The 144,179-nt window shown below is 38.9% G+C and overlaps 2 protein-coding genes across 2 annotated transcripts; both read right to left on the bottom strand.

The window, feature by feature from the left end:
* Nucleotides 1-41,327: 41,327 nt before the first annotated feature.
* TMEM245 (transmembrane protein 245) lies at nucleotides 41,328-110,845 on the bottom strand. The gene is made up of 18 exons (XM_062500098.1): nucleotides 110,210-110,845; nucleotides 100,752-100,869; nucleotides 99,496-99,597; nucleotides 98,453-98,560; nucleotides 94,597-94,818; nucleotides 90,346-90,515; nucleotides 85,536-85,559; nucleotides 80,026-80,130; nucleotides 78,642-78,724; nucleotides 76,424-76,514; nucleotides 75,515-75,613; nucleotides 73,528-73,659; nucleotides 66,319-66,441; nucleotides 62,312-62,457; nucleotides 46,203-46,303; nucleotides 44,698-44,872; nucleotides 42,390-42,584; nucleotides 41,328-41,373 (listed from the first exon to the last, which is right to left on the bottom strand). Exons 1-18 carry the CDS (start codon nucleotides 110,843-110,845, stop codon nucleotides 41,328-41,330), a joined length of 2,676 nt encoding a protein of 891 aa, XP_062356082.1.
* Nucleotides 110,846-122,977: 12,132 nt separating this feature from the next.
* Nucleotides 122,978-129,686, bottom strand: FRRS1L (ferric chelate reductase 1 like). Its single transcript, XM_062500121.1, has 5 exons — nucleotides 129,482-129,686; nucleotides 127,607-127,691; nucleotides 126,992-127,130; nucleotides 123,612-123,858; nucleotides 122,978-123,150 (listed from the first exon to the last, which is right to left on the bottom strand). The coding sequence occupies exons 1-5, from the start codon at nucleotides 129,684-129,686 to the stop codon at nucleotides 122,978-122,980; spliced, it is 849 nt and encodes a 282-aa protein (XP_062356105.1).
* Nucleotides 129,687-144,179: the final 14,493 nt, after the last annotated feature.

Genomic DNA, 144,179 nt, shown 5'->3' on the forward strand with positions numbered 1-144,179 from the left:
TATGCCAAGTCCAAAAAACCCAATGCATTGCAAGAAGGGCAGTGGGTACACAGTGGGGAACACTGGAGGTGTAATAGATAGTGAGAAAGTACAAGTGCATGCCATAAATGTTACCAGTCCTCTCCACAACTCTGGGTTACGTAGGCTCACATGAGCTCACAAACAGTTTACATGAACTCAGCACTGAAGGAGGAATTAGACAATTAGGCTACAGCAAGCTAGGATTTCCTGGAAATCTCTGATTTTAGCACTGTACTGGCAGATCATAATATACGTGTTATGGCAGAAACAGTTCATTATCTTAGGAATTTATGGATATGATGAAAGAAAAAAGAACCTCTGACAAAATAAACTACAAACCTCTATTTTGCTGGGGTGATAATGGCGTGATGGACTTCATAAAAAAAAATCCAAAACCAAGGAAAAAAACCCTAAACCCTAAATTGGCAACAACAAGAAGATGAAACCCCAACCCCCCAAAAAAATTAACCAAACCAAATCTATTTAAATGCTGTATACTTCCAGGAGTTTGTGTACATGGATGTAAGACAGCTACATCAATATACTGTAAGAAAGAAAATAAAAAATAATTTGAAGGCTCTGGCATTCACCAAAGAGTTCATTTGGGATCATACATGTTTCTACCAGAATATTACCCATGTTGCAGATAATCTAGTAATTTCTACCTTAAAGTACAACAGCCAGTCACTGAGTAGGACTGTTCCCCAGCAGCTGCAGGCTGCAGCATGCAACAGTGTTTATTATGCATTCATAATCTTTTGCTATACAGATTTTGCCAATTTGGGCTTTTTAATCCAAAAAGTGTTATTTAGAAGAGGAGAGCAAAATGGTTTTAAAGCAGTCTTCCTGAATGTGGAACATAGGTTTGGCTGGGAGAGGGGAAGAAGTACAGTCTGATCTCAGTTTCCATAGTGACTTTAAGAAATCACAGCACAGACAAAAACTTACTCAGAATTATTCTAGTTTTGCCTCACAGCAAGGTTTTGTGCTTTCCACATTAGTGGTACTCTGAAATCAGTCATGCCTGAAGAGATAAGCCTTTATCATATTAAGATCTAGGGTACTTTTATTAAAACACATCATTTGAAATATTCGTTTGATGTTTCCAATTATAAATTCTGGTTTTGGCTTCTTTTTCCATTTTGTTGCAGACCAAGGAAAGAAAAGTCTCATCCTGGGTGGCAAAATTCTTCAGATTTCTATATTCGTTGTATTCAGAAGGGAGAGGTCACACTGTAATGATAAAAATGTAGGAAGCTGATAATGCCAGCACTAAATTAGAATTCATACTCATCGTCTCGGAACAACCTGACAGCTTCTCTTCTCCTTCATTAGCAGAAGGAGGCTGAAAGGGGAATCTAAGTGTGCAATAGTATGATTTTAACAGCACATCTGAAGAGGAGGGAATGCGATAACCACAAGTAATCTTTACCAAATGTAACTTTATGGAAAATACTAGCATACAGACATTTTGCTCTCATACAGTTCCCCTAAGGAAAGCAATATAAAAATTAGATGTTCAAAGATTTTGCAGTCACGGGAAACAAAATGCCTCTTGGAGTAGTCACTCTGAACAAGTATCACATGACAGCAAAAGGATTCAGGCATTAGTTTTCAACTTATACTCTGTCTGCATCTAAGGAAAACTTGGAAAAATAACTGCAGACTTCCTTCTGTCTAACTCACCTACTTAAGAAACCAGGACATAGAGCACTGGATATTTAAGGAACAGAAACATACATCTATCTAATGAGAGCTCATCCATAAGGAAAAGGGCACATTTCTAGATTATATTTTATTGTGAATGTTGGGCATCTCTGATCCATTTCAGTGTATGATAACTTGTTTTCTGGGAGTACAGAAGGTTGCTTTCAAATGGAGAAAAATGAGTTTGCACACAGCTCTTAGCATAAAAAGGTGCAGCCCAATGAAGAGCATATCCTGAAGAAATACTTGGGAGGCTATTAAGAAGGCAAATCACTCAGCCTCTTCACAACCTTCTCCTTGTTCTCTTTAGGGAACTCAAATGACTGCTGGCAAATACCTCTGAAGGCCATACAGCTAAGTCTCACAGCTGGAAGATGTAGGCTTCCTACAAAGCCATGGGAACTTGACCCTAAACTTGTTAAGTGCTGCACAAAAGGCCATCAGCCCTCTGCCCAGCATATGGGCCACAGGGGCTTCTCATTTTGGGAAGAGAAGAATAAAATTGAATTTTAAAATGTGGTCTGCCACAAGGCTTTTGAGGAAACAACTGATCTGACGTGAAAATCAGAACTAAAAGGGCAGTCCTTGTATGTCCTGCTGTTCCATATGTTCACTGAGAGAGCAGGTCTGTAACGTGTGAAAGGAATAGGAAGAGCTTTCTAAGATATTATCAGTGTATTCCCATCTGTCACTGGTTTTCAACATCAGCGATCTAAGACTAACCAAAGGGATGAGCTACTTCACCAGGGATATTTTTATACACTTTTCAAGTATGAGAATGGATCATTTCCTGTTGGAAGGATGGCTATGTCTTTCAAAAATGTCACGGACGCAGTGAATTTAAACTTCTACTGTAAAAGTTGGGTAGCTCTGTTGTGCTCTCTCACCCTCTCCACACACACATATATATACACATACTATATATATATATGTATATATATACATACTACATATATTTTTATATCATATGTATATAGGTTACTTTGTTGTTGAATAGCTGCAGTTGCTTTTTAGCCTCACAGTCCCTCTGGACAACTGACAGGATCATACTCTGCACTTTACAGGTGAGCTAAGCATCTACCCAGTCTGTGACAGGGTTGAGAACTGAACTCTGCACATAAAAACATCTTTTTCTTGTTGATGAAAAACCCAGGATATTCATTTTTTCAAACTCTTATTGAAGAGTAAGTGTTTCACTGATGTAATTTTGATCAATCAATCTATGCCTTGAATCACATTACGATTCAGACCTAGGCCAGGACAAATCATGTTCTCTCTACAATTGTCAGAGTGAAAGCAATCTTAAGCATTTTAACAGCAGAGGACCTATGGTAACTCCAAACTCTTTCCTCCAGGAGGTACTTTTTGGCTGGCCTACATTCACACTGTGATACATTCACTGATCCTGCTCTGCACTCAATAAGTGTGTTCAAATAATGACAACACTGTTGGAAAACAATTCACAAACCAAAAAGCATAGCTAAAATATCCTTCAAACATCTTGGATGAAGCTAAGAGCTACGTGCATATTGGAGGAGAAATATGTGTGCATGCCTTTATTGGTAGGAAAGCCTCTGGTCCTTTCCTATGTATGAAACGCCAAGGAGGAATAACAAAGCTGACAGAAAAGTTAGAAGGCTAGTACCCTCTGAAGTCAAAGAAGAGAGACAGAGTGTCATTTGGAGGTGAAGACAGACTGACGAAATGGAAAAAATTTTAAAAAGGGGAGCAGCACCAGGATATCAAGAGAAGCCATCACAGTAACAATATAGATCTAGTACCATTGCCAAATTTCTCAGCTCTTTGGATCAAAAAGCTGCAGCCTTGATGTCTTTCAAAACTTTTTTCACCTGAAAAACATGGGAAAATTTGCTAGGAAAACAGACCCTCGGGTAAACATGAAGACACAATTTAAGGTAGTAGGGACACCGTATTAAGTGGTGACTAAGGGATGCACTGTATATCCTCAGAGGATCTCCTTGACAATGGGTCTTGGAGTGCAGATACCTAGTCCAGGAACTGCCCTGTGGTCCATTTCTCATCCCATGACCTGACACAGCTGCTCAGCAGAACACAGATCTAAGAGCAACTAGCGCAGGGCTGATCTACAGCACTGCTGCTGACTTTGCTTCAAGGATAAAACATGACCAGGGCTGACTGTGGGATGCTGATGGTTGTGCACCTGGCTTATCCAAACCACGGGGTATGGGAGAGACCTACACCACTGATAGGGCAGTTCAGGAAACAGATTTCTATTAATAAACTGCTGTACCTGGCATCCTCTGACACCCACACAGAGGGCCAGGACTGTGAAACTACTGCAGAGTAACAATGATATTCGAGGCCTACTATTCACCAAAAGGAAGTTTTTTGGTTTTTTTTTTTAACTAACTGCATTTCTTTCAGCACAGTCATAAAATTCATTTCACTTCTGTTTGACACTTACTGTCAACATAGGATCAGTCCTTTGTGTGTTGGGTTTTCACATAGGGAAATGCTTGCATGTTTATTTTGGAAAGAGAAGATTTTTCCCCCTATCAGGCATAGTATTTTTTTACAGCTTATTTATACAAGATGTTAACAATGGGTGAGATTTAAGCTGACAGTGTCTCCTTAAGTTAAGGCTAGTTAATTCTACAATGTAATAAATTTCAACGTTCCTATAAATATATTAACTTCTCCTTCACGCCAGGCCTAGCTTGACTTTGACAGTCTTTGAGAGAAGCTTTTCAGGTCCTTTTATAAAGCTGATACAAGAAGGGTGAGAGATCCAAAAGCTGGACTGCACTTTGAAGGACATCTCACTAGTGTGAGGAAAAGGATTTGCTTCCCACCTAGCATCAGTATGACTGTCTCCTTCTCTCTTGCCAATACCCTGGCAGTAATACTAGTAAAATATCATTCTTTAAATAGAGATCATTCCACTGGTACACAGGAAAACAGTGCTAAAAGAATGAACTAAAAGGTGCTTTAAGAGTAAGTGAAAATATGACTGATTAGGCACACCAAATTACTAAGATACAGTTAATGTTTAAATGTGCCTGAAGAGGAGGGAATACCTTTTTGTTGCTTTAATGTTAACAGACTCTCTTAGCTTTTTGCCATCATCACCCTGGGCTATCACATTCATCCTTCATCCATGGATCCCTCACAGAGGGAGAATCTTGGACAGATAGGTCATGCAAGGCCAGCATCAGCAACATAAACAGCCCAAGTACCTTGTCTCCCCACTCTGCTCTCCATCTGCCTGGTACACTTCATGCCTCAGGTAAGAGCAAAGAGGGGCCTGAATTGGTTACAGGGCAGATTGCCTTTCTTAGCATCCAGTCACGCACAGCAAAAAACTACTACTGCCTGTTATTTCTTGCCAGGTAGATATTGAGATGCTATCCTTGGTTATTTGGGCATAAAGTGTGCAGGTGACAGTGCCCTTTGGTTGAGTCCTAATATTTTTGCATTCAAATCTGTCATTTTGGTCTAAATCTTATGTGTAGCTGCCTACATCATAATGAATTAATTATTTTAACTTTCCAAAAATAAGTATTCACATCCTTTAAAAACATCCAAGTTATTTGCACTGCCAAGGTCTTTCCCTGTCTCCTTGACATCTCTTCCTGTATTAGGAAGCAAAATGAAAATCTCTTCTCCTTAGAAAAAACTGGAAGAGCTAAAATGCAAGGAGAGGAAGGAGAGTGGCTTCTTGCTGCTTTAAAGGAGTGTCCCCTAATTATCTGTAATTTGTCCTCACGTCTGTCCTTGCTCTTTGCTTCCAGTCCCCTCTGGCTTTAGCCAAGCTCAGCTGGAGAGCTGCCAGACATTTACAGTAATGAAAAGTTTAAAAATAAAATAGGAGCTTTGATCAAGAAAGAAGTTCAACTGGGAAGGAAAACGGGAAACACAAGCACTGACAACTCAGGCGAAAACCAAGGCGAAAGCAGGTTCATTATGAGCTGACAGACGTTTCTATGTCTGCTTGCAAAGCCAAAACCTTCCCTGCTGCTCTTTCTTCTTCAAAATGGTCTGCATTAACAATGAAAATAACGTTCTGTTTTCACCTCTGGCTTTCCCCCATCTGTCAGCATTCTTTGCTTTTTCAACTGCAAAAAGTTATTTTGCAGAAGACGTCAACTGTACTGACCTCTGTGCCTGTGCATGCACCCACACATGCACCCACAATTATCTGCTCTTGGATTCCTGTTTATTCATAGCCAATTGTCCCTCCTCCTCTTTTAGTTATGTCTTAACTTGAAATGTCCATGTCAGCTGCTGTTAATAGAGACATCTCTTCATTATTTTTCTGCTATAAAGAAAGCAATAAAGCTGACATGGAAAGTATCAGGCTCCTCCCAAATTTTTCATTGTAAACACAACCTAGCACATTTTGTATTATACCACCAACTCCTCTCCCCAAATTCTAAATATCCAAAGCAACATCCACACAAACACTTTGCTTGCTTTATTGAAAAGTATTGAAAAAATTTGCTCCATACCTGCAGTCTGCATTGTTTGGGACCTCCAAAAAATCTGCTGCTCAGGGTGTGCCCTAAAATATAGACAGGGTAAAGGACAGGGCAGTTCTGGAGAGTACATTTCCAGTAGTTGGGGTAGTTATACTGCATTTGTGACACTGGGGAGCCAGCTGACTGCTGTCAGAAAAGTGGTAAATGTTTGCAGAACAGACCTGATGGAGAAACCTTTGGGTGACAGGTAACATCACTCTGGTCAGTACAAACTGTTAACAACAAAATAGAACCAGGTTATTGCAATCCTAATATTCCTAGTTTCTTGGCTTAAACCAATGAACTCTGGGTGCTCCATTTGAGCCCTTACTTTGTTGTTTTATTTTAAAGACAAAAAATAAAGTAACAGTCACACTCATTAAAAGCACAAGTGAACCAGAGGAAGATTGTCCTCAAAGTCATAAAACTATAAGGCTTATTTGACTAATTCTTTTTATTTTATCTTTTATCTGATTATTACATTTTCAGATCGTGTTTTGATATTGAAAGAAAAGAAAGCACACATAATCCAAAATGAATACATTCTCTGCCCTTCAGAGTTCCAGTGCTGAGGCACTGAAAAAACGGTCTTTCTTCAAACTCAAATACATGTTTTGACCTGTGATTATTTTTTTTTATTGGCTTTGTTTTTTCCTTAATGATGAGAAGACAAATCTCCAAGAAAGAATAATTAAAGTAAAAATATCATTTAAAGTTACTGCATGTGCTGGAAACCCAGGTATTTTTTAGTAAAATCACATTTCTATTTTGACAATTAATTTTATACCCAAAAGTGATTTTTTTATTATATATGTAAATTAAGTCAATAAAAATTGCATGTGTCTCCTCTGTACTGTGCATTTTGGAAAATATGTTAAATATTGTAGAGGTATAATCTACACATATAGTTCAATATTTATCATTTTAAAATTACTGCATGCATATGGATGAAGAGACATGTTACCTGCACAGAATTCTGTGTTTTAAAATCAGAAATGACAACTAGATAATATACTTCAATATGCCATACAATATAAGCCTGTGAAGCCTGCTTCAACCCAGACATTTATATTTTGCTACAGTATATCTTGCAACAAGGCATCAAATTCTTTTTTGAAAACTTCAAGGGCTTATTGGTTTATCCCAACAGTTAACCACTCTCCCTGTTAAAATCTCATTTATTGTCCCCCAGACTCAACTGTTTCTCTTTCAAATAGATTTTGTCTGGCTTTAACTCCTAGCTGTTGCATCTTGTTATGCTACTTTCTGCAAGATAAAAGGGCTTTTTAAGAACCCAGTGTTTCCTTCTCATAGAAGTACTAGCAAAATTCACTCACCTAGTCACCTTTCTGTGCAATGAAGCTAAACAAATGGAGCTCTCGAAGTCCTTCACTGGAAGATGCATCTTACAGTTTCCCCGTCATGCTTTGCAACTCTATTTCCACTTTTTCAATGTCACTCTCAAAGTGTGTGCAGGAGATCCAAGCATGACATAACAATCTTCTGAGTATGAAGCCGTTATAATCCTCCACAAGTCAATAAACTCCCACCAATTTTAAAATTAACAAAACTGAGGCAGTGAAAAGGATTGGCTCAGCTCTTGGAAGAGCAAGTATCAGAATCAGGATAAAAATACAAGAATAATTTGGTCATGGACCTGATTCTCAATGCCTTATATATGACTAAAACTCTTGCCTCTACTACAGCAGCTCTTAAGTAATGTGCTACAGTGACTCTTTCCAGTATGTTTAAAAAGGGCCAGTGTCAAATTCTGGGGAATGAGATGTTGGGGAGAAGCATCACAGAAAAGGACCTGGGGTTCCTGGTCAATGGCAAGTTGACCATGAGTCAGCAGTGCCCTGGCAGCCAGGAGGGCCAACCCTGTCCTGGGGACATCAGGCACAGCATCACCAGGGAGGGGATTGTCCTGCTCTGCTCTGCACTGGGGCAGCTTCACCTCAAGTGCTGGGGGCAGTTTTGGGTGCCACAATATAAAAAAGACATTAAATCATTGGAGAGCATCCAAAGGAGGGCCACAGGGGTAATGAAGGGTCTGGATGGGAAGCCTTATGAGGAGTGACTGAGGCAATTCCATCTGTTCAGCTTGGAGAAGGGAAGATTGAGGGGAGACGTCATTGTGGTTTTCAACATCCTCACGAGGGGAAGTGGAGGGGCAGGAGCCAATCTCTTCACTCTTGAGACCAGGGACAGGAGTCCAGGACATGGCATGAAGCTGAGTCAAGGGAGGTTTGGGTTGGGTATCAGGGAAAGGTTTTTCACCCAGAGGGTGACTTTTAGGGGATGGTCCTCTGCAGGTCTTAGAGTGGCACTTAATCTTTGTGGGTCCCTTCCAACTCAGGATATTCTATGATTTCATGGGCTGCATTATGGACAGTAGTAGAGAAATTAAAACTGCAAAGTGAATTACTTTCTTTCCTCCTTGCTAAGTTGCCCAACAGAAAAGTGAGAGACTAGTAACAATGGACTGGAGTTCAGGAGCAGTTAAGCAAAGTTAATAACAGGAGCTTGTCCCAGCTGCCGGCAGGTGCCAGCCCCCTGCCTTCTGCTTTGTGTGCACTGCTGAGATCCTCAGCACCTCCACCTTCATGCTTCCCAAAGCAGCACAAGACACATCAACCTTTCTCATTCATACCTAGACCTCACCAGTTTCAGTTACCTTTATCTCATTAAGATACAACTTCAAAATACAGTAAGAACAGGTCACTTTCAAGAAGATTTAAACATAAGTTATTCAAATTTCACCCTTGTCTAAATTTGCACAGAGTACAGAGGAAGCTTTACTAATTAAAAAATTAATCTGAACTTCTTAAAATTCAAATATCGAAAAAAATACCAATTGAAAGGATGGAACTGTGAATGGCAAAACTCCAGCCTAAATAATTATTCATTATAGATAAAAGTAAAGTAATCATTAAAAAAATCTCACAGTCATTAGACTTGACTTGGTTGTGTCTAGTTAAGGCTAAGGTTTCAAGGAAACTTCACACATATAGACAGTAGCTTGTAACCCTGTTTACTGCCTGCGTGTGACTACCCAAGGCCTGGGGACATGCACATTCTTTTTTCTTTCCAGACTGGATGGATTCCACAGGAGACTGAAGAGCTGCTAGAGGATGCTCTCCCACAGCTGAGAGACAGCATCCAGCACCTGCACAGAGTTATGGAGAATGGCAGGAGTGCCCTGGTGCAGGAATAGTCAGTATCCACCCACAGCACTGCTGCTCTCCAGCTGTCAAAGAGAAAGGCTCACACTGAACAGAAATTAGTTGGCAGCAATGTATGAGTGTTCCATTTATAGTCTATTAATTCCTCAAGATGAACAGTCCTAATACTGAGGGTTTGTTCAGAGTTTGTTAGTTTTTAAAAGAAAACCAAGGCTCGGCCAAGTTTTCATCCCATAAACAACAAAACAAGAATGTACATAATATTCTCACTACCTTTCTGCTGTAGGCACTCACAGCCTGCATTGGTAGGTGTGGTTGTAGTCCAGAAATTGCTCCTACAGTTTAACAACCATCCAGCTCCACAGAGAACTTCTATACAATTTTGTTTCAGCCCACCCTGTCTGATTCTTTACTCATAGGTAGAGTAATTGCTGTTCCAAAATGAGAATGAATCTCATCTTCCCAAGATATCTATTCTACCCTTTTCTCTTCAGCCCCCACATCTCTCAGGCACACAGACAACATTGAACTCTGTTGAACTTTGCAATTCAAAAGTTTATGAAATGGGCTCTAAGGTTTGTTTTGTGGAAGTGGATCTAAAGGGTGGAGTAAAAGGCATTTAGAAAATTGTTGGTTTCCGCTTCCATTTAGAAGTTACAGGGCCATAACAAATAATCTTGACACCCCATTACTTACAACCCAGTGGTAGGACCAGTGCTCCAGGGCAATGATACATATCTTTGTAAGGCAGGACAAGCCCCAGGAAATCAACCTTCTGCTAAAGGGATATGTAATAAATATATTTTTACAGGGTTTCAGAGAAGGAAGTAAAGCACGAAGAAGAAAGTGTCAATGCTACATGCTGTTCAGCTCTGGGAAGCAAAAGGTGACCAGTTGAAAAGAAAATGTCTCTACAATAATGATGTTCTGGAGTGCCCCAGTCAGTTGAAAGAATACCCATTTAAGAGCTCTGGGAGTTCTGCCCTCATCAGCACTTGTTTACAAGGTTCAGTAGTCACAATGCTTAATGGAAGGAAACAATTTTTTTCCAGAAATGTTTGAAATTATTTCCCCAGATAACTGCCTCCAGTCTAGGCAGGATGCTGTGTGTTGCTGCCCAGTGTCCACTACAGATCTGTACCTCTGCTCGTGGCACCTACACAAATGGGGTGCTGGGGTTTGCATCTTCCTCTGCAATGCTGTATCATACATTTTCCCACTCAGACAAATGACATGTTGCCCAAAGACACTTCAGGCATACTGGAGACTGAAATGAGACTCCAATCTAATGAATTCTGCCATATTACTTTCAGAACAAATAGGCCACACCTATTTACCTGTATCTGCTGCAAGTCTGTGTGTAAGCACTGCTCCAGCCACTTCTCTACACCTTGCCAGCAAGTGAAGCCACAGTTTAAAGCACAGTGTCGGAAAATGTGCTGGCTACCACAGTCCCTAACCTCAGAACCAAAATTTAGTGGTGCATTCTCTACAGGTACCTCACATGTTAGGCAGAAACCCTGACCTGATACCATAGCTGTGTTAGCTCAAGTGATAGAAGCCTGGGACACCTAGACATGGAAACACGTGCTGTGTTCTCCCAAAATTGTGAGGCCTGTCACTAGGAAAGTTGATCCATGTTTGAATAAGGATTACAGAAGTAACCTTTCCTCTTGCATTCCATCTTCAACTATACAGCTTCAACATTCTTTGAAATGTTACTAGCATTGTCCCAAGAGCACAGCTAATCAGAACCTACAATGTGTGTTTTACCTGCCAGTGATGGTTAAATTCTATTTCCATTCAGGCCAAGTGGAGGCATGTGAATGCAATATGTTTCTCTGTCTCAAAACTAACTCATCATTGCACTTTGCAGCAGTTAGCATACTCAGTGAAGGCATCAGACCTACGTGGACTATGGAGATTAAACTAATTTCTGTTTCTAAGAAAATTCCTTAAACTTCCGCCTCTCACATACTTAAGCATGCTTGCACATTTATGTATGACAGCCAATGTTTCTAGTTAATCTTCTTCCACAGCACTATCAAAAGGACATCTCTTACCAGCACTAAATCTACACTGTTAAATAAAAAGGGACAAATGGTGTTGGAGGGAATTATCATTAGTGCAAGAAGGAGGATATCATCTTCCAGTTTTTAGACCATTTCACAGATTGAGCTGCACAATAGCTGGCAGCCAAATCAATCCACAAGTGCTATTTGAGGGCTTTCACTTAAATAAAGAGGTCCTCAAAAGTTTTGAAGGTCTCCCCAACCAGGATCAGAGAAGTACTGATGAGATCTGAGCAGTCAGAACCTAAAAAGTAAGGCCATAAGAGGATACAACTGTCAGAAAATGCAACACCTAGTAAAGAAATATGCCAGTGTTGCAGGTTCACCTTACCTGCAGACAGTTTTTGGAAAAACCACAGTGCTACCTGACCGATGTCAAGTGCTAGTTCTTCCATAAGATCAACAAAAGACAGTTCACAGCCCTGCACACATATTCATCTTTCTTTCCAGAAAGTTAGATTTAATAGGAAAAAAACAAACCCAAACTGTAGATTGTAAAGAAAATTTCTAAGGGCTGCCACATTTTAATCAAATTTATTTCTATGGTCCTTAATCACAATTTAGATTATCGGCCAATCCAGCAATGAACTTTATTTAGCCTGAAATATTCCTGGAAGACAGGAATACATAGTGGTGGGTTTGCATTTAATTTTTAATCTATCAATAAAGCTGCAAGGTGGCTATGAAAACAGAAGTTACATTTGGAGTTACAGGTACAAATTGCTTCCAGTACATTCATAAGTGCTCTCAGGTAAACATCATTTAGAAATGAAGTTCATTCTCTCTTCAACGAAAAGCAAAAATGTGGGGAAAAGTAGTGTATCTTCATGGATGGTTGGTGAATGGTTACCTAGGGGTTATTATAGTTAAATTGCAAAACCTTGGACTTGAATTTACACATGATAATTGAGAAAGTAAACAATATTGATTGTAGCTCAGTATCTTCTTTCCATCTAAGGCCGGAGAGAGGCAAGATTTGAAACGTTCTAACCAAATCAATTTCATGTAATTACCCTTGAAACATGACTTTACCATCATCATTCTGTCATGACAGTGGCAAAATAATACTGTCAACCCAAGGCATACTATAGAAGAAGGTAGTCATGCAATACAGATATTTCTATCACCTCCAGTTACAGCACTCATGCACGCAATTTTTACCAGCCACATTATCTCATCAACCCCCCAGTCCTCCCCAGAAGTGTCACAAATAATTTTAGAAACAGTACAAAAATAACTAGAGAGCATTTCCAAAAACTGATGCCTCACCTGTCAAATTTGCCAATCCTCTTGGCAAAATGCATAATTTTTCACATGCCTTAAAATATGTACAATAGATCAGTAATCTTTGTCCCTCATTCTGACCTTGGGAGGAAGCCAGTAGTGTCACAAAGCATTATTTTAAGGGCAATTAAGCCTTACATAAATGTGTTTAAACAACATTCTCGTGGAGCAAATATTTTTATCTTTTTTCTTTTTTTCTAAGGAAACATAACCATAAAATTTAAGCCAAACCTCTCAGAGAAAGTTGAAGCAAAGTCTTTCCTGATCATGCCAACTTTCTTGTCTAAATAAAATAGACTTGATTTACTTTATTTATCTAAATTGAGTGTGAAGAAATAACAGCTTTTGAGTTATCCACCATGTAAGAAGATATATGAGTGATGTTTGTGAAGGTGAAATTAAGATGAATTTATTAAGTGTTCCTGAAACCTTTTGATAATGATCCTCACAGAAGCTTTATTTGGCAAACTCAGTCAGTCAAACCTCCTCTCATTAGCTCACAGTACAGCAAAAACAAAAAAAGCAGGAGACAAATAGAAACCAAACAAGTAACACTGAACTTGAGTCAAATCATAGCAAAGCACAACAGGGTGGTTGCAGGCACAAGAAGCAGTTCATGTGGTTATTAGCGACTCACAAAGAGCACCAAAATACATTTTTTGTGACATTAATGTTTTCTAGCTGTTAAACACTAAAAAAAGGTTTTTTTGGGGAAAATCCCCTAAGTTAAATTTAAGAAGTGAGCCCCAAAATGGCAGGAAAACTTGTTTTTTTATACATTTATAGTAACAGAGCACTAACAGAGAACATGCATTCTTCTCCAAGTTAGTAAACTTGGAATCATGTGGCAGTATTCAAGAGTTGACTCAGCAGTGGTAGGTCAAGAAGAACTTTTCAGCAAGAGCCACGGAAAAAATTGCAGCAGCTGAGCCCAAAAGCCACTGGGATTTTGGGTTGGATAAATACACAGTTGGACAAATGCACTATCAGAAACAGTGATGTGAGCAAGGAAAGGGCTGTCACAAAACATGTTTGGAGGGTTTGTCATAGTGAGCTAACCCTTACTAGGAGAATGAGGTAAAACATGGGGGTAAATGGCAAAGTGAACAAGTGCTGGTTTTAACATTTACAGGCTTACTGAATTAGAATGGGTCCATACCTACATGGTACACACAGGGCAGGAGCAATGAACAGTCTGAGGAAGTATGTCAGGAGAAAATGAAGCCTCTGACTGAGCACTGTAAGGTGTGAACATCAGGAATGATGCTTGCGCTGGGAGCTGCTGGTGGTGTGCTCAGCAGGAAATGTGTTGTGAGAAACACATTAGGGCTCTAATAAACATTCAAGACAAAACAAACAAGCAAGAGAAAAGCAAGTCACTATAATCTGGAGTCCCAAGAGCTACCACCAAGTCAGGTAAATTATAAATTATACTGTGTATAACTTGCAGAGGAAACAGCAGTTATTTAAAAAAAAAAAATTAAAAACCCAACCCAAACCAAAAAAACACTCAGACAACTACAGCACCCTGTAAAGTTGCCATCAAAAGGACATGCCTGGACAATCAGGTGACAACCTAACAGAAGAAAGGAAAGCCTAAACATTTCATGAAAAAGAACATAAGCCACATACAGAGTGGCTGCAATATGGTGCTTAATTTAAGAATTGCTCCCTGTAATACCTGTTTTTATTAATTTCAATGTTGTTCATAAATTCTCATTATTATCACCTCTAAGCATACTTTCCAAACTTTCTTTTCTTTTTTTTTTAAGTAAATGTTTAAAAAAACCAACCACTCCGATATAAAAATCACAAGAATGGTCAACAACGCCTGCCATAAGAATGGAAGAAGTGTAATTGCTTGAGCTGTATCTTCCCGTATTGAGTTTTTACTTTTACTTTCTATCTGTTCCATTCTACTTCCATGGCTATCTCTATATCTGTCAACTCTATTACAGGGTTTTTGTACATACCAGATTTTTTTATTATAAGGTCACAAAATCAATCTGCTTGTGTGACCTCAAAGAACAGATTCACAAACCCTCAAAGGTTTCACTCATCCCAAGCTACTGCTGCTTTTGAAAAGGTGTATAAAATGTCATCTCAAAGCATTCCTCAAGGCATCCAAGTCCTGCGTAAAAATTAAAAATTGAGGCACTGACCACTCATGATTGTGGATAAAATCCTGCAGGCAAGGACTAACCCAAACTCACATGACCTTTTCTTCTCCCTCTCCCGTCAGCATCATCCGTGTATTCCAAGTTGGATTGAGTGCTTGTTAATGAATCCACAATACCTTCTCTCCCTTTTCTTTCCCCAGCATCAGCAGAGCTGCAGCCAGTCCCCTGTGCTTAATGAAATGCTCTTAAATAGAAGAATTGCAAAAGGCAAATTCTTTTTATCGAGATACTTTCTAGTAATGGTCCAGTTATGCTGTTGACAAAGGTCTGAGACAGCTGCCTCCCTAATAAGATTGGCATATACCTCTTCCCAGACTATTCATGCTTAACTCCTATTTGAAGGCTGACATTTATGCTTTATCTCCCTCTTCAACACATATCAAAGGTAACTGATTTGAAACACATGATCAGTCTCCCTCTTTTCTCTGCCCTCCTCCTGAAATATTCAGGAACCTGAAAGTTGAGAGATTCACCATACTGAAACTTGCTGTATACAAAATCTGCTTTTCACTTTACTCAAAAAAACATCTTCATGTCACATATAAATCTTTAAAAAATGAAACATTATATTCTGAAGGATATAAACTATCCCACAAACTTTGCTTCTGTTCTTCAGTTCTAAAGGTAACTCAAAAACTGTCTGGAATAACATAACTCACCTCTTTTCCATTTTTCCACCTCTAAATTCTTTATTTGTGTCTTGCCCCGTATCTGTTTCCTCCTTTCCAGTCTTCACATCTGCTCCATTTCTCTCTCATCTGACTGACGTGCTGAAAATAATCACAAATTGTCCCCTGTCACTGCTGCTATATCACTTAATCCCTTAACTCCATTATCAGAATGCCTTTACAATATGCCAGGCCTTAGCTACTCATTCAGAGCTCTCCAGTTACACCTGCAGTGTACCACAACCCATCTCTCAGAATTTTTCTTACACTCCACTACATTCACATTTTACTTACCCCTTTCAGACACAATTCCCTGGGGTGTTCCTGGCTGCGCTGTTGGGCATTGCTCCCACCAAGCTCCAGTTTCCTCAGATCCTACACACTCAGACTCTTTTAAATCATCTTAATCTGAACAGGGGCCCTCACAGCACCTGGCACACCAGTAGGTTTGGAATGCAAGGCAAAGGGGAGGGGTGTGCAATTAAAGAAAAGCGCCGTGTTCAGGGAACTGAGTATCAGCAAAAGAGCACTGAAGGGGGGTGAACTAAAGGAATGCTTCCAGTGCAGCTCCATCTCTGCTTTCAGTGGCACCATCCTCACCCTCCCCAGCTGGATCATCACCTTGTTCCAGCAGCACAGAGAAGACTGCACAGGCCTCAGGGGCAGTGCTCATCTTGCATCTGAAAAATGTCAAGCAGGTCTGGACTGCTGTAGAAGGTGAGAGGGGACAGAAAAAAAGTGGTATTTTATTTAGCTCTAATTTAAGTATCATAAGATCAAACTAAAACACAAGTCCAAATAAACATTCATGATAACTTGAGAAGTCACTCTTTTTCATAAGAAAATTCTGTCATTGGTCACTTGTCTCCCTCTCCCTTTGCTAGTACCTCTCTCCTCAGCACACATCCCAAACATGGTTGCTATCCCGCTATCCTGGCATAAATGCAGCATGCAATGAAGCTGATCCTGGTGCTCGATGTGGCAGATTCTGGGCTGCTGAACAAGTCTAAACCCGAGCCAAGGTCTGTCCATAATAATTCCTAATTTTTGCAACACATCGTCAGAGCAGTAGGAGACAGAACCTTCAGACTTGAAGGAGTGGGGATGATGGAAGAACCTGGCACAGAGCTCCTGTCTCTAGGCACATTACAGCCCTGCAGAGCAGCATCCTCAGAGCCCCCACTCACACGGGCTGAGCCATTCTGGATAGCAGCCTTTGCAGCCCTGAGTTTGTACACAGCTAACATACCCTGCTTGTTCTCCCAGATGAGCTCAGGAAGCTCACACAACAGCAGCAGCAGCTTTCCTCCTGTCAAGGGCAGAACCACCCTGAGAGCAGCAGTGCTTCCAGACTCCAGGGGAGGTAGCCAAGCACTTCAGATACGGCAGCACAAAAAAAAAAAAAAAAAAAAAAAAAAAAAAAAAAAAAAAAAAAAAAAAAAAAAAAAATCAGAAACGCAGCTGATCACAGAGATTGCTGTTTGGCTGAATATTTTTCTTCGTATTCACTGCCAAGCAAAATCGCTTCCGCTTGCCTAAAGCTCTTTTATCAAGTGTTTCCCTAAGGAAATATTTCTTATTATCCAAATCAATATCCACTGAAGTGGATTTAAGAACCTTAAAGGCCTGCTATTAACATCAACTTAGATAGCTATTCTGTTAAACACAGGCTTTCAGTGATGATTCATTTGCTAGAGTCAATGTGCCACAGGCAGTGAATTGTTTTATCACCAGAATATTCTTTACCAGCTTCTAGAAAGTATCACTGGATTGTCACTGCTTGTGGCAGTGATTGTTTAATTAGAAACTAAAATATTTTCCTGAAAACACTAAGTTTCTTCCTCCTATCCTACATTATCACCCTGAAACTCCTATCTGTGAGACGTTGTCATGAGCAAATCATGCCCAGTGACTATTGGATGATTATGAAGCATTCAGAATAGAAAAAAAAAAAAGTCACAAATGCTTTACATAAGGTAACTATCACATCTCTTCACATTTCAAATTATGAAATACCTCATTGTTTTATGAAAATGTGCAGTTATTTTTCTTGGGAAGCTTCTCTGCACCTAAGAAACTCTATTTGTACCTGCATTTTATCAAAAAGTAAACAAATATGTATACTTATATAACAATATCCAGCATGACTCATACCTACCTCTTAAATGGTTTTGCATCATGTGCATACTCTTTCAACCCATTCATGCATATTTCTTCACTGCTGAGAAGGGCTAGTTGCAGAGGGCTTGACCTCCTGAAAGGAAAACACTCCTGGCTGCTACTGATTGCTCAGAGTTGCAGGTGCTCAGCATTTCCCAGAACTGAGATCTTAAAGCTGTCAGCTTGAGTTGATTACAAGGAAAATAGTATCAAAATCAAATCTTATTTCCACCTTCATATGTATCTCCTCCTTCACAATGTATAAGAAATCAAGGCTGTAAGACAATTATTAGCCTCACTTCACTTATTTATTCTAAGAAGCTAAGTGGTCTGTCAAGATTAACATATTTAAATTGATGGACTCCCATGTGGCTTTAATCTTTTAAAACTTGCTAAGTTGTTCTTAAATGGTAGATTAATTATTTACTTCAATCTTTATACAAATTCCTGTCTGACAAGTACACGTATAGAAGAAACTGAAGTTTCAAAATTAAGGAGTCTGATAATCCATCCTACATGAAACATTCCAAACGTGGAATGTGTCCACTGTGTGTCACAGGTGCTGATGCACCAGTCTCTAACTTGGTTAAAATTTGAAGAATTTCATGACCTTATGTTTTATGGTAGGGCAGTAGATGGCTTTTTTTGGGGGGAGGGGGTAGGTTAAATGTTCTTTTACATTAATGCTTACATTACCTAAATCTCTCAAACGTAGTGTTTCCTTATTTAAATTTTAGCGAATGTCTTAAAATCAAATATGAAATAGTAATTGCACATTAGGGAAAATGCACCATCTTACACCAACAAAAAAGTTTTTAAGAAAGAAAATCTAGTATATTTACATAGCCTTAACTCTACTTTGCACTTCCATACAAAACAACCTCTGAAGAAAGTTTAACTCTTCATGAAAGTCATATTTACCAGTATTTTTTCTTCCACATCAACTTGGAAAAAATATGTTCAATCTATTCACAAAAGTGTGACATAGAACGTTTTCAGACACTTTACTTGTTTCTTTGCTTTGCTTGTTTTTGTGGTTTTTTTGTTTTGTTTTGTTTTAGTTTTTTTTTACTACAGTACTGCTTTTGTACCATTTTTCAGACTGAAGATCTTTACAGCTGACATTTCATCAGGCAGCATGTGACTGTTATTTCCACAGTAACAAACTGCATTCTTATGCTCTAAAAACCTCAGTTCTTCGTGACACTGATTTAGAGGGATGGTTACAAATAACCAGTGGGAGGCACTAGCTGTGTTCACTGAAATGGAAAAATTTGCAGATGTTTAATAAACACACAGATGTAATTATCACTTCAGATTTTTCAGCTAAATCTAAATAAATTCTTTACTGTCTCTGCAACGCAGGCAAATATACAACAACTATGATATTTCTTGGGCACAGCCCTCCAGCTGCTTGATCATCCAATACAAAAAATTACTTTCATTATTATTTTGAATGAACATAATTCATATTTATAAAATGTTGTTGTATTTATTTCACTGAAAAGAATGGGAAAAAAAATCATCTGGTAACTGCTGTGCTTATATGTTTTGCAGTAGGAAAGGAAAGAGGAAACCAAGGCAAATTAACATGTAATTCAATTGGGCTCCCCTTTCTCATGCACCTCAGAACACCCCCTTACAGAAGGATAGGCTGAATTCCATCTGTTCTGAAGCACTGTTGAGGCCTCAAGATTATCATACACAGAGGATGTATGTTATCAGCTCCAAGGCAGATCTCACAGGGCATAGCACACAGTTTCTAGATAACAGCATCTAGCCTTCATGGGCTGCACAAAAAACAGTATTTAAAGAAATCAGACTTTTGAAACTTTTATGTTTTTAAAACATAACTATTGCAAAGTAAATCCAGTGGTTTCTTAACTTTTTTTCTGTTAAAGCAGAAATTAAAATGTCAAGTTTTTAACATAAAGCATTTATATTCTGTGCTTTACTATGCATGATAAGCATATTTTTCCCCCTGTCTTTTCCAGAGGTGACAGCTTAGGGCTTGAACATGCAACTAAGTTACCTGGGTCCTAGGAGCACTAAAATCATCTGATGGACATGCTCTAATACCAGGGAAAAGACAAAGGTAAGGCAACTCTGATGGAACACACTTGATTAAATCAACTTCCCTTTCATTTTCCCTGGGCTAAGAGCACAAACAGAGATGAGCAGAACTGTTGTATCTCAGTCCTGAGCCTGAATGTTGGCATTGACTGTACAACTATCAGAGAGCTCCATGCTAAATTTGGAGTGAGAGACTGAGGAGAATGGAAAATGTCTCTGTCCCTGCACTCTCCACCTAAAACCCCATCATCAACTGCAGCTGGAGCGTTACCCTGCAGCTTAAAGTAATTGTTAGAGATGAAAGCAGAAATCTGTAGCCTGTGTCTACAGCAAAGGGCCTCAGTGCCCACCTGCAGAACTTCCCCCCACTGCTGCAGAGCTCAAGCCCAGGCCAGGGCTCTGCTCAGGGTTGGGAAAAGCAATGACTGAAGAGCACTTTCTCAAGGGGATCTTTCTTTAAGGATGCATATAGACAACACAGTCAGTGTTTTTCTTTTTTATTTCCATTTCATAAATCCAACCGAATCACATTTAGATGTGGACAGTCATGCTCTGACTTATTTATACTCTCTGGGTTCCTCACTTGTCTCCCTCGGGATGCAGCTAAGTTCTCCAAAGGTAGCCAGGTATTCAAAATGAGATTTTCCTGTACCATTTCAAAAATGTCTACAAGCAGTTTGTGCCTGCTCTCCTTTCTTTTGGCCAAAGACAAGACAAACGGTATAAAACAAAGGAGTAAAAAAGTTACAGCAACACCTGAAAATACAGTGGAAACTTCAACAGCAAAGTACCATTTCCTTGACAGACTTCAGAATGAAACTGGCAGCAATGTAATTTTCTATGAAAAAATGTATACTTGAGGTAGAAATGTTCAGCTCTCAAGGGAATATTTATAAAAAGTTGTATAAGAGTTGCCTAAATAGCTGCCAGCTCTGTTATGTACATAAACCCCATAGTTTAAATTTTAAAAATATTTCAAGACAAGAAATAAAAAATTATTCAAATGCATGCCAACATTATCTGTTAAATGCTAAAGCTTTTCTGTGACCTTTGCTTTCAGATGTTAATTATGCACCAGACAACACAGCCTTCCAAGTTCCTGCTAAGACAAAGCCTATCAATAGATACTTTTCCCCAAGGAAAAATAGCCTTACTGTATGACACTGTAAGTCTCTTGACAACACTGCATACAAAATTCAGAAACAATCCACTGGAAGTAGCAGTTTCTCCAGAACTGTTGGCTTAAGAGTTAGCCAGTAATTGCAGCTGATTCTAAGCTCTTCCCAGGATGAAACTATTTGCTGACTGATCATGGGATTGTTATTCTTTATCAAGTGTCAATGAGATAAAATTGTAACATATGCAAATGCCACACATCTCTCCCCAGGTATTTACAGTACATATTAGAAAGATAATACAGTTTATCACACCACAGCGAGTAATTAGATAAATTCCCTGCAAATCAGGATCTCTTCCCTGGGAGTCACAGTTTTGACAATGCAGTTAGACCAGGTTTGCAAACCCCAGTTCCTCTGAACTGAAGGAACTACCTTTATTTTCTAAGGTCACCACTGCAAGCCTGTTTTACAAAAGCATTTGGATTATAGAAGTCTATTGAGTATATAATAGACTTGAAAATTTCTATCTTGGTAAACTACTACTAAGGACTATTAATTCTAATCCATTTTCTCTTCCAAGTAATCAATTTCTAATTTAAGGATAGGATCAGTAGCAATATCTTTATGCAAAACCACTCCTATTCACAAAGTTCAAAGCCTATTTGTTGCTTTGCTGATCCAGTATCTTTTCCCTTGCAAGGATGCTGGACTCCCCAGCAGCATTGTTCTTTCAAGAAGAAAAATATACCCCAGCTGTAAACTCAGGAACGATTTGGCAAGAAAGTGATAGTATTGACTGGCAGTAATGACTGTGAATATTAAACACAAGCCTTAAAAGAATTCTTATGACATCACTTGTATCTGTTTTAATTTACTGAAGTCTGTGCCTATTTCTCAAATACACATTTCTATAATGAAACGTAATACACTCTTTCCTAAGAATCATTGCACTCATCACCTTCTGTGCCTACAAATTAACTTAAAAGTAACACATGTAACTATTAATATCCAACTTCTAATTATCATTTTTAACTGTTTGCCTAAATCTCTATTTAAGCTACTGATCCATGCTGGTCTGAAAAGAAAGGTAGTCTTGAATGAAATTGTGGGTTCACAATAGGTAGGTGTTATTTCCTGCTGCTCACCATGTTCCAGACCAGCATATTTTAATTCTTCCTTAACTTGACCACACAGTCCAAATCAAATTTATCAAGGTGGAGTAAAGGAAGCATAGAGGCTTGAAACTTCCTTCTTTCTCCAGAGTCTGCTTTGGACTATAATTTAAATATGAAGCTGCCTGGAGAGCACCTGTCTCTCCCATGGTCATCAGCCACTGCAGCAGTGAGCAGTAAAGCCCTGGGCTGCCATTAGGTTTTCAGGAGCATTCCACTAATGGAGTCATTGTAAGAACACACAAAGTACCTGAAGGTCAATAGACCCGGCATAATCCCTCGAGTTTTCCTTACCAGAAAGGACTTTTCAGAGCAGAATCAATGAGAGTTTTGAATTGCTGCTTCATGAAATGTGAAACAAGAGACATACTGAGAAACATTCTTCCACATCTTTTGGCTGTTGTTGAAGATAAGATGAAATTTATATTTTAATCTGGTGTGCCCCACAACATGCCAGCAGTAGATTTTTCTCTGCTGGACTTCTTTGTCTATTCTCCCATATCCTCTGAATCTGGGACAACCAAGAATTTTCCATAAGTAATTCATATCTTAAAAGCTTGTTAATGGATTTTCCCCCTTATATGGACATGACAATTCCCAACAAATATTTCAGATAACTGGTGAGGAATATTCCAGTGAAATTTATGGATTCAATTCAAATATTGCTCAGTATTCACCTTGGGAAAAGTATTTGAAACTTGGTCAATGACAGATGAAAGAAAATCTAAATTCAGTTTTCAGGAAAACCACATTTTAAATTTGCCATTTCAGGTGGGGAATTCTTGCATTTTCATTTTTGTGCCGTATTCCTATGGTTTCACTTCCTGTTTTAATTACAACTTTATTCTGAAACATCAAAATTCTTTGCAAGATAGTAATTTTCTGAAGAACTGCAGCTCCTAGAAAGAGCATGGTCATCAGCACAGCTGCAAACAGCAATATCAAAACCTTATAAATATAAAAATATTAAGAAATTTCTATAATGTAAGCTGCCAAGTAATACTTCATTTTAACTGTGCAGTCTCACCCCAATCTAGGATGGTTTATTCCTCCATGAAAATGGGGTACAGGACACATCCAGTGTTATGATGCCTACAATTTTTGGCAAAATGCTCTTCCTTTGAAGAGCAGTATCTGCATTTCACAAAGTTCTAACTCAGTCAGGAACCTGCTGAGCAGATGTTCTGGAAAAGGCAAGCTAAATGGACAAGTCTTACAGAATTCAGAATCATACCCTTGGGTTTTTTCCTTTCCATTCTCTTCCAAGACAGACAGCCATACTCTAAGTGCTGCTTACTAGACATTTATGGCAAAGATGTTTTACATTCACCCTCTCTGGTGCCTCTGCTGGCACTGTTGGGGCAACACTTTTTCAGCTTGGGACTAAAAGCTTGGAGCCTCCTCCTAAAAGCATGTTTCTGATGGACAGGAGCAGGGTATAATTCTTTTCTTAACAAGCAGCAAAAAAAAAAAAGAAGGTTGCATCCACCCTGTTTTTACCCAACTGCCGTGTGATTGAAAACCTGCCTGAGAGGGTTCAACACTGCCTAAGACACTAAAATATTTCTTTTCCCTCCTAACTGCTTTTCCCATCTAGAGCTGGGAAGGTGGTTTCTTTGCTCAGTTAAAGCTTTGTTACATACTGAATATTTAAAAACCTCTTAAAACTAAGTGAGCAGCAGCCTCTAGACTATGTATAAAAATAAATTTGCCTACTTTGCATGAAATTGTTACCGTAGCAGCAGCAAGAAATTAGCATCCCATTCCACAAAGGCTGCTTTCACGAAGAAGAGTAAGCTGATCTTGCATCCCCAATTAGTGTTTAAACCACCAAGCTAGCCTTAAAAATCCCATATATAATGTTTATGTTGGCCCTGCTTTACAATACAGCATCAGTCACTTCTCTGTTGCGCCAAAAGCCCAAGTTCAAACATGAAAAATAGGTCAGCTGAGAGTATGTGCAGAAGCAGAGGAACCACACCTAGTTACAGGTTTGAGAGAGTATAGGTGTGTGTCTCTTTCTGAACTTCTCAGCACTGCCAAGATTCATCTAAAACAGCTTTTGGGGAACACAATAACAAAAAGAGTAATCCTATGAACTTTAGTTCCTTTGAGGACTAAAATGAACTCAATAGTTCATCATAGCAACTGTGATATTGGGCATACAAATCCCACTTCCCTTTCCCCCACTTTGTGTATCTGAATGGATGTAGAGCAGCACTCAAGTAACAGCTTCCCTTGTTTGTCCATATTTTATACTAGTTGGCACAGAGAAGAAATGGGTTGCCTGGAAAGAAAAAGAGGAATGAAACCCAAAAGATAATTAACACTCTCAGTGGTCAGACTGAGTTCAAGACTTCAACTGTGACAGAGCCTGAGGAAACCCTGACACAGCCATACTGCCAGAACCATCAGCAGAGCCATGATTGCTTTTTAGCCTTTCAGCGGGGAAAAGACAGCTCTAAATCCACAGCAGGGAAAAGGCAGCTGTAAATCCAACCTGCAGTGGGCAACAAGATTCAATAATTTACAACTGGTGTGAACTTTAAACAAGCACACAGAAGTTATAAGGGAGCCCACTGAATCAAAGGACAGCTTCAGACCAGATCCAGGAGGGGAGTGCCCACTGCCCCCAGACTGCTCCTGCTTCAAAGAGCAGAATGCCACCAGGAGGCAACAGGCAGCCAGGAGGCAGCCACATGGCCTCACCCCACAGGCAGCCTCACCCCTCCAGGATTTCCCTCCCTTTGGAACCCACCTGAGGCTCTGGCTCTTCTAGTTCCACCTAAAGAGCTCTTTCCCCCCAGCAACCCATCTCCCCACAATACACAGTTTCACCTTTACAAAAACTCATGTTGGCTCCTGGTGAGGTAACATCCCAAAGCCTGTTTCAGAAAAAGCAGCTTTGGTGGTATCAGACACATGATGTAGTCTACAGTAGTATACTGTAGTCTACTGTAGTATACAAGCAGGACACGCAGGAAGACAAAATGCTGATCTCTTCTACTGCTGTGCCACTGACTTTCTCCATCTTCAAAGTGAACTCTGCAGAGTGGGATTTTTCAAAATCTCTTCATACATGGGTTTCACTCTGGTGCCTCTGAAGTATCTGATTAAACTCCTGCTGTTTGTAATGAAAGCAGTGACATCAACATTGTTTATCCCACCAAGAATTTCCCACTACCTCATTTTATCTGTGAATAATAAACACTTAATCACAGTCTCCTGCTTCTCAGTAGGCTGCGATCTGGTGTTAACAAGTTACCCAAATACCCTCATCTGGAAAGAGCTAAAGAAGAAAGAACAGTCTGGCAGTAGGAATATCCATTCTTTTTCCACAAAGGACTCCATGTATCAGCAAAAATGTTCCACCAGTTTTTTGCTTTGGGTTTGTTTTTTTTTTTTTGATTATGAAGGGGAAAAATGGTTTTAAAGATGAAACTTAGTCATGAGTGAAACGGTACATGAAAAGGGTCTGTCTCATTACAAAAATTGCACTACTGCCTCAGTATTATTTAACTGTGATAAAGCGACTGCCACCAGCAACAGTTTACCCAGTTCATCTTCTGAACTGTATTTCATAAGTATTAAAAAACAAAGACAATGGAAAAAACAGTCAGTGCAGTGGGACTTTCCTATACTTTTGCCAGCTCAGCAAATCTACGAGGTCATTCCCGTGTACCTTAGAGCACTATGGATTAGATTGCTCCTTCACTAAGGAGCACGTAATACTTGGAGGATAAGTAGCAACTACGGGCCATTCCAGAAAATATAATGTGAGGAAAATGAAGCAGTGCCTAAACAAACCAGAAAACTTGACAGCATTTTCCAGCATCTGAAGCAGCAAATGTTACTGTTAAGAGAGATCAAGGCAAGGCATCATTTTTGAAAACGACAGAAAATACAGAATGTTTTTTCATTCAACATCACAGGTATTTATTTGGAAAACACGAAAGTCAACAAGCTAACATCAAAGTAAAACCATACAGAACTGAAAAATTTATCTGGCTTCCACATGACTCATGAAACCATCTCCATTCCTAAATCCTCACCAAAAACGTCCTTGTGCAGCCACCATTTTTATGTTATAATAAAAGGATACATTAAATGACAGAGTTTAGTAGCATGCAAGGAACTGTCTTGAAATTTCAGACGCTGATCTCACAGCTGCCAAGACAGCAGGCTTTGCTTATCTCTTCAGACAACTATGGATTCTTGAAATTCAAGAGGGAATTTAGCTGAATGAAACATTCCCTATTCTCAGCATTCACAGAATTTTGTGATAAAGCAATTCTTCTAGGCCTTATTTTCCAGCCTACAAAACAGAGGCCATAGGACTTTGTTAATTCAGAAATGTAGTTGTCCTAGACAATGCAATGAATGATTTTAAATCCTCAAGGATGATTAATACCTTCATCAGTGAGATTTTTCAATTGCTTAATTAATGTTAAAACATGTGCCTTAACTTGAGCCCAAATTTGTTTGGAATCAACTGCCAGCTACATGATATTGACATTGTTTGCAACTTGAAAGGAGGCCCCTTTGATTTTTCAATTTGCTTTTCCCTAGACTTTGATCAATCCAGTGTCAATGACCTCTTTCTTGGCTAAACACCAAAATGAATGTTTTTAATTTCACATTAGAAGAAAAAAATTGTCAGAACTGAATCACCGTTTTATGATTTCAGAACTTTTTTACAGTCCAACACCCTTTCTAGTGTGTGAACCTCAGCACTAGCCTGAATATTTTCTCAGTTCTGTTATTGCCATAGACATACATGGTGATATTTTTTTTACACACCCAAGGATTGTATCTCACAGAATCACAAAATCAGTTGGGTTGGACAAGATCTCTGAGATCACTGAGTCCAACCTATGATCCAACATCACCATATCCACTAGACCATGGCACTGAGTACTGTGTCCATTCTTTCCTCAAATACCAGAGAGGATGGTGAATCCACCACCTCCCTGGGCAGTCCATTCCAGTGTCTAATCAACACCTCTGTGTACCAGTTCTTCCTAATATTCAACTTAAACCTGCCCTGGTGCAGCTTAAGACTGCGACCTCTTGCCCTGTTCTTTCTTACTGGGAGAAGAGGCTGATGCCCATGTGGCTACACTCTCACGTGGTTGTAGAGAGCAATACGTTCTCTTCTTCTCCAGGCTAAACAACCCCAGCTCCCTCAGCTGCTCTGGGCCTGGCTGTCCAGCCAGTTCCTAACCCAGCAAAGGTCCCACCTGTCCAAGCCCTGGCTCTCCAGCTTTTCCAGGAGGGTACTGTGGGACATGGTGTCAAAGGCTTTGCTGAAGTCCAGGTAGACACATGCACAGCCTGTCCTTCCTCCACCAGGTGGGTCACCCGGTCATAAAAGCAGATCAGGTTGGTCAGGCAGGCGCTGCCTTTCCTGAACCTGTGCTGGCTGGATCTCATCCCTTGGCTGTCCTGTACATGCTGTGTGATCACACTCAAGGGGATCCATTCCATAACTTTGCAGGGCACCAAGGTCAGGCTGACAGGCCTGTAATTCCCTGGATCCTCCTTTGGCCATTCTTATGGATGGGTGTCCCATTGGCCACCCTCCAGTCATCTGAGACTTCCCCAGTGAGCCAGGACTGATGGCAAATTACAGAGAGCAGCTTGGAGAGTCCTTCCACCAGGTCACTCAGCACCCTGGGATGGATCCCATCTGCTCCCATGGACCTGTGAGCATCTAAGTGGCTCGGCAGGTCACTAATTGCTCCCTACTGGATTACAGGGGGTCCCTTTCCTCTTCCTGTCCCTGTCCACCAGCTCAGGAGGCCACCAGCCCTGAGGATAACAGGTCTTACTGATGAGGACTTAGGCAAAGAAGGGGTTAAGTACCTCAGCCCTCTCCTCATCTTTGGTGACTATATTCCCTCCCAACACCCAATAAAGCGTGGGAGTTTCCTTTGGCTCTCCTTTTGCTATTAATGCATTTATAAAAACACTTTTTATTATCCTTTACAGAAGTTGTCAGTTTAAGTTCTAAATGACCTTTTACCTCCCTAGTTTTCTTTCTGCATGACATCCTTAAACACTTCCTGGGTTGCCTGCCCCTTTCCTTGAGGTGATACTCCATCTTTTTTTCCCCAAGTTCCTGCAAAAGCTCCCTACTCAGCCATGCTGGTTTCCTTCTCTGCCATTTCATCTTCCAACACAGAGGGACAGCCTGCTCCTGAACCTTCAAGATTTCTTTCTTGAAGTACATCCAGCCTTCCTGAGCCCCTTTGTTTTTAAAGGCTGCATCCCAAGGGCCTTTCCGAATCAATGTCCTCAAAGTGCTATATCTGGAAGTCCAGAGGGTTTTGTTTACCCCTGCCACCACGCCGCCCTCTTACTTCTCCAAGTATTGAAAATTCCATAATTTCATGTGCCTAAAACAGCCTCTGACCTCTGACCATCACATCTCCCAGCCACACTTCTCTGTATGTAAATCACAGTCTAGTGGGGCACTGCCCCTGTAAGCTCATTTTTTACCAGCTGTGTGAAAGTTCTCTTCCACACCCTCCAGGAGCCTCCCAGACTGCCTCCTTGCTGCAGCGTTGGGATTACAGGAGACATCCAGCAGGTTAAAGTCTCCTACAAGAACAAGGGCTGGAGATGGTGAAACATCAGCCAGCCACATACAGAATGATTTGTTTGAATGTAGGATGATTTGTTTCAATCGTCATCCAACACCACTAGTTTTCAGCCTGTTAGATATCTAAACTGAACCTTGAAGGCTTTAAGGGGGATTAGCTTCCAAAATAGAATCCTCATAAAAGATATGCAATTCTGAATGCATCACCTTGCTTCTGTCTCTGTTAACGAGATCAAATTGACAAGTAATCAACATTTCTCAGAAAGAATTTTTACTTTTCATTGCAAATCCTGAGAATTATCACACTTAACCTTCAAGTAGTTACAATGTTTCCTCCTACATCAGAGTGTTTTCTAGAAGAAGCATTCCTATTTATTATTTCTGCAGTCACTTGCTATTTTATAATTAAGTTTTCATGTGTGTTACCAATTTTTGTATCTTGATCTTATTTTGACACAGTGTTTGTCAGGTCTCAGGAGTCCATGAGGTCAACAAAATCTTTCACAGTAAATCCAAATGGAAGCGTTCCCTTGGACAAAACCTGCCATGCAAATGACTGCCCAGGAGACCCTTTTATCAGTGAAATTTAGTAAAATATTTATTTTTCTATTTTATTTAATTCATATGAACATTCAGAGCATTTCTACTTTGAAAGATAGGACTTAGGTGTAGGAAACCAGCTGCTGTATCTAGGAAGAGGCTGGTGTCTGCTCCATGGCCATGGTGAATTTCTTACAGCTGGGAGAACTAAAACTCAGAATAATTTTCTTCAAATATTTACTCTTGAGAGATAAAGAGAACAGCAACATTCGAAAATACACAGGCAAATCAGATGTTCTCGTACAGGTACTGAGAAAATTCTGGTTAGCTACTTAGTAGCTACCACTGCAAGGTAGTTCATTCTGGCTAGAAAATTCAATATATTGGAAGCTTTTGTCACCAAAGGACATTCATTTGCTCTCATAAAAGAGCAGAAGTGCATTGAAGGCAAGCTTTTAAATGCTTGTAAACCAGTGGTGATGGCAAGCTGAGAGTTCAAAGTAACTGACACTTTCCCAGATAAATATGGCTAGGAAAACATATTGGACTCTATCAATTTGCAGTAACCAGCAACACTTCAAAGAGAAAATCAATTTTATTTCCTCTTTAAGGCAAAAACAAAACAAAACAAAACAAAACAAAAAATCAGTTTAAATCTTCATGAAGAAATTTGCTTTACAGTGTACAGGCAGCCTATGTTTGTCAGGATGTATCAAAAAAATGAGAGCAGAAAAACCATCACTGCAATAGTGCAGCAATGACAGTCTGGCTACACCCACCTACTAACTGTGTTTCATAAAGCGAAGAAATAACTTATTACATGTCAGGTACAGACCCCACCAAGAAGCACAAGAAAAGGCTTGGCATTCTCAGTGTGTAAGTTTCTGAATTGCCCTGTCACTGACTCACTTCTTGAAAGCCTCCAGCAAAAGCAGCATTTGACAAAAGCCAGCAGCCTTTGCTCTACACAGAACAGAATTTGTTTGAAAAACTGTAGAAGATTAACTTAAAAAAAACCCCAAACAACAACAACAAAACCCACAAAAATCCACCACCACCAAATAAAAACCAAAACCAAAACAAAAACAAACAACAACAACAATAACAACAACAACTGAGAAAAAAACCTAAAGAAGACCTGACATTGTTGCCTCCTGAAGGGGATATATCTGGTTTTAGGTTTTCCATCAGACATCTGAACAGTATGCTGTGACTTTTACCAGGTTGAATTGAGATGAGTAGAATTGAACTGTCTTGACCAACAAAAATTTCCAGCATGTCTCAGGGAAAGTTGACCTTTTTAGGACCTTTCTTTGACAGGCATCTAAGCAACCATTTGCTTTGATAAAAATCACATCTAGATTCCCTTTCTGAAGTGCACAGACTGGTTGCTTTTTTTTTTTTTTTTTTTTTTATGAATCACATTTAAGCAAAATCTTACAATGAAAGTCCACACCACAAAGTCTTCTTGGAGCCTCACATTGTTCTCACTCCAGCACTGATAACCCCATTGTCACAAAAAACCTGCAGCCACCTTTCAACTAGCAGACATAAAACAATGAAGTTGCTCTTTAACTGTCTGTTCATCAATATTATTCAATTGTTTCTATTTTTTGGGGCTTGTAGCCTGTATGTGGATATTTGCCGTTTACCATGTAAACCCTCCAAATCCTCAGCCCAGTGCCAAAATCCCTGGAACGATTCTGCCTGGTGGAACTGCCATTTCCCAAGTTTGCTACCATTAATACGAGTTCTAAAGCTAATGAGAGTATGTCTTGAAAATACCTCTAGTTTGATAAATCTATCTGGATATACACCCTTGAATAATAATTATATGTAGTATATGGTATATATGTAAGTATATATAGTATATATAGAAATATATATATAATATGTAATTACTATTATATATATTCATCATGACATGTCATTGACTTCACCATCTTAGAAAAGATTAATTATTTAAACTGTGACAGGGCTGTTATTTCTGTTGGTAAAATTAAGGTAGAAGAGAATTATATAGAAATGCTTCTTTGCCATAGTGCTTATTGTTAATCCAGTGATTATTAAGCTGTTTGTACCACTGGTCACTGATTAATTTTTAACTCTCCATATAGAATGCTCCCAGCTTTTCAATCCACAACCCCGGGAGGGGGGCGCAGCAAATTTAACTCACTGGTATAAGGGTGAATGTCCCAAGAAACTGTGGAACTGGTGAAGGGCGTTGAGGGAATGAGGAGCAGCTGAGGTCACTTGGTCTGTTCAACCTGGAGGAGACTGAGGGGAGACCTCACAAATTCGAAGAGGGAGAGGAGAGGAGAGGAGAGGAGAGGAGAGGAGAGGAGAGGAGAGGAGAGGAGAGGAGAGGAGAGGAGAGGAGAGGAGAGGAGAGGAGAGGAGAGGAGAGGAGAGGAGAGGAGAGGAGAGGAGAGGAGAGGAGAGGAGAGGAGAGGAGAGGAGAGGAGAGGAGAGGAGAGGAGAGGAGAGGAGAGGAGAGGAGAGGAGAGGAGAGGAGAGGAGAGGAGGCACTGATCTCTTCTCTGTGGTGACCAGTGACAGTACCTGAGGGAATGGCCTGAAGTTGTGTCAGGGGAGGTTTAGGTTAGATATTAGGAAATGATTTTTCACCCAGGAGGTGGTTGGGCACTGGAACAGGCTCCCGAGGGAGAAGTGGTCACAGCACCAAGGCTGCTTGAGTTCAAAAAGTGTTTGGACAATGCTCTCAGGCACAGGGAGTGACTCCTGGGGATGCCCTGCGCAGGGGGAGGAGTTGGATTCAATGATCCTGATGGGTTCCTTCCCACTCAGCATATTATATAATTCTTCGCTAAGTACAAGTCAAAATTTACCAAAGTATCCCTTTTCTAAACAAGCCCAATTACACTCATGACCCCAAGAATGAAATTTTTTTCTTTGGAAAACTGAGGAACACGAGGTGCAAAGCTTTCAACCTGACTTCTCTCCAATTCTCTGAGCAATCCAAGTGTGCAGTCAGCAGCGCTTTAAAAATGATGTGCTGTGTTAAGTCATGCAAAGCTTCTAAAGTAAACTTCTTCTCTCCCATAAAACAAAAGGAGCACTTAAGTCAGGTCAGCCAAGATTATGTGTGGTTTTCCCTAAAATTTGTAAGACAACTTCAGCTGAAAGATATTTATCAACAAATTATGAAAGCACCAAATGTTCCAAAGTTTTATCACAATGGTCTCTCTGCTGTTTGTTTTGTAAAGTAAAAGAAAAAAAACCAGGTGATTTCCCAAGATAACATTGGTTTTATTTTTTTATTAATAAGCAGATCATTCTGGTAAGAAAGGCAAAACCAAAGCAAAGAGCCTAGTTTTCTGAGGCATTAGGATTTGATTCCATCTGCGAACCAAGAATGCAAGTATGTGCACAGCTGTAAGTCTACAAGGGAAAAAAAAAATGAAGAAAACCCCAAAAAAACCACCCCACACAACTGTTGGTGCCCACTTTGAGCCCAGCCTTCACCTGCACGTGTACCCTCAGTGTTTAAAACCAAGTTGTGCTGAAGGAACAGGTGGAGATTTTTACAGTTATTATTACACCAAGAACGATAAAGAAACAGTGGAGGAGTCTAGTGTGCCTAACCTGCCTCTTCCTTAAACTATCCTGCATCTGCCAGCTTTACCAAAACACTTGCAAGGGTGAATGCTTCAGGGAACCAGACTGTCAAAGTTGTCAGGGCCATTCACAGCACAGGTAATGGCAGCACTAATATTCTAATTTCAGATTATCTCCTATAAAACAAAACCAAAAAAAGGAACTACTTGAAATTATGTGAAACGTGACCTTCCTTGTAAAAAAGTTTCCACAGAGTAATTTCTGGTTTGGGAAAGTAGAAGAAGACTATTGTTTGATATAAAGCTATACTAACTGATAGAAACATCCTTCAGTCAAAAGTACGGAAGTTGAATTATTCTTGCATTTGATATGATTACACACTATAATTCAGTAGCAGCACGGACTTTCATACACAGCATGATACCATCTCGGTGCCTTTTAGAACAGCTTACAGTTTTCTTTATCATTCACCTTGTATTTGGATGTCAACTAGACGTATTTGAATGCCTAGGGTATATTTTTTCTCAAAATGCCAACTGTTATTTTCTAAGTGTTAAAGCTAAAAGACTGCAATCTTTTAAATTGTATCTCTGGTCAAACTCAAAAGCATATTTTTTGTTATCTGCCTGATAACTCCTTCATATTCCTTACCCTCCCACTCTCAAAATGTTAATTTACTATACTGGACATATAACTCCTGAACTATTTTGAAGAAACAGTTGAGACTGAGCAAATAGATTGGTGCTACATCACTATAAAGCTTTATCTGAGGTGGGTGTTGAACAGAACTCCGTATTTTCTTCAAGAAAAAAACACTATTATGTGCACAACAAAATGACTAAAAAACCCATACAAGAGCTAAGGAGTTCTCACAGAAGACATTGTACTTTGACTTGCCTGATTACAGATGCATTTAGGTTGGCTCTAGCTTAAAAGGAATTCTGAGCATTTTGGAAAACTTGCCTCAATTTAAAAAAAAAAATCGTAATTATGTTACTAGTGTCACTTGCTAAAGACCCCTGCTGTATATGCACTGAACAGGTTAGAACCCTTCAGAGAACTAAGGAGGTACCACCTAAAACTGACACTCCTGTAGGAAATACTTCAAGGTGACTGCTCCCAGAACAGTGAGAGGGATGGAAACTGGACCATCAGCCATATCTCATTTCAAAAGGTGAGCAGTCATGCAGGGAAGATTTGATCACTTTTGCTTTATAGTCTAATGATGAATGATCTAAAACTCTGCCTAGGCACTGAACAACCATTTTCAGTTCAGAGAGCAGCCCATAATGGAAGTCATCTGAATTACCTACAGGTGCTGAATGGGAGCTTTTGTAGGGTCTGGACGTTGGTTGTGGTACTGCAGGCAATGCAGCAAATTGCCAGGTGCCAGCTGAGCCACAGTTACCCGGGAGGCTGTGTCCTTCCATTTCCCATACAAAATGTAAGGAAAAGTAAAGCATGACTTCTTCCAATGACATCAGTTACACACAGGAACTTCAGATCCAGCTTTGCCTCCAGCACACCTGTTATTTCACCACATTAACTGCTGCCTTTGTGGCTGACTCCAAAGAGCCCATCATTCAAATCAAACACAGTTCTCTTTATGCTAATGGAATTTTATTTCAAAATATATTAACCATTCTGTGCTTACAAAGGACTGCAGTGTGAATACAATATCAAGTTAAAAGCTTCTTAAACCTGCTACAAAACCCATTTTTATTAGGATGAGGACTGGTGCATACAATCAAAATTATTTAGTTTAAATACCTCTGCAGTCTACATAACCTTTAAGTTCTCAACCTTAACTTACACATTTTATTGGGCCAAAGATGGACATAGGGGTTATATTACCAGTATTATACATGCAAAACCAGGCACTGTACCAAACCCAATTATGATAACATTAGTTTTGAACACAGTTTCATTCTGAAGATGCATCACATGTACAGACAAAATTTGTGTCAACAGATAATAGAAGTTATTGCTCCAAATCCCCACGGGGCCTGGTAGGAACACACACTCTAGAACAACCTGTGCTCTGTAATGCAAAGCATCTGCTGTTGGGTTTGAGTAGGTGTAGCCAGTCTTAGGATAGGATGTCAAAAGAGTCTTTGGATTTGGTTTGGTGAAATTTCCCAAGTGGAAAAATAACCCCAACCCTCCCATATCTCCCTATCTTTTGACCAAAACTTCAAATGCTAGCTAGCATATTACTGATATAAAATGTTGGTTTCCAACCATCAAACTATCATTGAAGCACAGAAAATCCATTTTTAAAGGCAACAATCTGAGCAAATTGAATGCTTGACGAATACACTCATGATGACAGATGACAAGCTGAAAACATTGATCTACACAGACAGTAAGTTATGAACAACACAAAAGTAGTTTTTATTGATACTTGAGAAAGATTAAGGTTTAGGCAGAGACTGGCAGGAAGAGTAGTAAATACTGGGATTTTTTTTTTTTTAACCTTATGGCCTAGACGCCAGTTCTAAAGCCTAATGAACCTAATGAACTTTTGTAGCATGGCTACTTTTTGGCTTTGTGATGTTTCTTACATTTAATCTACACGAATACCATGAAACATTTCTCTGACTTTATGTCCTCATTGTATCACTGTACATGACACTCCAGTGGGTAAAAAGCGAGGCTAGGAGAAGAAATCAACTTTTTGCTTTAAAAACTTCACTCTAAAAATTTTTCATATATATATATGTAGATGCTAGAGCACTCACTCTGCTTTTATTCACCCTACTGTAAGCAAATCTGCCCTGCTTCTCACTCAAACCTGGTGCTAGTGTCATCAAATAGTACTTATATTTAAAAAATTATTCTTAATTCAGGGCAGCATGAATTATATTTGTCCATGTCCATCCATATGCAGAGCAGATCAAGCGTGCATTTACTTCCAATTAGCACTTGTCTCCTGAATTTGACATAGTATTTCAGTATGGACATTCAGCATATGCCTTCAGGTCCTAGAATCAATTCCCAAAAGGGGATGGAAGCAATACTTTCATGTACTAAACCATATTCCAAATGAGATACCAGAGGATGTGTGGATGAGTTTAAGAATCTGGGGAACTGAAGATATGTTTCATGACCTATTAATTTTGGCAGCTTTTTAGAGGATGTGTGCAAATACTTCCAAGAACAGCAATCTCTCAGCAGTACATTACTAGCAGCTTTTCCCTACTTTATATGAACAGTGGTAGTCATACCACCAGGATTTGCTTGGCTCTCCCTTTATCTGTATCAGGTAAACATGAATTGTAGACAATGTTGCTTGTTTTCATTATATACAGGCACTATTTTGTTTTCAGGTATCTCAAAAAAAAAAACAAAAACAAAACAAACAAACAAAAAAAAAAAACAGAGGACAAAATTTCTGGTAAAGTCTGAATAGGACAGAGACTTCCAATATTTATATAACACTACATATCAATATATACATTTACAAACCGAATGTAGAATCCCTGAATATGTTTATGACTCCTGGCACTATTAGTCGTTTCAAAACACCAAATTAGTTTTCCATACTGCCTTTTTTACATATTTCCATTTTTATCACTTAAAAGCAATTTTAGAAAATTTCACCATAAAGCATTAAGGTACCTTAGTAAAACAGACAGACAGTACCAGGTTAAAGATCAAGTCTTCCTGATGTTTGTTAAGAGCTTTAAGTGATTCTAGTTTTGTACAAATAGGAATAATAAGGAAATTGTCGAAGTTGGCTTCAGCAAAAAGCATAGGAAATAATAAGAAGAAACCTTTTGAAATATAAGTCAATACAGAGTTAATAAGGATGATGCATCCATGGATTTAAGATATGTCAGCTGGCACTCAATAAAGATTATCTGGCAAATCAATTTTCTCTTGTAAAATTGCAAACTTCAAAGTAAGCAAATGCATCTGTAGAAGAATGCTACCTCTGCTATTAAATCTAATGAATGCTACCTCCAATCCCAACACCCTTCAGTTCCTTCAAAGGAAATCACAGACATTTCCAGAGGTAGCAACCATGAAGGTGGCACTATCCACAGCGACAAATTAAAGTCAATATAATATAAACACAACATTTGAATAAAGGCAGCTGTGGAAACACTGCCAACGATGCAAAGCTATGGAATCTCAGTAGAATAATGGTATTTTTCCATCCTCAGTGTATCAGGCCCATAGGAAAGGGAACACTGCAGTATTCCTAATACTAAGGATTCAGCTGCTGCTTTTACTGGAGAACAATTTCATCCAGTTTTCTTTTTTTAGGCTTTCTGAAAAACAGTGTTTAACATTGCAGTAATACACCTATTTTAAAAGTTACACTTATACTCACAATGGTTAATACTGGAGATGGCATCCAATTCTCCCTGAACAGTGCTTTTTTCTCATTTTAATTAAACAGATTATGGATTTCCTATTACAATAATCACTGACAAAATACACATCCAGTATATCTTCCTTCCCTGTGCCTTTAAGAGAAGCCACACAGAGCTTGAAATCAGACAAGCCTAAGTGCACCATAGATAACTTGCACACACACACACACACACACAGAGCACTGCACATGGAAGATCACATAGGTATCAACTTCTGAAAAATGCGCATAATATGTATTATTACAATGTTAAATGATTTTTTTTAAGCAGTCTTTCAAAATAAGTCATTTCTACACCTAGCTGGTCACAGCACACCTGTGCTGAAAGCCACCATATTGTAGTAAGGCTGGTAGAATGAATGTGTGCCAGATTCTTGTCCATTGCAGTTTATTCCTTCATGGATCCAATTAAGCCAGTATTTACAGTGACCTGAAGCTAACATGCTGGGCTGTGAACTGGCACAGTCACCTCTGCCAGCTCTGTTGCAGCAGTGTTCAGCCAAGGTACAGGAAGGAAAGGCTAATTCAGACTCGAGTGCCAGAAACAGCACCAGCCCTTTGGGCACTACACTTAATTGCAACAAGCCAGATTTCCCCAAGGAGAATGATAACCAGCACAGTTGAATTTCACCATACCATAAGACTACATTGTCCTGCATTACTACGAGCATTCCCTTCTGAACTCTAAATTCTTGAACACTAAACGTACTAAATACACTTAGTAAGTACCTGCTCCTGGAATGACTGGTTACAGTAAAACTAAAGGCCATCAACATCTTGCCTACAAACATTACAGAAAAGATGGTCTCTCCTAAGAAAACTCCACTGCAGAGTGGTGGGGCTTTTTTTGTTCATTGGTTGGTTGGTTGGTGGTTGTTGCTGCGTCATCTTGGAGGGGGAGTGGGTTGAGTTGGTTTTTTTTTTGAAAGCTACAAACCATGTACTAAAAACTTATCCCAGCAAACTGCTGGGCTTTTTTTGCAGATGAGGCAATATAACCATGAAATAGCATTTTTCAAAGACCAGAAGTCAAAATGACCAGTTTGACCACATTAATGTGAGACTGATCTAAACTAAATTGTTTAGGTTTTGAGCCTTTGTAGAAAGACTCAAAAAATAATATAGATTGCTAAATACCCAATGACAAGATCATCTATTTCTGCTGGTAATTAGACATTTGGTAAACACAGAACCCAAATAATCAAACGTACACCCTCTCAAAAGGTGGTATTTTTTGGTTTTGGGGTTTTTGTGGTTTTTTTTCTAAACATGGTGAAAAATAGTGAATATTTCCTATTCTAAGAAGGTGTTATTGGAATTTTTGTCCCTTATTTTTCTTTTCTTTTTAGCAGTATATGTTAGTACACCATTACGGAACCATACAATTGCTTCCTCAGTCAGGTACAGCCTACAGCAAGAGCTCCTGAAGCTGCATTTACTGAGTAAGGATGTACTGTGGATGGTTCTTCAAGGCAAGTCTGAGCTCAATTTGGAACAGAAAGCATCAAAATGAAGCCTCATTTCAAAGGAGGACAAACTAAACAAGAGTCCATCAGATGTGAATTCTCTTATAAAATGATTTGGAAAAGGAACATTTCAAAACAGCAATGTATCTTCTCAGGCGATTTTGCTCATTCGCATTACTGAAGTCAACGGTGTCTCAATCATGGTTTTAATCTTCATAGCAGGGACTCTTCTTTGAACTAAGGCAATCAGTTGAAGGGGAAGAAGAAAACTTAAAACCAAATAAAATAATGCTTTTAATGACTCTTTAAAATGACTAAGCTGAGTACCACAGGAGTATGAAAGATTGTTTCAGAAAGTGGGATAGGAAATGTGGACAATAAACATGTCTTGACCAGTGAGCAAAGAGGTGCTTAAAATGCTGCCTACAAGGAAACAACAAGTCAGTGCAAAACTGTGGACTAAAAAAAAAGAGTAATACAAGAAAGAAGTTGCCTAAATATCAGCTGGTCTCATTCCAGCTGGTTAGAAAGTTGCCAGAGTATTTTAGGAAAGGCTCAGTTCTTCCCACATCCTCCAGCCTATCCAGAAACAATTATAAAAATGTGTTTCATTTAAGCCTTTTAGTAAGCCACGAAACTGAGGAGATAAAACAGATACTTGATTCAAGCAACACGTTCTTCTTATCCAGTTAGTTGAAACTGATGTGTAGATCTTTCAGGATTTAAAATATTAAATGGGATGTTTCCATATTTTGATAAACCTGAGACAACCTACTAAATTAAGCCTCAAGCAAGTACCTGCAAGTGTGCAAAAACAGTATACTCAACCCCTCTCACTTAAAACATACAGTATTGTCAGTGAAACTGAAGCACCTTATTTTGAGAATCTGAGGAGCAGACTGTGTCTTGTTAGGCAGCCTGTTTATTGTGAGCCTATAGCAGGACTTTCTTTACTCACCATCAGTGTACCTTCCAACCACTTTACATGGCAATGTATTTTTCAAAACAATGTAAAAATACATATAGTATCATGGAAAGAACCTTCCAAATCTGTCAGCGCTCCCAGAACTCAAATAAAACACCTCAGTTACTGCAAGCTGTTTGTACACACATCTTAGACATCCTCATCCCTGGATAAGATCCCTTTGTTTCAAGCATTGAATTATTGTCAACAAGAAATACATGGCATGCCTGTATTTTGTACAACTCATTATCAATCAAACTCTGAAATCAATTCAAGTTACTGGAAACTGAATGGTGGTTCTTTGGTTAAGCAAGTGCATCTGCTACTTTGTACCTAGGGCCTCGCTGGATTTGTGAAAAGCTGTGCAAGTATGAAATATTTACCAAAAAACCCCACTTCCCATTTACAAAAAGGATCCATTTAGAAAGATCCATTGTGTCAAAATGTTTTGACAATCAATACAAAAGGCCTTAAATGTCACCAAAGCTGCATTTTAAGCAAAATTACATATGGAAGAAAAACACTAGAGGATCTGATGCTGTGACCTAGGCAATATACATAATTTCAGAAATTTAGGATCTTTGTTTATCAATAAGACATACTTTAATATATTAAGATATATCCTATATCTCAGTAAGACATTTGGCCACATGCTTACAAGGTTAAAAAACCCCAACTAAACTAAACCAAAATCCATGCTCTCTCCCCTTTCTTTCTGGTAGTCAAATTTGTTTAAAAAGTGAATTGAACTCAGCCACAACATCTGGAAACCAACACTAAACTATCCCCATTAAACTTCTTCCAATTACTGGAAGGAGATGCACTCATCCTACATTACTACTGTCTGAAAACACTTAAGGCCTTTGATTAAATTTAGTTGACAAGATGACTCCACTGGGAGGGTGGATAAACAGCAAAATACCATCAGGTTTTGCTGCAAATGGGGGCAAGATTTAAACTACTTAAACAAGTCCTCCTATGTCAGTAAGAGGAAAACCCACATTTAAGAGTTTGCATTTCTATTAATATCAGGAAGGTATTAAAAATACCAGTCTCCAACAACATTAAATTTCAGAGCGTGTAAGAGAATAATATTTAAGTGTTATGAGTTACAGATGATGGTTGAAGCTTATAAAGAAACACCTTGAGGAGAAACAAACTATTATATTATACTTTCATTTCACAATGAGTGGTTTGCCCTTCTTTTGCTATCAAATTGCCTAAAAATAAGTATTTTGGAATTACAGTTCTCTTCAAAGCTCTACAGTTTAATAAGACAAACAGCCCAATAAATAAAAGCCAAGTTAGTAATTTCAGCAGATAAGATAATGACTCCAGTGGATGTACCTGTCCTCTTAACTATTATTTTGATAAGACAGGTCTTCAAAGTCTTCAACAAGGCAGCTGACTGTGTGATGGTATGCAAAGCCATGTGAAGTAGACATTCTCTCTTGAAGAGGCAAAGTGCATGTTGCATACAAAATAATGTAAGGCCAGCAGATGTTCTAGTGCTTTCTCCTAAAACCCAATCTTATGCTCCCCTGTGAGCTGCCCCAGGCACAGCTGGGAACGGACAGAAGGCCATGGCTGTTGTGAAGCCAAGACAGAAGACAGAGATTCCCTCAAGTTGTAGAGGTGCAGTGCAGCACCTCCATCACTCTGCAGACATTTTCACCTCCTCGGGACTCTCTCTAGGTGACCTGGGAGGAAAAGAAAAGTGAGAAGTAAGACACAAATCTGCGCAGTGATTCCAAACAATTGTTTCCTATAAAATAAAGGAGAATGAAATGCACATCAATATTTCTTGTGTACTCGGAAGCTCTGTCTGTGTCATACAGGGCAACTGGAATGTAACTTTTACAAGCCAGGGACTACAGACAGGTCCAATTAGCGTTTATTTCTCCTAAATTACCCAGATGAAAGAAGACAGCACTATTCATGTGAACAAGGCAAAGAATTATTTTTGACAAGCAGAGAATCCTCTTCAAGATATATGTATAATGAGCTAACCTATATAGTTTAACAAGACAGTAGAAATATTAGAATAGCTACTATTGTTAATATTGCCACAATGGGATTTACAATTCTAAGTAGTTATTAAATTACGAGTTTACTCTTAACTGTATTATTATTATCCCATTCCTAACTGCAGAGTTTAAAGATACATTCCTGTATTCCATAATTTTGTAACTTCAATAATGACATTACTAAGGACCATAAATTAATGGAAGAATATAATGATATCACATTTTTCAAAGTTTATATTGTTTATGTTTATATTTTGCAGTATTGTACATTAGGACATAAAAATGAAGTATTTTGGGGCAGGCCCCTTTTTAAGGGCAATGAACTCTTAGATATCCATGAGTAAGTGTTTAAAAATCATGTGCAATCATCTCTTAGCACAGCACAACAACAACAAATTATAGGACACAAAGATACTATCAGTGAATTTTGTAAACGAGTCTCCTGTAAATGGCTGAGAGACATTAAACAAACACTTCCAGTATATATGTTCCAGTGAGTGTTTTATTTAGCCATACTTTTTATTTCTAGAATATGGGACAGCTGAATCGTCTTCAAATACTACATTACTCATGCAGATGTGAGTGCACGCTCTGATATAAAATCCAGGCACACATTCCCTATACCTGTGCAAATGTACACGGATGTGTGTGAAAACATAATTCATACAAGTAAGACATTTACAGCTCACCGGTAAATCTGTAATGGCCACGTTGCTTGTGATGGAGTGGGCACAGAATTTGTTGGACTCACCAACATGGCACTATATATATTGGAAGCAACCACAAGTATACAAAGTAGAATTGGTCCTATGATGGCCCCTTCCAGTCCCAGGTAATATGCTCCACCAGCTACTGCAAGGCCTGTCAGGTAAGGGTGACCACCTCTGCCACAAGAACAATAAAATCAAATTAACAACAAACACAGCATAATCAATTATGAAATGTGAATTAATACCAAAGTTTTATTGAGCTTAGGAAATGACCCAGCTAGCTATAGCTACCCATATTTACACTATAAACTGCTGCACAAAGGTTCCAAGCTGTATTCTGTGCTGTATTCACACAACAGATCAAACACTATGGTAACATGGAACGCTGGTAAGATCCACAGTGGAGTGAGTGGTTACTTTATAGACATCTGCTGAAGCATGTCTGAAGGACTTAATGGCAAACACGCTTCCATTCTGAGAATGGAAAGATAGTTGGTTACAAAGACTTCTGTGTAACTGTTCATGCTTTATGTTCAAGGACTGTTGAAATTTAATTATGTACTATGCACATGTACTATGAGGACCCCTGAGTAAAGCCATTCAGTCACATGAAGATAGCAACTTGCAGTGCATCTTTCCAAGAACAATTAACATACAGTCTTTAAAGAAATAGCAACGTCTTCTCATTTTGTTATAAAAACCTCCCTGACTGTTATCATTAGCTTTTAAAACATTCAGATGAAAAACAAAGCCAGATTTTAATGGACATATTAATATTCACTGGAAAGTTGGAGCCAGAAGAGCTTTTTGATGAAAGCTCTTATGGCAGCAAGTAAACCACACCATTTTTATTTCGTGTCTCAGATTCACATTTTGCACCTGTGTTCAGCTGCTACCAACAGCATTTACACAAAACCTGCTCATCATTCTTCATTCTTTATACCTAAAATAATGACAGCAATATGGAATTGTGGAAGAAAACTACAGTTGAAACTTGGCATGCAATTCTCAGTAAGTTCCTCCAAATTCCATGTGTAATACATAGAAAATACCAGGTAGTCAGTTCAGAGCTCCAGCAGTTCCTGAGGTTTCTACCATGGTCCTGATTTCTACTCAATTCCCAAATTTTAAATCTTTGCCTTCAACACAACTGTGTGCAAAACAAGGCCATGAAACATGGCCTATTAAATCAAACACACCTCAATCATGACTCACCCAAAACAAACTTAACCTACTGGCAGGACTGCTTTCCTGATGGGATAAATGTGGCCTGAAGTTTTATGTTTCTCCAACAATAGACATTATTGATTTCTAAGCCTTTAAAAACTTCATTCTTTCCCCAGAATTTGCATCAGTTTAAACATTCTTTTGCCTAGTTTTCTAAATTAAACAACAGATCACCCAATGAAATAGGACTACAGTACAAATGTAATCCATTTAGAACCCCATGCATAACCTAATTATAGCTATTTCAAATAGGTTTAATCTAATCCACAAGACATCATGATGGTTACTGTCCAATTTATTGGGAAGAATACAATTTTCCTCCACTGTCAGAAAATCTATTCCTCTCTCATATATTTTCTGGACAGTAAACTGAGTTTGCATCCTCTACAGTCCAAAAAAAATGTATTCTAGGAAGCAGAAGAATTATTGGCTATTTAAATAGCTACTAGCCTTAAATTTATCCATGATTTATTGTTGGGAAAAAAAGTAACTTGATTATGCTTTACTTGTTAGCTTTAATTAATTCAAAATAACTAGAGCCACAGTCTATGAAAATTAGTATTAATATTGGGCATATTAGCATTAGGTACTCTCTGTTCAATGTAATTATATTTACTAAACAAAAACACTAATTTCTAACAATACAGAACTGAACCACTTCATGTCTTTATTCTACATTAACTTTTTTTTCTGGTCGCTAAATAGCTCATGGTTTTATTTGCTCTGCAGCATCATCTGGCATTAGGAAATAAAACAGAAATGCTACACACCTTTACTCAGTAATTAGATAAATAGAAAACGTGAACTAATTCTAACAATCTCAACTGAAACAGTTAATTTTGCTGATGTTGAGTTCAAGAACTATGAAGTGTCAAAGTTCACAGAAAAGAGGCTGGGGAAATGAAGACAGTTAGGCCAGTAAAACTGCTTTACTATGAGGTTATTCCTGTGCTTGAAGATACTGTTTTGTATGCTTCAGAAAAATGAGTTCAATTAAAGGCATCAGTGACTGTCAATCATTTTTACAATGCCAATTTTATAAAGTGTTCAATGTACTTACCCTGATATATCTGAATAAATTGCTGTATCTACAAAATAGGTTGGCAAGAGGTGAAAAACCAGGAGCAAAAGGGCTTTGCATCCCTGTCCTTGCACAAGCCACAAATCTAGGACTGCAGGGATTGCTGCCCAGTACGTCCCCAGAAATGGCACTGCTCCAAGGATTGCTGCTAATGCTAGAGCACACAGAAGCAGAAGAGAAAAAAGGATCACAGAAACATATTTCACAAATTTATTTACAGTTACATTCTGACACTTTTGCCACACCAGTAAGTCCCACTTCCATCAGCTGTTATAAATAAAGCATTGAAGAACTGCCCAGTGAGGTTCTTGGTGTTTTATAGCTGTGGTTTAGGGAAAAAAAAAATGACACCATTCTCCATACTGAAGGAGCTTCAGCAACTGACAGTCATAAGGAGTTAAGAGGCATCAGTTTAGAAAAACCTGAAGTTATACCAATCCTGTACATTTCTTACTGTGTAATAAAGCAAACAAACCCAAGTCTCACTCTAACTTACTGATCTCCTGCAGTCATCCATTATAGTGAGAAAGCAGGTAAACATGAGATTTATGACTTACGTGTTTCTGTATGCAGATGCATGCACACAGGTGCACACCCTTATGCTTATAACAAAGACCTGATATAATTTAAAGCAACAAAATTCTGCTGCCACTATAATTTGATGCACCAGGAATAAACATTTTTTAAAAAGCACAATTAAGTGGGGCACTTTTCTTTTTTTCTTTATTTTTTTTTGTCTCATTAACCAGAAAGCAAAAACTTCTAAGATTTTGCATGCAGTTGAAAAAATAAGACTGATTACATTCTAAGTAGGTATAGTGACAATCAAAGCCTTTAAGGTAGTTGCACATAACAATATAGCCATTTCCCATTATATTGGGGTTTGTTGCTTTATAGCTTCCCCTTATGCTTCCTTGTACACAAATATTTTGCAATTACTATTACTATCATTCTTTTTAGAGAAAGAAGGGCCAAGACGAACAGGGGAGAAGGCTTTTCTCTGAGAAGCTGTCTAGCCATTACCAAAACTAAGATTAAATAAAAAAAGAAAACCAGAGGCTGGAAATATAGTCAGATGATACTGAGAATAAGAAGCATTCCTCTATCATGCATTTCCATGATACCACATCTTCCTGCATTTAGGTATCTTGAAAAACCAGCACCTGTCAACTGTGAAAGAAACAGAAGCCAAGACAGGTAGAATAAAGGTAAAAGCTGAAAACACTTGGACTGAATACAAGGGAGAAAGAACTGGATCCAGCAAACGAAACCAAAAGAGGTCAAATAGCTGGCAGAGAATGTGTTGTGATAACAGAAAAAGGCAAAGCTCATAGGGAAGCAATCAAGGCCTTCTCTCCATCCTTCCCACAGCCATATTCTTCAAGACCAGACCTAAGCTTTTCAGCCAACACTTAATATTTCTGATTTTGTACAATAAATAATTATATAATATTATTTATAAATGTAATTGCTTAAATTCTTACCAGATGGTATGAAGACTATGTTAATCCCAAATATAGTGTGAGTCAGCCAAGTGTAGAGTCCATAGAACCCAGCCATTTTGAGGGAAGCATCAAACACACCTCTAAAACGATCAAAGAAACTCTATTAATTTTTATTAGCAAGAGGATTCCAAGAACTATGAAGAACTACACACAGAGGTTCCTTTGACTGAAAAGTCATCAGTGACACAAATAACACAAGTATCAAAATGTAACACTGAACCCTTTTTACATCTGTTCCCTCTGAGAAGAATAAATATTTGCCACACAGGTAATTACAAGCATTTGGACACAAAAAACAATGGGTTCCAGGGATAAATTCTCTGAAAGAAACTGCTCAAGTATCAGACCACATTCTTTATGAAAAAGTAACTTTTTTTCTATGAGAAGCAGTACCATTATACATACAAACTACTTTTTCTTTCCTCTTCTAGGTGTTCATTCATTTTCTTTATCTGCTTACATTTCTACACCTGCTTCTTTTTCACTGGATACCCCAGGTTTTAGGTTGATTACTAGGCCACTATTAAGTTTGTATTAGGCCATTGCTAAAAAAACAAACAATAAATCTATGCACCTAATTCAATCCTTCTAAATCTACATCCAAAGTTCTCCTCTCCTAAGTGTGACCATGGCTTCATGAGACAGCGAACAGGCAGTTAAGTGCTGTGACATTTTTACAGCACTAGGACAGGTACACATGTGGAATATCCCATAAGTGAAATGGGGATAACCCATAATAACCCATGCCTTAAGTCTACAGTCACAAAAAACATAATCTCAAACTGCTAAATCTCATTATTGTATTATGTCAGTTTTTCACCCATACTCGAGAAGTGAAGTTTTCTGAAACCACTATTTCAGCCTGAATCCAAGTAACCAAGTCCCACAACTCAGAACAGTTTGAACAGTTACATCATTGCACATACACCCTCTTAGCAAAGATAAACGTGAGGCTTCCTGATGTCAAGTCCCCATTTATAACTCATGGTGATTGCATCTTGGCAGTTTTGGGAACTGTGGCAGCAGGGCAAAGAGGACAGGAAGACATACAGCAGGAATCTTTGAAGGGAAACACAGCCTGCATAGAAAAACAGCCCTTTCTAGACCTGAAGTCTGTAACAGCACAGTTTCCTTCCTTCACTGAGTCCATAAAGCCTTGTAGCAAAGAAGCCTTCTGTGATATTAAACTACTAGGTAGAATATTTTCTAAGTTACCAAAAAGAATTCCAGGACTCTCAGTTTTTGCTTCCTTGGCCAATATCTGTGTTATTATTTCTGTAGGCAGCATGAAAGTTGTTCCCATGTTTCCTACCTAAGGACTCTCTTCTAAATTTTTACATGACTTCAGAATCAAAATTGTCTTATTTAAAATTCATTCACTGGAAACTATGAGTACATAATAAACCTCACATATCAACACTACTGCTCAAAATGTGAGATTCTCTTAACAAACTAACCAGAAGCAACTGTTGTCAGCCATCCTCCCCTCTAAAAGAGGGAAAGGGAAAATAAAGGAAGAAAAGCAAGCTTTAAAGAATGACCTGAAGTAACAAGTCTAATCTTTGACAGGCAAGAATTACATGGTGCAAAAAGAAAGGCAGGGGACATTCACAAATACGTGGTGGCCTCAGTAAAAGAAGCCTCAATACCTCTCAGTTTAGATGAACTTTTATTATATTAAAATGGAAAGTCAGACCAAAATATATAAAATCTACAAATTTTGAAGAGTGACATAGTCACATTTGAGTTATAAGAAAATAAGTTACAGACAAAAAAAAAAAAATGGCAAGGAGGCAAGAAAATCCCAAAACCAAGGCCTCAGTAACAATGCTAAATAAGAGTTTGCATTAAAAATTCAAGATACTTTTACACTTAAGCTACGCAAAATTCTTAATTTCCTGCATTTTTGTGACATTTAACTCATGTCTACTCTTTCTGAGGACATCATATGAGCATAACACCTTTCTAAGAAGAATTTGTGCAGTAATCTACAAGCAAATCTTTTTCTTATCCAACAGGAACTGTGGCACAAATACACCACAGTTGCCAAAAACATTTTATAACAGTCCTTGAGCATCTCCTTATTTTTTTCCAAAAACATGGGGTTTTCTATACTGTAGTAAAATTAACAAGGTCTTAACAATTTCTATATGTACGCACCAAAATTACATTTCAGTGTACAAGAGGTGAGACAGGCCTAGCTTGAGAAAAGTATCTGATGTATCAACTTCACTTGAAATTAAAATATCCATCTACGAGCAGTCATTTTTGATTTTCCCAGAGAGACTACAAAAGGAAGGAAGACAGCATTATTATGGTAACTAAAAGAGAGATGGCAACCCAGGGAAAAAAAATTGTTGAAGGTGTCCATAAAACAAGCTGGTTTCTTAGTCTCAGCTCAAGGAGTTTGCAGTCAGATGCACTGGTAGAACAACAGAAAAAGCTAGTCCAGGACTAACAGGTAATCCTGGTCTGGTGCCATAATAATGCTGACACACAATATATTTCAATGGCCAAACAGTGCATACCTCTGATAGACTGTAGAACAGTACAGCATCTCTCTGGCTCCGTGCTTCCAACACTCACAACTAACAGTCTGAGAGGAGAAGCCATCACACAGTGCTGGGAAGTTGGGAAGTGCCAGTGGTCAAGCAGGAAGCAAGAAGAGGCTGCACCTAGCCTCATCCTCCTCCTCTCCTTCCCCTTGGTTTATGTCTACCTCAACTGAAGTCATAAAGATCATAACAAAGGCACGGGGGGATACTACTTTGTGGCAGGTGTGCACCAGGAGAACCTTAATCTCTCTGAAAACTCATATTTGTTACTTTCTGGAAACTGACATGAAAACTAAAAATTGTATCTTGAAGTCTGGAAATTCGTATCTGTTTTGCTTCATGGTTAAAGCAGCAAACAAAAACAAAAAAAATTCTGAAAACACTAACCAGAATTTTATCAGCAGTTTACTTCAGCTATTCTGCCCCTGAGATACCAGATCTTAAAGATGATGTGGGTGTGCTAGTGCCAGTGCTGCATAAATTTATTACCACCTGTAAAATGCATATCTTATACCTTCCTGGTGTAATTATGACAGTAAATAAGTTTCAGCTCTTACTACATTATTGGCACACATACAGCTTCCTTTTATATATAAGAGCAATTGTATGATTCAGAAATCAGAAAATCCAGTTGCTGCTCACGTCTCACTTTGGCATTGTATCTGGATGAACCACTTTACCTGCAAGAGCTGTCACCTGCAAATGTGTAATTTATGAGCACCTCATGCCTATTTGGCGTAAGGCATACTCAGACATACATACTGGATTTTACTGAGATTTGAAAAGCATGTAAAATTAAAAAAAAAAAATCAGAGGACATGGGTCATGCTTCATATTATCCGTATTAAAAATGAAGAAATGTCTGTGAAATGCTTCTATGCTTCTTCACAGCTGGCCTCCTTTTTTTTTTTGGCTAAAAGTTCCTTCTACTAAGTTCTGTTCCTAAGCTGTGGAATTTGCTTGTAGACTCCACAAGGGAAAGGGCCACCTTTTCACCTTTTCAGGGTTTTGTCAAATTTTTTTTCCTCTTTTACTGACTGGCCATAAAAATTCTAGAACTTCCCTTTTATTGCTACTGTAGTTTATATCAAATATATGTCCACCTGAATTCAGGTTCACTTCACAGAGCCCACAGATAAAGTCTGTTCACTGTTATCAACACAATGAGATTTCAAAAATTTTAACCTACTGCTGCAGCAACCCCAGCTGAAAAGAGCCCTTCAGCTCAGATCATGGATTTTTTGACCTTGGAGTTAATTTGATTTTCTAGATCTCTCTGTTCCCAGAGCACTGGAGGAAAGAAGAGCATATGGGCTGAAATAATGAGAATTTGAATTAGCAGAAAGATTAGAGTAAGCATATCAAAGTTCAGAAGAGGGATTTTCTGGTTATTATACTAAATTTATATGAACAGGCATAGGAAGCCTGGCTTGAGAACGGGCGTAAGAGTAAAAACTAGACAAAAGTGGCATTCATCTTGGGAAAAGTTTGTAAGAAATAGTATTTCCCTAAATCCCTTACAAAACACTTTACAATCCATACAACAGCTTACAATCCAGTTAAAATGCAAGTTTGACAATGGGAACACCCTCAGCCAAAAATACTGTTAGAATAAGACAATTTCACTCTTTTGTCATCTTCCTCACATCACTGATGTTTGGTATTTCCCCATATTCTTTAAGTAGACACTAAAAAGATTGTACTACATGTTTGTTGTAAACCTTTCTGTACAGAGAACTGACCAATTCAAAATCATGCTTTAAGAGACCTCAGCTGTTCAGCTTCTTTTGAGAATACAACCATCACATTTTAAAAGAGAGTTCAAAGTATAACTGAAATGCATTCAAAACTTCAGAGGATGATTTCACAATTTATCTTGAGATCAGGTTAGCTCAGAAGTGACCCAGGACAGGAGCCCTTCCATTCCCATTCCAAAGATTCACTTCTGTCCCAGATGACCCCTCCTCTGTCTACCTGCCAGCACAAGTCTTCATTATGTACCATGACACTTTCTACAATGAATTCATTTTTTTTTGTTTTTACAATGGATTCATGACAATGGCTACATGATGGGTTAGTTTTACCAAAATAGCTCAAGTCTCCATTCCCCAGCCAACTCATAAGCAGTAGCCTAAAGAGTTGCATTCCCACCAGGAAAGAACTCAGTACACTCATGGCTGGAGAGCAAGAACACATCAGTGCTATCTTACCCCAGCTGAAATTAACACCCACTGTCACCATAACTTCAAAGGAAGAACTCTTAGTGATGTTTGAATAACTTTCTTTCTTCACACACCACCAAGATCTGTTGCAAAAGACAAGTTGCCAGTGACAGCTATTATCTTAAAAAAGACCAAAGTATTCTCCTTCTACAATGATCCCCCAAATTTCAAGTGATCACCAGGCGAACACTGAAGAATGAAATGACTCAAAGAAGTCCTTCTGAAAAAACATCTTAAGCTGACTCTCTCTAAGGGTTCTGTTCTTTTACGGATAAAAAAATGACCCTCTTTATATCTTAGTTTCAAATATAACATGAAAGTAAGCTAAGTGCACCAAGACAGATTCCAGCTATGAATAAAGCAGAAGTGGCAGGAAGTGTTTCTTGACAGATCATCTCAGGAGCAAAATAAATATGCAAATTACTTTCAGAGATGACTCCAAGACAGGATTTCAACAATTTTGCTGCTGAAATTAATTTCTCCTCATGAATGATACAACTGAACATAAACAGCTTCAACAGATGCAAGCTAGTAATGACACTAATCAGATAAAGTGATACAGTCTTCTATCAAAGCATCGTTCCTCCAGATGGTATAACTAATGCAAAAATTCCACACGCTTCCCAAGGCAGGACAAGGCTGCAATGACTTTATCAAAACATCATTAAAGAATGGCAACCAGTCTGAAGGACATAGTGGCACATGGACTTTCTTCACTAACAAAGAAATGGCTACATTCTGTGAAAAATAGCAGTTAACCTGTAAGATATTCTACATCTCATCTTTAAAATGCCTTTGTATTTGCAACGATTTTTAAATTAGTACTTTGGCTGTAATTGTAAGCTTACTGTTCTTCTGAGAAGCACATTTGAAAGGACCAGTTATTTCTGAATCATCTATTTCTAACATTTCCAGATTTTCATCATGACTAGATGATGTTTACTAAGTGCAACACCACACTGGTCTTAAAATTGATCTTGGAACATACCACACCACACTGGTCTTAAAATTGATCTTGGAACATACCATATAAAAAGTCAAACTTGTTCAGACCAAAGATCTGTCTAGCCAGGATCCCATCTCCAGAAGAATCCAGAAGCAGATGCTAAGGGACCAAAAGACATAGACAAACCTCCTCAACAATTTCCACTGAGCATTCTTCCAAGCTCTACTTCCACCTCAGGGGATATTATGGACCTCATCCAGGCTGTTAATTAATCTTCAATTAATATCTCGTCTTAGTCCTCCTGTTCAGTCCTGCAAGCTGGTGCAACTCGAGCGTTCTTTTGCAGGATTTTATCCACTCCCTAGTGCCTGCTGCATGAACCAACACGTTTTTTGGAAATGCCTGGTCGCTTTTTGGTGCTGCTAAAATTTTATCCTAGAAGAGACCGTAGGCAGTCCAGCCCAGTCATCCTTTTTACACTGGTACTGATTTTACAAACTTCAATTGTGTAACATCCTTCTTTCCAGGCTGAAGAGTCCTAACAAGCTCAGTCATTCCTCACAGAGAAACTGATGCATGCCTTCATTTCTCTAACCAGTCTTGTTGCACCCCTGGATTTTGAGATGCAGGAACCAGAACACACACAGTGATTCAGGGTCTAGGAAAATCACAGTTTCATACAACTGGGGTACTATTCTGTGTTTCTGTTGTCTAGGTCTGTGGTAACAAAAAACAGGTTTGCTATGCCTGGCAGATGTTTTTTAAGCACTGAGTTAGCCTGTGTACCAGAAAATATAGCTCCCAAGTGATAAGTCAGCACAGCATTAATCAGTTTATGTGTGAAGCTAGGACTGGCTCTCCCCCACATGCATCACTTTCATCTACACTCCATTTCATCAGCCATTTTATTTCCCAGACACTGCTGTCTTCTAATCAAGTTTGTCTACAATCCTGCTGCATCCATGACTTCTCTGGGAAACCCATTCCAGTGTCTCACCACTCTCACAGTAAATAATTTCTTCCTTATATCTAATTTAAACCTACCCTCTTCCTGTAAAAAGACAGTACCCCTTATCCTTGAAAGTCTCAGGAAAGTGATACTATAAAAAGCCTTTATTAAATTTTGGTAGAACACAGCAGACAGATTAACTTATTAAGGGTCTTGCTTGCCTACATTTCAAAAAACATGAAAAATGAGGCAGAACTTCCTTCAGTGAAAACTCCATTGATTCTTTGCAACTAAATCATATTCACAATGTGCTGGTATGTCTGTATGACCTTAAGTTCCTCCTAAGCCTTACAGCACCAATACCCATCCAGCTTACAAGTTTGTACACTGCAATTTCTGAGAGATTCTGCTTCAGCTCATCCATAAGAAGGGTTCTGCAATGTGACTCCCTCCATTTACCTTCACAGCAACAAGCAAAAAAGCATCAATTTACCTCCCCTCTGCAACAACCTGCAGCAGCCTTGTGGTTGCTTAGTACCCCTTGACATCCCTCAGCCCTCTGACTGCTTGTTGCTCCTGCCACATGTGAAAAATTATACTTTGGTTTAATAGCATATTGTGGAGCTTTGAGTACATGAATCCAACCCAGCACCACCCTCATGCTTTAGGCTCTTTCTGCCTGCTGAAGTTTATGATCCTTTCATTTGTTTAGCAAAAATTTCAGCTTTCAAGGGGACAGTTTCTCATTTCCGTGGCCTTTAATATTTTGCTGTTCAGATGTGCACTCTCTTCCCTTCAGCCTTGCTCAGTTGTTAGCATGCACTGGCATCAATATTCATTGTTCTCTACACCACTTGTAAGGATGTAAATTCTTTAAGATTCCCATTTTAGCTTGAGAAGTTCATGAATGAGAGCAACAGCTGGCTTGAGTCAATACTGCTTGAGATGCATTGCAGTCCTATAATAAGAAACTCTTAAACAGTTCAGATTACTCCTATTATAAAACTACGAAACACAAGCACAAAGAATGGAGTATTTTCATTGCTTATGTTGGTGGAGAAAATAAACAACGGATTCACCTTGTAACTTGAAAGAGTGAAAAGCTAAAGTCATGATGTTAAATCTTCAAAACATCAGGAAATCCTGAAGTTTTATATAAGACTTCACGAATAGATCTGTATTTTAGATAGCAGAAATCTAATCAAGGTTGTAATAACATATACCAGAACATTAAATCACACATAAAGAATTACCAGAAAAGTAAACATAGAACTCTGCAACATTATACTAAAAGTAATTCTAATACTATACTTCTATTCTCAGAAATACCTGATGGAGTATCTTTTCCCTATATATTTAATTAAGTCTTTCAGCAACCTTTTTCTTTCTATCCTTTCCAATTAGCCTGCTTTAGAAGCAAAGAGAAAAACTAAATGCCTGATCTAAATTCCAGATGTAACTTAAGCATCACTCTCTTTACTGGTACAGTTTATGTCATTACCAATTAACCTTTCATTCAAATAGGTTTTGACACATAAATAACTTGTAAAACGTTGGTGCTGTAGTAAAGAAAAAAAGTGTACATATATAAAAGCCTAAATGCAACACATAATTAAGAGACTAGTATCTAAGATGCAGTGTAGTTACATTATTTTCAAAGATTGCAGGGAAATCTGCTTATGTGTTTAAATGTGCTCCCACTCACACATGCACTAACACACATCAGCCGCATGTTCACAGTTATTTTCAGTCTTAAAAAACTCTGGACAGCCAGAGAATTACACACTAGAAAAACACACCAAGATGAACTGCTGTTAGAACATACAGAACATGCCATCTGGAATGTGAAAGAAGTCAATGGCAAAATATCAGCATTGTGTCTCATAAAGCAAGGAGTCCTCAGTAGCGTCTCAATGTGTTTGATACCAGCCTGCAGGGCAGAGATAACAGAACTATCTGTTTCAGCATCAGGTTATGTACTTAGATAACCTTGTGAATTAGGAGTAGTAATCTGTAGAATTCAGATTAAATTTACAGACTGTGAACATGCTTCATCAAAATTATGTGTATAATAATAACATTTTTTCAGTTTCAGGTAAATTTTGGAGTAAAGATTAAGTATGAGCAAATAAATTATTTTCAGAAATAAATTATTTTCAGAAATTTTCCTTGAAGATCTGTTTTTCTTTGAAGCATTCTTCGAATAACTGATTGAAATAACATGTACATAAAGCAATACACAGCCAGCTTTTGTGTTAAGGACAAGTATTTTCTATGTAAAAGGAAGTACAGGTAAAGACAAATCCTAGGGTTGTTCTTTTTGCAAATATGAGAATATTTAAGACTAAAAAAGTGGTGTGAGCAAGTAATCTGTTTATTGCTACTAAAATAGGCAGTTTAAAAATACTACTATCTCTCCCACTAACAATCAGGTCATGGTTACTATCAGTTTGATTCAGCACATGTACTGAAACAATGTGGCATCTCTTAATAGATTTACAGACCACATTCTACTCTTCTTCCAGTAACTCACCTGAAGCTTTCCTTTCTTCAATGTAATTAAAAACAAAATATAAGTATTTACTACTCCCAGTTTTAGACTAGACAATTATTTCATAAGAGAATCATACAACCATTTAGGTTGGAAAAGACCCCCAAGATCATCAAGTCCAACCCTTGACCCATCACCACCTTGTAAACTAAACCACAGCACTAACTAGCCTGTCTGGTTGTTTCTTAAATACTTCTAGGAATGGTGACTTTATCATCTCCCTGTACTGCCCACTCCAATGCTTGACAAGCCTTTTTTGGGAGAAATTCTTCCCAATGTCCAGCCTGAATCTTCCCTGGTGCTGGCTGAGGCCATTTCCTCTCATGCCTTGGAGAACAGTGGGCTGACCCCCATGTGGCTACACCCTCCTTTCAGGAGTTGTAGAGAGTGATAAGGTCCCCCTGAGCCTCCCTGTCTCAAGGCTAAACACCCTCAGCTCCCTCAGCTGCTCCACATGGGACTTGCACTCCTCGTCCTTCACCAGCTTCACTGCCCTTCTCTGGACCAGCTCCAGCACCTTAACATCCTTCCTAAACTGAGGGGCCCAGAACTGGACACTGCACTCAAGGTGTGCCTTCAGCAGTGCTGAGTACAGGGGACAATCATTGCCCTGGTCCCACTGGCCAGACCATTGCTGATGTAAGCCAGGATGCCACTGGCTTCATGATTAAGACAGGATCATTACGACAATTATTCAATTCTATTTCCATCTCATAAAGTACAACTTAAGTAAAGCTTCAAAAATTTCAGTAAGGTTCTATTAAATGCATTCCTGTGACAAAAGATTTCAGTAATAATTAACTCCTGCTACTAAAGAACATTCACTGCATGCAAAAATTCTGTCAAAACATGATCAGTTAACAGTTATCTTCAAAAAATTAATCTGGAAGTAGTTATTAATGTTGCAGTAAAACAAACAAGATCGCACATTTTGCTTTTTCTAAGCATTAGCTTAACATGCTGGAAGATTATTGTTTTCTGTGGAAATTGTATCATTGTCTCATTTTCTCCATAATCACTGCCAGGATGCTACAGCAAACCAATTAGATGTTTAAACAGGGGAGATTTTTTTGTTTGTTTGCATGCTAGCTCTTTACATATCTCTTTAGATGTTAATAAATAAAAGTTGAAATTTCATTAAGAACCTATTTCATCCATCAAGACACGATAGGTTTTTTTTCCACATCAAATCTTTCTTTTGACTTTCCAACCAATTTCAGTCAAAGATAAAAATTTCCTCTTTAGAAATTTGTAGTATTTTAAGTAACTTTTTTGTAACCAATGAAACATCTGATCAAATTTGAGGTGCGCATGGCAAATGAAGAAAATGAAGCAAATAATGATAACCCTTCTCAAATTGAAAACAAACAGTACTCATCTTCCTGGCATTACAGAACAAACTTCCACTAACGCATGTTTCAAGGCATCATTCAAAACACTGATCTGGGTTTAAGACCATTCCACAATGTTAATTAGGCCCCACCAAAACTGAAAGCTGCAGTAACTTTAAGCCACAGCCATACCCGTGTGCATGCACTCATGTGAAAGTATCGCACACACTAAATTGCACTGAGGCCGTGAGAACATGCAACTTAGTAATGTGCAATATCTCCACCAGAGCAAGCAGAATGGGAGCTTCAGGGAAGAAGGGTATGGTGCATTCAGGAAGAGAACAACATGCTGCTCAGGGAAAGGAAAATGGTTCAGGCAAAGGTGTGCATGCTACTACTTGGAAACTTGTGAGTTGGAGAATTACTGCTTCGTCCATTCAGGACAAAAAGTAAACAAAACAAAAAAATCCAGACAAGAACATCCCCTCCCTATTTCAGGGGTAAATAATATAATTTTCCTACTTAAGCAGTAAAGTAGGCGACTCATGAACCAACTTTATTTTACAGAACCCTTCTGAACAAAGCAAATCTTACACTGTTGTGGGCAGTTGAGATAAGGATTGCCCTTGACCTTCAAAATACTACATTATTATAGTTACAGTGAAAAAAATCACTAACTACTACTGAGAATTGAAATAATCTAAATACAGTAAACTGGTCCAAGTGGTCCTCATGTTTCTAAAGCAAGTCATCTTCCTAAACCTGAGTGGTGCCTAAAGAATTCCTGCAGCTCATCCTACTCTGGCACAGTCGTTCTGTCACAGTCCTCACACCCCTCCCTGTTTCCTTTTCTTAGTTCCTATGGCTGACTTTAAGTGGTTTCAGTGAAAGTAAATCATGCATTTACTATATTCACAGGCAACTAACCACCACTGTCAGTCAAGGGAGACTCTCACACATGATGAAACCTTATCTTTGTAATACATCTCCTTTTTGTCCCGACACCCACTTATGCAATATGGAAAACAGGCCAAAAAATAATTTTAAAAAAAAGGAAAAAAGACAGAACTGTGGAGGGATGAAATGCAAAGGACAAATGAAGAATATATTAAGAAGAAAAAATGAGTAATGAAATGTGGCCACACCAAGAAAGAATCCGAATGAGAAAGACCTGAGATTGCAAACCAAAGAAAAAGGAAAACAGATACACCAACTGGGCTTGAAGGACCAAAACTACTAGAGAACAGAAGCTCTTTTGCTGCTGAGGCACTAGCAGTATTTGATAACTTTTGTAAATTTTTATTTTCCACCTCATTTGCAGGCAACAGCACATGCAATTCCAGCATGGAATTTTGCATTAGTTGGCTGATTTGAAAGAGAACCAGTACGTCATACATCAGTCAGAAAACCCTGTGGTCACATATGCCATAGCTAGTAATCTTCCACCCAGGATTTTTCCTATGTTTTAAGGAATAATCACTTAACTACTGATCTTTGCTCTTCCCTGTAGATTAAATGCTGCCTTCCACACAATGCAAACAATGATGAGAAGCAAATGCAATATATAACAGCAAAGGACACACAAGTGTTTAGTCTAAAATCACAGGACCATTTTCATGATGAAAGTTACTCAAAACCGAGAAAACTGGCTTATGACCAATTTGAAAATCTGTGTTTGTTCCATACTCCAAACACTGCCAATTCCCATCTGGAGGGCTGCTTGGATGCAGGCAGCACTTCCTGTGAGAACTGGGAAAACTCAGTCAAAGGCAGGTATCTAGGGTAAAGGCAAATGCCCAGATTACAGTCACATTCACAACATGGGAAAACACCAAACTAGCTGCAAATCATCATCCCTTAGGTTGCCATTTGCCTTCCAGTCCCAAGAGAGACGTAGGAAACAGTTTTTGTTGACTGTTAAGGGTTGCATGGCCCCTTCTTTCACCACTGCCCCTCATGAAAAGGTGCCTTCTCTTCAGCACTGAGTCCTGAAGGACTGGGGAGAGGAGGACCCTCCTTCCATCAAGCTACTGCCTTCCCCAAGTGGCAAGGGACATTCCCATCAGCTATCCTGCCATTTCCAGATGGGAAGGAACACCCATAACCATACAGAAGGTGACTCTCCCACCACCACCCAAGCCCTCACTCCAGACCATCACCAGCATCAGCCCCATCACTGCCCTGAGCCACATTACCACCAGCAGCATCCCCAGAGCTGGAATTTGTCCTGCTGAGCACAAAGCAGTGCTCCTACAGCCATCCCCTTCTGCTGCCCACGCTCACCCCAGATGGTTACTGTGGAAGGCTGCCACAAGCCTTGCTGAAGTCAGAGCAAGTGGCAGTCACTGTCGTCCCCTGGTCCCACTAGGACAGTCACCTCCTCAAAGCAAGGCTTATGCACACCTTGTCCTTGGTGGAGCTGTGCTGGCTGGTGCCTCCAAGAGATTTTCTGTCTTTCATGGCCCTGCCGTTGTACCACTATGTTTGCCAAACAAGCTTTTGGCTCAGGCATAGCATGATGCTCTTGTCAAACCCCTGCTCGATCCCACCATCTGATACATGCTGCTGGCATTTTGCTTCTCTGTCATCCTGGATGAATAAACTTCCTATCAAAGGCCTGGAGAGCAATTCAACCCATGGTTTGCAGCAGGGAGCTCTTAATCCATACGTTCAGCTTCTTCAAAACTCCTACAGTGTCACCAGAGTTGCATCTATTTTTTCCCATTACTCATGTTCGAATTTATAATCTGTGGTATTTTGACAGAAACAGTGAGACTCAACACTTGGCTCAAAGCAGCCTGGAAAGCTGCTGTTACCCCTATACAGCCCATAAATCTATTTGTGTGAACAGAGAACTGTCACTGTATTTGCAAACTCATCATCAAAGCAGATAGAAAAGTATTTATAAAATTTATAGTTATTTATAGCCCATAAAATGAAAAACACAGCACAGTTCTGATGAGGGAAACTGAAATGGGAAAAGGTCTTTGTTTTAAGAGCTTGATGGGTAACATCTTTAAATCAAGGGATTTCTAGAGCTACAGAAACAAGTTGCCAATTGCCCTCCTCTACTTTCCCCCTTGCTCTTTTCCTCTGAAGTAAGTGGCAAAGCACACAGGGAACAGACTTCCTTGATTACATCTAAGTTTCCTAGTGCTTTTCACAAACACATTTTAAGTAAAAGAGCACAGAAGTGACTGATGACATGGATGATTATTTTTATGTCATCTGGTTTATGAGCAACAGAGAGATTAGGTCTGTCTCTTGCCAGGAGGATCCTTGTCCTCTAGACAGGGCTAGTTTGATGCTGTCTTAGCTTTGTACATGAGATATGTCCTGCTGAAGAGTGGTGGGAGCTGGAACACAGCTGGTGACTTTTGAGAAGTATTAACCTGATCTTTTTGGTCAACTTGAAAGTATGGATATTTTGAGGTTGAATTCATATCATGTAATGCTGTCATAGTCTAATGATGAAAGCTGCTACAGACATTTCATTATTTGACAATTCGTAACACAAATTGAGCCTCTTCCATTTTAGCACCAAGCACTAACAACCATTTTGCATGCCATTTACAGGTGAGGCAAAGAAGCCACTACCACCCCTGCAGCAACAACTCATGGCCAAAAATAAATAGTTGCTACTTGGGGACAAAAGAAAGAGTTTGAAGTAGCAATTGTTTTTCATATGGCAACAGATTGGGCATGCATAAATTTATGAGAAATTGTTACTACACTCATCATATTTACATACTGAAGATCACAACAAGTTTTGAGTGGAATGCAAGCTAATCCAGAATCATTAGATACAGCTGAGAAGTGAGGAACTTCTGAAAATTTCAGAAGAATCATTCCAAAGAATTCAAATAAGGCACCAAGTACAGGCTACTCCAGTCAAATATGAGTGACTGATTCAGGCTACCTTAGTAGACAGACCAATGTTCCTTGTGGATGACAAAGCTGCTTCCCATTCCACATTCTCCAGACACTGGCTTTTTCTCATCATATTTGCAGTTACTGATGCATGCTGGCTCTTTCCTACTAATTTTCCTGTGGCTTCTCTAAAATTATTTCCTTCCTTCCTTCCCTTCCATTCCAATTCTGAGAAAGATCTTGGGTCACCCATGTCACATACCTGTCGACTTGTAACCACATTTAATACAATCCTCCTCACATAGTATCCATGCCCAAATAAACCATATCCTACTTCTCCTACCATATCCATACTGTTCCCCTCTATGATGGGCTAAATTTGAGAACAATTTGTGAGACAAGTATCAGTTTCTAAATCCACTCACACTATTCAGAAAAGATAGAACTGAGATACTAACCATGCAATCAATGAAAACTCAATAGCAGTCACTCTAGTGAAAGGCTATTAACTTTTTGGCAGAATTCCAAATCTGTTGCTTTCTACCTGAATTACCCCTTCATTTCAAATGACTACAGCAGTTAGCATTTTTGTTCAAGATCCTACACAACATAATACAACCTTGACATTGTTAAAATGACAAACTTTTAGCAATGAGTTTAGAAAGCAGCTTTAACACCCCCCCAGTTTAAACCCTAGTCACGTATTGTACGTACGCACAAGATGACACAGAAAGCAGTGGTGTAAGAGGCAATGGCTATACAGAATTCAGCATGAAAGCTGTTCACTATGCCCAGACCATCAACTTTTTTGAAAAAGTACACTATGACTTAAACACCATATTTAAAATCCAGTTTATTACATTACCAGCATGTTAGTGTTTCAAGCTGCTAACAGGTAAAAGCTGATGATCACAGATGAATGAACTTCATTGCACCACCCCAAAAACAGCTTTACTGTGAAATCTTTGTGGACCATACTTAAAAACATTAAAACATTCTCCTTTAATTTCTAAAGTAGTTTAGAGCCAACACACAAAAATGGCGACTAAGCATGAAACACTGTGGATGCACTCTGTAGGTGCAGCACAGTAGTGCTCCAAGTGACAAGGAGAGCACTTCCCTGGTGCTCCCTTTGATGTAATTTGGTTTACGGAGATCATGAGCTAGATTTCTTTCAGGTGAAACTGAACTAAAAATATACTCCAGAAGCATATCTAATACATTCCAGGTACAGATGGGTATTTATTCTCCAATATTAAACAAAATACTTCAAACTAAATAATTCTGAAATGTGTGCAGCACTGATGTCTGGTCCTCCATTTCTACTGTTTTGCTGCATGCGTCTGCTTGTACTGAGCTGCAACTGCTGTTGCTGCCAAGACAACTGCAAACACTGCTTCCTGATGAGTCAGGGATGTCATGGGTGTAGCAGTTTCACAAAACACTAGTATTCATGACAGCACAGACCTCTTAAAGTTTTTTAGCCAAATACAATCAAATTGCTTTATTAACAAAGGGGGGAATAAATCATCAATACTAAGTTCTTAAAATCTTTTTTGCAACTCATCTTTGAAATACAAGATGCTGCAATTTTTAATTGTTTGCAGGTGAACATCAAATTTAAAGAAGAATTTTCAACAAAGGACAAGAAATCAGCAGTATACCTTATTGCTTCCTCCACAGATTGGCCAACTATATTTGAGGAGGGCCCTGGCTGAGACAAAGGTGTCAGGCTTATCACCCATTTTACTGGCTTGTAATACTCATCACTGGAGCTCAACAGGTAGAAAAGCGTGGTCAGAAAAATCACCTGCAAAACAAATTGAAGATTTAAATTATAAGGTAATAAATATTTCACAGAATTAAGAGTATGCAGCTATGCTTTATATCTTGAATTTTACTGGAAAGGAACAATATATTTTTCCACAAGCCTGGATTCAGAAAAATAGAGCTGAAAAAATTATTTTCTCCCCTGCTCCAAAAAGGACTTTACATTTACAGCTAGACATTATAAAACTTCTGCCTCTGTTCAGCCTCTTTCCAAAGTCACATCTAGACCAAACAACTAGAATGCTGACCAACATTCTAGTGGTGGGGCTCTTTGGTTCTTTTTCAGCATGTTTAACAGATCAGAAATTGCTGAATAGTTATATCTATTCTCAAAACAAGCAAACAAAACTGCCAAATAAATTTGGGCCATCTCAAGAGTCATTATGCAGCTGGGTATCAGATATGAATTACACAAAAATTCAAAACCATAGATTTTATATTAAGCTGGCAATCCTAAGTGAATATTCCTCCTGTGAGTTTGATGATGAGTCTCAGCAGAAGTGATGGCAGTTCCACTGTTGTAATTGTTTTGTCTTTTAGCTGCAATCAGATTGGATTAGCTTCCTCTATGTTGCAGTCAACTATGTTTCTTTTATTTTCCTGTTAGTGAGCTCAGCAACTTCTTGGATAAGAATAAATCAGAGAACTGTGTCCATCTTGAAATAGAATACCTCAAACAAGAAAAATCCATTCTGTATGCTTCAAACACGAGCTATGACTTGTATTTGCTTCATGTACAAGACTCAGATATGTTTTCTTTCCTCCCAAGATCAGAAAGAATTCTTTCACATTCCTTGTTTCCAACCATTTTATTCTAGAATAAACCACATTTTAATCTTTTTTTATGAGCCAAACAGCCTGACCTCCATAAGTCTCTTACTTTCAAGCATTTTATCCACCTTAGAGACCCCTCATGTTCTTTTCCTTCACTCCCCCTGAAGATGCTCAGAAAACAAAATGCAGACAGCATTACAATATTTCATTACCAATCACAAAATCACATCTGTCTCTGTTCCTAATTTCTTTACACTCAGTAAAATGCTGCTACCATTTCCCCGCTACCCTGCCCTCCCAAACTTTAACTTAAAAGTCACATTCAACTACTGACTTATAATGACCCCGTCCAAAACATCATATATTGGTTTAGGCTATATTCCACCTCCCCAGCTGTTTAGCTTCTGCCTTGGGAGATAAACCAATCTAGCTAATAAAACAAGTCATTATATTAGCAGATTTTAATAGCATGTTGTTAACATTCATTTTGAGTTTCAAAAAAAATAATAACGATAATTAAGCCTTGCTTTAATTGGAAATAGTCTAGTGCCAGTAGCAGCATCAGCTATGCTTTGTTACACCTTCAGGTAAGAGAATCTTAAAACTTAAATCACATTTTAACATCCTTTGTAATTCTGCAATTATCATTATTTTTCCTCCTTCATGGGCTCTGCCATTTCTAAGCTACTGTAACATTTTCTGATTTCACTAGAAAATTCTACATAGAATCAGGCACCCAGATGATGTTGCACCTTCCTTCCAGTGAGCTCAGCCTACAGATCCTTCTGCATGTGCAGTTTTCAACACGGAGAGCAGCACATTGCTCTAAGCACAGTATAATATCAGCTTACCCTGACTGCTCTTCCCCAGTGTTTACAGAAGAAACTTGCTTTCTTAAGCAGACACAAGATAGACATACCCACCTGAAGGGTAAAAGCCAAAGTGATGGCTGGGAATGAACAGCAGTGGAATAAAATGGTGTTAAGATGAACCACAAGCCAGGAAAATGTACAAACCCTACTCAATTTCTGCTAAAAGAAGATGGATGTAACCACAGCAGCATACAAAATTAACTGAGTTTTGGAATACCTGCCTTATAGGAAACCAACTTATTTCCTTTAGCACAACAGGTGTAGAAATGCAAAAAGAAGCTGTAGTCACAGAATATAATAATGCATTATCCAATGGCTTGCTGACTCCTCCAACACTAGAATAACCTCAATACTACATTCAGTAGCAAATGATATGTATAATCTCAGAGCAACTGAGACTGAAAGCAAAAGCTTACAGACCTCTTTTACAGGATATCTGAGATACCTAAATTGTTTTCTAAGCAACAATTCAAGATCCTGTCAATGACTATGAGGAAGAATTTACTAAAGACAAAACAGTAAGACCTTTCCATAGACAAATAACTGATGGATTACAATTTCATGCTGTAGAATTTGTCCTGTAGCTGAAAACATTAAATGCTCTTAAGTTGAGGAGGGATAGATGGAATTCAAGGAGAAAACTCTGGGTAAACACTCTCTACCAAAATGATAATTCAGCATTTCCACAGCTATCAAGAAACACACAACCTAATTACTTGTGCATTAGGTCCACTGATTCAGTAAATATTTTTGTATCTGCTTTTCATACTCAGTTTTCTGCTGAAAAGCTTCAGGGGTTTTGTTAGACGGGAGCTTTTTGTTTGTTCTGGGTTTTCTGGTTGTTTTTTTATCTGTGTGTTTAACAGCACCCAAAATATGCGCATTCCCTGCAGGTCTGTAGATGCCCATCAGAAAATGGAGCTTTTTCTCTTCCTATCCTTGTAACAGAATACAAGCAGAGTGAGTGAGTGCGTGCCCATGTGAGTATACACATGTGCATAATTATATACCCACACAAAGGCATATACATCCATGTGCACATGTGCAGACAGAAACTTGCATTCAGAAGTGACATACAAGTGACACTTCTGTAACTAATCATCAGTTTTCGAAAGTCTGCTGAACACAGTCTTACTGTCTCATGGATGGATGTGCTACACAGGCTGACATTCCTACTTAATATCATGATAGAAGACGTATTTTTCAAAATGGAGGTTTTGAACAAAGTGTCCATTTTTTCCACGTTTTAAAGAACAAATGTTTAAACCTAAAATAAAATTCAGTATTTTAATTTCTATTCAAGATGACTAAAACTGGACTGAAATGTAGTCAGTAGAAAAGCTAACCACTTTGAGCATTATCTTGTTGGAAAATTTAAGTTAGTTTGTGACACTCCAAATGAGTAAAAACTTTTCTGTAGCAACTAGGAAACCGTAAAAATATAGAAGCATAGTTCAAGTATCTAATCTTTAAAAGAATTCCAAGACAGCAATATCCCAACCACCTCTGCTAAACCAGCTCACTGCACAGGGCCCCAGCAAGAGGCAGAACCCTGCTGGCAGACAGAAAGTCAGAATCATGCTTAACAGCAACAGCATGCAATGAATTTGATGTAAGTCATTAGGCATCTAAAGATAAGTTTTGTATGTGAGCCTGAATGCCTTGCAATCACTAGCAATTAGTTTTCAAATCTGCGATTTTTGTATACTAACTTTTTGGACACAGTTTTAAATGTGCCATCTTGGGTGAAGTTGTGGACTAAGGAAGAAATAAAATACTCTCATGCAGTTTTTTTTTTTCATGGATGACAACTAGATGATAAAATTGGTGATTTCCCTGCAAAAATTCTTTCCATTTCCTGAAAGCAAAAGCTTGTACGGGGATATGCTTATGCAGACATGCCATAAGATTTCAGCACTTATGTAGGATATTACAAGGTACAGCTTAGTACCTTCAAGGCCTGAAACAAGAAATTTCCAGTAACAGAATGACGGGAAGACTTACTACCTCCTAATCTTGCCCTTCATCTAGAATGCCCACCAAACAGATAGCAAATTTGCAACATCATAAAGAATTTCGGTATTAGATAAGTCTAGAAGATGTTCTCAATACTTTAGGTTTGAGTTTTCATTGTTACAATATGTGCAATTTACTCCAGTAAAATGGACCACATAAATCAATGACATACTACTTACCACTGAAAGCACAAAATTGAGAAGAGCTGTCCCGCTGTGGAAGAGGATTGTCACTAATGCTGTAACTGTAGTAAACAAGAGGCTCACATTGCGACTCATCACTATCCACAGAGACTCCAGGATCTGAAAAAGGAGGGAGAAGCAAAGACAGAATTAGACACTGGATGCTATTAGCAAGGACTGAGAATTTCTTGCTGTATGATTCAGCTCCATCAAGCTATACAAAGATGACTTTAACAAAAAAAAAAAAAAATCATCTTCCCTCACTCCTACACTACAGCAGGTTATATCAAGTGAAAATATCTACTTTACCAAAGTTTCTATGTAGCTTATTATAAGGTTTTGGATTTTTTTCTCCCAGTATTCAAAATTATTTCATTATATAAAATTGCAAAGAAACTAGATGTGGTGACACTTGTTTATTGTGATTAACACTGCTGTCACGCATATCTTGTCTTGGGATAAAACATTCACTTTTTCAAAAGCAAAAATGTTAAGACACAAAGAACAAGGAGTAACATCACTAGGTACAAATAAATCTGACATTCTCAATCCAGTAATAAAATTACTACTTCAATAAATTTGTTGTTAAAAGCTTTCATGGTAATGAAATGCATTAATAATATTTGCAGAAAAATGCAGAAGTTGTGACTTTGAGTAAGGCTGCATCAGTTAGTTGAAAAGTAATTATTAAAAATAAATCTAACAATATTAGATAATCTATTAAAATTTGTACTGACTTGGGGAACTGATTGATTATGGTTACATATAGTAAAGACTAGTTTTAATGCATCAAAAGAAGCATCCAATAGAAGTATACTAAATGCAGTGCACACTAGCTTCAAACAAATATTTCATTCAGAAGAAATACAGTAAGAATGTATAAGCCGAAGTGATTCTAACATCTAAAAGAAGCAAGATCACAAACAAATCTTCTTTCAGACTAACTAATGTTAAAATGGAAAAAACTGTAAAAACTCTGACATGAAAGCCCTTTCAGGTTCAAAGCCGCAAGTGAAGACTTCAAAACTAGCAACTGTTAGTCTTGGTTTAACAAATAGCAATTAGACTGAATTAAAACCAACCAACCAAAAACCCCCTAAAATAAAAGAAAAACAACTTCCTCAGCAGTCAGCATTTGTAGAGCAGACAAAGGAATGTAAGCCATATGATCACCTCTCCTTTAGAAGTGAGTGAATCATAGTAAACACAGCTTATTAAGCATGAACTTGAGAGGAAATAAGTGCTGGGGGAAACAGCAGGGAATTACAACACAGAAAGACCTACTTAGTTCATACTTCCTACTATTTAATGGGAATTATGAATGTTAAAGCTCATCTTTTGTACAGATTTTATTAGTGTCTCTTGAGAATTCAAGTGAGGTTACAAGTGAAGAGGACACTGCTGAAAAATGTCCTCCCACTGGTACCAGTCCCTTTACTCCTTCAATGGACTATGAATTTATTCTGGGGGTGCAGCAGCAGTACAAATCTATGCAGCCCCCAAACAACATTATCATATGCACATTATGTTATGAGGACTGTAGACATAGAGGACAGTGAATTCTAAGGGGATGGCTTGTAGCTAAAGCAGAGGCCTTCCAGGTGGTATTCAGGAAGGACAGTGCTACTGCTGCTAACAGCTGGCCTTAAGTTGTTTGCAAGGTTCCCCTCCCAGATACTTAAGCTTGTTACTAGAACTTGGTGTTTGAACAGGAGCTTCTGTGCCACAGGTCTTCTGTAATTCTGTGGAGTTTAATCACAGAACAGCAGCAAAGGCCTTGAAAATAGGGACACAGGTTGACAACAAAGGCCCCTGAAACATGAACGGTGCTTTGAGTACAAAGGCATTGAAGATGGACAACTTTTATAAGCTAGAAGATTGCTTCTCCTTCAAGAAAATGAGGTCGGAACTAAGAAAGGGGGGAAAAAACACAACAGGCTAACAACAGGACAAGGCACCTGTCATGACCTGGAAAAGTAATACTTTTCCCAGTTATCACAGCACAGAGCCCAGGGCAGAGGTCAAGGGGTGGGAGTTGTCCAGAATAAAAGCACATTTTATAAAAGGATGAGCTCCTTAATTTGATGGAACAGGATGTCCACTAAGTTCGAGCTTCACCTGCTTCAGAGCTTTTGAGCTAGCTCATTTAGACTGCTGTGACTCAGGCCATTAAGAACAGCCTCTATTGGTGCCAACCACACAGCACCATCATGATGGGTTTTAGCCTCACAGCTCATGTAGAACATGATTATTAAGGACTGGCCACTTTCAAAACATAACGATAATGATTAGGAGACACTAAAGCAAACCACTGGCATGAAGCATGCTGTTAATGAAAATTGGTCTAGTAAAGTTTTGCTCTAAAGAGTAAAACTAGCCTAATTTAACAGCCTTCTAACTACCAATCACAGCAATTGTTAAAACCCTCACTTGCAACACATAAGCTGAGCTGATACCAGTGAGAAGAGCCTGTTCCATCTGCCAGAGAGCACAGAATTGGTGGGACTGTGAAAGTTTTCTTCAAAATAGGATGTTCCTCCAGTATAGGCAGGATTTATCGAACACATTCCGTAGAAGCATTAGCCTGAGGGGCCGATAACCAAGAGTATACAACTGCAGGAAGTTTGAATGTAGGTATCAGGCTGTTCAATCAGGAATTCAGGAATGGCTCTCCTACAGCTGAACATCTTTCTTTGGTGGAGTCATTGATTGGAACTGTTGAACTAGTTATTACCAACATATGCTTTAGAGTAAGTGCAGATAGTGCCTTTCTACAGCTTTGATATGTCTTATGAAAGCAGCTGCATCTTTTAGGACTTGTCTCCAGCTACAGAATAATTTCTCATTACGCATATGTATCATTAAAATTTCAAGATACAAGCTTTTCATAGCTAAGGTGAGAAGACAGACATAGCAGACATGAATTATTACTGAATACAGTATCAGAACATGCCCAAATACTTCCCTACCACTCTCAAAATCAAATTACATGCAGCTGCACCTAAGAGTTCATAATACTGTTTGATTCCCAGAACCTACTGCAGCTGAGTTGATGAGCTCACCTATTACACATAACGAATATGTGTAACCTTGCTAACACCTTGCCAGCCAAGTTCTCCAAAACATAACAAAGTGTGAATATTCATGCAATAATGTAATATTACCCTTAGTTACTTTTTTATTAATAAATAACAGAAAACCACGTATCTTTCCCCAAACCACTGCTCTGTAAGCAGCAGTAAGGGATCAGTGTTCAAAATAGCTACAAAGCTGTAGAGACTTCAGGACTCTCTTATGCATCACACTGTGCTATGCCACCATGAGCATCAGTTACTGTGCCTTTCCAATATGTAACAGGCAAGAAAGCAAAATTGCAAACAATGTTCTCAAGCATCTAGGGCGTCCTCCTGGCCTCTTTTAAACAGGCCAACACCTGAAAATAAAGGTTAAAAGGAACTTGACCAAAACAGTAATTTGCTGAGAACTTCAAGTCAGCAAACTTCTGGAAGCCACATATAACTATGTACCTAACTAGACTCTGTATAAGGGAAATAAAACTGGATACAAAGATGTAAAAAAAAAAACAAACCAAAAAACTCTAACATGCTAGTTGATATATTACTGAAAAATGGACTGAATTAACTATAAACTTATGAGATTACTTGAAGAAACTACTGGAGCCAGGGAAAATATTAGGATATGTAGAATATTTGAGAAGCTGACTTGATTTAAAATGCACAGATCACTCATGCTAAAAGCATGGAAAGACAAACCTAACTAAGCTGAAGCTTGCTGTGTAATATCCCTGTGGATGGTCTTTTGTCTTCCTGTCTGGGAGATCGCTGAATGAGATACCACCTGCTGGTGGAATGATGAGTATTCGTGTGCAAGGAGCTAAAAGATCAAATTAAGAAGACATTAGCAATGTCTCATGTAACATCAAGTGAGTTCTAAGTCGTTATTCACAGATTCAGCCAGCAGCAATTCACTTTCTCAATGTTACAAGCATACAGAAACGGAGAAAAAGGGTTATGAATGGAAAAGCAGATGAGTGAGAAAAGAATGAGTGTTTTATTTTTCAGAAATTAAATATTACATGCTGCCTATTTCATCCATCGGGAAAACTACCTTAGAGTTGAGTATAATGTGCAAAATCAAAGGCATAAAGTGAGGCTCCACTCTTGCTCTCTCTGCAAGAATGAGATTAAATAAACCCCACTTCAGAAACACATCACTGATTATATTTTGCTGGTTTTTAACACTACTGCTTCTAATACTGAAAAAAGGCAGCAGTGCTGCTAACACCAAAGCTTTTAGGAAAAAAAAAATAAGTAAACTGGTGACTTGGAAAAGCTTATCTTCATATTATATCTTCAGGCAATTAACATGTTTATATAGCCAATTACCTTAAAATAATTAAGGTCTGTCTACATCAAACTACAGCTAAGCATATCTGCTGTAATGAACAGCACATTTTGAGGGAGGTACAGAAGTCTTCAAGCTTTACCTGATTCTCAAAGTTGCAAAGTTGAATCCATGCATGTTATAAATTAAATGAACACCAGCAATTGCCCAGTACACCTACATCAGTGATTTAATTATATGCTTTCAACTCTGAAATGAAAATTTCTTCCAATAGGGGAAAAGCCTGAAGTGATACACTAGCATCAGTCTTCTCTTAACAATTTTCTTACAGCAAACACTCCTCCTATTAAGTAGGAAGAACATTTCCTATGACTTCGACCAATGGAGAAAAGCTTATCTTGTGGCTGTAATATGACATTGTCAAACAGCTGTATTTTCAGAGAAGACTGTCATCTTTTCTATTCTGAAATACTTCAGTAAGCCAAGCTGCTAGCAAGACAGTTATTTTTTGGGAAACTCAATCTATGCATAAATATTGTTACCTGCAAATAGTGTAATCATACACATTTATTCTTTTCCAGAAGTGGAGGGAATCTCATTGCAGTTGCATATTTGCTTCTTTATACAGTTCTTTACAGCTATCTCATTGTCTTTAAATTATCTGTATGTTAAAAGAACTGTCAGCATAGCTTTGGGACTGTACTGTGTCTAGCTATATTCTTAAGAACTGCAAGCTAGCACTGATTTCAAGTGTTCAACCTCACTCTTCCCATCAACAACACACTCAACCAAAAAATAAAGATAGAACCGTTTGGGTTGGAAGGGACCTTAAAGACCATCTGGTTCCAATCCCCTTGCCATAGGCAGAGTCACCCTTCCTTAGACCATGCTGCTCAAAGCCCCATCTAATCTGGTCTAAATCCCACTCAAAAGTTCCATAAAATATGATAAAAGCAAAAAAAAAAAAAAAACAAAAACCAAAACACCAACAAAAAGCACAAACTAAAGAATCTAAACAAAAGAAAAATTAAATCCCCAGAACACACACTCCCAAAAGTGCTCACATAATTTAAAATATTAACACTTCCCAATTCAGTATGCCATTCTAATAACCCATTGTTCCACTTCAAAACAGAAGGAGAAAGGTTTTCATGCTCTGGTAAAAACATAAATCCTGAATACAATAAAACTGCTGTGTATCTTAGGCTAGGTAAGAAACTTGCTTAAACATACCAGACTTAAGCAAAAGCTATTCTTATTTTCATAAACTCCGAGTTTTAATGACCTAAACAAGAAGAGATACTGTATTTTCATCAATTTTAATTTAAAATATTAGTGTGAGGAGTATTTATGCAATGCACTGTAAATAAGCAAGCCAGGAGAGAAAATGCTTCCAAGTAAGGATGTGAAATCAGGATTTAGAGCTTTATACTAAGCTGACTTGTTTACAATCTGCTATTAAGGACATGAGTATATGGAGAAAAAAGGCAGGTGTTTCCCCACAGCTGATGAGTAATGAGGTCCTGGAAATAAACAGGAAAGCAAGTCAATTGCTGGCACTATTTTCTTGAACTTCTACACCAGGTTTTAGAAGTAGAGCAAGCAAGTTAGCTAGATGAAAATTTTAATATTAATGTTTTTCATTCTTAAATATTTATTCTCTTTACACTTTTCTTCCCCTCTCTCTAGCCTGCTAAGATTACTGAAGCACAGTTTACATCATGGTTTCTGAGCACTGTGCAGCAATGCTGCTACCTCTTATCAGGTAGTTTTTCCTCCTTCAGTGCCTCTTGCCTAGAAGGAAACTCCACATTGAATTTAAATCACAATGTGCTGTGCATTTTTAAAGCTTCTGTCTCAAGCATGCATGGGCAACTTTGAGAAATTATTAAGCAAACTTCATAATTAACTGAAGAAAGGTTTATTGAAATTAAGTTTCTCTCAACTCTTGCTCGTCTCACATCTTCTTCTACGGCAGAAGCTGCAACAATTTAAGCAGCAATTGGTGGAGAACAGAAAAAGCACACATCAGTCTAAACCAAGAACTGCTTGGAAGAAATCATTAGGTTTTGCTGCATCCACACATCTGCTATAGTGCCAGTTAGGTACAAATAATAAGTCTTTCAAAATTGAAGATACTCCTAGTGATGACAGCAGCTCAAGTCAAACAGGAACTATATTGAGGATTGACTCTGTGTATTAAGCATTTTGGATTTAACATGATTTTTTAGTGGAACACTTCAGTTTGGATTGCTTTCATGGGTTCTTCTTTTTCTCCTCATAAGTTGAAATGTTTTTATTCAGGAACTCACAGTGCGTAAATCATTAATGTAATTCTCCACAGAACTTTCATAAAAGAAGAGAAAAATAAACTGCTTTTTTCAACCCAACAAACAATAATACTTTGAGGCAAAAAAAAAGGATAACCCTCCCCCACTTTCATGGCTTGGTTTTGTTTCCACAACCACTTAGTCAATAGGTTCTTCAGTTTTAACCTAAACCAACTGGTTTATTCTTTAAAGAGAAAAGACTACATAAAATAATGCACTGAAAATCAGCTTGCAGCTGACACAGGGAACAACCTGCCTCAGGAAAATGTCTGGGAAACTGGCATCAAGATGCTGAAAGCGCAAAAGCTTCTTTATCATCAACATTTCTGTTTGTTTTACAGTTGTATCTTAAATAGGCTTGCAATACTTGCTTAGGTAATTGTAAATTACACTAACAGCGTTTCCATAATTTTCCATTTACTTGAATCCATAATCTTAGTGGCACTCCAAAGAGAAATTGCTATCAGTCAAAAATTAGACCAATTTCACAGCAAGTGCAAAGAAAACGTACCGAGAGAAATGTTTCGATGTTATCGTGAACAAACGATGCAACATCTTGCCAGTCCAGAATATCTCCAAGCCAGCTGTTTTGACGGTTTATGTGCCACTTGTGTCCTTTGTGTCTTCCAGAATGTGTTACATTCTTAAAAACAAAGGAAACAGACATTCAAAAAGAATTTAGAGATTTGAGAAAGTCAAAAGCTAATGCTTTAGACCGATATTTTCTTAATGAGGAATAGATCAAACATGCATCTAAATATTTAGAGCTGCTTTTAACTAGCTTTCCCAGAAATACCTGGAAGTACTCTGTACACTGGAAAAATTACAATCTGACAGAAAACTAGTTAATTATTCCATTTCATTACATATGAGTATGTTGTATTGATTCACTTTTGTTAGAAATTAACTTTACTGCCTGACTGATACAATGGTATCTACTTTGCTCTTAATGAACACACAAGAAAGAGGTAATGGTTTCAGTTATTGCCTGCATAATTCATTGTTTGCAATATACAAGTTCTCCCAGTATAGCCCATAAAGAAAAATGCAAGCAGAAGTCCAAGCAAGTCATTTTCTCACTATTAGTTTCTACCTTTCCACAGGTAATGTTCAATCACACTAAACTTAAAAGCTAAACTGGATGCATGAGGATTTCTTCTGACAACACACCTTTGTAACTGCAACACAAGACAACAGGACATGGCCATAAAGAACCAGCTAATTCCTTAAGTGGTTCCTCCCTAATTATGAAGTAGCCTAATGCCCAGTGAATAATACTTGATTGCCATCCTGAAAGAGGCTATTTGACTCAGTCTGAGACTGTGACAAGTGTTTCAGAGATGGATGCCAAAATCTCTCAGTAAGCAAGCTTAAACAAACCTGCTGACTACAACATCCTAGTCTTTAATAGGAGACTTCTCACATTCTTAACCCTGATTTTTACAATAAGCATTCCACGACTTGTTAAAATTTTCTGCACACTTTTAGCCTTAGCAGCCTGCATTCAAAATGACAGCATCGTTTCTGCCACACATGGCAAATAACATTCCAAGTGCAGTCCCTGCACTGATTTATCTAACAGCATTACATTTTCTGCTTATTACCAATTCTCTCTAGATGTACTGTTACACTTTGTAATGCACAATTAGCAACCTTCTATAACAATCCACAGAGATCCTTCTTCTGCGCTAGCAATTTATTTAGAGTATAAACATATGAGTAGTCAAAAATCTCCCTCCAATAGGAGTTCTGTATCTGTAAACTGTATGGAAATCTATCATCTGCTCATCTAGTTCTATACCAAAACTGTATTTCACTAAAGCAGAGATCTTCTTGGAACTTTAGAAGTACTTGAAGAATAACTGCATAAAGGAAAGTGTTAATATAATCACAGTCATTTAAATATACAGAAATATTTCAGGAATATGACTTCTGGATTTGGTATTTCCATTGCACAATGGCTAATGAATTGCTTTTTCCTTTAAAAGGCAAACAGCATTGGCAGCATAACAAGAATTTAATTCTTAGGAACTTCTCAGGATTCAGTGTACAGAACCCATTATAAGATGGCTCCAAAAATACATTGTAAGAAACTTAATGAGAGGACAATTACTTTCTCACAATTGCAAATTAACAAAAGTTACACAAATCATTCAGAAGACCAGTTGCCTTTTCCCAAGACCTCAACACAAAAATTCAGCAGAAAAGTGCTAAACTGTGAAACACTAATTATAAAAAGTGAGAAAACTGTAAGATGGCACACACAAAAACACACTCAAATGCTTAAGTGTAGGATACAGCTCTGGCTATACTAAAACTGTGACTCTAGAACTACGTGTCTTACACACTTGAAATTTTAACCTTGAAATTTTTTACCAACCTTTACTCAACCTTCCAACTTCCTGCTAAACTCTTCCTCAGAAATGCATACTTAGCATAATTATCTCATAGTACTAAGTGATAAGTTTATATGCATACCATTTTAGTAAGCTACCCACCTTCACAAACCAAGAGTGATAAAGCCTGTCCCAGAGCTCCAGCACTTGTTTTTCAATCACAGCAGTGTTATTTACTTTTTCTCCTAAAATTTTATGGAGCTAGAACACATAAAAGTCTTTTATTTTACAGGACAGAACAAAGTAGGCATCCACTGATGAACTTCAAGCTTGATGAATAACATAAGATTGTCTGTAAAAGCACATTTCAAACCCAAGTTATTAGAAAAATTAGCATGAGTATGAAATACACACTTCAGACAACATGGCTCACAATAAAAACACTCTGTTTAAAAACATTCTGCTGCATTAAAGACTTCTTTTTGCACTGAAAAACAAATGCTGACTCTAAAATGCTTAATACAAAACCCCTGATCATATCTTTAGAGTAAATATTTTACATAATTTGACATGTGTGCTAGATATCATAAGTATCAATAACTTTCTTCTGAAGAATTTGCCAAGATTCTTAGCTTAACCAAACAAATTACGATAAAAAGTGTCCAGCATAGCACACTCAGCCCACACAGAAATTTGAGGAGAGGCAGGGGCAGTGGTAGCAATGAAAGTCTACATTGTCTATAATAGGACAGCTAAAGCCAGTTCAAGAAGAGAAATTACTCAATTTTATTTGATACATTTTCTCTGGGAATTATTAGAATGATGACAGATTCTTCACTTCTTAACAATAAACTATGCTCTGAACAGAAAAGACTACTGGAATCACTCCCACTCTTCCTTCAAATTCCCAAACCAGAGTAGAAGGAATAGATCTGTCAATAAAATGGTTAAACACATGGAAAAGAACTACTGACAAATGTATTTTTATTTTTTTTACTTTAATTAAATACAAGAAATGACAAAAACAACAAAACAACAAAGTATTGGGTTTTTTTGACAGCTCACTCTTACCTTGTGTGTGATCCATTCTCGGCCATACTGGTACACATTGTTAGCTGCAGAATTGAGTGCCTTCTGAATGACCTGGGCTTCTGGGAGCCAGCTGGGGGGATTTTAAAGAGGGAAAACAAAGTTAACTGCTAGATATTATGCCCACTCCATTACACCCAAAACACATTCTAAATTAAAATTCTGAAAAAGCAAATCGTTATGGTTAAATACATACAAACTTATTACAACTCGGATGCTTCGTTCTACATACCAAGGAATAGGTTTTCCCATAAGCAAGGCACAATTAAATCTAGAGCACGTCATTGCATTTCAAGTCCTCCAAGGTTCCTGAAACCTTAATCAAATTGATATCTCAACTTTTTCAAAAGTGATCCACATGTGTACTATTCACATGACATTCTTTTTATTCCCCCCAGAGATTCCTGAAAATACTGTATGAAGCAGTCTCATCTAGCTGCTAACACAACCTTTTGAATTAGAAGCTGAATGTAAATTGTTAACATAGTTCCCATGAAAAAGCAACCAGTTGACAAAAGTTTTGGACATCAGTTATTTCTAAGTCCTCACCAAACCACCTGCTTGTGAACTCATGTCACTTTCAACAACATACCCTACTGAGTTGCCAGCATTTCACCACTTGTGAATACAGGGCACACAAACTCTGCTTTGACTTTCTTTTTTACATCTTGATTCAATGGCACTTGTTGGAGCCTTTCCAGAACACAATGAAAGCATTCAGGAAAATAGAAATGCTGTATTTGTTCACCTGACTAAAGATCAACATGGAAGCTCTTCAATCTGTATAATGGTTCAGAAATGCTCCCGACTGGAACTCCAAGATACTTTGGTCACTCATCTCTAAACATAACATGAGCACCGAGCAATAAAAGCTGGTAAAGCTTCACTGACTTGGCAAGAGGTATTCTTATTCTTAATGAACTAAAATACAGTGTTACTGATACTTCAAATTGGGATGCAAAAGCTCAAAGTAAAAAAGGTACACTAGAATTCTGCAAATTATTTAACTAGTACTCAGTAGTTCTGTTATGTAAATAAGCTTCTGACAGTCAAATTTCCATCTTCATTAGTCCCACTTATTTCCATCTTATGGGAAAACAGAAAAGCCAAACAACACAAGAGATGCCATGCAGGAATAAAAACAAGTGCTTTAAGAGCTTTCTGTTCTCGTGATTGTGATTACTTTAGCAGTGTTAAAGCACATATTGCTAAAGTGGTTATTAACCATAGCCTTTTAATTTTGTTTTTGAAAAACTGTTTTGCTCTTATAATATAGTATCTGCTTTCTTTCCATCTTCTTAAACCACCATCACTTTTATTTAGAATGTGCCCTTGGAACAGTCAACCATTCTTATTCTGGAGAGATCTTTTTATTTGCTGGCATTAAATTCGTACCTCACATTTGCTCAATGTCTGTTTAGGTGAAGCAGAATGAAAGCCACATGGAATACACCCCCTTAAAATCACACTTTTCAGTCTCACCTATTCCCCCTCAGTTGTTCATGCAATGACTCCTTTGCTCACCCATGTATTTGTCTAGATTCATTTCCCTCAAAACCTTCTCTGTCCCTTACTACTTGTCTTGGTGCTTACTCTAGTCATCACACAGACTAAACCTTACATACTTCCCATTGTGCACACTACACACATCTATCTACTCTTAACAGGAGTAGCCCTGTCCAACTGATTCACACCCAACTCCCCCAATCCACCACTCTTTCCACCCTTGAACTCTTCTTCAGTTCACTCCAGGAACAATGTCTTCAACTCCTATTCCTTCAAATGCACTCCACATCCAGCTCTCCACATTTAAAAAATAATTCAGCTCTATCTTGAAACTTTCTAGAGAAAGCATTCTTTGCCAGCACTTTTCTTTCATAGGAAAAAGAGGAAAAATACAGATCTCTTTATTCTCTGAACTGTACAAGTTTCTTCTCCACAACTGTAGCTAGAAAAGTTCACGCAGCCATCCTTCACCAAAATCCAACCAGTTCTCAAATGAGATACCACACTGACAGTCCTCCAGAGAGATGCATAAACATCCGTGCTGTCTGAGAGTTTAGCTTTTATATCTGCCTGTGAGAGACACCCACACTTCTGTTCACCTAGGGGATTTTTTTTAAATTAAAAACTATGCATAAGAGCACCTGGAAGCTTGTTCATCCACCCTACACTATTCGCTTAACTTCAGCATTCTTACTTTGCCCATTCTGGGTGACTGGCTACTGTCTCATTGATCAAGCTGCTTGTGACTTGAATCATGTGAACACTCTCTTGATGCACCTAAATTAAACACAGAGAGGAGAAATGTTATACAGTGCAAACTACAACTCTTCCTAGATTCAGAAAGAATTCTTTTTTTTTCTCTTTTTGGATGGGGGGAAAGGGGTGTGGTATTGGCAGGAAGAGAGTGGGGCAGCAGGGGGAAGGGGAAAAGGGGGACCGTAACGAATTTGTACATTTAAAAGATAATTCTTCCAGTGCAAACAGCCCACTATGAAGAAAGAAGTTCCATTAACCCAAGAAGCACCTAGTCAATACAATAATAAATCCTGGTCACTAGTAATAATAAATGGAAATTTAAACCTTATAACAGCAGTGCTGTCAAGAGAAGCACTAAAATACAAAGCAAAGTTTCAGATACACCTTTTTAAGCCATAGATCAAACAAGTGTTAAAAACTGATGAATACTTAGCTCTAACATGACCAGCCCTGCTATGAAATTCCTGACCAAATAAATTCTTCAACAAGAATGATAAAATACACCTTTTATAAATATCTTATTAGTCCTTTTATGAATGTAAGGGAGTTTTAGGCAGTAATGTTTGCACAACTTCTAAAGCCTTCAATTTTAAGTACTCAACATTATATACACCTACATTTTTGAAAAAGGAGATTGACATCAGAACCCATTGATCTTTGTTCCATAACTGTATTCAAGTCAAACAATCAATCTCCATTGACCATTTCAAGTATTAACACAGCTCCATTAAGGAAAAAAGAAAAAAAGGTACATGAGTGACCTCTTCTGGTAAGCAAAAAAAAAAAATCCACCCAAACTCAACCATAAACCAAAAAACACTTTTGGAGAATACATAATCATGAATCTCAGTACATTTAACTCAGAAAAGGATACCATGAGGCTATTACAGGCAATTACACAAACAAATTGACAAACACACCTTAATTATTTTGCAAATGTTTCTTATGTGAGGTAATTAAAGAGAAAAAATTGTAAGTGGTTTTTCTGTTGACAAGTAAAGTGTCAACAAGATGCAAAACAAATCTGTTCCTGTAATACATAAGCTAATAATTCTTATACTAGAATAAATTTTGTATTTCAAAGTGTCCATATATTAGCCTGGTCATATAGGTAAAAACCACAGAAATACAAAGAAATAAAAATATTGAGTTTTTTATATATTTCTGTATATTTTATAGTCTTGGAATGGTGACAAGTTGAACTACAGAGCAATTAGTTCCTAAATATTGAGAAAAATTCTTAAAGCTGTACAATCTCGTATCAGTAACCTTCATCAGCAATGACAATGAGTTCTATGATTATATTTGTTAGCACACTGTACCTTTGCAGTAAGGAGTAGAGCTAGCAGAAGGGTTCCAATCACCAGCAAAAATATTATGAAAATGCTGATTATTTTATCTAGCATTTTCTCCAACCATATGATAATCTGTGCAGAAAAAATAAGAAAGAACAAATTATAGCACATAAATCAAACTTTAATGAAAGCAATGCTGTAAGTTATGCAACATTATTGCTATTTTTATTTACAATCACAATACAAAATCAGGCTCTAATCAAATAGCATTTATGCTCAAGCTTGGAAATGAACAATTAACAAGCGATGTTAGCATGATTAAGGTCATGTATGACGTGATTTTGCAAAAAACATGTACACATTACCACACAACATGTCAAGCTCTCTGCAAAGCAAGCAATAATTCAACAATTGCTTACTAGACCTAGAGAAGTACCTAAAGAAGACATTCATGTCAACTAGAATCCAGAAATTTGTCTTTGTTTCTTGTCCTTCAGCAACTTGGAAACTTTACAGATACTGTCTCCGCAGGACTTCAAAGCTATCAAGGTATACTTTAAAGCACAACCATAACTTTCAGATTTGACTAGCTAAGATCCATCTAAATGACAAATGAAGTATTTTTCCAAGCAATAAAATTTTTAAAGCTGCCTCATCACCTTCTGAACTGAAATGGGACAGGTGGGTTCTACATTATTGAATACCAGGCCAATTACTCAGCACCAACTATTTCTATCTGCTTCCAGTCTCAGGAGGATGCTCAGCATTAAGCATGCATCAGCTAAACTGACTGATACAGGAAACAGGCATATTTGTTGTTCTGTCAGTTTATGAAAAGGTCCATTTTATACATGTCCATAAACAAATGGTGATGCCACATTTGAGTAGAGAAATCCTGATAATGTCATTCAAACAATGAAACTGCTCAGTCACATGACTTTGCAGAGCGCTCTGGAACCGTGCAAGTTGAGCTTGATCTCGTACACAAATTGACTGTTTACATAAAAAGCTGTGAAAGCACATGCAAACATGACCAAATACATTTTTCTAGCTCCTATGGTACAAATACCAGGTCTATTTCTACTCCATTTAGCATTGCTACAGGAAAAAGCAACAGCACAATTGTAAAATTTGTGATTTACAAGAACTGAGGTCAAAGCCAACGTGTAGTAAGCGCAAGTTATATATTCAAGTTATATATTCAATTATTAAGTTGGTAACTTTTTAGTTGAGAGAGCTTATAAAACTACTAATATGCATGCTAATGGTTTACATTAGTTTTTTCTTCATTATTTACCCTATTCCTACACATTAAATTGACCCAGAACAATGAACTTCTCAGACTGCTGTATGATGATTGAATTGGTCAACACTGAAGTTAGATCTCCTATTTGAAAAAAGTAAAGATTTTTGTGTGTGTTAAGCTGGTAGCAGCTGAGCAGTTTATGTACATCAAGTAATTATTTCAAATTTCAAGTTTTTACAACCAGTTCCTTGTTTGATCTAAATTAATACAAGTCCTTGTAGCAAAGTCTGCACTACATTAAGAACTGAAGAAAGAAACTCAGAAAACATGAGGGACTGTGAAAAATCTTTTGTCTTAGGTATTTTTAACCTAAGTTTGGTTTTTAGCTTGCTAAAATATTTCAGCCATCAGAAATGCACTGCCAGTGCTGGAGGGAGGTAACCTGCCTGCAACAGTACTGCAGTTCTCTGAAAAACTTTGAGTAGCCCCTACAAAGGGCATATATATGGTGTATATATAGGGTTACCTCTTCAGAAATAAGGGATTTGCTGTGTCCTTCCAAGACTCATGTACATCTAATGATTATGCACGAGAAACAAGAAATGAAAGGCATTGTTTCTAAGGACATAAATAAAAAATATCACCAAGAAAACACCACTAGATAGGCAGGGGAAGAAAATTTTATAGTATGAACTTCAAACTGAAGCAATTAAAAATTAAAGCTGCCCTTGTCATTTCAAAGTTCAAATTGTTACTTACTTTCCAAGTCAGAATTAAAAGAAATGCAGCAGTCTACATATAGCACCTTAATCAGATCCACTGAATCCTTTTAACTGGAAGTACTGTCAGAGATTTCCAAAAATGCTAGGCTCAGTGATTTTGTGAGGAGTATCCAATAGGTGAAATCTCAGTGGAGGGGAGGCTGAATGCTTTAAATGTTTTGCTATGTAGCAACTACTGCAAGGTCAAGCTCCAAAAGAGCAGGATGATGACTCTCCCCGAGATGGCACATGACAGACAAGGTATTTTTCCCGGACACTCATACTGAGGGTTCAAATATGCCTGGACTGCCATTAAGTTGCAGCTGCAGCATATGCAAATCGTGGATTACCTTTAATCTTAGTAAAGTCATGGCAGCACTGATGATGTACTGGTACCAGCAGCAGCCTCAGCCATGCAAGCCCACCTTGTCTCTATTTACTCGGGCAGGTAGCCCAAGGAAGCCTGATGAAAGCCAGCTTTGGCAAGCCTACAGGGACTGCAATTACATCTCTCAACACAGACTTACAGGGATCCAAGTCACGTAAGTGGTACAGACGTATCACAGCAGAAGACTGAATTGGACTGAGTATTGTACAAGTAAAAGCAGATGGAAAACACTCACTTAAGGCTATATTTTCTCTTTTTTCCCTTCTTTTAAAACATACTGCCTCCCCCTATATCACCCCACAACAGTTCCTTAGCAATCCCTCACCCTTTCACACTCATGTTAAATAATGTATAGGTGTAGGTAAACTACTCACTGCAGGGAAGCTGCACTGTTAAATGCCCGTGTGGTTTACTTATCACTGAATCAGGTCCAGACTTCACTCTCACCCAAACCCTGCCAGACCTCCCTTACACTCCTCCTGTAAACCATGGGCATGCACAGAGAGACAAACACGTACTGACTAAACACACTCATTAGCCAGAGGTCATGAAGTTTTATATTTGGTTCCAAGCTCCTATTCTAAAGGTTAATCAACAGCAGAAAGCCGAGGCTGCCACAGCATCAGAGATTATGCAAAGGTAAAGGAAAGCCAGACTCTTAAGCTACAGAAGGTCACACTTGTAAAACCAAACTGAAATGTTACTGATTTGTGATAGACTGTCCACAAAAAACTATCTTTAACTGCCACAATTTTGAAAGGAAAGGTTATCAAGGTTTTTATTTTAATTTAGCTCACAGTAAAAACGTTTTTTTTATGATTGGGTTACATTCTATTAGAAAGCTCCTCAATAATTTCCAAGCACTCCCTCTTTCAACTTTTGGATGATGACACAAACCACATTACACTAAGCTGTAACAGAGCTACAGTCCACACTTAAAAATCAGAAATCCTGCTATCTAGGCAGGTTCTCCATGTTATGCAGCATGATCATCTATGAATTAATATTTTTAGGTTTTCATACTGCATAGCCTTCAGAGCAGTAGTTTTTCTACTATGTTTAATTTACTACATTACCCAAACAGTGAAGCACACTAAGGCATCTACTTCATTTTTGATTAAATCTACATAAAATTACCAACATGGACTTTTTTTTTTTTCTGTGAACAGCTCTGCTGTTTACAAGGATGTTTTTCCAAGACGTTCCTTGGACTTCTGATTTCCCTTTAGTTAGTTAATACTTGAAGATGCCATCTCATTAATACCATCTGCAGAGAATAAGGGGAAGTCTGTAACCAGAACACATCCCAAGGTTATGTTGAAATGAGTCAGCTGAGTAGTTAAGCTAGAAAAGGTAGAGAACAGTCTGTGTGAGGTCTCAAGTCTACCTACACCAATATCCCTCAAAAAACAGCAGAAGAATTTAGCAATTCCTTCTAAAGAGTCCTGACATAAACAATGTTATTAAAAACAAATTATGCCAGACTGACTGAATCTATTCTATATTTTGGGGTATATATCCACGAACATGAATCAAAAAGCCAATGTTTACCACTAGCATAATCAACCATTATTTCAAACTCTGCCATATCCATATGATTTTTAATTTCCTGCTGGATTATCAGAAAATTATCTTCATGGTCTCTGAAGTACTTCCCTTCAAAGACAGGCAAAAAGGAGAAAGGTACAAAAGGAATCACCTTGTAACTGCAACCAGTGTTCTATAGTACAAATCCGATCCTTTTTTGCCTCTGGTAGAGTGTGACTATTTAAAAAAATCACCAAAACACTACACACAACAAAATGAACCCACTGGTTGCACAATTCTTTTCACTTCTTTAAAAATCTTGATTATGATATTATTACTTTATGTTCATGCACAGAATTCAACACTGTGTAATACTATAGGACTTTCAGGATTTCTACCTATGAAACTGTAAAGTAAACCAACAGTTTTCAAAGATAATGCCAAGGAACTAAACAACCACACTCTTTTAAGAAACTATATCCACAGGGTTTTGCCAAATAATACAATATTCTAGACTAAAAATAAAATCCAAATTTTAGCATTTAAAGCTATTACAGTTGAGTTGCTTTTGCAACCCACCAGTATTAAGGAAAAAAACCATATCTATTCATGAATTTTCAATGCAAATTACAAATCCTTAGCCAGAAAAAAAGCAGTTGAGACTACACTTTCTCTTGTGGCTCACCAAACTCAGCTCTTCACCTGAACTCTGCTGACAAACCAATAACTAAAAAAAAAATAAATTCATGACAGGTTATGGTTGCACATATTTACTAATCACAAGTCATTCATATAAAATAAATATTTCAAGCTGGGAAATAAAAATGTAACTTTAAAACAGGAGAAATACAGTCAAGGTCAAAAGTGCCCCTCTTTATGGACAATTATAACTGAATAATGAAAACATAATACACACTTTTAAAAGCCACGTAATAAGAAAAAAAAGTATTTTAGCTTTACCAACTACTTTTTTTTTTTTTAACTAGCCTTTTTCTTCCCTTCAGACTTGTTAAGATTCAGCAGTTCTGAGGCCATGCAAAGTCTCATTTTTAATGTATTCACTCCTGGTACACTACATACCACGTCTGTGTACACAGGCAAGTTTGGCACTTCAAAAGTAAAAGATTGACAGCGCTCAGTGAAACCAGTCCATGCACTATTTGCAAGCACTTACAGCTTTACAACAGTGCTTCACATCCTCACCACTCCCCTGGTAATTCCATTAACTGATGCTTTCTCTGAGCAGAGAACAGCTCTCCAAACTGTGAGAGAACTGGTTTTGTTAGGTGCACAAGTGGGGGCCAGGTGGAGATCAACTATTCTTAAGTAAAAGTGCCCCTAAATCACTCTACCCCTTGAAAAGCTAATGCAATACTCTGCTGTGCTAAACATTTAACTGCATTCACTGGAGTAGAAGAGATTAGACAGAGTTATATGACCTTCAGTAGCTTATACCAAGAGCTGGAAAAGAGGCATTTGAGAGAGAAATCTATATGAAGCAAGACATGTTAAGGAGTGTTCATGCTGCAGAACAACAAAAAAAATTATAAAAAATTCAAACTCCCCAAAACCACAGAATCCATTGACTGGAATCACAATTTTTCTGTTTATTTACCTTCTTATTAAGCCAGTGCCACAGCTTGTCAGTGGCAGGCGGAGATGGAAGAAAAGGGAAAAAAAACACAACACAGTGGAAAATTATTGAAAAATGCAGTAATAGGGGAAAAAAAGCAATGAGAGGCAGGCAAAGTCATTCACAGAATGAAAATGAAATTGTTCTAGACACAAAGATAAACTGCAATAGGAAGAAAAGATCACAATAAATTCTAACACAAGAACCTGGGGTTTACTATTAACATGCACTTCTGAAACAAAGAGGGATATAACAAAATATGAACAACTTAAATGGTATTAACAGAACTATCAGAACAATCTGGGCAATTCCAGTTTAGTTAAACAGAGAGCTACTATCAGATTTCAGAGCAGGACTTGTACTCTGAGAAGGGCATTTCAGCAAAACACCAAATCTTAACATGAGGTATTCCTTTATGGCATTAATACTCCCATTCAGGCATTCAAATACCCCCATTCTATGTGTTTCAAACAACTCCCATTATGTCAATTACTCTGGAACTGATTTCATATGGTTTTCTGGTACCACACTCATATTAAGGCATTCAGATTCAATGGCACAACATCAAATATCATAATTAGGTCTGATATACACACAACAGCAAACTGTAGATCATAGAGATGTATATATTTCATGTAATTCTCCTTGCACTTCTCAACAGCCAATTCCTCCTTCTACACTAAATTTTTTTTTTTTGTTTACTGATGCTCACCCAGATGGTAAAGTATACCCATTTCAGGGCCCAGTTTATGTAGGACTATATTCTTAATTCTAACCATTACTAATCAATTAGTATCATAATCACAATAGTGAAGAGCTTTAACATTGTTATTCATCTGCATTAAAGATTAAGACCATTTAAGTGCAGTTTGCTTTTCCCTGAAAACAAGACCACTGAATTATCAATAACTCTAGCATGTTCACCAGCTGCCAGAAATTACATTACCTCCCAACAGAAACAAAAGGTAAGAATATTTCAAGTTCATAAAAATCTCATGATGTTGATTAAGTTAGAAGCAGATTTACAAAGAAACATGAACATTAGGAAACATGAAAATAAAACATGTCACAAAGCACCCACGTTTTACTAACTTTTGCTGCTTGTGGAAAGAGTCAGTCAGAAAAATCAATTAGAAAGCTTCAAAAGTCTCAAACTGACACTGCAGAATTTGTTTCTACCTCTTCACCAATGGAATAACATGTCTCTAAGAAAGGGAAAGCTGTTTTCTGATTCAATGACATACTTTCAACTTTACTTCTGCACTTTAAAACCTACTATCTGTACATGAGGTTTGTTTTGGAAAAAACATAGATTTCATCACTGTATTGCTCCACTTTGCAATTCCATACAAAATAAAACAAAAGAGCCCTAAGATTTTAACAGAATGTGAAAGGAAGCCTTTGGTATTTTTCTATAATTTCAGCCTCTGGGAATTGGATGATAAATACAGTATTTAGAAAATAACATTATATGTCCAAAATAACAGTATTTTTTTATTAATGTTTAAGACAATACCTGGGAGGCTCTACCTGCCTACTAACTTACCAATACTGATGTTTAAGTATTTCTACAAACCTACACTTGAAAATAGTTTAATTCTAATCTTCAAGTAATCCAAAATTAACAAGTCTGCAGCCACTTTTCCAGTATTTTATTGGAAAACTATTCATCTAAGATCTTACACATCCATAAACATATTTTCTATAATAATGTAAGTACTGGCAAAGATTCTGCTCGTTTTCTGTGCTTGGTTAAACTAGGTACCAGTAGACATAGAAGTTCCCTTTATCCAAAATCCAAACAACCTAAAAAATCCACATATAAAATTCTAGTGCGCTATACCTAGAAAAAATAAGCATATAACATATACAAAAAGCATATAACAATCATATATATGATTCACTCAAGCACATCAGAGAGCATGCATGCAAAATATCAGTATATTTCAACAAGTAAAAGCCTAGTGCATGCAGCTGAGACACTGCCAATGCTGTTAAACTCCCTCACAAATTCTATAATCAAACTGCAGTCATCATATTGTAAGACAACAGTCTTCTTTAAAATAAAAAAAAAATTATCAGTAAAGCAAACTATTAATTCTCTGCTGTTATTAAGAGCATACATGATGCTCTATCTGTTAAGTTTAGCATGGTTCAGTGGCTGACAGCAGACACCTCCTTACTCTCTCCTCCAGGAAGTCTCTCACATCTGAGACACTCCTGCCAACAGCTGTCTGTTGAATGCCCATGAGGCAAATGCACAGCCAAGGACTGAAAAATACAGTAGTCCACATTTATAGGAGACACATTCAGACAGAGACTGACCTACTGCTTGTAAAAACAGTAAAATGCAATGTCCTTTATTTTCTCTTGACTAGAGTTTCTCTTAATTTCAAACTTTTCTGCTCCTCCAGGAGAACCAGGGGTAATTGAGAATTGTAAAAGAGATGCAGTTCTTTTCTTGATGGTTTTGTCTCAGATTTGCATGTGTGAGCAGTACTCACCCATTTCTCACAATGGCTTCTTTACCAGACTATCTACACTAGCCTCCTAAAATTTGTTTGGGAAAAAGACATGCACTCCAAGATATGTTCCTCATTCTCACCACATTTCACTGAAATCTGGAACTATATCCTAATTAGGCATACCATGTTTGCTAGCCCAAGTAGTACCACTAAGTATTTGTGTGAAACAGACTTGTCAATGGCTTGCTGTACTTATCTAAGCGTCTCAATACATCCTGATGCTAAGATTCCGTTTCCAATTAACTTAACATACCAACAAAAAAAAAAAAAGCGCTAAGCAGACCCAGCTCCCATGAAAATAAGTTAAAAACAAAATACTAAAATTCTAATTGCAAAGGAAATTATGCCTCAGTCTTGGTTTCTCACACACACCCATAAAAGGTAAGCTGTAACAATTTACTCCCCACATTTCTATTTTGTGTTTGCATAACAAAATAGTTTAGCTTTCTCTTCAATGGTGCCTACTGAAGCCAAGACATTTGGTAATCCAACTTTAAAAATCTTGCAAGGATGTAATTTTCACTCCTTTTTTTCCCTCTCCCTACAAAAAATGTAATTGCCAATAGTCTGTGGCATTGCTTCCCAAATTCTGAGATACCATGCATCCATCATCCTACAATGCACAGAATAAGCACAGCCAGTAGAACTTTAAAGATATAAAGTATTAGTATGATAATCATTGGAATACTATATATAATCCCAGCCACTCATGATAAATGGTGGCTGAAACAGAATTAGAATAGGCACAAATGAGGACAACAGAATCATGCAGATTATCAAGTGCCTTTCTCGTAGTGTCTGGGAAAGCTTAAACTGCTTTAATACACAGGGCACAGACTCAGGAGGAATACAGCTGTCATCTAAGAAATGGAGGGGTAAAGGGAGAGATGGGGAAATGAGCTGGCCAACACTGTTCTTATGCTTAGACAAAAACAACATGTAAATAAACTGACCTTAAGTACACTTAAGCTGAAGAGTGAGAGGTTCTGCTGCACATTAAAGCCCTACCTTCTTTAAGGAGAAAAGACTTGCTGGAATTAGGAAGGATACTGTATCATACAGTTACGCAGTACAAGGATACCAAACTTGACAACTCATGAAACAAAAATACAGAGTCTTCTTACAGAACAAAATATTTTTATTAAAAGCTTTGTATACCGTAAACTTTTATCCCCACGTCAGTAATTTCCACTACCTTTGGAAAACTGCTTTATTGCGTTTATAGCAGTATTTTGAAAGGTTTTTCCTTTTTCAAATTCTTCCTCAATGAACCCTGTGAAATCACTACTTTTTTCATAGAGCCACTTTAATGCCTTTGTTGACCTTTTGTCATCCATTCACCCATTAGGTCCAGGCTCAAGCTTCTCCTTCTCCTGTAGGAATTCAGAGCTACAAACTGCAAGACCAATCTGCCAAGGTACAGATGCTCTGACAGATGTACTTACAGGGTTCCACTCTTCAGTTATAGCAGTCCTAAGATGCTTTTTCCAGAGCAGAGAATATTTCAACAACACAGTTGCAAAAAGCACATTCTTAGATAGTGCCATAGCTGTTACAAACAAAATAATCTATCCGTTTATGTGAAAACTTACTATTCTTAATGAAAGAAACTTCATGAATTTTCTGGAGCATTCCAACCCTACAATTTGCTATGCAAATGTAGGCATATTTTCCATGGGGAAAAAGGGAGGGGAACACAGAAGGCTTATTCCATGGCATTTCCTAAATACTTTATCCCACATATTTCTTCACTTACAGAGTGAAGACTCACTTCTGTATCACCATACTACTGTGTGCAACAACTTTTGCTTCCACACAGTACAGACAAAAATGTCTGAACTAACTTGGATCCTACTTACCAAACACAATGGTCTGCTTTCTAATTAAATCTTCATGTAAGAAGTAGAGTCATCCTTCTGACTAAAGCTCATTAAGTTTAAATCCAAAATCTTTGTTACCAGGTGAGGTGATGAAACCATGAGTACTTTGCCTTACTCAGATGAGGAAACTTATAAATCCAACTGAACATTTTAGAAGTGACTTCTGTCAAGGTTTGCATGCAACCATTTAACAAATTTAAATGTGCACTTAGGTGTGAACAGTGATAGAAGAGACATAATTTAAAATACACCATAAAACATACAGTTTTACATGAAAGACATATCCATTAGTGACAGACATTTATTTTAGAATTAAAGCATCTCAGAATATGCTGAATAGAGAATAAAACAAACTTTCAAGTTGCTTAAGGAAGTAAGTAGAAATACCTTACTGTCAAGCTTTAGCATAACACTTCCAAGTCCTCTGATGGGCCGTGGGGCAAGAGCTTCCTGACGTTCTTTCACAAAATTTTCAATGAGTTGCCACCAACTTTTGCAGTGGTTTGCCATGAAGTTCAAAACTCCAAAATGAACCACAAACTTTTTAAGTGCCCAAACTGTAAACACAAGAAGGAAATTAAGTATCAGAGATTTCAGAGGAGTACCGCAAGACTACTTATGTATTCTATTCTGGAAGACCAATGAAATAGAAAGTAAAAGACTCTTGAGTTTTATTTCCCATTAAAAACTTCTGGAATTTTCCAGTGTTTTTAGTACTAATCCCCTCACTGACTTTGCAGCTGTGCTTATCCACAAGGAACTTAGATGACAGCACAAGAAAAATGGCTGCACACTACCCAATAATGCAGCTAACAGACTTAAGCAAGGCCTGGGATAAGAAGGTGCCACTCCATTATTCCAGTACAGTGGATTTCTTACATATTCACACACACACACACCATGTCAAATGACATCACATAAAGTACCACAATCAGAACTCAACAGCACTTTACACATATAAGAAAATTTTCAGCCTAAATTATTAAGTTTTAGGCCTTCTAAGTTGTTAAAGTGTATCTTTCAAGATACACCTCAAGAACTGCATCACATCATGAGGAATTTCATAGTAAAGAAGCATCCATTTAAATCATCTTTTGAAATATTACTGATAGATTCTGCTTTTAAATGCAAAAAAAGCTATTTGATACTAACATTTCATCTTGGCAACACAGTATACTGAACTTCCTATCACTACATGTAACTTTACTTTTAATATTATTTTTTTTTTATTGTGACTGTTCTCCAAACCAGATTCATTACTCACTACCATACACAAGCTCCACAACAGTTGGCAGTACACCACTCTATAATCAGAAATTCACATCATGTTTCTACTTGGAGACGTGTAAAATGGCATTCACGGCCAAAAAGGTTAACTTTTACTGCCTAGAGGGCATTTATCCAAGTTCCACAGGAGCCTATTCTCTGCAAGCCACATGGGTAATAGTTTATGTTCTTGTTCCTGTTTCCGAGAGCCAGTGCAATAATTTGCTAACGTTTAGTTCACTTACCCTCTGGCACCACCATGTGGCAAATATGGGATTTATGCTCTTGAAGAAACAGAATAATCCAACAATTTCCCTAAGAAAATGAGTGGCAAACATACAAAAAAGGAGATATTACAGTGTGAGTTCCAGCACTGAACTTAAAGGCTGAAGTTTTGTACGATGAAATGCACCTCACAGTAACAACAGAAACTGCTGCCCAGCAAACCCAGACAGGCTTGCATTTTACATGGTGAACATACCTCAAATGGTGTTCTAATCTTCCACTATTATTTAAGAATAAGCGTTTACACAGTATCTTCTAAAATAAATTACTGCACACTCAGTGAAAAGGAGGTGCTGCAGTCAATCCAACAGCTGTAATTATATTAAGTTAAAAAGAGACAAGAGGAAAAGCTGAAGGACTGTTATTAGAAAGCAGTGAGCAAAACCAGAAAAAGCCTGCATAACAAGTTCCAAACATCTGCAGGAAGCAGAAAATTACCTGAAGACAATTAAAAAAACCACAAAAAAACCACCACCAACAACAACAACAAAAAAAAAAAAACAAGGAAGTAAATGAAAGATCTTAAAAAGAGACAATACCAGTATTTCCAGGCTCTAATCACTGAACAAAATGCTGCACGTGTTCCACAGTGTGGTTCATGGCTTAGCTTTTCAAATCACAGCAGTTCTTTCACCTTTTCATTTTATGGTATAATTATGGTATCATTTTCCCACTCTCTACACTAAGCAATCATAAAAGACCATTTCATTCCAACTGAAGTACAAATGCATTCAAGGAAAAATGTTACTGGTATCAAGATGTTTCTAATAATCTAAATGCTGCCTTTTACAAGTCCTCTTTATCAATATAAGGAGCTTTAGTGAAATTAACAACTTTCTATTTAAGGTTTTGGGGAGCTTTTTTGGTTAGGGTTGGATTTTTTTGTAGTTTTTTTTTTTAATGTACTAGAAGCATCCTTTTTAAGGTTTCAGAAGTGCCTCAAGTTACTATTAGTCTCTTTAAACTCGAACCATTGCAAGGAAACTTGCTTTATTAGCCTTCCCATTTTCCTAATATTTTTACTGTTACCTCTCTTTTAGCCATGTCACATTCTGACACTTAATATAATCCACTGTTCTAAATCTGGCTCTGTTCATCATTATACTGCCTATGTGTAGTATTTTTCTGATGATTCACTTATATGCCATGAAAAAGCACTTCATGGCCCAGTGTTGCTTACAACACAGTGTCACTGCTAAGGCAACAAGTCACAGATATTACCAAAAGTAATTGCTCTTTTGGCACGAGTTTATTGTTTGGGTAGTTATTTTAGACCCAATGACTGCAGAAGCAGTACTCATCTGTTTCATTTATGGACGCACACTTTCATCTAGACTTGTGTGGCTCAAGCTTAAAACTCTTCACTGCTGTCTGCTGAACTGCAGAACTGCTGCTTCCCTTTTTCCTCCCATGTAGGCATTTCTGAACAGTGATTAAGTTACTCCTTGTCCTTTCAGTGAACTAGCCACATAAGTTCTGCTTCTAATAAGTCTAATGCTTATTTCCTAATTCTTTTTTCACTTGTGATTGCCATCTACCATGATACCCAGACACCAAAACTGGGAAGTTCCTTCTGCAGTAACTATACTGGAACAAAACAAAGGTCAAATCCCTCTCTGCCCTTACCCTGCATCCAGCTATTTATATGTCGTGCCATCACACTACCCTTTAGCTGCTGCTGCAGCAGCACAGCCAAAGGTGCAGCTGTTCCTTTCTCCATGCCTCAGAGTTCACAGCCCTTCAATTCTCTAAGTGTGACCCCAAGTCACAATTTCCAAATGGTTTACAGTAGCTTTGTGTACTGTGCACAGATCTCAAGGTTTTGGTAAGCAGGGTGGCCTCTGAGGGTGGGAGGTGACCACAGGTTGCCTTGTGCCAGACACAGTTCCAGGCGGCTCCACAACAGATCCATCACTGGGCAAAGCTGAGCCCATCAGGCACTGGTGAGGTGCTTCAGTGGAAATGTATTTAAGGAAAGGCAGAAACCCCTGGGCAAGGAGAAAAGGAAGGAACCCGGAAAAAGTCACTAGAGAGGAAAAAGGAGCAGAGGGATGAAGAGAGGTATTGGAAAGGCCATGTAAGCAGAAGTGCCCCACAGTGGATCAGACACCACTCAGAGGACCATGGCCTGCAGAGGATCCATGCTGAAGCAGGTACACCTCTTGAAGGGACTGTGGCCCAGGGATAAAGAAAATCCCGAGCCTGTACCTCCCTAAAAGCTCATGGATAAGCCCACATTCAAACACTGGAAGAATGATGGGTTTTGAGGGTATTTGGCCACTAGCTGGGGTCAACCTATCACACTCAGTAAAAAAGAAAATAGCTACATTCTAGAGTTAAACGGATTCTAAAATGCTAAAAATTAGCATTTTAACTGAAGTTCAGAGTAAATCCAAGCAAACTAGGAAACTCGCTTTGTTTACAGTAGGGGGATGGGAAGAAATGCCTTCCAGTTCATAGTAGGTCACACATACTCCTAAGTTTCCATCCTCCCTTTTCACTCCCCCAGAAGAGTAGAGGAAAAACTGGCATCCAGTTTCAAAATAATATCTTTCGAGAGCTATCATAACTACTCCAATTCTTGCCTGATATATAGGAGAACGGATGCATGTAGATGTGAAGCAACAAAGCTAATTAACCCCAGAGCTAAAACTGGAACCAAATGTACCTTGTGACTTGTCCACAGTACTTAGCAAACCATTTTTACAGAAATTAAAAGTTAACGTGAGCTCTACTTCACTACTGAAAAAAAGCTAAAATATTCTTTATTTATATGTACAAAAATATGAAAGAATTGACATCAGGAGGAAGAAAAATTAACTGGTCTAAACCAGTATTCTTACTATGTAAGGTATGGCACTATACTACTTCAGGTAAGTACAACAGTCAATGAACAAAGCAATTTAACAGAGCTGTCCACTATATGGTAATAGACAGTGCACATCAATCCTCCTTTATGAAGCACAGTTCATTTTGTCTTAACAAGTCTTGAAAAAGTTTTTATTTAAAACTCACACAAGCCCACAAGCCTTTCCTCATATTTTATTTAACATGATGCCAAACAATATCTAGCAATTGGACTATTACCTGCAAAAGGCACTGGCAATAGCTGTACAATCCAAAAATTTAGCCAGATCTGAACAATGACAATGGCCCACACAAGAGTAACAAAGTAAATATCACTAGTTTTCTTTTTTCTAAGAAAAGATCCAATCTCAGGTCTTTGTCTGTTCCCAGATGATGAAGAGGGGGTACTGAAAGATGATGAAGCTCGTGGAGGTGGAGGCTGATCACTGTCTGCTGTTGTTCCTAAAACAAACACATACGAACAAAGAAGTGGAAATTATCACATTAATATTCACCACAAAATAGAGTATGTTCCCTGTTCCCAAATTACCTCATTTTTGGAAGGTGGGGATCAAGGAAGGGACAGCAGCAGAAGGCTGTGTTTTTGTTGTTTGTTTTGGGGTTTTTGTATTTCTTTTAATTTCTCTGAAAGACTGAGACAGCCTTGGCACTGATATGTATTTTGAAAAGCTAGAACAAGGCTGTGTAAACTCTCCCACATCCTGCATCACCATGCCAAGCAGTGCTGAGAGAAGGAGAGATGAAAAGTTGTTACAGCCTCTAAGAAGGCTCCTGTCAATGCAGGTAAATTAGAAGCCAAATCTGTTTTATAAAAGAATTATAAAACCATTAAAAACACAAAATATAATTAACTTCTAGAGGAAATATGAAGTCTCAAAATAAATCTTTAACTTCCCTTTACTTCAAGTACTCAAAAAGGAGTCTCAGATTTGCTCCAAACTCTTTTAAACAGAACAAAAAACACAGAGTACACACTGAAAAGAAAGCTTGCATCTCACCACTGTCTCACTGCCACTTTTCCAGATCACTCACGACACAACATAGCAGCACTCACACTGTCATCCTAAATTCCTTCCTCTGTGTAATAAATATTAGTAACATCAAGCACAAGTTAGTGGATAACAAATTGTCAGTCTCTCACTCATCAGTTAGCAAACAAATTAAATTCAAAAATGCAAACTGATGCGTTAAAAAACCCTATACATAAAAAAACAGTCCTTTCATGCAAAATGCTACGTTCAAATTAAAATTCTTGGATGCAGAACGTGGCAATTTATTTATTTAATCTTTCAGTTGCTGATTGACACCAAATCCATCTTCAGGCACCCAAGTAAAATCTCTCCCTGAGAACACCAGTATTAACTTTTACCGAGGCTCTGTGCTGTTATCCAAATGTAAAGATTTCCCACACACCATTACTTGAGAAAAGTCTGCAGCCATAGTGGAGGAACACACACACAGGAAAACCTGAAAAGTTACTTCGTACTGAAGCATAAAAGGCAATTTATTATGCTGGTAAATACCACACAGCTGGTAAATGATGAACACAACTCTTTTACTGGACTTGTGCCACAAACACATCTTCTCCCATGGAAAAAAACTGCATAAAAACTGTACAATTCAACATGCACAGCAGACAACTCGTGTTCAACACATGTTTTCAGCTGCAGTGTGTCACTAAAGCCATTTCTAGCCTAAAGCATGACAGCTGAAAGGTTCAAAAAGGCAAGATACATTTGTCAAACAGTAGCAGTAAGTGACAAACTGCATCCTCACACAGTGGATGAACACTTCTTTGTTGCAGAAATCTGCACTGGTGTTCTACAGGTAAGTGGAACTACTTGTATAGCGTATGAACACATCCCCCACCACACCAAGACAAGTGCAAATTCACTGATTCAGCCAGCTGGGATTGACACTGGGATGATGACAGAAACATCAGCTGGATGCTGGTTATGTATGGACCACTTAGACCACATGAACCGGCATCATTAAACTCCTTGCCACCAGTACTAAATACCAGTATTCAACAATAAAATATGGAAAAACGTGAGTGTTCAGAAAAAAATATAAAATCAACAAAGCTTATACCCCCTTATGGTATTTTAATAGACAATTTTAAGCCTGGTTGTTCTGTAATGGATTCAGTACAGTGTCAGGAAAACCAAAAAGGCTGTAAGTTCTTAAGCCTGTTGGTAAAACCTTTTGCTGTATAAGAATAATGTCTCATCATCATTCACAAAAGATTCAAACCAAAGATGGACAAAATTATGCTAAATATATTGCAGAATATAATACTAAATTTCACCAGATTGTTGGAAAATTGTTTTAACAGTTGTTAGGAGTTGTCCTGGTTTACAATACAACATACATATTCTATTACCATCTGAGAAGGGTGATCATCCTTATCTCTGTGGGAAATGTCTTCTGTTGATGGGCCATAACTGATAAGGGTGATCATTCTTATCTCTGTGGGAAGTATCTTCTGTTAATGGGCCATTGAGTCCTACTGTATAACTGATAAGATTACATCATCCCATTGGGAGATGCTCCAGCCAGGAGGACGAGCCAAGCCTTTCCTACCTAGATAAAAACTGAAGTTTAGAACGCCAAAGGCAGCCTTTTTCTGCTGGATTCCAGAGGAAGAACCAGGTTTTTATCCACATCATCGCTGGACCCTTTGGAGGAAAACTGCACCAGCACCCTGACTGACAGGGTATCAGGTTGTATTCTGACTCTGGCAGTGGTTTTATTTTTATTATTGCATGTATTTTGTTTTTTTCTCTTTTTTTCCTCTTCCCTATTAAAAATTGTATTACTGACTTGAAGTCTCACTGGTTTTGCTGTTCAAACCAGTACAGGAGTTAAAACTTTTTTTTTTTCTGCTGTGAAGAAAAACAACAGAATTCACAAGACACACCCTCATCGGGTTAGCTGTTACAAGAGAAGTAAAAAAAAAACCATAAAAGATATAAAAGACACCTTTGAAAAATTGTTGTAGTTCTCACTTCTTGAAAACAGAAAGAAAGCTGTTTTAAAGAAGTGAAAAAATAAATTTAAAAAATAGCAACAAAAGAACACAACCAGCTACACAGCCCATTTGTGTGCATCTGTTACTTTTCTAGATTTCAAAATTCAGCTAAAAAAATTGCACATTTTCAAGATTAAAGATTAGACACAGAAATACAGAACTGTCCTCACAATGCCCTGATCTCAAATTTCAGAACATAATTCTATAGGCTTCTGTGTTTGTATTGATGATAGTCATGTAAAATGTAGAAAAAAAGAGAAGAGTTGTCTAAAGCTGCTGCTTTTAGATTTAAAAGTTACGATTTGGAAGTCCACATTCTGTCAAGATGAATGATCTGTTTGGTTTGTTTTGCAAAAAATGGATTAAACTTCTCAATTTCCAGAGAGTTCAGCAACTTCTTAATTTTCTAGTATCACATTTCATCCAAGACCTACCCAAAAAAAAAAAAAAAAAAAAAAAAAGATTATGAAGTCCAAAATCAGTGACGGATATCTAAACACTTTGCCTTGAACTCTTTTAAGACAATTGTGTTATTCCAAGCAAAAGTATTATGTGAATCAAGCTACAAAGTCAAGTAAACTCATTATAGGGAGGACTTTGAGCATGCCATATTTAAAGTGGTGGGTTTTGTTCTCACTGCAATGTACACAAAAATTCCTCCAGTCTGTCCATACGTGGTCCGGAAATCCAGCTATATAACACATAACTGCCAACAAATCAAAAGGCTAGGAAAATTAAAATAATTAACAATGAAGAACGGGGGGGGGGGGGGGAAATCACACCTTTATTCTAAAAAAACCCACAAAACAATAATAAATCCTTCAAGTCAGACCTTCAACAGCCACATAAACCATCCTCTGCAAAACAGCTTTTTAAACTAGCATCTTCTTGACATTTTTTAAACAGATAAAACTGATTCACAATTTGGACACTATTCTGGACAAAATGAAAAGGTTATGGACTATTTTGAATTTTTTTCTGAATTCCCTCCAGTTTCATGGCTTTAGAGCAAACTCAAATGTTTCTTACAGAGTATTCAGTCACCTGAGGGTTGGGAGGAATGTTCATTATTGGACTCATCTTCTGTCATTGAAATTGCCATAGCAATTGTTGAAGCAGCAATGGAAATCATCTGACCAGGAAGCTCTGCCCCTGCAAAATATATACATGTATGTAAGTAACAAAAAGCCTAAGTCTTAAAATGTTTTAATTGGTGTTAGAGATCCACTGGGGATGTCAGGCAGCAGAAATTATACGGATAGACACTGTTAGTGTTTAGTATGTACTATATATAGTCCATATGATCAGACAGGAATGAGTGCTATTAATTTTAGTATTACTGTACACCTGCATCCAAAACTCAAAACCAATTATTTGCTTAGTGCTTTTCTTGATAATGAACTGCTACCAACCAAGACATTCACAGTTGCTGGCAGTCTGACTAAAAAAAAATTTTATACCAGTTAATCAACTTTACTAACCAACTAAAACAGCCACACAGGAAAAAGGTTTCCTTCACCAGGAATATACGACACCTTTGTTTTTTTCAAAACCGACTTGCAACAGGAAAAAAAATATTCTTCTCAAAATCCAAACACAAAACATATTTTTAAGAAACTGTTTTAAAAAACAAATGACAGGATATTGGAAACTTGCTGGATGGAGTTGTCTTGGTTTCTCTCATACTCAGTATAATAGGAGCTACTAAACCCATATTGCTCATTTCTTTCATAATTAGCTGTGATTTCAAATGTCTTGGGCTACCTTTTCATTGAAATGAATTATCATTGAAATATATTAATTACCTCAATTAAATTACATACGGAAATCCATAAACTCAAGGAATTCAGCTTAATAATGAGTCTCTACCATAGAAAAGAAACATCCGTTCATGGTAATCATTTTCTGTAAAGAATTCAAGACTCACTTCAGCATCAGTAATCCACTTTGAAACACACTAAACACCCTATAGTGAATTCTTGCAATCCATATGCTATTGAATTTATGGGGATACAGTCCAGATTATTTCATGTGACTTAAGTGAATTTTTGCCTCCACCAATAAAAGAAACAGTGACTTTTCCTTACCAGAAGACTCCTTTCCATTCTGTTGTTCATGCAACATGCCTACAGTCATCAGAACAACTATAACCAGAAATACAGGAATTCTCCAGGAACCTGCCACAGAAGCTGAAAGATACAGTGTTGGGATTTTTTTTTTTTTACAAGAAAGATTACACCATTAATAAACCCTACATTTAGCAAAACCAAGAAAGGCAGCAAATCAACCAAAAAGCAAATAAATCATAAAACAAACAGGCTTTCTACATTGAAGAAAAGGAAGAATAGAAAGCAAACATGTACAAGTTTCTCAACAAAAAAACCAAGTTGTTACTGTTCCTAAATTCAATGACATTATGTTGATATACAGAACGATTTTGAAAACAACATTCAGAATCACATGAAAATACACACAAAATTAAAATATTTTCCATATCAGAGAAAAGTCACGTTCCCCCAAAAAATACGTATTTATGTTAGATCTCCACAAAATGGGACTTTTCTTGGATTCTGCCTATTCAGCCTATTTACTTTCAGTAAATACAAGATTGTCAAAATTTAAGCAAATGAGAAGCCACTACATAGAGCTTAAACCTCAGGGAAGCATTCCCACATGGTCAGAACAACCCCTGAAACCTGCTGCTCAAGTAAAATAAATGATGAGGTACACTGTGAAACCTATCATGATAGTCTTCTACTAAGTGCATGATCCTTCCACCATAAACTCTGATACGAGAACATAAGGTGATAATCTATTATATTAAATGTGCAACACAAGTCTAAAAGATTACTATAATCTTATATTTGTATAACCACATATTTGTACATATCATATAGATTACTGGCAAATGTATTTTCTACTGCTGATATCCCGATATGCTTGCTGACTACTGATAATTTTTTTTTGCTTCTATTATTACTATTAAATGCATTTTACAGCTTCAGCCTTGGTTAATGGCAGGCTTTCAACAAAATTTCATCACAAATAAAAGTCTAAAGCCAGCCCTTCCTTGTTGTCAAGAAGTTCACATTGTCTGTGAACCAATAAGGGAAACCATGGGAAATACAAAGGTATGAGGAGTGGGAGACATTGCTCAGCACCTTGATGCCTTCCCACCTCCTATTACAGTGCTCCTTTCTGGACACACGCAGCCAGAATTACTAATCAGACAAAACAGTTTGCATTTCAGCTAAGACTATTTGACAGATTTAACAGAGGACCAAGTGAGGAGCTTTGCTTACAGAACCCTCAGTTATCAGAATAATAACTTCTTGTTACTCACCTAAGTGAAAGAGCAGCATAACCCAGACAGGAACAGAGACTGCTTTTAAGTAACGTTCAGTGCTTACATTCCACTTGAATGAAACCATCAGCAGGTAACCAACTACCAATGTCCATATCTTTAAGAAAAAGATACACATAGGTATGTACACATACATCAAAAGAGAACTCCATTGTACTCATGTATGTGTGTACACTAATGCACACACATGTAACTGCCACAGACAGCTTGGAAGTATTTAAGAAGCCCACATATCAATTAAATATAAAAGTTCATCAGCAGCACCTATGTGGCCACGGGGAGACAGAGCTGGCCACCACAGCAGCACTCATTCCAGCATGGAGCAATTTGCCAGCTCCTGTGTTTCAGTCCAAAGAGACAAAAGGGAGCTTAAGCCAAAAAAGCCATTAGGAAGCACAACAAAAACTGCTGTTCCTCAGTGGTGTTGGTTCACAAAACAGATGCCTTTATAGGATGTGTGACACATAATTTTTTTCATTTTTTTAACTTAAAAAACCAAGGACAGGAAGACATCAATGACAACTTGGGTTTGCTGCTTCTAACTGCATTCTGGTCCTCTACTCATCTGATAAATCACAATACAGATTTGGAGTTAATCTTGAGATAAATTTGAGCTTGAAAATGCTAAAAAGAAAGAAGAAGGAAGCAGAAACCAGAAGAGGTAATAGGAGCTGAAAAATTGCTATTCAGGAGAGCATTTGACATAAAAGAAGTATGAAAACCTGTAAATATTAGAACCCATTGTATCATTCTTAAAATAAACAACTAAAGACATTTCTGGCTCAAATTCAGTGAACATTCTCTATCCATTACCAGTTAAGTACACCTTCAAACTTGCATTTATAAATCCATCAATCCCAATGAAGTTTAAACAGAATTTCTATTAAGAGCATTTTTTGAATCAGACATCACTGTAAGAAGAAAGAATGCACAGGCAGAGAGAGACATGGAACAAGTAACTAGGCAGAACACACTAGAAGAGTTTTCACCTCTACACTGCATCCACACTACAGAGCTCATGCTGAAAATGCAACAGTCCTTCTGAAAAGCAGATTTGTGTGACTAGTGCCACATATCTAGATGGTGGAGAGGAAATCTTTGCTATACTGAATTAAGCAGACAAGCAGTGAGGGATGGACCCTGGTAACTTCAGAGGGAATGATCACATGTGCAGGATAATTTAAAATCACTTAAAATATGTGAACAAAGGTATACCTACCCTTTAATGCTTCTCATCTAAGCAGACCACAGCAACTTTTCACTTATCTCTAGTTTTGCATCAACAGAGTTCTGTAATGCTTATGGCCAAGTGTGGACTCAAAGTCAATCTCTAAAACTAACACAGCCCATGGACATCAAGACTGAAGTCAAAAACAAACAAACAAAATTTTTACCAGAAATGCACAGTAGCACTCCTTTAACAGCATAGGTTTGAAACATAAATTCACTCATAAGGCACTTTACAGCACAACTCTAATTGCAAGAGATAACTCATCACAAAGATACTATGCAACTTCCTAACATCAGCCACACAGCATCTTCGTATGATAAATGTTCCAGTTCCAAGGAAATTTTCTCTTTAAATTTATTGATAAATTATAAACAGGAGAGTCAGTACATTCAGTGATTTAAACTTTCTGTTTAAAAACGAGCCAGAAAGTAGGAAGCTAACATAGGTATATAAACCTATGTTTAACTGCCAACAAAGCAAAACACATTGCACTGCTTTTAGCCATGCATGTAGCTGAACATTATAGGGTATAAGTATTTAATTTTTTTTGTGTTTGAAGTTAAAATAATCAATCAGTTCTCATTTCTAAAATCTTAGCAAATGACCCAAGTATTTATTTTTACTGAATAGAGAGAAATAGCTTACTTTTAAATAAACCAGTCACCCTGTTTCAGAGATAAAACAATAACCTTCCTGAAGCCCTGTAAGAAGAACTGTATAGTCAACTGACTGGGGCAAGAAGTTTCATTTTAGTGACACCATGGAATAATCAGCTCTTTTTTGGTTAATGTTATGGCCAAGCACATCCCTACACTGCAAGAACCACTGCACAGGAACTAAGGTAGCCTACTTCCAACAGTTCATAGCTGAAAACAACTGACAAATCAAATTAACTTAAATTGACTTGGACTAGGATTTCATCCCATACTAACTTGGCAATACCATACTTTTAAAGGGTTAAGGGGAAAAAAAAGTATGTTACATAATCCTTCCCACTGTTTTTCTGGATGGTCTCCAAAGGTTTTGGCTTGAAAAGCACAGAGAATATTAATAGCTGCTCTACTATTGTATTTTATTCTCAAGAACTGATGTAATTGAAACGAAGAATGAAAGATTGCCTACTTTCACTAAAATTAAGCTACTGCAATTATTGCACTGAAACTGCAATTGAGAAGATGCTAAGCCAAAATACCTATAAATTTGATTTATATGAGTGTACAGTTAACCAGGTAACTAATACATACACTTCAGATTTTGCAGAATGCATTAGCTATCATCAACTATTTATCACGCTGAAATCAGTTGCAGATGCCTAACTTTCACCATGCACTCTGAGATCTTAAATCACTACTCAATCACAATTATTATTTACAGATATGCACAACTGCTATATATTGTAACTTTGGAATAGTTTAATCCTGCAAGCTGCCCTTCTTCCTTCCCTTGCCTATCTTCATTGTCTTGACAGCAAAGACCTCATTTTTCCCATCTCCTCTGTATTTTGTAGCATCTCTCACAAACTGAACTAAGTGTTGCTTTGCTTTTAGACACATAAAACTGCCTGGTTTTTTTTTGTTGTTGTTTTTTTTTTTATAAATAGTGCTAAGGCTGCAGAGTAACTTCTTGGATTTTAGCATCCATTTCTGTGTTGAAGTTGTAAATTTAAGAGGCTAATTTAGAGATGTCTAAGGCAACTATGAAGGGCTTTAGCTGTCTTTAAATTGCCAACTGGAGACAAAATTACACCATAGAAAGATGCAGCTTATATGTTCAACTCAAGCATCTGCTTCAGTGATTTTTCTTTGACACTTCGGTGCTGGAAAGTCAAGGATTAATCAGCATGAACTATCACCAACATTATTTAAAGTTTGTTTCCCCTTCCTGTTAAAGTTGAAGGATTTGAAAATCTAAGCCCCTCTTTGGCTCTGGCCTCATTTTTCAAGAACAAACTCCTACTACTCAACTTTTGACAATGTTTATATTGATTCATGTTGAAGAGGAGAATTCTTTACTTACACAGTTCCCTCCCTTTTTTCCTATCAACAAGTTAACCTCTACAGGGAAGGTTTTGCAGATGAGCTCATTCAATAACTCACTGCTACTGAACATGGCAGTTCATTGCATCCTACTGCCAGCTGGGCAGTCCCACTTCTTCTGCACAACAGTTTCAACATTCATCCAGCCAGCTCAAGCTCCCTAAGGTCATAAAAAACTACCTGTAATTCAGTTATAGTGAAATAGCCTCACAGAAATATGGCAGGCACCAACAGGGCAACAGAAGCATGTGTCAGAAGTAGAATCAGCAAGAAGAATTTATCTTCCCACTGCAGAAGATAACAAAGCCGTAGGAATGATTTAGTCTTCCTTGGAATGTTGCCCCAACATGCCAAGACCCAGCAGCAAGCATATTTTCCATCTGCTTCATGTGCCTTCTCAGGCACATGGTGTGATTCTTGGGGTGGTCCTGTGCAGGGCCGGGAGTGGGATTTCAGGGATCCTTCTGGGTCCCTTCCAACTCAGGATATTCCATGATTCTATTAACCACCCCACAAGTAAACACAACAGTGAAGACAGAGAAGATTAACCAACAGTTACTTCCTTTGACACGTCCTGCCAACCTGCCAACAATTTTCAGTTTTTAACAAGTCAGCACCTACAAAACTGAGTGTCTCAACTCCTTCCTTTTTTAACTGTAGCCCTACCCTCTCCCCTGGTCATTTTGAAATGATGTTTTTTCCCTGGATGCTCTTTCCCACTTAGAAATAATACAGCAAAGTTTTTCAGAATTTGGTTTATGTTTTGGGTTGTCTGGGGGGATTTAAACTGAGCTTGAAATTTAAAACTGTTTGATACAACTACAGGTCCAATTCAAATTGCTTTTTATTTTCCAGTCTCAGTGTTTTGAACAAAAAAAAAAAAGGCAAAACTACCTCATCAGTCCCCTTTAATATTAAAAAAAAAAAAATCTTCATCTGGAAACAGACTTTTTTGTTAGTTTTTCTCAAAATAAAAAATAATTTAAAACATTGACCAAGCACTAACACAGCAAACTTTAGCAAACTTTCAAAACAGCACTGCAGAGCAAAAATGGTTTAAAGAGGTCATCTTATGACACCAGTTCTCTATTTCTACATCTCCCTCCTCAGTGGTGATGCAGGCTGACAAAGGAAAATGAACCTACAACAAAAGCTGAGCTAAAGAGTGTTGAACTTGAAAAAAATGAAGCGACACAAGGTATTAAATGCACTGCTAAAAGCCAAAATGTGTTTGCCTTTCAAAAAAAAAAAAAAAAATCAGTGTTTTCTTCATCTGCCTGTTCATTTGAAAATGTTTTTCTAAACAATATAAAAGATATTAAAGAGGTAGCTGGCAAATTATGAAAATGTCATTTTGACTCCAGTTTCCAGAACCAAAATTAATTTAACATAGCTTTAGCGCATTTTCATTAGTATACAAGAGGAAACATCCCATAATGTGCAGAGTCTGGCAGAGTAAGACTGTGCAACTGCCTGTCCTTCAGCATGGAGACAGCTTTTACCCAACATGTAAGAAAATACCCAAACTCCAGTTAATCACACATGTAAGACTATTTTTCATGTCAGAGAAAAGACAACCACCTTCTCCCTTCACTTAGGAAGCCTTCATTTACCTACAGCAGGTTCAAAGTGAACACAAGTTATTCCTTGTCCAAAGGACTAGAACTGTGTGCCCGTTCTGTTTCTTCCAGAACCCCCCAATTGTGACTTATATCCATATTGGTATTTCTGGCATTAAAACACACAGACTACTAAACCACATGAAACAGAAACATGGTGTTTAGTGAGATCCCACCTTTTTGAAGGGATGAAAGTATGAACCTGTAACTGGAACCCTGGGGCAGGGGAGAACTGACACATGGGCTAAAAATGATTTTCAATGTGTCCCGCAACATTTACTACACTGAATTTAAGGAAAAAAAAAACCAAAAAACATTAAATCTAAGATATCCAGAAGACTGCAGGAATGGATATTGAGAATTCTTCTCCTTTAGTTAATTTTTCCTGTCTTAATACAAAAGCTACTTATGAGAAATCATAATGAAAACGATATTCAGAAATCAAATTTATCAAGGTACTCTTTCAAAAAGAGGTTTCCCAGAGCACATCAAATTATTTCCCTTCAGACAGAGCACCACTCCTGTGATATACTTCATGGTAACATTTTTCAAGAGATGGCTCCTCAACACACACAATTTCTTCACCTTCTTCTTTTATTATATAGAGTACAGTTAAAAATTTGCTGGACAGTTCCATAATGATCATTCCTTTCAGAGGTGCTGGAAAAACAAACATCAGTGTGTTCAACCAATACATATAAATACCAATAAATACCTATTATTATGTAGCATATATCATTAGGCTTCAGGCTACTGCCAGTTTTGAGGCTGTAGTTCCTGCATATAAATCAGAAAAAGCTCCTCAGCCTCCCCAAGAAAGGTATCTCACTGCACTCAGTTCTAAAACTGAGGGTGGGTGTGGAAGGGAAAAACAACAGTAGAAAACATTATCAATATCCCATGCTTTCCCTGCCTCTCCCCATCTTGTTTATACACAGGCCACCTGTAGGGTCTACCTAGTTTATCTCTACCAAGCAAAGTTGTGAAAACAAACCAAAACCTATGGTTTTGGTAAGATGTGTTTACACTCAGTACTTGGCTGTTGGATCTGTAAGCCAGGATACCATAACAGCAGAAAGAATACTTAAGAGCTCATTCAGGTGTTTGTTTTGGGTTTGGGTTTTTTTGTTTTGTTTTGTTTTTTTATGGTTGGTGAGTTTCAGAAACCTGCAAGCCTGTTCTAAGAAGAAAGGGAAGAAAAAAAAAGCCCACCCATGGTAAACCCACAAAGAAATAGAAATTGTACATACATTAAAATTCAGAACCGTGCCCTTCCCTTTACTAGAAGAGAAATTGCCCCATCAGGTGAACTTGACAAAAAATAGATTTATTTTTTTTTTGTGCCCACAGGTGATATTCAATAGGACTGTGGAAGCCAAACATCTCAGAGCATGGGACCTAAAGTGTTTGCCAGGAAGGACTCTTGGAGAATTTCAGTCTGCAAGGGCTGCTGGGGGAGTGACATTTAGTGCCAACACAAAGTGAGGTTTCCCTAGTGGATGTCTTTCACAGAATCCGTGATGGGGAACAGACTGTACACCAGCCAAAATAGGTAACATGTACTCTGACAATATTCCAATAGAGCAGTCGTGGCAATGGTGGGCAATGGCATTTCCAGATCTGCCCAGCACCCTGGTGAGGCTAAGACTGATTAAGTGCTCTAACTGCATGGAAACTCCCAGAACAACAGGAGGTGCACCTAGCACAGTCAGAGATATAAAAATACACTGACACACATGTGACTGAACAGTTATGAGCCTGACCAACAACTTGCGACAAACCAAGGAACAAAGACTGGACAGACAGAAAGATTTTGACAGCTCTCTAATCAAGTTCACTACAGAGAATTCTGTTCATTATGATTACATCAAGTTTAATTTGCTAAGATGAACCTCAGAGCCAACACAGAGCAGCTGTATAATTCGTTACATCTGCTGGGATCTACAAACTATCTGTTTTCCAAATGAGTATGAGCATGCAAATTCTTCTTCTAAAAAAGAAGAAAATAGAACAAATAGCTGGCATTGGGTATATACTAACTTAAGTGTAAAAGATCACCCTAAAGTAGTTTGAACTCTTGCCACACAGCAAAAGAATTTAGGTTTTAGATACAGTACTGGACACAGGCATAGATCCCACAAAACTAGCTAAATTGCTGCAACTCAAAAGTGTGTAGGACTATATTCAGTCCACTACAGGACCAACTCCCACCTTTTTCAAGGAAAAAAAAACAAAAACACCACAGTGAAAAACATTCTCCTTCCCTATTATATGAAACTGCTGTTGGTGCAGGGCCTCTCCATAAGAATTCTGCAAATAACCAAGAGAAAGCTGGAGTCAGAACAATCATTCAATCAAACAATCCAGTCATGGAGGTACCCAAATTTCTGAACTGCAGGTGTGACTTCAGAGCCACAGATGGCAACACAGGCACTTCTGAATCTTGACTTATCAACGCCATGAATGGCTTTGCCAGATTTGAGGACAGCAGGACAGGAAAGCTCTTTTTAACATACAGGTGCCAAGATACACCTTACCATATCATTGTCACACACAATTACTGCATCTGAAGAACTTTTTTTCATTTCTAGAAATTAAAAGGAGAACTTTTATCTCAGTAACATGGCCTAGTAGATACCATAAAAATATCTTTAGTTAGAAGATAAGAAATCAATATTCCAAATCCCCATAATTCTAATGATTCCAATACTGAACTGATCATCCACTCAGTTCTCTAGTACAGGACAGGGAATCAGAAAGGGCGAAGACAATCGTGCACACACAGAAGGAACCCTGGAGGATTCAGAGCCCAGAGAAGAACAATACAATGGAGAAACCAACTTGCAATATCCCAAATTCCTGTGCAGCTAACAAGCAGAATATATGCATGCAAATAGAGACCTGCAATATACACAGCAATTAAAGGGCTTTAAAGTGCTTAACTGAAGTTAAAACCGACACTATTAACTGATCCAATTCTGGGCTCCTCAGCAGCATGGAAAAAATTAAATTATCCTGCTACAGCTCTGAGATAATACATATCAACCAACTGCAGAATTAAAAAATTGGACTAAGAAAACACTGCAGAGTGTACAGATGATGCCAGACCGAACTGCAGTTATTTACAAATGAAAGACCACATTTTTTTTCTCCTATAAGGCCCAGAAAGAGACACAGACAGCTTACTTAGAAAGCAACTGGTTTACTTAAGGAACTCTGTGACCAGTTACCTTGACACAAACCCAAAATCTTCCCAAGAAACTCAAGTCTGAGAAGTTCTGGGAGCTTACTATGTTTTGTGTAGTTAAAATCCTACCACAGTTCAGCGAACACAAGTATTAAATCAGAAACACCAGTGCCAACCAGAAGGACCAGACACTGCTAAACAAGGTTGCACTGAGCAGGTGAGACATCCAGCAGTGCATTATAGACATAATTATAAGCTTAAAAAACTGCAGCTTCCTTCAACAGCCTTGTATTTACACAGTATTAAGTATGGTTTAATTAACAGACTTTCAGTAAAAGCCTGGACTTAGTCAAGTCAGTTAGTGTAGCAATATTATAGATTTGTTAAAAATAAAACAGAGAGGTCAGTGCAAAGTTCTTAAAAAAATCTTTAGCTTACCAAGCAAATTGTGTGGCAACAAGTCAAAGCTTCCCACTAGTACCAAGCCATGCCTTAGTTCTGCTACCACTCAGCTGAAAGTAAACACGGTAGTATCTTGCTTCTTTATAAAGAGACAATGTATCTCTGTCTACCCAGTCCTAATTAAACTTCTGAAGACAAAACAGACCAGAAACACATGTCCTCTGACATCTTCCAGCACCAAATAAAGTCATGAAAATCTTTTCCTCCAGTGTTTACTTCCAAGAGGCTAAACACATTCTCCTGGCCATTCTCTTCACACCAGAGATAGATAGTCTGTCAAAATATTCTCTGTCAGTCCATTCAGGAACACTGTTACCTAGGGAAAGGGCATACTTTGTTTAAAAAATGGAGCAGCTTTTGAAAAGTCTTTGACACTAAGAAATCTGAGTACGCCAGTTGTACATCAGTATTGAACAAGAGTACAACTTACTGATCTGATATTTCACATGTCCATTTGCTTCTGATGCATGGTACTTCTTGTATTTTCAGTTATAACTAGCAAAATGTAAGAGTTCTGCCAGAACTTCTAATATCCTACCTACTACACAGAACACAGGGAAAAGCAGTCCCTATGACTCGTTGCCATCAGTAACATTTGTAAATTAAACAGTTTTACTTTTTAACGTTCCAACTGCGTTTGCACAGTTTGATACTCTAAGAAGAAAAAGAAAACCCTACACAGTACACTGAGAAAAAAGCCTTAAGGTCTCTTCCCCCACGCCCGGGCCACTCGTGCTGCTTCTTCGCAACACTTTAATACACACCTTAGACCCCAACAAGCTTCGATGTTTGTTCAAGAACTCGCCTGAATCACCTCTGACTTAACAGCATCTCCAGAAGCGAGACATGCCTAAAGAGCGGCCGGGAAACACCGACACCCCCTCTCTCTCTCCCTCACTCACCCACTGGCTGCTGAAGTAGTCGAGTCCCTGGCAGATGATGCGGGCGGCCTGTGCCAGCAGCACCTGCACGCCCAGGGAGCTGCCCAGGCAGTAGAGCCCGTAGAGCAGCGGTCCCCCGGCGCCCAGCAGCAGCAGGAGCCGCCGCCGCCGCAGCACCTGCTCGCCCAGCGCCTCCACGCCGTAGTTGGCGAAGCAGATGGGCAGGAGGAGGGCGGCCAGCAGCACCGGGGTGCGGGAGCGGTGCAGGCGGCCGAGCCAGCGCCGCCCCAGCGCCGTCAGCGAGGTCTTGAAGGGGTGCAGGAAGGTGCCGCAGAGCACGGCCCAGAGCAGCGGCCGCAGGAACGCCTCCAGGATGAAGTACACGAGCACGGCGGCGCCGCAGCACAGCCCCGCGAAGAGCAGCGCCCCGGTGTTGTAGAAGGCCTGCTTGATCGGTTTCTCCAGCCGCGGCAGCGACATCCCCGCTGCCCCGCCCGGGCCGCCCAGCGGCAGCCGCGGCATGGCCGCGCCCGTGCCGGAGGAACCGCCCGCCCGCCGCTCCTGCGCCGGCGAGCCCGGAGGGGCCGCGGTGGAACCCGCATCCGGAGCCGCGGCGGGACCGGCGTCGGGAGCCGCGGGCTCTGCGCTGTCAGCCATGGCGGGCACGGAGCGGGGCCGGGGCGATCGTGCCCGAGGGCGCGCAGGGGCCCTGGGCTGTAGGGCCGCCGCGGCGCGGCTCCGGGCGTGCGCCCAGCCCGGCGGGAAAGGGGCGGTGCCGGCCGGGAAGCGAGCTGGGAAATGTAGGAGTTCTGCTCTGGGAGGGCGGGGGCTGCGCTCCCTCCGCACGGCAGGGGCTGCGGGGCCCTGAGCCCGCCCGGGCTCCGCCGAGCGCGGGCCGAGGCTGCCCAGCGCCTTCGCTGAAGAAGGCGGCCAAAAGCCGGAGCATGGAAGAGCCCAGCAGCTTGCGGTGTAACCTCATCCCCATCCCAGAAGTGCAGCCCCGTCCTGCTTCGCTGAACACTCTCTCCCTACTGCTGCTGTAGTCTCGGACAGCGGAATGAATTCGGAGATTGGGAAAGCGACTGCATGGTGGAGAGCAAGACTGGTTAGACCAGCTGGAGGATTCCGTCTTGTCCGAACATGTTCTGGCAACAAATTATTTAACAAGGAAGAATCTTGCTCTTTTACTGGCAATCGGGCCCACTGAAGGAGTTGTGCTGTGTGATTTTTATTCAGACCTGGCATTTATGACACTAGCATCAAATAGTATCTGCAAATAATCTAGAAAGGAGCTAACTTCCTGCAGCTATCATACACCAGACGCCTAAGTCCAGGCATAAAGGTAACTGCTAACATTTTACAAGTGGTCTAAATGCAACTGTAATAAATACACCTGGTCCAAGCAAGTTTTGCAAGGGCTGAAATTTGTGACATTTTAACTACCTACTTTTAACTGTTCTACTCAAAGTCTTCCTTCCGTGGCTTCAGACAACCCTTCAACAGGTACTAAAGCTACTGGTAAGGCTGCCAGAAAACCCTCAAAGGGATCTTCCTCTTTCTTTTCAAGGAGATAGAGCATCTCGTGTATATCATACTAAAGAGGTCACATACCATTTAACATATTAAAAGTGCACAGATATAAAAAAAGAGGAAAATAATCAAATTCCTGTATTTTTTAGAATTCACATGCTAGTTTAACCTTAGGTAACTTCGAGTTAGATTGGAGTCCAGGGGGACTTTAAGGGAGCATTTCTTGCATGATGATGTTAAAAAGCTGAAATTATCCTGAGCACAGCTGTCTTTAACTTGTAAAGTAGGAAAACACCTAGTTATACCTAGCTTTTAAATGCAGAGCAATATCAAATGACAGCTAGATGAGACCTATCCCTGCCATACCAAGGATGGAAAGGAGAGGTTTTTGCACACACTTCCTGTGACTATACTGCATCCTGAAGCTGTAGGTGGGGCTGGGCCCAAGCCAAGTTTTTGAGGTTTGGCACTGCAGTCCTGACTTGTCCCTGCAAAGGCTTTCCTGCCAGTTACACAGAAGTTCACACTTGTAAAGGTTCCTCTGAGCTCCTGCAGCACTTTGTTTTCCCTTTGCCAAATAGATCACATGTAGGTTTAACAAAGTACTTTAATTTTATGCCATGAAAGCACTTATAAACCTACAGGTAGTTCATTTGATCCTGATGGTGATGAGGCATTACAAGCAGTTGTCCATACAAGAAGCTTTTATTGAACCTTAAACTGATACTGTCACTCGTAGCTCTTTGATCAGATAGATATGCTCCCTGGCAGAGTGCTGAAATAGGTAAAAAGAGTGCATCGTTACCTGAATTTTTCTCTTTAGTTCAGAAGCCAAACTCTAATTGCTCATTACAATACCTTTATTGCATTAAAGTTCAATTAGCAAGTGTCAATTAAGATTTACAGAGGGGGAAAGCAGAGAGTTCTAATCCTTCTGTTAGCTAAACAGAGATGCTGGCAAATAAAATCTTCATAGGCACATCCTTGTTACTTTAATTTTTCTTAACAGACTCAGTCAGCCATGTTCTGGAGGAACAGAAATTATTGCCACCTCCTTGACTTGAGTGAGGCTACAAATATTGATTTACATAAGCCAGGGATCTGGTCCTTACTGTTTAAGACCTTTCCTTTCCATTTATGTTTTTCATTATCCATTTTGAAAAACTAAACATATTAGAAAGGGGAAATAACCCAACAATGCAATCAAATAAAGATGCCTAATTCATGTATGACCACAGCAGGACCACTTAAGAAAAGGGACATGACCCATAAACGTCACGAAACAATCTCTGAATCTCTTTGACAGCTGAGGGAGGATGTGTGATCTTCACAAGACACACCCCAGTCTCTAAAGCTTAATTCCACAACAGATTTCAAACAGATAGCAACTTAACATCTGGTTCTGTCTAACATTTGAAGTGGCAAGAGATTTTAGATTAGATGCCCATTTAGGTATAACTTGCACAGATTCGTTTGATTTAGGTATTTTTATGGTCAAAGATAAGTAGCACACCTCAGGGTCCTATACTGCCAGAAATTCAACAATCTCTTTGTCTGTTTTTTTTTTTTTCTATTAGGAATTCTTCAAGGGTGAAGAGGGCAGCAAAGGAATGCTTTTAAACATCAGTTGAGAAAATATGTGTGCACCTAGAAGTACATGTGATAAGTACTGACGGTACTGACAATTACTAAAAAAAGAAACTTGTAACTTCTGTCTGCTTCTGTACTAGCACCCATGATTTTGTGCTCTGAACTGAGACCTTCCAAGTCCTATTCAGGAGGTCAGAGACACCCCTAGCTCTTCATTCACTCAATGTGCAGTTAACACAGACCAAAGTTCCAAGCTCTCTTACACATGATACCAAAATACTGGGCACTGAGGTGGCCGCAGAGCAAAGGAGATAGACAATATGCCAGCAACTGCAAGTTAATCGTTATTTACAACCAAAATAACCACAGGGAGCTATGAAATAAGTCAGGAACAAAGCCACAAGGTGTCAGCACTGGCCTGTGTGTGTATTTAGAAAATAACTGTCCCTGCATAAGAGACTATTTGTATTAACCTGTGTTACTGAACATCTTGTGAACATGCAGTCGAGGTTAATCACACTGAAGTTAAATTCACCTCTGTTTAATGACAAAGTAATACCATCTCCAGATCAATGAAAAATACTCAGTATGAACTATAACAGAAGAAAAAAAATGTTAATGATTGAAAATATAAACTTTGCATCTTTAGGTCACCTGCATATACCTTTGCATTTTGGGATAATGAAAAAAATACTCTTTTATGCAGCTCAACTGCTAAGATGCGAAGGCACCAAATTAAATGTTAATTACAAAATATTAGCAAAAATAAAATTAAAACCAATCTTTGGGAACACCGTGTCTGATTGCACACAGTGATTATAGCCTGACTTTATTGCAGAAACAACTTTGTTCAACATCTCAGTTAAAGTGTACAAAATTATCAGCAGAGTGACACTTATATGATTCACACAGAAGACTCTGAATATTGTTCAGTTAACAAGGGGAATGAAATGCATGGTTGTAAGGCAGAGCTGTCAATAGCACCGGCACAAAAGTGTTCAATCACTGGAAAAAGCATTCAAAACAGCACCAGTAGGGACCTGTAGATGGACAAAATCCAGAGCACTATCTCTCAAGGCTATCCCACATGATAGCTGTGTGCACAGAACAAGAGCAGGATATACAGAGATCTGAGAAACAGCAGAATGTTTGGGATTCATCAGGTTTGTGACAAGTTCCTCACCAATCCATCAGCTGTCATGTACTGCAAGACAAACAGAACATAATTTAAATCTATTTAAATCCATTTGGTATATTCAATGCCTCTACTGATCATGATGACTTGGACAGTGCACAAGTAGCTGACATGCACAAGATCCATCCTTTCTTGCAGCCTGCAGCTACAGGCTTGTGATAATACTACAAACACAACAAACAGACCACACAGTGTAAGAGCAATAAATCTCTTGTTGCTCTGAGCCAACTCTTCTTCCCAGTCCACCAGTAAAGGAGCTAAACTACCTGCTCAAACCTGAGAGATCTCAGAAACTGAAGCATCCCTGTTTGAGAGACTTCTCCAGCTGCTTTTGCTTGCTGAGTATCATAGCACCTCCTTCTCTCTGTTGCCAATTCCTAATATAGTTTATTTTTCTTCTTTTCTGCAAAAGCTTGTTCTGGTTGCTTAAGAAGCCGTTCTGGCCAAGGAACAGGGCAGTGATGACAGTAGATAAAGAACACACAAATTTGTAATACTGCAACTTGAACATATATGTATCAAATAGGTTACAAAAACACATCACAGAAGTCATCACAGAAACCTCTAAATTCTACCTACATATAGCAATTGACAAGGTGGTTAATACTTCGCTAAAATAGAGATGATCACATTTACTTAGAGATTCACTGTGATTCACATAGTGAAAAAAAAAGGTGGTCTTCTCACATCTGTTAATTTGCTAATGTGACCAGCCTCACTGACTTAAATGGAATTAGGCTAGTATATTCAAGCCCATGGCACAGGAAGGAATTACATAGGCAGCAGCAGAGACTTCTTTAACCTCATGGAGACTTTTTTCCCCCCTTTATAAATGCCATTCCACACATTTTCTTAGACTAAAAAGGCATTTATTGCAACAGTTTTATAAATATCATTGTCTGTCACTGTCAAATAGCTAACAAGGCTCACTTGAACATCAACATTTAGTATAAAACAGATGTTACAAAGCAATACTTTAGGTCATGCACTGATTGTAAAGTAGTTCCGTAGGTCACTGTAATTTCATTATCTATTCACTCAGTGTTATTTTTGCTGAAAAGACTAGAGCACAAATACAAAGAAGTTTGGCAAATTCCTCTGGACTACAAAACCTCCATTCTGCACTCCTATCCAACCAAATGCTCATTGACTTCACATGGCTGCTGGGTATTGGCACACAGGATGAAGCCTGGCATAGAGAATGCAGAACACCACTTAACACTATAGTTACAAGTTTCTTATTTGTATGTTTTATCTGTATATTACTCTTGACAACGCTGAATAAAGTCAAAAGGTAGAGATGACATTTCAGGTTAAACCGTTCCACTTCATTTAATAAGAAATGAGTGGCAAGAGTTCACACAGTTATGACAGCCTGCTTATTTGCAAAGAGGTTAAAGCAAACCAGACCTCAGGATATATAAATCAGAAATACCAAGACATACTAGGCATCTTTTATATCCTAAACAGAGCTCAATATGCTAATAAAATATATCTACATAAATAAAGGCTGGGGATATCAAACAAATGTTAAGGTCCCACTATTTCATTTTCCTAATGAGTTAATAGGTTTGGAATTCTCTATGTCAAGACTTGAATGATAATTTCAGCTTTAAAATTCTATTGCAACAGTTTTTTATTTCAATATTTATCATTTATTCCATAACACCAAAGCTAAAAAACTGAAAAATAACCCACTGCCTTCTATGTAAGCAGTCATGTATTTCAGAAGCAGATACCATATTATGGAGTTAAATAACATTCTTTATTCCTCTGAGGTTTAAGTGTGGCATCTATGCTTCCTTTCCTATTACCCTAATACTCTATATGACAACATTATTTTGACTTATTGAACTTCTGCTTGTTTCAGCTTGTTTGGGGGCAAAAAGTGAAAATAACACTGCAACAAGTCTAAGATTGTGAGGTTAATTTTTGTACTGAAGAAAGTGATAGAAGGTGTGTATATAAGAACTGCAAACATAATCCCCACATATGTAATATCTCAGGTTTATATACTTTTTTCCCCTCAATCATTCTGCTTCCCCAAAATCAGCTAGGAGTCAGGGAACATGTAAGGATCTGTATTTTGTCTTGTCTCCAAAGCAGAATTTAGCCTTCTTAGATGCCTCTTGTATAATCTTGTATAATTCTCAGGCTTCACATGCACACCAAATACCTTCACAAAACCACACTACCCAATTATAAATTCTGTGAAGAATACTTTCCATTATGAAAACCTTACAGACCACTGTTTCGAAAAATCAGCAGGAATATTTGTATTCCTTGGCACAAAACCTAAGCGAATTTTTCATTTATTTAGTCTTCTACCAATAACCACCATAGGAAACTGAACGGAATGACATCAAAACTAAGAAAGAGATATGAAGCTAACTCACAAGTTACCACAAAATGTTTGCTTCCCTGAGTAAGCATTGGAGCGTAACAGATTTTGCAGCTGTTCAGCACTTCTGAAAAATCCAATTATTTCTTCAAAAATGCAAATATGAACTTAAGAATCATTTAGAAACAGCTCAGAAAAGTACTGGTAATTCTGTAATGCTCTAGTCTGCAGAGTACAACACCTTCAAAGAAAACATCTTAAGAATGCCACAAAAAATTTCATCTTGTAAGGACACTCCTAATTAGCCTCTAATTGCAGACCAGAACAAACCTATGTGGAGCAGCAGCTGTTCTAAGATACAGGATGTGAAGTCCTTCACTTCTTCTAACCTCACACTGGTTTGGAAGAAGATTCCTACTTAGCTAAGAAACACAGAAAGAGGGAGAAAGCAACAGTCATGAATGTCTAGGGAGCCATGTCAGGGGAAGTTCAGATGGGATCTTAGGAAAAATTCTTCTCTAAGAGGGTGCCCAGTCATCAGAACAGGCTCTACAGGGAAGCTCAAGGAGCGTCTGGATGATGCTCCGAGTCACGTGGATTAGTTTTAGGCAGTCCTGTGAGGAGCACAGTTTGTTAGGCTCTAAAATCCTTATGGATCCTTTCCAACCTGAGCTAGTCTATGAGTTCTATTCAAAATACTTAGCAATCCAAAGGAAAAAAAATCTATCCCTTTCTTTACAGCACATTCATTGCTATTGCCAAGTCATAAAACAGATTTTCAAAGCAAATAATGTCTTTTAAGTCTGCATTTTCACACCTATCAACTCCATAAGCTGCACACATCCTCCCTGACATTTCAAAATTGCACTGCTTTTGCCTCACTATGTGAGCCCAAATTAGGCAAGTTAAATAACCATGTTTAAGCATATATAATTTTATCAAACCTACTGTGAAAAATAAAAACAAAAAGTTACTAAAGTGATTAATTCATAGTAATAAAAATCTTTAGAAAAGGAAGGCTTCCCTAGATCTCACTGTGTATTTCCAAAAAACAGATACCTTGACATACAAACTGCATATAAATAACGAGATAAGGAAAAAGAAAAGTAAAAAGCTGGCATATGGTTAAAATTCTTTTCACTTTTATTAATTTTTGTACACAGGGACTAGACATTTTCTTTAAAATCATGTTGGATCCATCTCCATCCTGGGCAGGTTGAGGGAGAGCTGCCCAAACAGACTGCTACTGATAATGAAATTTTAATTAGAGGAGCTAATATACAAAGCTGTTAAGATTTAGAGGCCCCATCTTTTGATACTCAGACTGCAGCCAGCAGAGAGTACCTGCTCACTGGCCATTCTACAAACTGAGCAGATTCTCCCTGCTGCAGCTGACTGCTGCTATTGCCTCTGGGGTCTTGTTGGTTTTCTGTACCTCTGAAGACCAGATCAAGCCTCCAGCTCTTACCCTGGGGCTTGACAGCAGAGGACATCTTGTGGCATGGTCTGCCCTGATGCCCACACCAGCCCTTAAAGAGCTGAGACCTACCTAAAAGTCAAAAATCTCTTTCAAGCCTGACTCTATTCCTTCCTAGCCCTAACTTCAAGTAATATTTGCTTGGATAAAAAATGTCAGATGAGCACCGTCACATGTAAATTTATACAAAAATAAAAAGTATGCCAAAACCATTAGCCTTTCCTTGTCCTTACTACCATTCTTCTGGTCTCGCCGTTCTTCTGTTCCAAACTGTTTGGAGTCACCAATGCTTCACTGGGCAGCATTGAAGCAAACTGCTCTGCCAGTTTCATTACATGGGGTTGAAAAGGATCATACCAATTAATATAAGCTATGCAAATTCACAGCTCCATGAAGCACTGAAAAGCTGTAGTATTTAAAAGTATTTCTGATTCTAATCATAAGTCTAAGGTGCTATGCAAAGCCATTATGTTGTATAAAACACTAACACTTACAATAGTTACTCCTGAAAATAACTGGTATTAGACCTTTTGTAATTCTCTGAAATACATATTTCCTTCTCATTAATGCCTATGACCAAATACTTTACTTTGGGGAAATTATTTGGAGGTGTTAAGAGAGGAGTGGGGGGAGTACACCTCCTACACAACAGTGTGCCACATCTATGAAGCCACAGAGTCACAAAATGCCACTTAAATGCTACTGAAGTTACAAAATTTGCATATAAACTTTAATTCTGTCCATGGAATACCAGAGGGTGCAAACTTCCAATGGATCCAGTGGACCCAGAAAAGACCTGAAAGACCAGACAGAGGGTCCACTCTCTAAAACAGGAATAAATTTCTTTTTTATAAATGTCTGATGCATTGGAGGGATGACAAAGAAAGGAGAAGACACAAAAAAAAAAAAAAAAAGCCTGTGTCTTCCCTTAACTAAGAAATAACTGCATAACTATTTAGTACATAGAGGCAGTTGTAGGGCTTTTTTATTTTGCTTCAGACCAGGATATGGAGACCCAAGAAAGCTCCAAGACCACTGCCTGGGTGCCATGCTGAGGTACACCACACTCCAGCCTTTCTCTAATCACTGTGGTGAAGATTGGGAAAGTCAGTGCCAAACAGCTTTAACATCATTTAATCCAAAATGAGGGTTTCTTCAGATTAGGGAGGCTAATTTTCTTACTATCCAAGTATTGCAAAATCCATCAAGACAAACAAGGCCACACAGGGAGTTGAGACTTGTCTATCAATATGTTCTCTTCAACACCACAGTATTGCCCTTATAATAATAGAAGACAGCATTAGCCATCATACAATGACATTACCAAATCAGCTAGGTGTTTTGTTTTGTTTTTTTTGAGGGGGAAATCAATTAGCATCTCACCTATACCTAAAAATAACCCAGTTATTTGATACCAATACCAATGAAGAAAAAAAAATTTAAAAATTTAAAAATTTAAAAAAATTTAAAAATTTAAAAATTTAAAAATCTTTCTAATTAGTAACCACAGTCAAATTTCCAAATACCATATTCTTAATATGCCCTCCCTAAACACAATGCCTCTGCATTAAGTCACTGTGCAGCAAGATATTCTTAAAATTAAAGCACTTAGGAAATGTGTTCTTTAACAGTTGTTTGGTAGTAATCACACTAAAGAAACAAAAAAAAATATTTGGAGAGGGAAATATCTGTCTCCTTCTAGTTTTTGTTGGTGCCAGTCAATTAGAAAAAAAAATAATAAAACAAAAAATCTTTGAAATGCCATAATCAATTAAAAATTACTTTGAAGTCTGTTACTTTGTAATAACTTTGTGTAACAGGGATAAATCCCGATTTTCAGTATTAAAAGAAAAGCAAGAAGACAAAATGTGAAAACCAAAATACTCTCCATAACAAGTTACTATGGCCACTCAAATCTTAAGACTTACCAAGTATCAAACTTACATACCATGTTTCCCCTGTAGCATTTTTCTCCTCAGATTTTGTCCCAACTACCAATTTCTAGATACTCATACCTTCTTTGTCAACTTGAATTCCACAGTCCTGATTTTCCCACTGTGAAGACGAACTCTTTGATAAACTCAGCACTAAACTCAATAATCCATTTAAATGCCAGATAATAGATTGTTTTGCTGCTTCCTATAGCCTTTTATTTCCTCCCTTTCAATTAGAAATGCTTTAGTGGGCTAATGAAGTACTGTGAAGCTTAAGTGAAAGATATTTGAAAAGCACACATTTCTGCTAGTGCTGCAGCAAGAGAAAAATACGATGACACAAACACAGCACACTGACAAGTAATCTGAAGAGGAATTAAAAAATAATACAAAATACTTTGCTCTTGCTTCAAATCCTAAACTTTAACCACATCTAACACCATATATGTAGAAAGCATATTGACAGCTGTCACAAAATTTTACCTTGATATTATTATTGTCATCTATAACATACCTGTGTGCTCAGGTCCAACCAGACCATCCTAAATCCAGAGCTCTATTAAAGAAGAAAAGAGGAGCCAAACTGGGTTTCTATCCAAGTTCAGTACCTTTAAATTACTAAATTAGCCCTTTAGTGGATAATCAAGTAAATGGCCAAAACAGTAAAAACCAAGCCATAAACTAAAGCAGCCCCCAGGCTCTGAGAAAGAACAGCACTATCTCAGCTGCCTACAAATCAGGGCAAAGAAGAAAGAATCTACCCTAATGATTTCTTCACTTCACCTGTTTTCTGAATGTAAAGCCCATTATCCAGGCTTCTGCTTATCTGCTCCAGTCAATCTTAAGGCTAAATTACACAGTTGTTGTGGGCCAAAGCAGACCTTATCAGGCAGTCTCTACTTGATCAGATGATGAGTAAGTTAACTAACCTGAGAGAAGTAATTTATACTAAATAAAGCTTCTGTACGCATTTTAGAAGTTCACTTTGGAATTTCTCTTCCCTCTTCTGAACTACAGTCCAGTAATTTTAAGTGGACAAATCCTTAAAGACATCAATGAAAATATAAAATATTAATAAATCTTTTGAAATAGGAATAAAGTGTTTGTAATGAAGAGAAGTTCATCTTCAATTTAATTCATATACCTTAAGCATAGGTTTTAAGAATTCTGAGCCTATAAAAACTTAGTCTACAAACACCAATCAGCAAATAATGGTGCAATCCCAGCCAAGCTAGTTAATCATTTTCTACTTCATGCAGCAATGAGAATAGAAAGGAGTTTCATTACATAACACTTTACCAGATTCTATGTTAGAGAGTCCTCAAGTGTAGCACATGAGACAAAACTTTGACACTTCTTAGATTTTAATTCTACTTAAGTAGAATTTTAGTGTCAGTTGAAAAGTGAATGAGTAACCTTACCTAAGCACGTTTGACTGCTACATGTGCATGTCATACACTTCCTATTATGTGAAGAACAGAAATTCTCCACGCAAAGTTTTTATAATATTCTTGGCTCATAAATGCATTTTGACACTTTTCATCTCTGTAATATTTAGCATTCCTCTTCTGATATTTATTGGTGATAAAAACAGCTAATTTTTGTCCTTTTGAGATAATCTTTCCACATCACCTATATTTTAGCAGTGGTTTGATGAACAGAGATATTGCTGTTATTATTAATCCCTGTCTTTCCTTACAAGTAGCCTCATTTATATTTCTTTGTAAGATAACACCAGCTGCCCACAGTCACCCTTAAGATGAACAGAATTTAGTGGCATACAACACAGAAAAAGAGATTACTTCATACTACTGCACAATTACTTAAAAATATATTTACATGTCAGCAAAATTGCTGTTTTTTTCATAAAAAGAGAAAAGTTGATTTAATCTATTAGGAGGACATCCTATGGCTTGTTGGGAACTTTTATATTCTGCATCTTTTACAATTGGTTTCCCTATGTATGGAGAATTTATATTGCTGGATTCTCCCTTCCCCTTGTTTACATTACTTTATACATCACTCTTATAAGAATTAGCCATTTCTTTCAAAAAGGCTATTGAAACACAATTAAGACATTCATCACCTCTTTCTGTTGAAAAAAAAAAATCATGCTAATGCTTGAATATGCAAGCTTAGTTTTGGAAAGTACCATAGCAATTACACTTTGATAAATATTAAAAAAAAAATAATAAATTGGGAGAACTGTCCACTACTGAAGGGCAGGTTTTATACTGCTGTGTTGGTTTCCAGATCTTAAGATCAGAAATTGCACTTGGGGTTGTGCTCTCTGCTCTAGAAGTACCAAACAGCATTGCAGTATTTTCCTAAATTTGCTTTTTTGTAGCAATTTGGAAGGCAAATTTGTTATTTGATACCATGTCCATCACTAAATTAACATAAACACACATGCAGGCACCCCTCCCAAACACACAAACACACACACACATATTGATTTTACAAAAGTCTCATTTTCCTTAAGCAAGTAATCACAACACTGAAAATATTCTCCTACGTGTTCACTGATTATTCTTAAATGATTTGTCACCACTCTGCCAATCAAGGGACATGGTTATTTCACTCCTCTGAGAAGCCATGTTCAAAAGCAGCTAGATGAGGATGGTGATGTGATATAAATTCCAATAGAAAGATGCATTGTTCATCCATTTAGCCGTCCATCCTGAGAAACTTCCACTGCCAAATTCTTGCTATTTTCCATTGGTCATGGGGTTCCCATCAATAAATAGAAGGTCAGTGCAACAATGAGGAGCAAGCAGAATGGAGAAGAGAAGGTCTGATAGGCAGCTGAAGGCATGAAAATATCTTCGTACTTGTAAATACTGACAACACGCTCTGACACGGGTGGAGAGTCTATATCATGACGAGTTATAGAACCTTTAGCAGGTAAGGGCAGAAAGAAATAACATCAGATGCAATTTTTTTCTCTAACTCTGCTGAAGAAACAGGCAGACAGGTAATTTTCAAATTTACAGAAGCATGCAATATTACACTGTCAGGGAGTAAGCTCATTTCTTTGCTTTCTGAAATGAAATTTCTGAATAAAATAAATCAAATTCAAGTAAACAACAAGCATATTTCAAAGGAATTAAGAACTTCGGGTTATGAAGTTCTTCTAAATTCAGCTCTAGGAAGTGGGGATAGTAGGTATATAGCCAAGAAAACAAGACATGTTGGACTCCTGTCTTTCTTTTTTATCCATTTTTAAGTCTCATGCTGCTAGAATTTTAGTTCATTTAAAAAAAAGGGGGGGGGGGGGAGAGGGCATATCTAGTAAGTATCATGTAATTGAAATCAAATTGGTACATCAACTCAGCTGGTAACAGAGATCAACTTACCCTGGATTGCTGGACCCCAAGCAAACAGGTAGTACCAACTCAAGTGCAAATCTACGATGGTTTCTTCTCGGGGAACATACACAGGACGCTTGAATCGACACGTTACACGATTGTTTTCAAAAACCCCTTCCTCATCTCTAGCAGGATTTCTCTGGATTTCTTTAGCCCACTGACCAACATTATAGAAGTGCTGTATTCGGACTCTTCCGTTATCATCATGAACACAAGCCATAACATCATCTCCTCCCTACAAGATTTTAAAAAAATTGGAAGATGGAAAACAAAAGGGTCACTTCTTCATTTATGCACATGATTTTAATTATTCAAAATTAATAAAGACCTGGGACACTCTGTCCTTCTTTCTAAGTTATAGATATACAAATACTTGGCCCCCAACCAGGTGTCTTCAGTAAGATAGAAAAGCACGTTAAGTGGGTAGCAATAGGTATATACCCTTGCGATCTCTGAATTCTCTTCTGGATCTTTCTAAGAGTTATTTTACTTAACATATATTTGTAGGATATGATATCACTCTGACATCATGTAATTAAATGATCTGTGGCAGGCTGTTTTCTTTTGTTATTTGTGAAATTCTGGCATACAGCTTCATAAAATGTGGCAGTCTTGAATCCCTGATGTGTACAAAATCCACTGCATCAAATCATGGACAGAAAACCAATATACTTTAGTGATACAGAGGAAATAAACCTATGTCATATGAGAAAAAAATAGCATCAATTACAGTAATTATTTTCTAATCTCTTCTCGTGTTCACTTAGGGAACATCATTTCTCATATCTCTTTTATTTCTTGTAAGAAATGTTCAGCATGTAATAACAGAATACAGTATACCACAAGATACAAAGAAAAAAAAGTAATCAATATGTGCTTCTTCACTTTGCATAAACAGCCACCAAAGAACCAACAGACAGAAGGGAAAAGGAGTCACTTATTTGTAGAGGTCATACATCGAAATACTAAAGCAGTTGCTGGAATAGTTACTCAAGGTGACTGACAGAGTGGTAGAGCACAGGGATGAGCATTAACTTCAGGAGTGCTATCTCACAGAAGCCTTAGCACCAAGAGCCATTAGGACACTATCCAAGCTGGATGAGTGCCACAGCTATCAGTGCTGTATTAAACACAGGCCCTATTCCTCCCATATTCATCTTTCTGGTCTGTCATATACTGATGGAAGAAAGAAGTGATGCTTGTAGTGTTATCATGCCTCAGTACTTTATTACAGGGAAAATAGAGGAAATGGATGTATTTCAGCACTATGGGAATATTGCAATGTGCATTTGTAAAAGATGTGCCAGAAGTGAGGGGAAAAGGGGGACAACTAGGTAAAACATATGCTTGAACAATTTCTGCACCTCGGTGCTGCTGCAGACAGCCTTTCCAGCCTCAAGCCTTTCCAGTCTTCACACTATCATCTCTCCCCATAACTTATTTCCCAAGTTTTTTATACACCTAAGCACAAATGCCTCATTCTTAAGAACAAAGAGGTAAAAATAAAGGTGTTTTTACACCGAAGTAAAAAAAACTAAAAGGGAAAGAATAAAACATTTTGAATCTCAGTTAAGGGAATGACATTTTGAAATCCTGCCAAGGCACAAAAGTCTGAAAGTGGAAAAGCATAATGTTATTTGAGACAAAGAAATAGGTCATAGGACTTAAAAAAAATCTATTGAGGACACAAAGTAGTTTTGTTTTTTTTTTTTTTTCCTTAACTTCTGAAGCTATCCAGGCCACATCATTTTGATTAGGGCCTCCAAAGCACAGCCCATTTCTCACAGCTAAGCTGTTTTGACCCAGAGCCATTTTATCATCAAAGCCTGTGCATCCCAGGACACCAAAACATTCTGGAAGTTATGAAAAATATGAAGTCAGCAGGGGAGCCAGAGAGAAAGAGAGATGCTAGCTGGTTTGGTCCAGCTAACTTACAGGCATTACATGATATGCAGAGCAAATTTGGAAACAAAATGCTTTACTTCACACTTCTTTTAATTTTTTCACCAGAAGCTCAGACTTAAACTGCTGCTTGCTGTGCCTGCTTTCCAAGTGGTTGATGAGAGGAGAGCAGTGGGACCCTGAGGTCCACTGTAGGTACCTCAGATTTACAAACTGGTAACACAATCTGATAGCTTGGGGACAAATACTTAAAGGTGCTGAGCTGCTTTGAAAAACCTGTTGAGTATCTGCATTGGCAAGCTTCTAAATTCTTCCCAAAATTTGGCTATAAAGATGTTCTTAACAACAAAACCACAAACCATTTTTTATGACAGGAACTGTTCTTCATGAACAAAAACCTTCTACTGTCATTGTTTTTATTTACAGTATCATATTAAAACACATGTAGTAATGACTGAGAAGCACTTGTCCTCACATTTTATTTCTCATTTTGGGCTTAGTACAAATGCTGTTAAGTCAGTGCAAGTCTTCAAAATAATTTTTTTAGGTCCTAGCCCAGGACATCTAATTTCTGTATTTTTTTCAGACTGCTACTTCCAACATTCCAAGAAACAGTCCTTTCTTTGATTTGTGATTTAGGATATAGGACCAGTATTGTTCTATATGCTCAGGAGAGTTTCTGTAAATGAATACCTATATTATAAACTGCATTTTAATCGTAAACATTTTACCAAGGACCACAGACAAAACATCTTTGCATAAGTCACCTATTGCCCAGGTTTTTCACAGTCCACACATTACATGCTTCTGTTCTGCTCACTGAAACTCAATGAAAAGTGGAGCTTTTGAATGAAAAAGTAAGTACAGGAATAAGCATAAAACAGAACCCAATAAAAATCCAGAAGGGAGGGAAAAAATTTTAACAAGACTGCCTTCTTGAGTAAAAATGTTTAAATTAGCAGGACTCATTTTCTCACACATCTGTGGCTTCCCTGGAATAAGGTTTGAAAGAAGCACAAAAATTTCTCAAGTTAAACAGTGAAATAGAAATTTATACTGCTGAAAGTCAGCTGATTTTCTGAAGAATAAAAAGCTTATGATGTCTTTTGCCCAAATTGCACTGACAAAAAAGCGCAACAGGACATTTCCATGTGAATTGGCTTATCCCTGACAGCTTTTCTAATAAAAAGGCAAAAAGCTAGTGACATTCAAACATTCAGAGCTGATCTGAAATACTGCTGTAGCTCTCAGAGAAGAAGGGAAAGGAGATGTTAGGAAGGATGAAGCAGTTTTCTGTGAGGCAGTGATCCCAGGGGGGCTACTGAATGGTGCTTTGTTTTCAGCAAGCCAGTTTTACCTTATATGCTGTTTCTCACCAACTGAATATATAAATGTATATAAACCATTTATATCCTAGCATGTGAAAATGTGTATATTGCCAACATGAAAAACTGTACATATCTTACCATTTTCTTGTCTGAGGAAAATCCCACTGCCACCCAGCCATCTGTGTCGGCACTCAACTCAAATTCAACATCAGCTCCTATTCTACGGTAACTTAGGAAGTAGTCACAAGTCTCCGCATTGCATCCAGGTTTGCCATACCTAAAGGGAATTGGAAATACACATAACTTTTCCCTTGAAATTTCCTGCTATGGAACTTAATTAAGGTTTTGCAAGAAAAAAATCCTAAAAGAATGTATTTTGGTATAATGGCAGTAAAGCATATATTCTGCTGGACATAAAGTAGCATTAATTTTTTGCAATTATTACTCTTTTATTGTAAGAATGTATAGTATTTAAACAGATAATAACACTAACACAAAAAAATTACTCTGTTGACCTTCCTTGCTCTGTTTTTTAAGTGCTTCATGAACATACAAGAAAGAACTGTAGGTCCATAACTATGACATGTATTCTTAAATAAACTAGTGTCCTCAAATAATACAGCTTGTACAATGAAGTATGGTTTTAAAAACAAACATTTATTAAAATGACTGTGAAACACCAACCAAAGTCTCCAATATCATCAGTCAGCATCTGTAAACATAAAGATAACTGCACTCTTATCTCAGACTGACCTGAAGCATCCCTTGGTTTTTCCACAGTCATCCACTCTGATTTTTGCAAATGGGTCCACAGGAGGAGCAGTGGGGAAAGGGTAACCTATATAATCAGAATAAGTCATTACTAAATAAAATACAAGGACTAAATATCAATAACACTAAAGAGGTGTTCCAGTAGCATCTACTTTGCTGATAACTGAACTGTTCACATGAGAGACTACTTTGCCACCTACACAATTCACTGCCCAGATGGTCGTGGATCCAGGTACCAAAGTAACATGAATAACTGAAAACAAAACTTTTCTAAGGTTTTCTACATCCATCAAGTAGGGGGAAGAATGCTGGAGGGCAAAAGTTAAATGTAAGGCAGCAGGACCATGGACTGTGGCAGTCAACAATTAGGAATCTCCGCTCAGCTATCTCTTTGTGCACTTTCCCTGAGGAAATCTGCAAGGGAACTGACTCCTTAAAAAGAAAGGACAAATGACAGCATTAGGTATAAATGCAGGCAGGGCACAAGATGCAGAGCTGTAGGAATTGCTACTGAAAGGACCTTATAATACATCCTCCTTTATGAAGTAAAATAAAACACACATTGCAGTAAAAGGTAAGAGAGCATCAGGACAGGGAATTGCTTGCAGTAGTGGCCTGCAATCAATTGTGAAAGAACCTTGAAGAGTCAGACAGTGAGAATTACAATTCCAAGCAATCCCATCTGCTGGACTATAATACCAAAAAGAAATTTAGAGCGTTTACAAGCAGATCTATTCAGTCTTCGCCTGTGGGAGCTGGTGTCTGTTGCATAAGCACAGATATTTTAATAGAATGTTCTTCTACTTAGACAGATGAAAAACAAAGTGCTAGCTGTGGAACTAGGAAGTCCTCTGAAAATGTGAGTAGGAAAAGTGCTTCATTGAGTAGGAAATGAACACAGCACAGGGCCAACACACAAACTTTTGACCTACACAACTTTGGGCATTCACTTCCCTAGATTTCTGACAATGGCAATGGAGAAAGAATGCTGTAAGCTGCAAATCACAGCTGGACAAACTGTATCAAGGGCCGGGTAAACTACCCTGAATAAATGAGTTCGAAAAATTTAACAGCTGCATGTAGCGGTGCATAGGTCACAGAAACACAGGTCTGAAACACAGGTCACAGAACATGCAATATTCTCACTCCTTACTTATTTTCAAATCCATCGAACAAACGGGTTTCAATGGCGCCTACCCGCAAAAGCAGAATTTGAACATTGCGCCATTTGTAAATTAAAAAAAAAAAAAACAAAAACAAACAAACAAAAAAAAAACCAAACCCAAAACCCCACAGCAAAACCCACGACCACGCTGTTTCTTGACACTTCAGGGCATCACACGTCCTTTCGAAGCCCACACATCACAAGACTCCTTTTTATGCTACCAGCCCGGAAAGCTTTGCAAGACGGGAAGACGAGGCTCCGCCGGCCGGCCCCGCTCTGCGGGAAGGCGACGGAGCCCGGCTTGAGGTCCGGCCCGGGGGAATGCCCGTGTCCGGGGGAATGCCCGTGTCCGGGGGAATGCCCGTGTCGGGGGGAATGCCCGTGTCCGGGGGAATGTCCGTGTCCGGGGGAATGCCCGCGGAGCGAGGCGGCGGCTCCGCGGGCAGCAGGGCAGGACACCCGGGCCCCCTGCGGCCCCGGCAGCGTTAGCTGAGGCCGCCCGGCCGGCGGAAGATGGCGGCGGGCGCTGGCCTTCGTGCTGAACAGCGCTGCCACCGCCTCCCCCCCGCCGCCCCCGTGCCCCCCCGGCCCGGCCCTCCCTCCCTCCCTCCCGGCCCCGGGCCCGGCCGGGCCGTGCCCCTCGCCCGCCGCACCCCGCCCGGCCCGGCCGCCCGGCCCTGCCGCCGTCGCACCCTCCTCGGAGAGGTAGCGCAGGTCGTAGAATTCGCTGGCGAAGGTGCCGTACGAGGAGTCGTGGTGCCGCGCCGCCTCCTCGCCGTGCTCCCCGCCGCCCGCCTCCCGCCGCCCGCCGCCCTCCTCCGCCGGGCTGGCGGCGGAGCCGGCCAGCAGCAGCAGCAGCAGCAGCCGCCGCCGAGCGCCGCGGCTCCGCTCCGCCATGGCGGCGGCGGCGGGGAGGGGAGGCGGCGGCGGCGCCCGAGCGCGGCTCCGCGGGGGAGCGGGGGCGGCGGCCGAGGGGATCCAGCCCCGGGGACGGGCGGTGCCGGAGGGACACCGCGGGGCTGGGCGAGGGGACGGCGTGGGGGGGAAAAGGCTTCGGGACGGCGTGTGCGCGGAGACGCGCTGGGAGCGGGATGCGTTGGGAAATGATGCGCTGGGAGAGGGATGCGCTGGGAGAGGGATGCGCTGGGAGAGGGATGCGCGGGCGGTCACAGGCGCAGCCCTGACAGTACCAGGTCCTCCGGCACGGACCGCTCCGAAGGGTTGCGCGGTCGCCTTCCCTGGATCACTGATTTCCCGCATCCCACAGCGCGCCCCACCCAGCAGAAACCTCACCGCGGGGACATCTCCCATCGGCCGGGCATAGCTGGCGAGGGGCAGTACCCAGCCATCCCTGGCTGCCCCCGTGGCCTCGATTCACTAAGACCTCTTGGCATGTGCTGCAAGAGGACGTGATAAAGCCTGCTCAGTAATTGCCGGGCAAACTTAGCTGTTTTCTTTAGTACTATTATTATTATTATTATTATTATTGTTTTTATTATTTTATTATTATTATTATTAATGACTTCTGGAATGGGACTGGAGACGCGGCGCAGCTTAACATTCTTTTCAGGTAAAACCCCATGGCAGTGAGCCTCCACTACCCGATTGCATGTTCTTGCTTTGTGTTTTATACAATGTAACTGCAGAAATACCAATATACTCCAAACCTGGCGGGACTGAAGGAAATCCCAGGTAGCCCCCAAAGTTGTCTTGGGTTCCAGTATCTGATGCTGGACTTGAAACTAGGCATTAAGCATGCAACTGCATTCTTGCTGTGCTCTGGTATCCATGAATTGATGGAGGAACCACGGCCTTTCATCTCTTGCATTTGTAAAAGCAGGTTTTTTTTCCTTGGGTTTGGATTGCTGTCTTTTGGTTATAGCTGTAATTTCATTTTTATATTATAATCCATGGTCACGCTTCCTCCTCTGAGCGTCTGGAATAAAATTTAGCAAAACATCAGGGGGAAGGGAGGGAGAAAGAAGAAGGCACAGCAGTCAGTAATATTTTGGAAATTAAAATACCCCACAATTTTTTATTATTTTTTTTTTTTTTAGTGTCAGTGACTACTGAGTTACTTTTTGGTGGGGCACTGAGACTGCCCAAGACCTAGCCTGCATTAGGGAAAAGTTCATTCCCTTGGGCTGAGCAGTTACTTGTCATACCAGAGTGTGCTCAGCTGCACACTCAAAGTGTGCTCAGTGGAGGATGTTAATTCACATCTCCATGGTTTAGTCTGGTGGAGTAGCATGCTATTTCTCACTGCAAATAGAGGAATAGCCACAAAGAGGAAAAAAATAAGGTGAAAAAATAATACCAGTTGCATGCAAATTCAACATGTTCCACAGTAGCATATGGAAAAAGCTATAGGAAAGCAGCAGCAAGCTCAACTGCAAAATATTGAGTCTCTTCTTCCTACCTCACTGAGCTTGGCAAACTTTAGCAGGCTAGTGGAAAACAAGCAAACAAATGGCAATAGAAAAGCCCTTATAAATCAGGCTAACAGGAAAGTAAGGCTGCAGTTTATTCTTTCTGGCAATAATTAACTCTGATGAAGGCCCCCCATCTCCCTTTTTGAAATAGCTAGCCGAGGGTTGTGGTGTCTGTAAAGAAGCATTTGCTCAGCAAGGGAGCAGCTGTCAGCTGCATGCTGGTTTTTCCTCCCTGGGAACAGGCTGTAGCACACTGTGATATGGGCAATGCTTCACAGTTATCATAAACACTTAGGATATTTGTCATGTATTGTTTGTGCCTATATGACACCTATCATTTTAAATCTGTCAACTGAGATAACTGTCTATGATTACAGTGGAGCTGCACTGATTTTCTAAAGTGAAGATGTGGTTAAGAGACTGACCTTCCTCCTAGGAAATCCTTAAAAATTAAAACTAAAATACTCCTGAATTTTTTGTTGCTTGGTAGAACCTCTTGTGCTTGCCTGAAGGTTGTCCCTATCTCAAAAATGGGTTGCTCATGGGAAGCAGCATCACATTGAGACAGGTGGAGCTCTAGTGAATACCTTCAGTTTTCACCAGACAGAAAGATCTACACTGCAACTAACAGCACTGCCAGCAGTACTGCAGGAAAGATCCTTATCTGATTAAGTAATGGAGGTTGTAATCAAAAAAAGCATCAGCAGAAACAGCTCAAACTGCAATTGCATGAGCAGCCTTAACCCTCAAATGCCTGAACTTTCTGATTACCATATTTCTCAGTTTACACGAATTTGTAACACCTTTCTTAGAGGAGACGCACACAAGCAGTGTGAGAACCACAGGCTGGAAGGCACTGCCATCCTCTGGCAGCAGGAGTCCTCTTGCTTTTGCTGAATTAGAGATGGGAGCATTTCCATCACTACTTGCGCCATCGCCTCCTGCCTCAGGGAAATAAGTCAAATTCTTTGGATGATTAATTGCTCTAGCTTGGCAATTCTGTAGTGCTAGAACTCAGTCTGTAGGTGTCTTCCCAGGACTGGAGACGCAATTTATCCCCAGCCTATCCTTGAGGCCCACCATGCCTTCTTTCTTGGCTATTTTTGTCATTCAAAGTATACCTTTCCCCTGGAGGCTCGTGCTTTTTTTGGGGCCTTCTGACTAGAAATTAAAGTTTCAGGGCTAAGTCATAGTTTATGTAACAGACATTCAGAAAAAAAATTCATGCTTAGTTCTCTTGGTCATTTCCATACAATCAACACATACTGAAAAATTAGTACATATCTATCATTGCTGACTGAGAAAACAACTCCTGAGACAACAGTTTTCTTTCAGTAATCTGTAGTAACCTGAACCAGAGTTTGTAATTTATATGCAGTTTTCTCAAACTCTTACAACTCTCTTGTTCAATGTGGGGAATGTATCAACTGTACAAGTAATTTATCTTGGGCTTTTCTTTCTTAAACAATAATAAATTGAAAAATTGTTGAATCATAAGTTTTCAGTAGTAGTCATTTATCCCATGCTCTAGTTAACCAACTGGAACTCTACAGAAACATGCTTGTGGTGTTAGTTACTCAGACTAAGACATGGGACAAAAAACAGTAGGAATGTCTTGCAAGCAGAGCTTTTTCACAGTGTACAAAACAGGATGATGGTGGAAAATATGTCAAATGCCAATAGATGAAGTTCATCTCCTATGAGAAAAGTGAAAACTAAGTGACTGCCTTAGAGAAACAAAGCAAAGGAAAAATATGTGGGCTATTTTCTGAAAGCAGCTCAACAAAAGAGATGAGTGTGCTCTTTGGAGGCATGGCATTGCTTCAGATCTTCTGGAGAAAGACAAAAAAGTATAAACTCTAAATAAGCTATCATCAAAATAAAAACTGTGTTAGATCTGTAGATCATCTTTTGCTCAGCACTGGTGAATTTTTCATTTTCTGCTGTCACTGGGTTATGCATCTGGTATTGCTTCAGGAGTGATTGTGCCTTTGAAGCCATTACTGTCCACAACAGCACTCTCTCTGTAAAATTAATCTAATGTAGGGAAAAACAATGTCTCCAAGCTCTTTTCCACAAGCATAACATACACCAATCTAAAGACTAAGTCCAGAACTAAATCAGCATGCGTTTTGCTTCATTAAGCACTATGGACCCTTCCCAAGGTATATTAAAATTGCAGCTTTTGATTGTTTGTTTGTTTTTTATATATATGTATGTGTGTGTTGGTAGTTTATAACTTTTCTCCCAAGACTGCATTTTCTTAACCTTCTGGCACTCTTTGCTACCCCAGCTGGAATGCAGTTCTGGGAGGTATATCTACCCTGAAAGCCAGATCTACCAGATGGTGGCACAATCTGCACCAGGAGATTCTGGAGCAAAATGTTTCGCTTTTTTTAAAAAAGTCCTCATTACAAAGAGGTTATTTATAGTGTTATTAATAAGGAGCCAAAACAGAGCAGCCTTTTATTAGAACTCGCAATAAAGGGCATTACACTGAGGCCTCCCTGTGCACAAATGCCACTTACTTACTGTGCAAAAGTTGGCCTGGAGAGCAGAAAAATTCAGCTTGTATTAGCAAAGGGTTCATCTAGGTAGGAATGTTTTAAAGAGTTTAAGCAGCATTAATTCCACATGTGACAATGTCATTTTATCCTAATTATTTAAGAATTCAGAAATGGAGGGGGGGAAAGAGGAACTCTGTTCCCTCATGAGACTTCATCTGAAGAGTTACAATAGAAGTCCTGTAAGTTTGCCTTCTCGAAAAATAACCATTTAAAACAGCCTTTCCCCAATCCAAATACAGATATCTCTGAATAATAATAATAATAATAATAATAATAATAATAATAATAATAATAATAGTGCTGCCTTTATCTTCTAGGTGAATATAAGTGGGTGAGAGAAAGCAGCAGAGGAGCTTGTTTTGGCTCACTCCTCTGCAGTGAGGGTGCTTTTTATATGTCCTTACCGAGGCATCTTCAGCCGGGGGATCTGAGGGACATAGACCTCAGCCCCTCCTGGGTGAAGGCTACTGCAGGGTATGCTTTGTTTCAAACAACCCATGGATAAATTCCGGGTTCAGGGCAGCTTTCTCTTTTCTCTCGGAGTAGTTTGGAGCGCAGGTGATGAGCAGCCCCTGGGCTCCAGGAGCACGCTCCGATTCTGGCTCAGGGATGGAACATCTCAGTCACCCCCTGCTGCTCCTGGTGCTGCTGGCCCCCCGCCCAAACACACCCAGCACTCTCTACACTAATTTTTGGTCTTGGGATGCCTGATACGCGCTTTCTCTCTCTGCCCCGCAAATGCAATAACGCGTTGCGTTACAGCCGCAAGTACAGCTTTGGAGAGTTTTTGAAGAAAGAGGGAAGGAGGGACAGACGAGAGAGAAGAAATCGAAGAGACAGATGTGAGTGTCCCCAGGAGACAGCCGGTTTACGCTGGGGACGATGCTGCCGGCAGAGATGGTGCCGGCCGCTCCCTGTGCAGGAGCATCCTTCCCGGAGCCGCGCTGCCCGAGCTCTGCCCGCGCTGCCCGCCGTGTCCCGGAGGGAGCCGGGGCTGGCGGTGGCATTCGCCCGCCGTGTCCCGGAGGGAGCCGGGGCTGGCCGTGGCATTCGCCCGCCGTGTCCCGGAGGGAGCCGGGGCTGGCGGTGGCATTCGCCCGCCGTGTCCCGGAGGGAGCCGGGGCTGGCGGTGGCATTCGCCCGCCGTGTCCCGGAGGGAGCCGGGGCTGGCCGTGGCATTCGCCCGCCGTGTCCCGGAGGGAGCCGGGGCTGGCCGTGGCATTCGCCCGCCGTGTCCCGGAGGGAGCCGGGGCTGGCGGTGGCATTCGCCCGCCGTGTCCCGGAGGGAGCCGGGGCTGGCGGTGGCATTCGCCCGCCGTGTCCCGGAGGGAGCCGGGGCTGGCAGTGGCACCCGCCCGCCGCCGAGCGGCACCAAGGCACCGAAGGACGGCCAGCTCCCCGCAAAACATGGGCGCATCAAGGCGGCAAGACGGGGAATGGGGCTTTTCCCTCTCTGCCAGCAGGAGGGGGACGGGAGGGGACGCTCCCCGGGGAGCCCCTTGGAACCGCTCCGCGGTGATTAAGGCGGCCGGGATCATCCCTGCTGATCGTCCTGAACAAGGCGCGCACACAAATGACTGGAAAACTAGTGGAACTGCAAGTCAGACTTCTCAGTTCCTAAGCAATAGCAATGAAAATGTTTCTGGAGCGGTAGGGTGAGTTACACAGCAAGGAAGGGAAATTCCAGCCCAAATTCCAGTTTCGTCTCAAGCTTGCCTCCTTGCATGTCACTATCTACAGGCATGTCCGTAGATGACGGAGCCAGTCCGGGGCACAAGTGGCTTCGCTGACTTTAAAAAAAAAAATCTGTTCTTTTGTTAGTCCACACTAATGGAGAAGAGTTATGCCTCTTAAAAACCTCACTGCAGGCTTTGGTAACATCCACAAAGTGCATAGGAGTCTTTGAACCATGGATGCAGGGACAAACTAAAGACAGAACAAGTTACTCTGATGTAGAAAAGATCACATCCATCTGCTAGTGGTATAACAGCAAACAACTTCGGAGAGTCTGGATATATTGTTTTGACTTGCTTGTAAGCTCTGTTAAAAAGAGAGACATTTTAAACATTGTTGTATTTGTAAATTGCTAGTAATATTTAAATTAGCAAAGTCAGGTTTACTCCTCAGAAAATCAATGAACTGAGGTTCAGCATGGTTAATTTATCCAGACATTCTAGAATACAGGAATGTTAATGAAAGTGTTATTGAACAGAGCAAAACATTTTGTAAAAATAAGATTAAGAAACACTTATACCATTTAGTGTGGGGATAAATCCTTGTATTTGATGGTTGTTTGAGGCAAAGTTGGGGATTTCTAGCCACTCTTACACCTCTTTTTTCTACCAACAGAAAAATTCATAGATGATTGGGATTTTCTAGTTAAGTTCTTTATGTGACCCAAGTCATAAAGAATACTGAACTAGTTCTCTTGTTTCTACTGTGCAGGTACATATTATATCCTAGGGTTCATGCAGTATTTTTCATACAGATGTTTACAAGTATAAAACTGGTTAAAAATAAGTACTTATTTGGCTTATCTTCATTTGGCATTCAGTATGTGCCTGGAGGAAAGGTTTCCAACAGCCCATGTTGTTCAGTAGCCCCTTGCTCATGCTGTGCAATAGTCCCTTCCTTTACACATCAAAAAAAAAATAGAAAATGAGAGCATGTTATGAATTCTGAAGCCATTTCAGTATGTCATTAAGCTGATGCTTTTGAGTTTCATTCTGATGCTGTTGCTATGCCAATTTGAGACAGGAAAACAGTCTCTAAGCATTTACTGAAAACATTGCTCATCAACTGGAGAAAAAGAAAATGGGGAAAAAGTCCAGACATCAATCTGGTACTTGAACAGAAACACAACTCCCCTGTTCTGGCAGCCCCTTCTCCCACATGTACACAGAGCCCTCTCCCTGTCATTGTGAAATATTCACAAATGTCAACCACATAAAAACATAGCAGTGGAGACCAAAAGAGCACTAAACAGAGGCTTTCTTGCCACTCCTCACAGGCAGTCATAGTGTTTCTAAGTTGACACCCAACAGCTTCACCAAGCTCAGGCCACACTGGGACAACAACGTTTTTGTCCGTAAGAGTTGATGAGCACAAACCCTGAACCCAGACATAGAAAGAGCAGTTAAGCAGTATTTACTGTGTGATATAAACAGTTTAAATCTGCCCTCTGATCATTCTTTTGGACCATGGGAAATCAGTTTTTCCACTCCTTTAGGCCTGTTGTACCCTGGCTACACACTGTAGGAAGACATTGCAGGTGGATAGAGTGCGTTGAGGAGGTGAGGTGTTTTGTTTGTGCAGGCTCCAGGCAAAATGCTAACTGTAAGGTAGGACCGGATGCTGCTATAATCCCAGCTCTGGGCATCCCTCAAGGACAGAGCTAATGGTGTGTGGCACTAGGGATTGCAAAACAGCACAGCATTTTCCATCCACAGTAAACAATGCTTCTCCTCATGAAACGTCTCAGCATTTAGTTGAAGTATATTTAGAAGCATTCACGTTTGCTAAAACAACACAAAGAAAAAAACCTTAAACTCATCAGAACTCCCATTTGTAGTGAAGCATTAATGTTGATAGCATTTTCAAAGTGAAAGTCAAAAACAAGGCTTTGGTTTTCTAACCTTTTTTGGGAATCCAAGTTCTTCTTTGTTTCTACCATTTTGTCCAAACTCATGACATCATACCGTTGCTTGTTGCATTCATATTTATTTTGTGTGCTAAAAAAGAGTTTAACAGCATCAGAAAAGGGAATTTGGATACTGTGCTTAGTGTTTACCCATGGGAAAGTTTTACTTTTGGTTCTTACTTTGAAGAAAGTTCTCAAAACACAAGAAACTCCTGCTTCTGACCAGCTGTTCTCTAATCAGTCCATGTTAAGGTTGCTGCAGTCACCCCAGCCCCTCCACCCCTCTCCCTGCCCTCGCATGATGACTCAACTTCTAATGACACAGTCACACATGGGTTTTTCCACTGCACCTGTCCTATTTGACAGCCTGTAATGAATGAAAGGGTTGAGCAATGTTTATTTTTATCTTCTCTTTTCTATTTGAGCTCTGCTCTGTCAAAAGCATATTTAACCACTTACTTTTAAAGACTTACACGCATCCTTTCTGTTGTGTCCCTGTGCTCATGAAATTGACCTTCAGAACTACAGCTAAGTAAAGTTACAATTTCCTAGTTGAAGGCTATTTTACTTTACTTTTCTGATTAAAAAGGAGATCCAGTAGCATTTTGAGTTTCTTATAAGGGAACATTTCATCTTTGGGGGAGAAATGGAGCTCTTCCAGCTCTTCTGCAGCACTGTAGTTTTAATAGAAAGAGTCATCCTGCCCCATTCCACACGGGAATGCTATTACAGGTATTGCATGTAACACATTTAGCGAGGCAGCTGGACATGAGCCTGAGGGATGCTCACATGGACAATGCAAGCTGTGTCAACAAGCACTAGCTTAACAAGCGTGTAGGCACAACTGCAGAAATAAACATTTCTTGTCCTTCCTTGATCCTTGTTTAAACAATTGATGCTCACATCACTTTTCCTTTTCGTCAGTGGTTGTCCTCTATCATCAGGAGTCTCATTTCCTTGTGCTGTTTTCCTTCTATTTGTTCCCATACTGGGAGGGTTTGGCAGGTACCTGACCAAAGAAGGGGCTGGCAGAGAGCCTGAACAGCTGTAAACCCTCAGCACCTTCTCTCGCCCCAAACTTTCCTCTTCAGACCTGGCTGCTCTTCCCTTGGAAGCCCACCCACTTCTACTGGGTATTTGCAGACAGAAGAATTTTCTCTGTGTGTGCACAACCACGACAGGCAGCAGCACACCTGTCTGCCAGCTCCAGCTCATCAGGTATGCTTGGCCAGCAGAAATAGCAAAGTGCATACCCTTCCAGTATAAGAAACCTACAGTGAAATCTTTGCCAAGTATAATGCTTGCACGGACAAGAGCATGAGTATTTCAGTCTGTTTGTCACGTGCTTTCACTTCTCCACTTACCAGGGGGAGCAAATAGGATGGCCATTCAGGGGCTGTGCAGGGGACCAAACCTTAGGATTTGTGTGCTCTGGAATGATGGTTCTCACCTGCCTCCATCAGTCCATTTTTACAGATTAGTTCCTCAAACCTCTATGACCACGCTGTAGAGGAGCAATTTGCCAAAGGGGACTGTATCATTCCTTATACCTGACCAGAGTCATTGGCTTTCCCTGGCATGAGGGGTGACCAAGATGGATCATTTCCTAGCACACAAACACCTGCAGTCCTTATTTGTACAGCTGTGTATCCTTCAGGGAAGCTGTTCACCTAACCTGATGTTGTCAGATGCCCGAATTGTGTTGCAGGTGAGTAAAAAGGAAAGCATTTCTGGATTCAGCTGTGTATAGTGACTTCAGCTGCACTGCACGCTGCTCTGCTTTTAGCATGTGGCAAAAGAAAGCAGAAAGTAAAGACAACATTTACAGTAGTTAACAGTGGGAAAAAGAGTGGGAGCCTTTATAAAAAAATCTCCAGGTATTATTCATGTTTGCATCTAAGCATGGTTTTTCAGGGACCTGCCCATCTTTTTTCCCTTTCCCCTCCCATGGATTTCTGCTCAGTAGGTACCACAGGGGCAAAGCAGACTTTAACTGAGACCTCTATTAATTAGCTATCAGTGGTTATTGACATAGGAGGCCCACAGGTGAGATCAAGGCTTCATTTTTCCAGGTGATGGATCCATAAAGATGTCACAGGTCCCTGCTGTGGGCTGGCCCTGAAATGAAGCAGCAGGTCACAGCAAGCTTTGAAGTCCCAGCCCCAGCTGCTACCTCAAGTTCAGATTAACCAGCACAGCTCCCCAGAGAGTGACATTACCAGGATCTCTTGGTGAGCTGACTCCACAGGTTGGAAGGGAAGAATAATATTTCAAATGAGTGGACTGGAAGAGTTCAAAGGGATAATAAGCATTTAAATTCAACATGAAAGACATCTTCCTCTTCAGAGATTTAGGATGGAATGTAGCCAGGCAGATAAGCTATTTAAAAGCCCCTTTAATCAAGACTATTAACATGGAGATTTTTGTTGTAATTAAAAACACCCCCCTATTCAATGACTTTAAAGGGAAAATGATACAAAATGTAATTTATTTCTCTATTTTAATCCCTTATAAAAGAACAACAAAAACATTTTTTCCTTGCAGGGAATCACATTGTCATTAAAATTATCTTTGAGAGAAGATCCATTTAATCTATTCTGCTGCTCATATTTTAGCTTGCAGTGAACTATTGCACTCATATTTCAACAAAAAAGGTAGAAAGCCTATGTTTTTACTTCCCAAGTGTTTCATTTTCTGACCATAAGCAATAGTGAGACTACTTAAAAGGAGAATTTTTCTTCTCACATATCTCCTGATATCAGAAGATGCCATAGAAAACAATGCCAGCTCGTGCAGAAAACACACTTTCTCTTTTCTGTTTTTTGGTGGGTTTTTTTTGTTTGTTTAGGTTTTTTCCTATGCTTTTGGAAGTAAACCACATTAAAAGAAGCCTGCCTACTTTGCAGAAGGCAAAGCAGACGAAAGAGTACCATGCATTTGTATTCAGCAAAGCTTGCAAGTGAGCACCAAAAAGGGAAGATGACACTTCAGGAGCTACAGAGTGCTACCAATGCAGCTCTCTCCTTTCCTAATTTAGGAGCTCCAAGTCCTGTCTGCTGTGGGAATCCCCTCTTCCCTCTAAGATAGCTGTTGGCTATTTAGCTCACAATGATGGAGAATAAACAAAAATTTAATAGGACTAAAGAAACTTTCACAAAGCAGCCACAGCAGGGATGCTTCACACAGAAACATGGCATCTGAATGGAAACAGGCAGCCCTTAGCAGGACAAGGGCTGCTGTTCACTTTGTTTTCAGGAAGATTTGAAGACCTGAGTGGTTACAGAGGAAGAGCAGCATATAGGACATGCGTGAAACCTCACTGAGCCTCCCACGCAGTGCTAAGCCAGCTAGATAAGAACCTAATCCTGGGCAGAGAAAATATCACCATCTGACAGAGCTTTGCCAGTGTGAAGCAGCATTTCTTAGAAGCTGTTCAGTGGTACAGCTGTGGTGAATCTGAGGACGTATCCTATTGATCTTACTAGACCCAAAGTTTTTGCAGTGTCCTTTGCTTGTCATGTTCCTATTGCTTCGCACTCCTCAGATTTTTAGAAAATGCCTTTACTGCGAATCCTTCTTCATTTCAAGCTGATACTGACTAAACTGGAAGATCCAGAAGGAGCATCATGATATATCATCAGGTCAGTGCTATCTCTGGTTTATAGCACAGCTGTGTGCTAACCCAACTCTGTTGCTTTGTCCCTGGAAAAGCAGGCTGGCCAGCTTCTGCAAAAAGTCTTTTGTTGGACTTCAAAACCCAAAAATAAATTTGAAAATGCCCCATAGTCTTCATCATGTCTTGAGCAGTGCAATTTCAAAGTGCATCTTACCCTCTTGTGGTGTTGAAAGTGATCAAATATCACCTTACCTGAATTAAAAATGCTGAAGCAGCTTCATAACCAAGCATCTTCTTGATAAGGTGGAACATCCCCATGCAAGCACCCATCTGTACAGTCCTGGTGTAGGTGCCCTGTCAGAGCCAGAGAACATATGCTGAATGGCAACTACCATATGAGATAGGGTATCATAACATATGCCTGACAGGGCTCTTCAAAGATCAAGATCACCCTTCAGTAAAAATATTAGACATATCTATTTTGTCCTATATTTTGTCTGTATGGGTTCAGAGCAGCATCTGCCTTTTTAGATGTAAGGAGCACCTGCATCACCATAGCTATTTATAATATAAACTTCACATCAGCTTTTCCAAGCAGGTCTAAATTATAGACATCATCTTGCTTTCCTTGGCAGCTTAGTCCTCTACCTTCACCCTTCAGAAACTTGATGAAATATGCTAATTTCCACCAGGTTCTATTTGTTCCTGTTCCTTAGAAGGTGTCTGTGCAGGCCACAGGCTGAATAGGGCTGTGCCAGCTTATGGCAGCAGGCATCAGCTGTGGTAAGGCTTGCTTACCAAGCCTTAAGTGCTGCCATGTTCTGCCTTGTGCATTACAGGCAGCCTTTGCTTGAGCGTACGTGTCTGGAGGAACAGAAAAGGAAGGATCCACCTGAGGTGTTTGGATGGTTCCTAGACATTAAATCTATTTAGTCACTGCTTGAAACTAAATCTATTTGAGGGATGTTTGATGACTTTAGTTAATTAAAAGGCTCTTATTTAATGCGAGTTACTTTTACATTTAGTGGGGGGAAAAAAAAGAGAGACATCATTTCCAGTGTTGTCTCTTTGGATAAGAAGAATTGGCTGCTTTTGCTGATATAATCTCCTCTTAGCAAGTAACCAAGAAAGATTCATTATTGTCTCTTGAGCCTAAAGAAATGTCAAAGGTATTAAAACATTGACATTTTGTTGCAGTGAGATATGTGAGATAAACCAGTAAGCTGCCTGAAGGCAAGATCTGAGATTACTCATCCGATTCTGTTGCTGTGATATGGCATTGTGGCATAAAATTGCTGTGAGTCACCCCCTCCCCTGTCAAGGTTCATACAAACGGCTGCGCACCATTTATCATGGCTATAATGGACTCAAAAGGAACAGAACTAGAAACCGAGAGCTGTTTGTGGTGCTGATTTTCAGAACAAAATATGAGCTTGTTAGAATCTCTATTTTTTTCACCAGTGCCAAATGAAATGCTGCACATGACCTGATCAGATGATGCCGACAAAAAAACAATATTAAATCATTTGGGTTCAGCCAGTTGGTACTCACAATCATCTAAATGCCCTAAAAAAATATTATTTCCCCTAAATTAATCTCTCCTGGTGCCATTTTTATTTTATTATAGTCCTTTCCAAGTGCATTGAGAAGACAAGATGAAAAAATCCTTGCCTGGTGAAGAGACCTGTCCTGTCTGTGTGTCCAAGATGCCCATTCTTCTTGCTCACCTCCTGGGGACTGTGCCTACTGTCCAGCTGTAGCTCTGCCCTTCCGCCTTGTGCTGGCTCCTTTAAGCTTACCATGGCCCATATTTCTGAATTTGCATGAGGTAAACCATACAGAGGCAGGCAGTTGTCATCCAGCATGTATCAGCAGCCTCGGTTTCTCTCTTTGCTGGCCAGGACAGCCTGCGGGATGTCCTCGGCTTTTTCACCCTTCCTCCAGGTTGCCTGAAACTGTCACAGATCACAGCGGGACAGCCATTCCACCAGCACATTTCTTCCCTTTCTCTGAGTATATGTTTTAGAGGCAATAAATACTTCTGGGCTTTCAAAAAAAAAAAAAACAAACCAACAAACAAACAAACAAAAAAAAAACCAACCCAAAAAAACAAAAAACAAAAGAAAACAAAACAGGAAGAATGCCTTATTTTTTGACAGTTTGAAAAAAAACAGATTAAGATTTTTTGTGTTTCTTTGTTATTGAAGGTTGTTAGAAATGAGCTGTAGCACTACAGTAATGAGCATCAGCCGACATTCTTTCTCTACTAACCAGGCCAGGCTTTGTTGTCATTAAAAAACACATTTCCTCAAACACTGCTTTTGAAATAGAATGGATTTTAACATCAAAAATCCCATCATCACCATCACTTCACCCTTCACAGACTAAGGAAACTACTTAAGCTATATCAAGGCCTTACTGCCTTTTCACTAACTCACCCACTGGGTCTTGTTTAGCCTGGACAAAAGATAACTGACAGAGAACCTCATTAATGTCTGTGAGTATCTAAAGGGAGGGTGCCAAGAGATGGATCCAGGCTCTTCCTGGTGGTGCAAAGCAATAGGACAAGAGGCAATGGGAAGAAACTGATACACAGGAAGTTCCCCCAGGATATGAGGAAGAACTTCTTTATTGTGCAAGTGACCATGCACTGAAAGAGGTTGTCCAGAGAGGCTGTGGAGTCTCCCTTATTATTCAAGATTTTCCGGCCCTCAGGTCTTTTTCCTGAGAAGTGAGAGCTCTCAGTTTTGAGTGGTGGGTTTCTTCAGAATGGAGGCAATGCTTTTTTCCTCTCAGACCCTGAACAAGCTTGATGTATCTTGTGCCCACAGCAGAGGGATTTAAAGCAGTTTCCATGCCCCTGGAATCTTTCAGCTGAGATAGCTCATCCCTCCAGAGATGGTAGGTTCCTATGCAGTTACCCATGCTGCCAACAGTTTCTATTTATTTTAGATTATTTTCAGTGGTGAGCCCTCTCTCTGCCTCTCAAGAGCCTAAAGGCAAGGAAAACCCATTTAGCAGGGCTGCCCTGACTGTGGGGCTTTTCTCAGCTGACGCTGATGGTTTCATTTGACTCTCTTATTGCCACTCAGAAATGCTCAATTTTAGTGGCTCAAGTCTCTTCAAGATATTTCA

This window comes from Cinclus cinclus, chromosome 1 (genome assembly GCF_963662255.1).
Source record: "Cinclus cinclus chromosome 1, bCinCin1.1, whole genome shotgun sequence".
In the NCBI taxonomy this organism is placed as follows: domain Eukaryota; kingdom Metazoa; phylum Chordata; class Aves; order Passeriformes; family Cinclidae; genus Cinclus; species Cinclus cinclus.

Excerpts from the sequence above, each read along its gene's own strand:
- TMEM245 (XM_062500098.1), bottom strand. The coding sequence starts at position 110,845 with ATGGCTGACAGCGCAGAGCCCGCGGCTCCCGACGCCGGTCCCGCCGCG. Across the intron at positions 98,561-99,495 it reads GAATGGAAAGGAGTCTTCTG|GGGCAGAGCTTCCTGGTCAG; the intron begins GTAAGGAAAAGT and ends TATATTTTGCAG. Across the intron at positions 90,516-94,596 it reads ATTGCCAGTGCCTTTTGCAG|TTTGGGCACTTAAAAAGTTT; the intron begins GTAATAGTCCAA and ends TTGTGTTTACAG.
- FRRS1L (XM_062500121.1), bottom strand. The coding sequence starts at position 129,686 with ATGGCGGAGCGGAGCCGCGGCGCTCGGCGGCGGCTGCTGCTGCTGCTG. Across the intron at positions 127,692-129,481 it reads GCGCTACCTCTCCGAGGAGG|GTTACCCTTTCCCCACTGCT; the intron begins GTGCGACGGCGG and ends CTGATTATATAG. Across the intron at positions 123,859-126,991 it reads TTTCCTCAGACAAGAAAATG|GGAGGAGATGATGTTATGGC; the intron begins GTAAGATATGTA and ends AAAATCTTGTAG.